This window comes from Mercenaria mercenaria, chromosome 17 (assembly GCF_021730395.1).
Source record: "Mercenaria mercenaria strain notata chromosome 17, MADL_Memer_1, whole genome shotgun sequence".
Classification (NCBI taxonomy): Eukaryota; Metazoa; Mollusca; class Bivalvia; order Venerida; family Veneridae; genus Mercenaria; species Mercenaria mercenaria.
In genome coordinates this window covers 22,146,898-22,252,497 of record NC_069377.1, presented here as the reverse complement: position 1 = coordinate 22,252,497, position 105,600 = coordinate 22,146,898, and the positions used below count along the sequence as shown (strand labels likewise).

The window sequence follows — 105,600 nt, the reverse complement described above, 5'->3', positions numbered from 1 at the left end:
AACTGTAATTTTGACATAAGTAAGCTGTTGTGTAAAACATAGCAAGATTTTAGTGAAACAGACCCAAAATTTCCTGACTTGGAAACCACAAACATTGATTAGAATGTTATTGCTTATTACACCATTGTTTTCGAAAGTGTGCGTGTGTGCCTTTCTCTGTTTCCAGTGTCTTATTCTAAATTAAACCTTGGATTAAAAAACAGTCTAGTTTTAGAGTGCATATAATATCAATTTTGTATGGATGATATCTAACGTCACTGTTATTAAAACAGTATTTAATAAGCCGTTTTAAAGACTCTTATAATTCAGTTGTGAATGGTAATGTACATTGATTATTGGTATATTCTAAGCATGTTTGAACATATTTTTGTCCTATGTATACTCCACACTGACGAGACTTTAAGAAGTGATAAAGTATAAGTAAATTAATAATGATATTTTCTAGTTATTTAATCCATTCTCCATTTGATTTTGACAGCAAATTGTTTCCAAACTGTTTGAAATATAAAAAACGTTTTGTTGATATTTGATCTATTTTTAGTTTTTTTTATGTTACATTTGATTTTGTTTCGATTTTACGGCGCACAAACACAGGTTATTTGGCGCAAAAATGACTGATATTTTTTGTTTTACATCTGATGTACAGTAAATAAAAATATGAGGTATGGACTCATTCAATACCTACTGCAATAATAGCTATGCAGCAAAATTAAATGTTCAGATCTTATAAGCCTCTGTCTATCATGAAATGGTTAGGTAGAGGTTCAAATTCCTTTCAGTCCCAGAACCACATGGGACTCTCTATGTTATAGAACAACGGTTGTATTATAGTCATACTGTCATAACAGATTTGAATTGTTGAGCTATCTATCTTGCAGGGATGTTCTCTTGAATTAGCCTATCATAACTCATTTAATACTTGTTTCCACTAGAGTAATGTGTTTAAAGTAACATGTTATTATAAGATTAGTATTTAAGTATGAAATGAACAGAGTGGTTCACACTCAGCAAATGGCAAATCTGGTTCCGTGTACTTGGAAAGACAGTTTAAACAGAAGTATAGCGGGTTATAGAAGTACTTTGACAACATTTACTGTAAACGTTATTGTAAAAAAGAGAACCTGTTCAGTAAAGATTTTCTTAAATAAAATGTTTTTGATGTATTGAAAATCTCAAACGTGTTGAATAACTCATCAGTTTTGACCTTTGCAAATACCAACGTCCAAAAGCGTATTTCTTTGTACAAATTATAGAAGAACGAAAACACCGATGGACTTGAGCTTGGGAGAAGGTGCTTGTTTCTTTTGTATGGCTTAAAGTCACATTGACACAGTTTAAAGGCATACTGCGATTTTTCAAGCGTTTCCTGTTAGACGAAGATGGGGTATTATTTCAAACGAGGACATGCATCTGATCAGAATACTCGACCGTCTGCAAACCAACAGGATGTCTTACTCATACGAAAGAATTATACATCCAAAGCAGTTTCGAACCCAAAGCAGTGAAGGACAAATGATCTCAATAACCATTTGAACACAAAGGCACCTCTCGTAGACGGATGTGTCCAAAAGAGACAGTCCAACAAGTGAATTAAGTGACACACCATACGTGAATGCACAATCTTATATCTGCAAACTTAAATATCATATTAATACCCTATGTGTGTAATAAACATTTTGATCAAATGTATGATTTTCGAGAGTAAAAATCTTAACTTTCTTAATATTTACAAAAGGATTTACTCAAGATATTACGTTTATTTCTTAAACACATAATTCAAAATATCTTAAAAACTTAAAAATACAATACGTTCCATATCACAGACTTGACATTCAGAATGTTATAGAACTCATAGCTGGCTCTCGGAAAATAAAGAAGTTCATGAAACAAAACCCTGTTACAACTTTCCTGAATCAAACTAGAGTCAAAACTAGGACATCCCTGCTTTCCTTCAATTACATATTTTAAAGAATTTGATAAAATGAATTTATAGTTTATATAGTATTCATTTATAACAAATATTGCACAAATTCAGCACTTCAAACTGGAACAAAATTATGTCAGATTTCAATTAAGTTTTGTACGGTGCCCCTAAAGTGACATGTTACACACTTTTTTCCACTTAGGTAATGAGAGACTTTTTATTATTTCGTTTAAACGCAATGATTTTGTTTAAACGAAATAACTATTTCGTTTCAACGAAATGATTTCGTTTTAACGAAATAACATCTCGTTTAAACGAAATCATTTCGTTTAAACGAAATGTAACTTATTTCGTTTAAACGAAATCATTTCGTTTTAACGAAATAGTTATTTCGTTTAAACGTAATCATTTCGTTTAAACGAAATAGTTATTTCGTTTAAACAAAATCATTGCGTTTAAACGAAATAATAAAAAGTCTCTCATTACCTAAGTGGAAAAAAGTGTGTAACATGTCACTTTAGGGGCACCGTAGTTTTGCTAGTTGATTTTCCTCTATGGATTCCAGTTTGTTAGATGTGTTAACTGTCAATTTCATTCTGAAAGGTTCCAGATATTAATTGCGCGAATATCCATGCGTATATTTATCTCAAGTCAAAACAAGTATGGTCACTAAATTAAATATACAACATGTAGGAGTATTTGCGCTGTATGTTAAAAGTGCCACTAAATATGTCACCACGGAATTTTTATTAGCCAGCGAAATTATTGCCGTATCAATAACGCGCCTGTAAATGTATATCTACACGCAGCTCAAGTCGTCTCGTGCGCATTTTCCTTCTTGCTCTGATACAGCATATTGTGGTGACAAGGATGATGACAAATACCGAGGCACCACCAAGAGAGGCTGCTATAATTACGTTCATCTTAGCTACAACAAATAAATCAAATTATATGAATATAGTACAAATACATCTTTAATTTTGACACTATTAAACACGAATAATTTTCTAGATCTATACTGAGTATTGTGAACATGAGGATATAACAATTTGTGAAAGTGGAGACCCAAAGTACACAAAATATGTCTGTTTTTATAGACTGAATACAAAGCAGTTATCAAAACAATGACAGAAATCTCAAATACGCCCTTTTACAACAAACGGTCTGGCAGACAAAAATATACTAACACATACATTTCTGAAAGTTGCATACTTTTCAAATGACGTAAACTTATACAGGTGTCTAATGAGTTACACGTGTGACATGTTTTTTTTTGATAGAATATTTTACACTTTTTGGACAATTTTGTTTTTAACTCCGTTTGCTACATTATTTGTATATATATATTGCATGATATCTTACGTGGCATAAAATCAACATTTCAATGGAAAATATGTGCCATTTTAAAGAAAGAAAAAGAAATTCACATGGGCAGGAATTTTACAAAGGGAAAAATATATTATCTGCCCTAAAATTGACATTATTGAGGATGTTATAAAAAGCCAAAACGTCCCACCTATCGTTTCTGGTAACCTTCAGAATAAATATAAATGATACGTCGATCTTGTAAAATATAGCCGCAATCAAAGAAATAGTCTGACTGAATCGGTTGAACACAGAGTAGCAAAGAAATTTAATAACAGTCACTTTGATTTATACTACAGATTGGTTAAAGGTTAATCAAATGCTAAATGTTTTTGAAATAAATAAATATCTATAGACTAATGGAAAAATCCAAAACTACAGAAAGATTCTCGTCACCAGAAATGTTTATCAACTAATCCGAGTCCACTATTACTTCGTTTGGTTGCATAATATATTGAAAAGTATTCTTTGGGTTTGTATATTTTGTCAATTTTATCAATCAACCTTAAACCTATTAGTGGAAAGTGATTCTTCCTTCGCTACTAGTGCAAAACGAGATCACACATCCTTGCAGGCTAATCTTGGTCTGCACTGTTCGCTATTCAGTCAGTAAATTTTTCTTGAACATCCCTTTGAATAATAAATGGTACTGCCGAAATTGAATGATGGAACAATCTATTTAAGAAATGTAGCAGAGTAAAGGTTAACAAAAAGGATACACATGCCTACTCACTTACAAGACGCTTTTGTCTCATGTTTTGGGTTTTGTCTACAATAAAAAAACAGATACATAAGAATTTCATAATAAAAGCATGTCAAGTCATATAAATTAAGAAAACCCATGCCAATCTTTCAAAAACCAAATCAGATATACAATTAAATGTTATCTACATTTAGTTACAGCCAGTTGTTAGAACATTTCAGATGTTTAGTTGCATTGCATATACTGTGTTAACTAGTGCTCTGAATTTATCATCCAGTATTGTTAACACACACACACACATACACACACATTCTATGTTTACATAGATACTATTACATTATTGTTTATTGTTAATATTTTCACATATCGAGGGGCGAATGCGAGAGAGGTCTAAGCGCATATAGGTAAAAAGCACTTAGACTTCTTTTGCATTCATCCCTCGATAATAGGAATAATGTATCCTATAATATGATTTAATGGGAATGCACTTTTAAAATATTTCGACTAACATGTGTTGGTACCATAATTACACGTAATACTGTCGTCCTTTTAGCGTTTTCAGAATTGATCAGGGTCCTAATAAATGACCAAGGATTAATCGAAAGCTCCTTAATCCTCGGAATCATAATTTTCGTTTAAATGCAATGATTTTAAGTATAATCATAAGCGTGTATTTGCAGTTTTGATTATGTCTGTTCAATTCTAAAATCAATTTAAGGCAATGTAAATCAAATTCCTGGCAAGTGTTTAACTGTTAATAAAACACTATCGCGTGATCAACGCCAGTTATGATAGTGCTGTTTATGAATTTAGCACAAACTGAAAGTGTTTTTTTTTTCAATACACTTATATTCTATACAACATGAATATTAAATAAAAACATTTTACTTGCAGGTTGGTATTCCGTTCTCTTCTTCGCAGTGTGAACCATTTTTGCAAGGTTTAGCATGTGTGAAATTTGTACATGATTGATTAGAAATATCCAGTTTTGCACCTAGAATAAAATATCATAAATTCAGTTTGTGACTGTTTGTTATTCAATCTTTGTATGTGCTCTCAATACTTCTGAAATATGAAATTTTACATATTATGGATTTACCATATTAAGGATGCTACATAAAACAAGAAAGAATCAATATTTAAACACGCGCCGTTAGTTTAATACCGTGTTGATTTCACAGCATGTAAGTAAAAATTAACAAAAAAAAATCATTTTAATTAAATTGCCAAATTGTCCTCAAAGTCATAAAACAGTATGTTTCAGTTTTCATTGAACTAATATGACCTTTAACTGATAAGATTTGACTAGACTATTTTAAGACAAACCGCATGCTTTGGTGTTCAGCTCTTTTATAACTTTCTGACGGTCATGCAGAAACTACAAATTTTCCAAAGTCCACTTAGGCTTATCAGCTATGTTACTTGTTTGCCTGTTTCGTCGGAAACATGATGGTATTTCTCATGTTGCCCTGCTTCTCCAAAGTTATTAAGTATATATCTTCGGTTCGTTTTTCCACTTTTACGCTAATTTACTTGTCTTTTTATTTATTTTTTTGCACTTTTCGGGCTTAATATTTATAAGTTTTACTAAGAATGTATGGTTTAAATAGGAAAGTTTACATAAGCACAAATTGTTGCATTAAGATCATAAAGATCTCACGCACCCTTATCTTAAAATTTTACCTTTGTCACAGTTAACGCCTGACCATCCTTCCAAGCAAGCGCAACTGTATTGGTTATAGCCATCAATGCATGTTGCTCCGTTCTGACATGGAATACTCGAGCATTCGTTTACATCTGAAATAATAGACAGTAGCAATCAATATTTTTGAATGTATAAAATACGGCAGAATCTATCCATCCAGCCTGTGATATTCACTATCATGGTATTTTGAAAGGTAAATGTAATGAATTAATTCGTCAGGTTCTAGTTCAAGTATTCGATCCTTGTTATATTTTAAAATTGTATATTCAGGTTAGAACAAGATGTTCTCTTAACTTAGAAATACCAACCACACTCTATAGCTGTCAATAAAGTATGGCAAAAGGTATATATAAATCACTGAGGTTGATGTTGATTTTTATATACTATGCACTTCTACTATCACAAAATAACAAACTTACGTCATAGAAACGTTATTGAAAAACAATATCTGTGAGTTCTCAAAAGGGTTCTACAATTTCAAAAGCAGTTTAGTTTCGATGTCACTGTGACCTACCCTGACCTTTGACCTACTAATTCTTAGTGCCCGCCCGCTTAGCTCAGTAAGGAGAGCGTTGGTCTACGGATCGCGGGGTCGCGAGTTCGATCCTCGGGCGGGGCGTATGTTCTCCGTGGCGATTTGATAAAAGACGTTGTGTCTGAAATCATTCGTCCTCCACCTCTGATAATTCATGTGAGGAAGTTGGCAGTTACTTCCGGAGGACAGGTTTGTACTGGTACAGAATCCAGGAACACTAGTAAGGTTAACTGCCCGCCGTTACATGACTGAAATACTGTTGAAAAACGGCGTTAAACCCAAAACAAACAAACAAACTAACTAACTCTCAGAAGCATTGGGATCATCTACTCACAACAGACAATTATTCTATCAAATGTGACGATGTAGGTCAAAGTGGTTTTTCAGTATCGGAGTCGTTTTGATATTTACATTTCCATTTACGAACTACAGACAGTCTGACCATGAAGTTTGACCATTGTGAAGCTTTTTCTAGTTATTGATCGGAAACCAATCTGGTCTACTGATCGAACGACTGACAATTAGGGAAACAATATATCCCTCTTCCTCGAAGAGTGGTAATATCTCTATAAAGGCGAAACAACCAAATAATAGAGCATAAAACCTGAAGATGTGCACATATATATCATTTTCACAAATTAAGTATAGCTGTTATTATAAAACATGTAAAGTTATTAAATAGAATATTACCTTGTTCACAATTATCACCTGTCCAGCCACCCCAACAGCTACAATTGTACCCATTTATCCCATCAATGCATGTTGCTCCATTCTGACACGGAAAACTCGAACATTCGTCAATATCTGAAGGCAAACAGAAAATAAATTACATTTGTTTATGACTCCTTATAATACATTTTCAGAAAATGCATGTTATAGTACTTACAGGTATAGCAATTATTAATAAATGCAGCGGTTCTAACAAGTTTGGGACGTTTGTTGCCTCACTATATGGTCAGATCATGAAAACTTAGCTTCAAACTTCATATACTTAATTAAAGACGATACATACCATATTCACAGTTTGTTCCTTTCCAACCGCCAGTGCATGTACATACATACGCATTTAGAAGATTGTTACATGACGCTCCATTTTGGCAAGGAGAACTCGCGCATTCGTCAATATCTAGAAACATGAAAAACTAATGTTCAGTTCTTCAGAGGGAAGAATGGTGTTAGATTGTTTTGTTCTTACATAATTGAATACATACTTTTTTACTAACGGACAATTCTGGACCTACTCTCGTCGGATGAGCTATTCTTTATTTTGAAACAGACAAATTATCAATATAAATAACTTTATAAAAGTGACCTGCCAAGTATTTGATAAAAAACATGTATATATGAATAATTCAATATTTACAAATTTTCGAAGTTTGTTTTTCTAGAAACAATTACGCTATGCTTAGTTCTTAGATAAAAATATTACCTTTTTCGCAGTTTACACCTCTCCATCCATCTAAACAACTACAATTGTACCCATTCAGCCCATCAATGCATGTTGCTCCATTTTGACATTGAGAACTCAAACATTCGTCAATGTCTAAAGACAACCAGACAAAATGTTTAATGTGTATTTTAGATTCTTTAGAATACATCTTTCAGCAATTACATCATAGAAAGAGAATCGGCACATGTGTAAAACTCTTATAACTTCAGTGGACTGTTTTCTATTCTGATCACATAAAGAAAACAAATGATAAGAACTATCACATTACGTTTAAAAGTTAAACAATATTTCAAAATTGATACTTTATAACATGCGGATATTTCGTCATGAAAGTGTAAAATGTTTGTTAAATCGTTATTTGTGGCGTTGGTATATAGTCAGATCATGAAAGCAGCGGGTTTGGTCATTAACCGCATCATACCAAAACGTGCAAAATGCTACTACAAAGAATCATCTCGGATATACTATAGAATATTTAAATATAGCATAACTTCAACCCTCATATACTTACAAACAATACATACCATATTCACAGTTTGTTCCATTCCAGCCGCTAGTGCATGTGCATACATACGCATTTACTTGGTTGTTACATAACGCTCCATTTTGGCAAGGAGAACTCGCGCATTCGTCTGTATCTAGAAACATGAAAACCTAATGTTCAGTTCTCAAAGGGAAGAATTTAATGGTGTTAAATATTTCAAAGCCCTTACATTATTGAATACATAATTTCTTACATACGGACCTTTCTTAACCTACTTCCGTCGAATGACAGAATCGTTATTTTATAACAGACACATTAGCAATATTAAAAAAAATTATAAAGCGAAACTCCCAAGTAATGGACTAAAGAACATGTAGATATGTACAATTAATATTTAAAGTCAAAAGTCTGCTTTTCTTCAAACAAATCCTGTATGATTAGTTCTTAGACAAAAATATTACCTTTTTCGCAGTTAACACCTCTCCATCCATCTAAACAGCTACAATTGTACCCATTTAGCCTATCAATGCAAGTTGCTCCATTTTGACACGGAGAACTCAAACATTCGTCAATGTCTGAAAAATAAACGGAAAAAATGTTGTGTGTTTAAGATTCTTTAGCTATTACCTTGTCCACAATATATCATGAAAAGAGGGGAGTTCATCGAATAGGATTTTTGTAAAGTTTTAGCTCTGCCTAAGTGCAATGATTTTCATTATATATATCAGCAGCCATTCGCTGGCAAAATATCGTTATCAATAAGATATAGATTATATTCATACAGCAAATAGTAGGATATGTAATTGATATTATATCTTTAGGTATCTTTAAGGCTTCTTTTTGAAAATAAAATCTTAACTGTGTTTTGAAGTGTTTAACATTTAGATAGGAAACCGGACGTTGACAAAACTCAGCTGGGATATAATATAGAACATACAGCTTAACTTCAACCCTCATATACTTCAGTTAAAGATGATGTATACCATTTTCACAGTTTGTTCCATTCCAACCGCCAGCGCATGTACATGTATACGCATTATGTTGGTTGTTACATGACGCCCCATTTTGGCAAGGAGAACTTGCGCATTCGTCAATATCTAGAAAATCAGTTATGTTCAGTTGTTTAGAGTCAAGAATATAGTTAGAGATTTAATGTAATTACAGTTTTGGATACTTACTTTCTCACATTTAAACCCCTCTTGACTTAGATTCTATGAAAATGATTATCCTCATTTAGTTACAGAACAAATATGTCAGATTTTAAAAGTCTGCTTTTTAAAGATATATCGCGTATATTTGGTTTTTAGATAAAGTAGTACCTTGTTCACAGTTAACACTTTTCCATCCATCCAAACAGCTACAATTGTACCCATTCAGCCCATCAATGCATGTTGCTCCATTCTGACACGGAGAACTCAAACAATCGTCAATGTCTGAAGAAAACCAGGAAAAAAGGTTTGACGTGGGTTTAAGATGCTTAATAAGTCTTTCAGAAAATACATAGCAGAAAACGAATTGGTACATGCTCGCGCTAAATTTGATTCAGTCGTGCGGTGCAACCAACAATATTTTTTAAAACTTTATGCTGTTTTTCGAGTTAGCCAATTATCAATATTTCCAAAGACAATAAAATTTCACAAAGAAAATTGTTTATTACAGGCGCACGTGAATTTCGTGCAAAACGGCTATTGTGAGACTACTGACTTCAATGTTGATTGATTTTGTAAAATCTTACACGTGAAGTTCTTCAAGTGTAATGTGATATGAAAAACACAAGTGATTTATAAATTAAAGTTTTTAGATAAAAAAGACCCCAGTTAAAAAACTGGATAGTTTCTTTTGCTGTTCAGTATATATAATGGAATTTGTGAAGGATGTTCCGAGTAGTCAATGGAATTTGAGTAATATTTATCATATCATTTATCAATATGACTTTACTGTACTATCAAGGCAATAAAATCTTTGAAATCACAGAACGCGACCAAGCAAAATATTAACAGACTCGTTTTGACTATGTGTATTCTTGACAGGTAATGAAATGTACAACACTTCCAACACCCTTTAACACCTAAGTGAACATTTATTATTATTACATGACTGTATTCTATTGTTTCTCTGATTGGCTGAAAACGGTTTGAAAAGTAATGAGTACATATCATATCAACTTATCTTGGGTTATAAATAGTACGAAAATAAAAATAGATCGAAGTAGGTGTTTGGAAAACCAGTATCAACCTGATTTGGTCTAAATTTATTCCTTATTTCTTTATTAAAGTTACAATTGTAATAACAAGACTGACTTTACATTTATTCATGTAATAAAACAATTATTGACTTTTTCATAAGTTGATATGAAGATTTATCAACCTTCGGTTCGGTGAATATAACTCTTTTCGGGTTGAAAAATCCTGATATCAACCTATGTTAAAGTCGATAATTGTATAATCATACAAACTTAATAAACTTCATGATCCCAAAAGACCAGAATATATAACAACACTAATTTCATGTTGGGTAAGACTTCATAACGCTATCGCATTGTACTTAAAGTCTGTGTCGTGACAGTTAATAAAACCTATGAAACTACAACCACTTTTTAACGGCCTGTATATCTGGAGTTAATGTATGATTTGTTTCAAAAACACATAGCATGCGTAATCAAGGCTTGTATTTTTCTTAAACGAATGAAATCCTCCATTTTCATGTAAGCTTTCCAGTTTCCACTTTGCGATGCATGGCTCTATGGCTGTGTTTGCGGTGCTCTGTGCTTCCTTGAAATCTACCCTTACCTTTTGTCTTTTTAGTGTACAAGACAGAATGAAAGCTTTCTTTCAAAATGAAACATTAAATCTAAGATACAAGAAAAATAGTCGTTCGATTTTCACATTAGATTTTCACTTTTTCTTAGCACAAAGAGATAACGAATGGATGATTCTGTCTCTAACTTTTGTTTAGGGCTAGACGTTTATGGTGTTTTCTAATAAAATGAATATATCAGACACGGATGGATTCCAGATAGAGATATTTTCTGCCAACATATATATAGCTAACGTAGTTAATAATGCAAGGAATTACTTAGTATAAAGAAAAGGCAGCTATTATCGTTTTCTTTGTTGCAATCTATGCTTACAAAGACTATTCTCACATATTATATTAACAATCACAATGGCAGTCCTAAAGTGGCGTGTGGTGGCTGATAAAGGTCTCGAAGTACTTCAGTGTTGTCATATTTTCTGATCCTTTTAAATGATGGAGTCCTTTAAATAATTATTTATAACAGAGTAGCTAGGGAGCTGAGAGGTGTTGCACGTTTTAATACCTCTTAAGAATACTTTCAGTTAAATCATGTCTGCTATTACTTTTCTTGATTTCAAAAGATTATTAAACCAATGGTTACTCGTGTAAATTTTAAACAAATCGATTCGTAAATACACATTTGAAATATGCATTACCTTGCATACAATAGCGCGCACACAGGTCTGCTGGGGAAGGTACTAAGAAGTATACAAAGTACTTTGTGCAGTTTTTAATTCTTACTTGCCTCTCCATACCACAACATTCTGAATCAGTCTTGACGCATATTTGTTTTTTAACTATGTCATCAGTTGTCGTCGGTAATGTATCTAAAATGATAGATACGCTGAATAAAAAATTATAACAAAGACTGCACTAAGTAACAAACTCATACGATACCGTTTGTTGCTTTTTTATTATCTGTGTAGCAAATTAGTTTTTGTTTTATGTATGACTTGTCAAATAAACGAAATGAAATTAAATATGAACAAGGAACATTATAAAGAAATGAATTTATAATTAATGTATTATAAAGTGAGTCTATAAAGATACCAATAATATCCTATCTGACAATCGATTAAAACAAGAATTATAAGACCAGTTACGTGTTGAGTTTTTGTAACTAATTTTCTCTGAAACACATGTCAAGTCATACCATTTATCCAGATTTGCATATCTGAACCACATTGCGAATCAGCTGGACATTCGGTTGTCATAGCACCTTTTAATGTAGCGCCAAATCGATACCATCCTGGTGCAAAATTGTCACATAGTGCCGACTCGTTAGAAACTTTAGTGATTGAAGTCAATCTCGTTGAGTCATTCACAATTGTATGATTCTTGCACGGGTTAAAACAACCTAGACCTTGATAGGAAATAAGGTTTTACATATCACTCATGATTACGTAAACGCAAGCCACGATCAATAATTGCTACACTACAAAATTGACATACAAAACATAACCAATGTGGGTATTCTGAAAATTATATCCGTACGTCTGGCCCTAGACTAAGGGAATATAATATATTTCATTAAACGTACCCTGTCTGTACTGGTGCACAGTGAACACTGTTATTCGTTGTCAAGCGTCTATATGTATCAAAGAGGTATAATTTGTAAATGTTTATGCATTTACCGCGGTTGTCGTACAACTTTTGATGACAAAATACATGTTTAAAAATCGTTATAAAAGCGTATTTGCTCTGACGATCAGTTTAAATAAAAACCTTTGACTTGTTTTTATATCGTTTTGATACACAATAATTGATTAACAATTATTACTGATAATATATTTGATCAAAGAGATAAAATGAAATCAAGATAAACACACTACACCTTAATGAAAGTAAGTTTGGGGAGAAATACTTATATACTGCGTTGTTACCTTGCTGATAAGGATATGTCTTGTCATAAAAAAGCTAAATAGTTTTATCTCCTTTCAACATATTGACGGTAAAATTTTAAGATTATTGAAAAATTACGTCATCTTATGCCCGGCGTATAGTCAAAGAAAAATAGCTAAAACATAGTTCCTGTCGATTTCTTTACACATATATCATAAGAGAACAGTATCATAATTCATCATCTACTTTGGTTTGTGTTTTTCCCCTGAAACAAAACAGATTTGCTTTGAAAAAAATGCATGCAGTGCTTCTTAAGATAATGGGTTAGGGTAGATTTCTTGGAAGCACAGAGCACCAAAAACACAGCCTCAGAGCCACGCATTTGCAAAGTAGGGCCACAACAAAAAGAAGCCGTAATAGAAAAATATTACAGACGAGTTGCTTCAAAAATCTAACAAGTACAAATAAATTTATATCAAATATAGATAGAGAGGTAGGAAGTGGTAAGGGGTAAAAAAAGGGGGTGGGTTGGAGGGGTAACTTGACTTTACAGTGTATGGCAATACAAATGTTGCAGTAATGCACTTTGTTTCTTTACAGAAGGTAGTTATACAATTGATTAATTTTTCTTCAGAAAAGTGATTGTTTAGACTGGTGACAAATAAGAAAATAACATGTAACAGAAGGGTCAAAATATTTGTTTGTCTGGTAGGTTTAAAGCCATTCTTTCAGAAGCATTTAAATTATGCAATGGCGGTCAGTTCATTAAACCAAACAATTGTACCTGGATTCTGCACCAGCACTGACTTGCTTCCTGCTAATCATTGACAATCTCTCAACATGAACAAGAAGCTAACGACAAATGACTTCAGACATACAGTCTCTATTAAATCGTCACTGAGAATATATGCCGCGCTGGTGGTCATTATTTGCTACTCTTCTTTGTGCATAAATTTGTGTTTTACTTACATATCCTTCTAGATTCATCTGTACAAGATATTTAAAATGATATTAAATGATGCGTTATATATGCGTTTGTCATTTTGAACAAAGAAAGCCACTAAGAACAATGTTTAGGCCAATTCAAAATCGCCCTCCGGCAAATCGTTTGGTAAATGTTGGAACTTTCGGTAAATCTTTAGGAATATTTGTTAAACTTTTCGGTAAATCTTTGGGATTATTTGTAAAAGTAGCGTAGCTACTATATAATTTTATTATTTGATATCTAAATAATCACTTTTCAGTTGGTAATACATACGTGTGCAATCTTCGCCTAAATATCATCTAAAATCGATAACACAGTTCAACGGTGTTAGTTTAGGTAAATGATTAATATATTCATACTGTATATTACAATTAACAAACCTCTAGTTCGATGTATAGTTTAATCAGTTTGAACATTATTTATTGATATTGCGTGCACATAAATCACATGCATACAATTAAGTTTACAATCAAAATAAAGGAAAGGATCTGAAAACAATCTTTCATTGAAAACTTTTACTAATTCATTTCCTTAGATAAGATTAAGATGAAAAATAATGAAAATGTTAGCTTTAAAGTAACAGATAGTTAACGATTAATGTAAATGACTCACCTATCAGGTTTTCAAAAATAAGAAAAACAACAAGCGGGTAATAGATAGTGTCCATTTTTGATATATGTTTTAATAAGTCACACCACATACGATATGGGCTAAATATATCCAATGTGCGTGTACATATATTTAGAACTTACAGTATATGGCGTGAGTTATCACAATAATATATTTTACACAATATGGTAAGATAAAACCTTAAAGACACTGATTCTGGTATGCAAGGTATGTGGCCTATGATCTGCGTATTGGCGATAAAGGCCAATATACAAGACTAGACCACTGATAGACTTGCTTCTGTTTATCATGATAAGGCTACTGTATAGCTACGGTGCAGTACATAAATTGCAGGTGATATTTCTCACCTTTATATCAAACCAGTTCTCAGCTTTATAACGAGCTTAGAAAGTCTGATTAGGGCTAAAAAACAAAGTGATATATACAACAGTATTTTTCTTTTTTAATAAATCAAGTTTTATTACAATAATATTCCATTATAGTTGGATTTCTATTTTAAAAAAAAATGCATTGAGGCACCTTTTATAAATAATAAATCATATGTATTTTGAACAATGGTATCTCTTTATTGCTGGATTTTATTATATATAAAAGAAAATGTACTTAGGCCACACACAGGGAGATATATATTCCTAAATGCATTTTAATATATAAATTTCTTCTGTCCATGCATATATTTCTTTTTTAATTTATTAAAGATGCAACTGAACGCTTTCTTGATATATAATAAAATCCAGCAATGATCAATTTTTCTGGTTTTATATTGTTACTTAGATAATAAGATCAAAATAATTGGATAAAAAACTTATTTCTCTCATTCAGTTTTAAATATTCATTTTATTTTTTATTACATAAAATTGAGAGTTCTCTGAAAGGGTGAGAATCGCTTTGCTGTAAGAGGTATAATTTAATTGGTCGGAATATTACTCAACGTGACTGACCAATTATAACTGATATATTATCAACCAAAAGAACCTTGTGTATAATCCGAAAAAAAGCTGCATTTTAATCAATAAAATGCAAAATAAAGGAAAGAACCAATTAACTATATATACATATCAATAAATTTTATGATCCTCTGACATGGACTACATGTCAAATCTACAGGAGTTTTATGGACCTTTATCAGACTGGACCAGACAGGATCCTGTTTATTGGGAATTAAGATGTCTTGCATTTAGTGGGGGGGGGGGGGGGGCACTTATATAGGAGATTTTCTTTGCCTTTAATTGTTTCTGAATTTTATCAATGTACCATTAATACATAATCAATATATATCATTAATACATTGATAATGATCAGACAAAATCAAGCCCTTATCTAACCTTAAATGAATACAATTTAAAGATTTATTTTTGTTTCATAATCTGAAAATTGAAACAAATCAGAAATGGTACTTGTTCTTGTTTGTTTCTTCACAAAATTAGAAAGCGTCTATCTTAGACAATGTTACTTCCATCGATACTTATAACTGGTCTGTGAATTCCATCATTCGAGGTAGATTAGTAAGTGTTTCAATCCCTGAACCTATTTGTAAGCAATTCAGAGTTGTCCGCTCGACTTTAAATGGAGAGCAGGCTGAGAGACAGTCAGATATCCTAACGACATCTCTTTCATAAGAAGGGAGGTTGATTAGTACTCATTAGCAAGTATACTCTTTACAGTTGTACTTTTGATTCAGTTGTTTCCGAAATGTTATTTACAATTTGAATTGGGTTCCCAGTATGAGCCGACTTTAATTGAATTTGTTTGTTGATGTTCATCTAAATTATCAGAGAAATGTTAACTTAGAAATATTAATGTCTATCTCCAAACAGATTAATTAATCAAAAACTGCTGTTGTTTTTTCTGTGTGTGTTCTTTTTTTTTTTTTTTTTTTTTTTTTTCTTTTCTTGTTGTTTTTTATTTTTGTGTGTGTGTGTGTGTGTGTTGTTTTTGCTTTTGTTTTAACACTAATACACATTATCTTCAAAAGGAAATTACTGAAATGACAACGTTGTCATGCACGTATGTCTGTATATTTACATCTGGCATTGAAAATTTACACATTGATCGAAGGGATTTACATTCATAATTGTTAGTTGACACATGTGTTCGAAAGGATATGGCAGATGTATATAAGGAACGTTTCTGAAAAATATTTGCGTTGAATATTTTACAAGAGATCACAGAGTAATCTTGGCGCCAACCATTGAGCCATGTTTGAATGTTTCAAATTTCAAGACTAGATCAAGGTCAAAATCAAGGTCAAAGTTCATTTCGGTACACAAAACTGTGCATGTGGTCCACGTATGTGGCCCAAATTTGAAAGCTGTTTCTTGAGAATGTGAACTTACGTAACTAGATCAGTTTCGATGTCAAAGTTCATTTTGGTACACAAAAACTATGCATGTGCTTCAAATTTGAAGGCTGTAGCTTGAGAAATGTGAAAGGAGGTACTAGGTAAAAATCAATGTCAAATTTCAATTCAGAACATAAAACTATGCATGTGGTCCAAATTTGAAGCCTGTAGCTTGAGACATGTGAAAGTAGGTCATTAGGTCAATCTCAAGGTCAAAGTTTATCTCGATACACAAAACTATGCATGTGGTCCAAATTTGAAGGCTGTAGCTTGAGAAATATGAAAGTAGGTCACTAGGTCAAAATCAAGGTCAAATTTCATTTTGGAACACAAAACTATGCATGTGGTCCAAATTTGAAGCCTATCCCTTCAAAAATATGGAAGTAGGTCACTAGGTCAATGTCAAGGTCAAAGTTTATTTCGGTACACAAACCTATGCATGTGGTCCAATTTTGAAGGCTTTAGCTACAGAAATGTAGGCTGTAGCTACAGAAATGTGAAAGTAGGTCAAGATCAAAGTCAACTCATGTCAAGGTTCATTTAGCCACTCAAAATTATACATATGGTTGTGGGTTATGGACAAGAAGACTTTTAAAGTTTTTCACTATATAAGTCTATATAAACCATGTGACCCCCGAGGCGGGACCATATTTGACCCTAGGGTGATAATTCGAACAAATTTAACAAAGAAACACTAGATGATGCCACATTACAAATAGCCCTAGGCTTTGTGGTTTTGGACAAGAAGATTTTCCCTATATATGGCTATGTAAAGCATGTGACCCCCAGGGCGGGCCATATTTGACCATAGGGAAATAATTTGATCAATCTTGGTAGAGGACCATTAGGTTATGTTACATACCAAATATCAAAGCCATAGGCCCTGTGGTTTCGGACAAGAAGATTTTCCCTATATAAATCTATGTAAATTATAAAAATAAACAAAGGGCTATAACTCACTCAAAAATTGTTGAACCAGTCTGATTTTTTTACACAACTAGGGTACCAAGACATCATTCTGACAAAGTTTGGTCAATATCCATCCAGTAGTTTCTGAGGTGATGCGATAACGAGAAATTGTTAACGGATGGACGGAAGGGCGGACGGAACACGGAGGCAGAGTGATTTGAATAATTAAAAGATACTAATAATAACAACAACAACAATTATATTTAAAGCATTCAATCATTTCAAAAATTTAAAAGATGTAATTATTTCTATCATACGTTCGATATTATAGACCAAGCATAAGTATAAATGCCTCCAAATGTCCATTGACACAGCGTCCTAAGCAGACAACTAAAAGTTAATACACCTGCGATGCAAAAATAAAACTATATATACAAATTTCTGTACTTTGCACTTTCTGTTTTGTCATCTGTTAAAACTGCAGCTTATTACGTATTTAACTAAAAGAGACACAAATTCATTATGATATTTGTTTTTGCTTCTGCTTCCGGGCCATCTCGTTTTAAATCATTACTTATAAAGTCCTTCCAGGAATTATAATATTATAGGTAACATTTCATTCTGTGAAGTCAACATGGTCCGAGGTCTTTGCTGATTTGTAACAGGATCTTGAGTATGTTCGCTGGACTCATCTTGACAAAGTTGTTTAATTTGTAATCTGTCTCTTCCTCGTTTCTGTTTAAGTGCTTATTATTTTAGTTATGTCTGACTTCTTCTACCTCCTCCAGTAATGCCAACGACGTTCTTCATTTAATCTATAGGCCTAAAACATTCTTTGTTTCCGGTAACATATGGAAAAAATAGGGTAGGTAGGTCAGATTTATTTTATTGCATCAGTAAGTTGATTTCTAACATCACTGACCATGTTTACAGCATAAAAAGTGCAGTTTTGCAACTTTTTGTTAAAAAGTTGAAAGATATATTCTCAGAGGCCATAAGAACATTTTGGGTCGGGCAAAAAATTTAGGGTAGATCGGGATACCGGAAACAAATAATTTTTACGTCTTTCCTTTCTACCTGATGTTTATAATTTAATTTGTTTTAAATTACACTGAAAAAGGCGGGTTGTCTCCTCTACCACCACGTCAACCCCACAATATACCAGACTTCTTACTGCAAGAAGAAGAAGAAGAAGAAAAATGCTACATTAATCACTAACACGTGTTTGTAACTAAAACAATACAATGAAAATGCTTTCTGCAGTTTATCCATAGGAATCTGTTTTGCAGACTTCATTACATTATTTTACTTCTTTTTTTTTTTCAACGTTCTCCGGTATGAAATTTAGTGTGTAATCCACATCACGTCAACTAATGCCGTCAGACGTTTTAACAATCAGTTTTTGGATAGATAAACTTGTTTTTCGGATGCTTATATTTAATACATGTAGTTCTACTTAAGTCAACAAGCCATCTCCCTCAGAATGGAGGAAATTTCTATCCACAAAAGTGAAAATGCAGTTATGACGTGTTTGTAAATATCTTATTTAGATTAATGTAACTTCATATGTTTGTTTAGAAAAGTAGTGTTATAAACAGATTTGTTTACAGAAATAGTGTATTTTGATTTTCAGTTCTTCTCAACATTTCCAAACAGTGTGCAGAAATTAGGAATACATGTTCATTATATATACACCAGTCGTGCACATTGTTTATAAACGCAAAGCTTTCACAAACTGTAAATAACTATATGTATGCCTATGTTCAAAGGGAGTGACAAATCCTGTTTTTAGTGTGTAATTATTGAAACCGTAACAATGAACCAAGCCTGGTGCAGTCCACTAAACGTATGAAATTTTCAATTTACTACATGTATTTAAAATGGAAGCATATGCGATACAGATCAATATAATTGCACCTTTACTTATCCTATCTGTCCTGTATTACAAAACATGTTCTACTGTGACATATTGATAGAAACAAAATTGTGTTATAATTTACTATAAAATACTAAGTGATATTTCATTTTATTATAAATTTGTTAAAAAAAGTTAATCAAACGGATCAGATAGTCTAAGAGCAGTAAGGAACAAATCATTTAAAGACATCATTAATCTGACAGATATTGAAATGTACCTAAGTTTATTTGGGAAATAGTTCCATCTTGGAGCAGTATACACACACTCCACGGTTCGATTTTTCGGAATGTGTTTTTACTAATGCCACTGTGTCATTTGATTTTAGGTTCTTTCCCGGTTTGTATACTTCTGTCGTGTCATTTACTGAGGTTTGGGAATTATTGTGTGCAGAACTGAGTATGCGTGGGTAAGACCTCTATCTAACTGGTAGCCAATGAAATGCTTTCAATACATGGGTTATATGACTATGGTAGGACGTTCTGAAGTTATGAGAGCAGCCATGTTCTAGATATTTTAGAATCATCGTTAGATCGTGTATAGTTGCTTGTTTTATCAATTTGATAAAAAAATGTTTGTTGGAAGTACAAACACTGAAAATGTATGCTATACGTCATTCTACAGGTATTCAGGGATGGGAGTAAGAACTGACTTTGGAAAATATCTTTAATCATTTCTAAAATTCTATTACACGACACTTTCGAAAACATTTTCATTAAATTTTTCATTTATTGTTGCACAAAGTTATGCATTGGATTTAACCCATAAATATGTAAAGATTTATAAGGATTTGACTACTGACTAAGTTTTCAAAATATTGCAACTATAAAAAGATAATAAAGGTCTGCGTAAATATTCAACCATTCGTAAAAACAGTGTTTCTAAATAACGCTAATTTTTTGACTTGCAAAAATACTTGATAGTACAGCAAAAGAAACCAAACCCACTAACTTTAATTATAAATGTTCAAAATACATTCACATCTTTCTGCTCTGTTATTATCTCGATGTAACTAATCATTTTGCTGATAAGAATTGCAACGTACAACTTCCTCATTTAAGATCAATGCAGCCTTAAATATATTTATTAAACTGCACTTATGCACTCACAAAAATCCAGTATCATTAAGGTTATCCTTTATCTGATAGCATGCCGTCGTTATTTAAGGAAGATTTATCTGTATGAATACTTACGTATATAATTTATCACCTGCAGTCCATATATGATCGACTCCTCCGTAAGACTTAATTCCATGTTAAACATTTTATAGATTGATATAATAAGTTTGAAATAAATCGATGGTTTGGGTTGAAACTTTTAGTCGTTCCTCGCCCAAGTCATATGGAAAGATCCATTTTGTCAGGCTTTCTGCACTGATGTTTTGTGCATTCCCCCTATCAATTTGAAATCAGCCAAACGAATTTCTTCCTAACTTAAAAGCTGTTCATGTTCATCATTTAAATATTGCGTGACAAAATGAAAATTGCTGTTACAGACGTACACCTCCCGATTTTTATTCGCCCGAAGAGACGTATCATGTAATGACGCCTGTGTCCGTCTGTCCGTCCGTACGATTGTCCGTCCGTTAGCAATTTTGTGTCCGCTCTGTAACTCTTGAATCCCATGAAGGATTTCTAAAAACTTGACACAAATCTTCCTCACAGCGAGACGACGTGCAAAGTGCATGTTCTGGATGGCTCACTTCAAGGTCAAGGTCACACGAGTCAAGGTACATATCAGTTTGTTTCGTATCCGCCCTGTAACTCTTGAACTGCTTGAAGGATTCCAAAGAAACTTAGCACAAAAGCTCATAATATCGTGACGACGTGCAAGATCACACTTTGGGGTCAAAGGTCATACATTTGGGCGTATATTGCTTCGCATTGCGGTGCTCTTGATATAATTGTTTTGACATTTAGGAAACCCGCAAGTTCTAAAGTCAGATTTGTAGTATTTCATATTCGCTTAATTTCTCTGCAGATCAAATAACTTTGTACAAATGTAAGCTTAAATTCATGAGAAGATGTGCAAAATGCACATGAACTCACACTTCCATTGAATTAAAGTTGTATAAATAAACTCTTTTCAAAAGTAAATTTTAGTTTCATGTATTCTGACCACAAAAATAGGTTCCCTTCAAGTCCTTTCCCGTTTGTGGTTATGTTATACTAACTCTCTTGCATGTCAAAGGTCACAATAGCTTTATAGTTGGTGCATTATTACGATATTTTTGGCTAACTTGCAAAGTTAAACTAAATATGTTTGTAAATGATACACATTAAATTTTACACATCAGTAAATACAATGCTATAGGGCTTAATGTTGGAAAGACAGCGTTCTAGAAATGAGTTTCAGAAATAGGTATTTGTAAGAGACAAGCCATGCAAAATCTTACGTTTATAAACGTATGGAAACATAAATCACAGTAAATTAACACCTCCACAAAAAAGGTCATCAAAAGAAAAAATATAAATTGTTAGAATTGAAATAGTGCACTTAACTGTTTGAAAACGGATAAAAAGGCCAATAATGTGAATTTGAGTAGATAACGATTGTCTTTTTGACAAATTACCTTGATAAAGTTCTTAAAAGATAAAACGTTACTTTAATGATATGACATTTTCTGCAAAATGTGTTAAGACCTATTAAGGTACTTCTAGACATTTGTATAAACATTTACTTTGAGAATTTGAATTCCATTTCCGCTTACTTGGCGATGTGTTTTGCTACCTGTCACGAACAGACTCTATGAATTGATACGATCTATGCATCAAGGGTCTTCTACTCAGAATTTCTAAAACTTCAGGATCAACTAAGACTTTTTATACGCCCGTTTGAAAAACGGGACGTATTACGGGAACGCCCCTGGCGGGCGGGCGGGCGGCGTCCACAGACCTTGTCCGGAGCATATCTTCTACATGCATGGAGGGATTTTGATGAAACTTGGCACAGTTGTTCACCATCATGAGACGGAGTGTCATGCGCAAGAACCAGGTCCCTAGATCTAAGGTCAAGGTCACACTTAGAGGACAAAGGTCAAATTCAAGTATGACTTTGTCCGGAGCATATCTTCTTCATGCATAGAGGGATTTTGATGAAAGTTGGCACAATTGTTTATCATCATGAGACGGAGTGTCATGCGCAAGAACCAGGTCGCTAGGTCTAAGGTCAAGTTCACACTTAGAGGTCAAAGGATACAAGAATGAAAACTTTGTCCGGAGCATATCTTCTTCATGCATAGAGGGATTTTGATGAAAGTTGGCACAATTGTTCATCATCATGAGACGGAGTGTCATGCGCAAGAACCAGGTGCCTAGGTCTAAGGTCAAGGTCACACTAAGAGGTCAAAGGATACAAGAATGAAAACTTTGTCCGGAGCATTTCTTCTTCATGCATGGAGGGATTTTGATATAACTTGGCACAAATGTTCACCACCACAAGACGGAGTGTCGTGCGCAAGAACCAGGTCCCTAGGTCTAAGGTCAAGGTCACACTTAGAGGCCAAAGGTCAGATACAAGAATGACTTCCGAAGCATTTCTTCTTCATGCATGTAGGGATTTTGATGTCACTTGGCACAATTATACACCATCATGAGACGAAGTGTCATGCGCAGTTCCCTTCTTTAGAATTACTTCCCTTTGTTGTTACTATAAACTGAAAAAAAAACTGAAACTTCTTTATTTGATTAAACGCCTAATTTTACACATAGTATATTCACTGGCGTTGTACATTAAATTTTACCAGATTTATATAGCGCCCAAGGCGCTTTACATAGTTCAAATGCAGCCACATAGGGCGCATAATTCATCCTCTACTAGTACAGACACAGAGCGATCTGACCAGAGGGACAGAGTGAGACAAAGCCCCCAAGACAGAGAGATCAGAAATCAGATACAGGCTTATCCGGCTAACTTAGCCTAGCTCGTTTCGAATAGACAGCCTGGTTCTTTAACGTGCCCAGTGTATAGCACTGATACACGCAAGGATTGCCTGGGTTCCTGACCAGTACACCTCTAGTTGGGTGGGAAACACTGAAAAGCGTTTCTGAAAATTCCCGAGTAGCTGCCAGGGATCGAACCCCGACCTCAGGATTGGAAGGCCAGTGTGCAAACCACTGAGCTATCCGTCCACCCAAACCACTGAGCTATCCGTCCACCCATGTTGTTACTATAAATAGCTTATATTGTAACTTTTTCATTACTAGACGTAGGGAAAAATCGGGACCACTTTTCTGTAGTACAACATGCATGTTACATCCAATTTTGAGGTGTATTTTGACCAATCTCTACCTGGTAAGGATTTCTGTGTGGACTTACAATTTTTATACGCCCGTTTGAAAAACGGGACGTATTATGGGAACGCCCCTGGCGGGCGGGCGGCGTCCACAGACCTTGTCCGGAGCATATCTTCTACATGCATGGAGGGATTTTGATGAAATTTGGCACAATTGTTCACCATCATGAGACGGAGTGTCATACGCAAGAACCAGGTCCCTAGGTCTAAGGTCAAGGTCACACTTAGCGGTCAAAGGTCAAATTCAAGTATGACTTTGTCCGGAGCATATCTTCTTCATGCATGGAGGGATTTTGATGAAAGTTGGCACAATTGTTTATCATCATGAGACGGAGTGTCATGCGCAAGAACCAGGTCCCTAGGTCTAAGGTCAAGGTCACACTTAGAGGTCAAAGGATACAAGAATGAAAACTTTGTCCGGAGCATTTCTTCTTCATGCATAGAGGGATTTTGATGAAAGTTGGCACAATTGTTTATCATCATGAGACGGAGTGTCATGCGCAAGAATCAGGTCCCTAGGTCTAAGGTCAAGGTCACACTTAGAGGTCAAAGGATACAAGAATGAAAACTTTGTCCGGAGCATATCTTCTTCATGCATGGAGGGATTTTGATATAACTTGGTACAAATGTTCACCACCACAAGACGGAGTGTCATGCGCAAGAACCAGGTCCCACTTAGAGGCCAAAGGTCAGATACAAGAATGACTGTCCGATGCATTTCTTCTTCATGCATAGAGGGATTTTGATGTATCTTGGCACAATTAAACACCATCATGAGACGAAGTGTCATGCGCAGTTCCCTTCTTTAGAATTACTTCCCTTTGTTGTTACTATAAATAGCTTATATTGTAACTTTTTCATTACTTGACGTAGGGAAAAATCGAGACCACTTTTCTGTAGTACAACATGCATGTTACATCCAATTTTGAGGTGTATTTTGACAAATCTCTACCTGGTAAGGATTTTTGTGTGGACTTTTTTTTTTTTTTTTTTTTTAAAGATTAACTTCCCTTAGTTGTTACTATAAATAACTTATATTGTAACTTTTTTATAATTGACCGTAGGGAAAAACCAAGACCACTTTCTGTGGTACAACAGAGTTGTTACTTTCTAATTTTAGGTGTATTTTAAGGTATCTCTACCTGGTAAGGAGTTTTTTTGTGGACTTAGAAAAAGAAAAGAATTACAATGATTACTAAACAACCACAAAATTAAAATTACATCTGCAAATACAGGTGCTAGAGTAAATAAATTTGCTGTGACGGGCATATATTGTGACATTCTGGCACTCTTGTTGCTGGATATCATGCAAGTTTTCAAAACGGACGTCGAAATCATTACTTTGTTTAATATTTGAGTATAGAAAAAAAGTAATGTAGATTTAAATGAAATGACGTACAGTTGTTTTGGACATATGTTACATGTATATGATATGGTCAAATAATAAGTCTATGTCTGTGTGCACATTTTTGGAATTAAATCTCGTTACTCCTTAATCTTTATTACTTTTAACCTTTAGAAAGATGGTACTGTTCAAGAACACGAGGTGTCATTTTTCGAGGCACTTCGCCAGATCTAAGTTTGACAACGGGTTACTTTGATAAAAAGATGTTATGCTATAACAAACCATGGTAAACAACATCCGATTGTTTATACATGATAAATATCTTCTGATTGATTAAACATGGTTAGCAAATTTTGGTTCATCAAACATGGTTAGCACTTTTGGTTCATCAGACATGGTTAAGTAATAGAAAGAGCATTGAAACTCGAGGGTAAACGATTTGTACGAGGGGGCGTAGCCCCCGAGTATAAATCGTTTACCCGAGAGTTTTAATGTTCTTTCTGTTTTGCATCATAGCCATCCATATATGGTAGTTGTAGGCGTTCCACATTGCCATATACAGCAGTTCAGTGAGTACTTAAAATCCTTGCTTTACAAATGTGTAAAGCCCAGGTAAAATAAACCAATGCGAGAGCAGAAAATCAATAAAATACACTTCGCTGTCTACTGTTCCAGACATGCTGGCATACTTTCCTATCCAACAGTGCGGTAACTAGCGTGCGGGTATTAAATACCTGCACACTTATAGTTACCGCACCCTGTACTCAGTGTATACGATTTACCTGCACCAAATTTGTTAAGAAAAAGCACCGAGCTATGATACAACAACTTTTGGTTCATCAAACATGATTAGCGACTTTGGTTCATCAAACATGGTAAGCACATTTGGTACATCAAAAATGGTGAGCAGGTTTTGGTTCATTAAACATGGTACATCGGACATGGTTAGCAACATTTGGGTCATCAAACAAGGTTAGCGACTTTGGTTCATCAAACATGGTTAGCACATTTGGTTCATCAAAAATGGTTAGCAACTTTTGGTTCATTAAACATGGTAGGCACCTTTGGTCCATCAAACATGGTAAGCAACTTTTGGCTCATCAAACATGGTTAAGAACATTTGGTTCATCAAACATGGTTAACAACTTTTGATTCATCAAACATGGTTAGTAACTTTTTGATCATCAAACATGGCTAGCAACTATTGGTTCATCAAACATGGCTAGCTTTTTTGGTTCATTAAACATGGTTAGCACTTTTGGTTCATCAAACACGGTTAACAACTTTTGGTTCATCAAACATGGTAAGCACATTTGGTTCATTAAACATGGTTAACAACTTTTGGTTCATCAAACATGGTTAGCAACTATTGGTTCATCAAACATGGTTAGCAACTATTGCTTCATCAAACATGGTTACCACTTTTGGTTCATTAAACGTGGTTAGCACTTTTGGTTCATCAAACAGGGTTAACAACTTTTGGTTCATCAAACATGGTTAGCACCTTTGGTTCATCAAACATGGTTAACAACGTTTGGTTCATCAAACATGGTTAGCAACTATTGGTTCATCAAACATGGTTAGCAACTTTTGGTTCATCAAACATGGTTAGCAACTTTTGGCTCATCAAACATGGTTAGCAACTATTGGTTCATTAAACATGATGAGCAACTTTTGGTTCATCAGACATGGTTAGCAACCTTTGGTTCATCAAACATGGTTAGCACTTTTGATTCACCGAACATGGTTAGCAACTTTTGGTTCATTAGACATGGTTAGCAACTATTGGTTCATTAAATATGATTAGCAACTTTTTGTTCATCAGACATGGTTAGCTCTTCTGGTTCATCAAACACGCTTAGCAACTTCTGATTCACCGAACATGGTTAGCAAATTTTGGTTCATCAAACATGGTTAGCAACTTTTTGTTCATCAAACATGGCTAAAACTTTTGGTTCATCAAACATTATTAGCACTTTTTGTTCATCAAACATGGTTAGCAAATATTGGTTCATCAAACATGGTTAGCACTTCAGGTTCATTGAACATGGTTAACAACTTTTGGTTCATCAGACATGGTTAGCAACGTTTGGTTCATCAAGCATGGTTAGCACTTTTGATTCACCGAACATGGTTAGCAACTTTTGGTTCATCAAACATGGAAAGCAACTTTTTGTTCATCAAACATGGTTAGCAACTATTGGTTCATCAAACATGGTTAGCAACTTTTTGTTCATCAGACATGGTAAGCAACTTTTGGTTCATCAGACATGGTTACCAACATTTGGTTCATCAAACATGGTCAGTGACTTTTGGTTCATCAAACATGGTGAGCACATTTGGTTCATCAAAAATGGTTAGCAACTTTTGGTTCATTAAACATGGTTAGCAACTATTTGTTCATCACACATGATTAGCAACTATTAGTTCATCAAACATGGTTAGCAACGTTTGGTTCATCAAACATGGTTAGGAACTTTTTGTTCATCAAACATGGTTAGCAACTATTGTTCCATCACACATGGTTAGCAACTATTGGTTCATCAAACAGGGTTAGCAACTATTGGTTCTTCAAACGTGGTAAGCAACTATTGGTTCATCACACATAGTTAGCAACTATTGGTTCAACAAACATTGTTAGCAACTTTTGGTTCATCAAACATGGTTAGTAACTTCTTGATCATCAAACATGGTAAGCAACTATTGGTTCATCAAACATGGTTAGCATTTTTGGTTCATTCAACATGGTTAGCACTTTTGGTTCATCAAACACGGTTAACAACTTTTTGTTCATCAAACGTGGCTAGCACTTTTGGTTCATCAACAATGGTTAACAACTTTTGGTTCATCAAACATTGTTAGCAACTTTTGGTTCATCAAACATGGTTAGCAACTATTGGTTCATCAAACATGGTTAGCAACTACTGGTTCGTCAAACATGGTTAGCAACTATCGGCTCATCAAACTATTGGTTCATTAAACATGGTTAGCAATTTTGGTTCATCAGACATGGTTAGCACTTCTGGTTCATCAAACATGCTTAGCAACTTTTGATTCACCGAACATGGTTAGCAACTTTTGGTTCATCAAACATGGTTAGCAACTTTTTGTTCATCAAACATGGCTAGCACTTTTGGTTTATCAAACATGGTTAGCTATTTTGGTTCATCAAACATGGTTAGCAACTTTTGGTTCATCAAACATGGTTAGCACTCTTCGTTCATTGAACATGCTTAGCAACTTTTGGTTCATCAGACATGGTTAGCAACATTTGGTTCATCAAACTTGGTTAACACTTTTGATTCACCGAACATGGTTAGCAACTTTTGGTTAATCAAACATGGTTAGCACATTTTTGTTCATGAAACATGGTTAGCAACTATTGATTCATCAAACATGGTTAGCAACTTTTGGTTCATCAGACATGGTTAGCAACATTTGATTCATCAAACATGGTTAGTGACTTCTGGTTCATCAAACATGTTAGCACATTTGGTTCAACAAAACAGGTTAGCAACTTTTGGTTCATTAAACATGGTCAGCAACTATTTGTTCATCACACATGATTAGCAACTATTAGTTCATCAAGCATGGTTAGCAACTATTGGTTCATCAAACATGGTTAGCAACGTTTTGTTAATCAAACATGGTTAGCAACTATTGGTCCATCACACATTGTTAGCAACTATTGGTTCATCAAACATGGTTAGCAACTATTGGTTCTTCAAACATGGTAAGCAACTATTGATTCATCAAACATTGTTAGCAACTTTTGGTTCATCAAACATGGTTAGTAACTTTTTGATCATCAAACATGGTTAGCAACTATTGGTTCATCAAACATGGTTAGCGTTTTTGGTTCATTAAACATGGTTAGCATTTTTGGTTCATCAAACATGGTTAATATCTTTTGGTTCATCAAACATGGTTAGCACCTTTGGTTCATCAAACATGGTTAACAACTTTTGGTTTATCAAACATGGTTAGCAACTATTGGTTCATCAAACATGGTTAGCAACTATTGGTTCATCAAACATGGTTAGCAACTATTGGTTTATCAATAATGGTTAGCAACTATTGGCTCATCAAACATGGTTAGCAATTTTGGTTCATCAGACATGGTTAGCACTTCTGGTTCATCAAATATGCTTAGCAACTTTTGATTCACCGAACATGGTTAGCAACTTTTGGTTCATCAAACATGGTTAGCAACTTTTTGTTCATCAAACATGGCTAGCACTTTTGGTTTATCAAACGTGGTTAGCACTTTTTGTTCATCAAACATGGTTAGCAAATATTGGTTCATCAAACATGGTTAGCACTTTTGGTTCATTGAACATGAGTAGCAACTTTTGGTTCATCAGACATGGTTAGCAACATTTGGTTCATGAAACATGGTCAGCACTTTTGATTCACCGAACATGGTTAGCAACTTTTGGTTCATAAACCATGGTAAGCAACTTTTTGTTCATCAAACATGGTTAGCAACTATTGGTTCATCAAACATGGTTAGCAACTTTTTGTTCATCAGACATGGTTAGCAACGTTTGGTTCATCAGACATGGTTAGCAACTTTTTGTTCATCAATCATGGTTAGCAACTTTTGGTTCATCAAACATGATTAGCAACTTTTTGTTCATCAAACATGGCTAGCACTTGTCGTTTATCAAACGTGGTAGGCACTTTTTGTTAATCAAACATGGTTAGCAACTATTGGTCCATCACACATTGTTAGCAACTATTGGTTCATCAAACATGGTTAGCAACTATTGGTTCTTCAAACATGGTAAGCAACTATTGATTCATCAAACATTGTTAGCAACTTTTGGTTCATCAAACATGGTTAGTAACTTTTTGATCATCAAACATGGTAAGCAACTATTGGTTCACCAAACATGGTTAGCATTTTTGGTTCATTAAACATGGTTAGCATTTTTGGTTCATCAAACACGGTTAATATCTTTTGGTTCATTAAACATGGTTAGCACCTTTGGTTCATCAAACATGGTTAACAACTTTTGGTTTATCAAACATGGTTAGCAACTATTGGTTCATCAAACATGGTTAGCAACTATTGGTTCATCAAACATGGTTAGCAACTATTGGTTTATCAATAATGGTTAGCAACTATTGGCTCATCAAACATGGTTAGCAATTTTTGTTCATCAGACATGGTTAGCACTTCTGGTTCATCAAACATGCTTAGCAACTTTTGATTCACCGAACATGGTTAGCAACTTTTGGTTCATCAAACATGGTTAGCAACTTTTTGTTCATCAAACATGGCTAGCACTTTTGGTTTATCAAACGTGGTTAGCACTTTTTGTTCATCAAACATGGTTAGCAAATATTGGTTCATCAAACATGGTTAGCACTTTTGGTTCATTGAACATGAGTAGCAACTTTTGGTTCATCAGACATGGTTAGCAACATTTGGTTCATGAAACATGGTTAGCACTTTTGATTCACCGAACATGGTTAGCAACTTTTGGTTCATAAACCATGGTTAGCAACTTTTTGTTCATCAAACATGGTTAGCAACTATTGGTTCATCAAACATGGTTAGCAACTTTTTGTTCATCAGACATGGTTAGCAACTTTTGGTTCATCAGACATGGTTAGCAACTTTTTGTTCATCAACCATGGTTAGCAACTTTTGGTTCATCAAACATGATTAGCAACTTTTTGTTCATCAAACATGGCTAGCACTTGTGGTTTATCAAACGTGGTTAGCACTTTTTGTTCATCAAACATGGTTAGCAGCTATTGGTTCATCAAACATGGTTAACACTTTTGGTTCATTGAAAATGAGTAGCAACTTTTGGTTCATCAGACATGGTTTGCAACATTTGGTTCATGAAACATGGTTAGCACTTTTGATTCACCGAACATGGTTAGCAACTTTTGGTTCATAAAACATGGTTAGCAACTTTTTGTTCATCAAACATGGTCAGCAACTATTGGTTCATCAAACATGGTTAGCAACTTTTTGTTCATCAGACATGGTTAGCAACTTTTGGTTCAACAGACATTGTTAGCAAGATTTGGTTCATCAAACATGGTTAGTGACTTTTGGTTCATCAAACATGGTTTACACCTTTGGTTCATCAAACATGGTTAACAACTTTTGGTTCATCAAACATGGTTAGCAACTATTGGTTCATCAAACATGGTTAGCAACTATTGGTTCATCAAACATGGTTAGCAACTATTGGTTTATCAAACATGGTTAGCAACTATTGGTTCATTAAACGTGGTATGCAATTTTGGTTCATCAGACATGGTTAGCACTTCTGGTTCATCAAACATGCTTAGCAACTTTTGATTCACCGAACATTGTTAGCAACTTTTGGTTCATCAAACATTGTTAGCAACTTTTGTTGATCAAACATGGCTAGCACTTTTGGTTTATCAAACATGGTTAGCACTTTTTGTTCATTAAACATGGTTAGCAACTATTGGTTCATCAAGCATGGTTAGCTCTTCTGATTCATTGAACATGATTAGCAACTTTTGGTTCATCAGACATGGTTAGCAACATTTGGTTCATCAAACATGGTTAGCACTTTTGGTTCACCGAACATGGTTAGCAACTTTTGGTTCATAAAACATGGTTAGCAACTTTTTGTTCATCAAACATGGTTAGCAACTATTGGTTCATCAGACATGGTTAGCAACTTTTTATTCATCAGACATAATTAGCTACTTTTGGTTCATCAGACATGGTTAGCAACATTTGATTCATCAAACATGGTTAGTGACTTTTGGTTCATCAAACATGGTTAGCACATTTGGTTCATCAAAAATGAAAAGCAACTTTTGGTTTATTAAACATGGTAGGCACTTTTGGTTCATCAAACATGGTTAGCACTTTTGGTTCATCAAACATGGTTAGCAACTTTTGGTTCATCAAACATGGTTTGCACATTTTGTACATCAAACATGGTAAGCAACTTTTGATTCATCGAGCATTGTTAGCTCTTTTGGTTCATCAAACATGGTTAGCGACTATTGGTTCATCAAACATGGTTAGCACGATTTGTTCCTCAAACATGGCAAGCAACTTTTCATTCATTAAACATGGTAAGCACTTTTGGTTCATCAAAAATGGTTTGCAACTTTTGGTTCATTAAGCATGGTAGGCACCTTTCGTTCATCAACATGGTTAGCAACTTTTTTTTCATCAAACATGGTTAGCACTTTTGGTTCATCAAACATGGTAAGCACCTTTGGTTCATCAAACATGATTAGCAACATTTGGTTCATCAGAAATGGTTAGCAACTTTTGGTCCATCAAACATGGTAAGCACCTTTGGTTCATCAATCATGGTTAGCAACTTTTGGTTCCTCAAACATGGTTAGCAAGTATTGGTTCATCAAACATGGTTAGCAACTATTGGTTCATCAATTACTGTTAGCACTTTTTGTTGATCAAACATAGTTAGCAACATTTGGTTCATCAAGAATGGTAAGCACTTTTAGTTGACCAAACATGGTTAGAAGCTTTTGGTTTATAAATCATGGTTAGCTACTTTCAGTTCAACAGACATCGTTAGCACTTTTGGTTCATCAAACATGGTTAGCAACGTTTGGTTCATCAAACATGGTTAGCAACTTTTGGTTCATCAAACATGGTTAACAACTTTTGGTTCATCAAACATGGTTAGCAACTATTGGTTCATCATACATGGTTAACACTTTTGGTTCATTAAGCATGGTTAGCAACATTTGGTTCATCAAGAATGGTGAGCACTTTGAGTTGATCGAACATGGTTAGAAATTTTTGGTTTATAAAACATGTTTAGCAACTTTTGGTTAATCAAACATGTTTAACAACCTTAAGTTATATATTAAGGCTTGTATTGATTATCAAATATGGCTGTTTTACGTGTTTGTATTTTAGGATATCCTTATCAGCGGCACTCCGATTATTACATCAATGCTAATGGTCAAAGAAAGCAAGGATATTTGGACAATTTGTGCTACAATGTGAGGTTTTACTTCATATTTATTTGTTTATTTATTTATTTATTGTTGTTATTAAAATGTTTGTTTTGTTTTATTGTTTTCTTTTTTGTTGTTGTTGTTTTGTCATTGTTGCTGTTTTACTTTTGTTTTTTTTTCGTTGTTTTGTGTTACTGTTGTGTTTTGTTTGGGTTTTTTTCGTGGGGGGGGGGGGGGTTCGTTTATTTTTACTTAGGTGGTTTCACAAATAGCTTGATTATAAACAGGAATTTTGCTTTACATTTTAATTTTAAAGAGAAATAATTCCTAAAACGTCGAATCCTACAATATGCCAAATAGTTTGTACAAATAATTTTACATACGCATGCCATTTTTTTAAAGAAGATGTTATTTAAATTCAATTAAATTCATTTCTATGTACAATAAGTTTCTCAAAACATTTCACAAATGGTGTAAGGCGAAAATGGTGTAAGGAATACAAAAAAGTTAGTTTTCTTTATAACACCCAACGTTTAGCATGTCTCCCAATACATCTTTTTACTTACTAACTATGTTTACGAAGTTTCTGTTAATTATTTTTTATTTGACGTTTTACGTTCGGACCATTCTATACTGCTGCATAACCCTGTGATACAATACATTTTACAATAATCTTATTGTAACTCCATACTGAATTTGAAAATGGCATCGAGGTTTGTCTTGATCACCTTAAGTAAAATAATTATATTGTGAAGTAATCATTCTTAGCAAATCATTTTTAAAATATCGAAATGTTACGCGTCTGCATGTAGTCGTAATAACTTAAATATTCGAATCAGTTACGATGGGCTCTATATCTATATATAGAATATAATAATGTATTCGTACAGACAAGAACACATACGGTTGTTTGGTTTAATTCGATTGCCCTTTGCTGTGCCAATAAATTCCTTCTATTTGGCTATGTCCTACGAAACATTTTCAGAAAGATAAATGGAAACAGAGGAATGCATGATTTTTTTAGGTTTAATCGTTATTCAGCAAATTTAAAGTATTTTTGATTGTGTTTGCAGAAATTGAAAAACAGACATTTTATTTTATCGTTATCATTGTTTAGGTCCTGCGTTCAAATAAGGCTTTGTAACAAATGAAAGCAATTTTGATTTTTGTGCACTAAATATCCTCAAACTTAAACTAACAGCACGACCAACGCAGACACACTCAAAACGCAAACACATTAGGACAAAACGAACAAATACAGGAACACAGAGGGGCACCGGCTTGGAACGGTAAGTGACAAATACTCCACCACTTGGAAGCTTTAACCGGTTTATTGGTTTTTTTAATTGTAGTTCTCTTTTTTATGTCGTTTCCACGAGATATTAACTCAAGGAACGACTTAGTATGTCATGGTTACGAGATACTAATCATGGGAAAACATAAAAAAGAGAGGTGCAATTTAAAATAAAAGTATTGCATTGAAAAAGAAGGGTAGCGCAATAAAATAAGATTAGTGTAATAAAAAAAGGAATAGTGCAATAAAAACAAGAATAGTGCATGTTAGCTATGTCAAGGGAACGACTTGTGGGAACGAGTTAGCTATGTCGTGGGAAAGAGTTGTTATCATAGCTAACTTGTTCCCATGAGTTTCCCATGAGTTTGTCAGAAAATCAAGTTGTGTTATATTTATTATACCTGTGATCATCATGGCCGACAGAAACAATCATACCGTTAAGGAAACGCTCTTCTCACCATGAAATCTTTCCAGTCCACTTCTATTATGGCCACTTTATTACAAAGGGAAGTAACTTATCATTTATAGCAAATAATATAAATCAAGCATGTTACGCAAAATTTGATTGGTTGACTAATTCGTGGAAACGAGATAGCTATGTCGTGGTAACGACTTACTGTGTCGAGGAAACGAGATAATAAGTCGCTGACGCGACATATCTAACTCGTTCCCACGAGTTACTAAGTCATCCCCTCGACATAGCTAGCATGCTCTACTCTTTTTTTATCGCATTATTCTTTTTTTATTACACTACTCTTTTTTTATTGCGCTACTCTTTTCATTTCAATGAAATACTTAAAATTGCACCTATCTTTTTATGTCGATCCCAGTAATTCATTACTACGACATACTATGTCGTTCCTTTGAGTTAGTATGTCGTGGGAACGACATAAAAAAGAGAAGTGCATTTTTTCTTTTTTTAAAGTAGTGCATGCCACCCCTGTGCCACTGTATTATTGTTATGTATTAAATTGTATTGTAAAGTGGAATACAAAGCATAATGTATGTTCTGACTGAAGAAACCTTGTAATTATTAATTTTACTCATCCAGGATTTCGCCAGAATTTTTTACCGACCAAATTAAGTGTTTATTTGTACACATTATCGTAATGTCTTGGGTGTGTTTTAGATTTTGGTATCTATCCTTAGTTAGATAAACATGCAAGTTATTTATTTAAAAAAGATTAAAAAGACTCAAGTATGTCATCCTTGTGCTCGTTTTAACAGGAACATTCGCGTCCTATTTACTTAGATAATAAAGTTCAAATTCCAAAAATCGCGGTGAGGATGCGTACACCGGATATTGCCATTTAGTGATAAGGTATTTTCCGAAAACGTGTTTATTTTTCGTCAACAAGGTAAGTAAAACACTTATTTACTATTGTATTAAACTATTATAAAAGAAAAGAGCATTATTTTTAATAACTAGATACTGTGTAGATGCTCTCACAAGCGTAAAATGAGTCAATCTTAAGTAGAAATGCAAAAATTTGTGATAAAATGGCAACTTTATCATCTGATAAATGCAGGTCGGGGACACATTTTTCCAGATATCGTCACTTATTGTCTTGTGATAAAATTTCTGAATCGTATGATTTATTGTTACATACAAAAAAAACATGTGCAAAATTTCAAAATTTCAGCTTTGTAAATATTCAAATGACGGAGAAATCGATGATAAATGAGCGTCGATGGTGTATTGTGTATTGCAAATATATGTACTGTGTATTGACCTGTATCACATTTTACTGTACTGTGTATTGTTTACATTATCATTGAGTTTTAAAGAATGAATCTTACAAAATGTACATTATCATTTCCTTTTCAATGTTCAAAACAGTAATTTCTTTAGCCCTGAAGATACGTGATGTTTTTACATTGATATTTATAGCGTTTACTCCGTTGTAATTCATGTAATAAGCTCTGAACGTAACTCACAGTGACCATAGTGCAACAGTTGGCAATATTGTTTGTTATGCTTACCAGTTGTAAATGTAGATATATATATTCTATTCTATCATTGAGCATTGTTGAAGTTGATATAACATAAATTATCTCAAAAACAGTTAAAGGTATCTTTTAAAATTTTGCATTTGGGATGCCACTAAGACTTACTCTCAATATCTTGCAGAAAGCCCGGCCTTACTAATAAATACTACATTGTGATATTTTTTGTTGCAGATTCAACTTGTTTATGTGTGTTTATGGCTGGCTCGACGAACGAATTTAAGGCCATTGTATGTCATTTTGTTGAACACCACCCAAATGACGAGAATATTATAGCACGCTGACGACCAAAACCGCAAAAAAGTAAATTACAAGATAGCACCAGACATATGCAGAGAAAAAAGCAGAAAATATACTGTTGATTCAGAAAATATTGACATACGTATTTCAAAAAGGAACCCGCTTACAAAATGGACCTATTTGCAACAGAAAGAAACCTTTGATTTGGGCAAATGGTGAGGAGCCTGTCCATTGACGGCAGTGGAAATGTGTGCTACCTACCACGCCATCTAGAAGAACCCAACATTTACACAATGCTACCAGTACAAAAATATAATCCAGAGACTGTACACGGCGGTGTACATGGAACTTTCAATGTTACACAGAGTGCAAATCCATGGACAGACAAGGTTTTCGGAGAGTTTGTTATACAGTCTATGAAAGAATGTGTTATAATAGATGGATGAATAAATAGCCTTTAATCAATTTGTTTGCCAAGAAACGTTTTCTTTAACTAATTTTATAGTTTCCTATATTTCTTGACGTCGCAAAATGTTTTCATCGACAGCTTGGTTAATATTAGTGAAGACTGCAAGCTGTTTTGAAGGGCAGGCTTATAACTCTTCCAACGGTTTTACAATTATACAACTGCTTGCATAACAGAGACCGCATTTCTGACGCTAAATTAAGAGGAAAGAGAAAAGCAAGACAGACGAATACTTATTGACATTAAAAGAAGCAGCTACTTACTGCATAAATGTGATGAGTGTACATTACTGTCACATAAGACTTGAAATACGTTCAGTTGTGACAGATTTATTTTACCAAACATTATTTGACAAACAATATTGTAAAAGCCATGTTTTACATTGATAATGAACAAATAGTCATGTACATTGAAATATTCATTAAACAAACTCGAAACGTAAACACAAATTCACAAACAGATTATAATAAGATAGTAGAAGAACTCTATAAGATTTGTCTTTCGTTTTAATCCTTTCCACCAACTGTACTTGTAATGTTAGTATATAAATATAGTTAGGTATATTGTTGGGAATAAATATGTTTTAACCAAAGATCATAAACATTTTACATTCAACAGTTTTAATACATGAAAAAATCGGAATGATCTTCAAGTCAGTTCCCGATCGCTTGTTATAGTTCGAAGTTGACTTTGACAATAAATATATTATTTTGGTCAACAGGGAAGTTGATCACATAATGGTGGTAACGAACTATTTGCATAGAAATGACATATATCTTGCAAATAAAGTGTGCAAAATATATTTCAAGAATAACACATGGCACTGTTTCCTCCTACTTTTAAAACGAATTGTTCAGTGCATATGGCACCCATTTTGATTCGTATGAAGCAAGTGGTGAGCTAATTACCTTTTAGAACAATGCATTTAAACCAATAAAAATAAGCGTTGACTATAGCGTTATTTTAAGAAAATTTCAAGCGAAGCTAGTTCGAAGGTTCTACGTCAAATGAGTATAAGGTTATTGAGGAGAAACCACTTTAAAAGATCAAAGCCCTTACGACTTTGACCTTTGAACTATTGACACCATAATCGATAAAAGTTGTCTATTGACCAAGGTTTATGCCTCTATGTAGTATGAAGGCAAAAGAATAATATATTTTCATGTTGGCTCTTCTTATAAGGGGAGACCTTTTCCACACTTATCGTCATCATATCATGTGTTACATTATTATAAAACTTGTGACTGGGTCTTTACTCGACAATGGCTAGTCTTTAGACAGTTTCTCTGAGTGACTATTGGCATGCCGCTGTAATTGGAAGTTGTAATATCAGTGTTCAAACTGGTGCTTGTGATTTTTGCTGTGAAGTCTAATGTCATCTGCAAACAGAAAAAGACATTCCATTATTTGGGCCAATGGAATTACATGCCTTGTCTACCTAATGACCGTAAATGCTGAAAATATGCACGTTTTTCAATATCAATACTCAGTATACCAAACTGCAATACACAGTACAATATATCTTTGAAAAATCAATACACAGTACACCATCGACGTTCATTTATCACCGATTTCTCCGTGATTTGAACATTTACAAAGCTGAAATTTTGCACATTTTTTCTTTGTATGAAAATAATTGAATCGTACGATTCAGATTTTCCCCACAGTGCAAATAAGTTATGGTATCAGGACAAATGTGTTTACGGCATGCATTTATCAAATGATAAACTAGTCATTTTATCACAAATTTTAGCATTTCTACTTAATATTGAGTCATTTTACACTTGTGAGAGCATATACACCGTATCTAGTTATGAAAAATAGTGCTCTTTTCTTCTGTAGTAGTATAATACAATAGTAAATCGGGGTTTTACTTAACTTGTTGGCGAAAAATAATCCCGTTTTCGGAAAATACCTTATCACTTAATGGCAATATCCGGTGTACGCATCCTCACCGTGGAAATTTACACTTCCGCAAATCACGAGTTTAGCTAACTTGGACGTTTTTTGTACAGTTTTTGTTTTATAGGGAGTTTTATCATTCTCAATAGTGTGACTATTTTAAGGTTCATGATAAGCGCATTACATGTGTTTCCCGATTTACCGTCCGTCAAGTAAAGTTTTAATTTGAATGTTCTGTAGGTTATGTTTTCTTTCCTTTTTTTTTCTTTTTGTAACCACTACTCTGGAATATCTCAAAAACATATGACCGGATATGCGAAAACATTTTACATGTCTGTTGTAGAATACGTATTCTTATTCTAAAAGAAAAGACCAAAGTTTTAATTCATTAGTTACAACTCGTACTGCTTTTATATAAATGCCTAGAATCGTCAAGTTCACGATGCAATGTAAAGAAAAATCACTGCCATTTAGAGTTCCTGTCAGCAATTCATTTAGAAAAACAGCAATTATAAATAGTGGATGCTTGTTCAATAGACTGTAAAATATGAGATACTAATGAACCGCAAATACATAGGAAAAAGCAAATTATTTTCAAACACCATTGCAATTCAAAGGCAGGTCCGTTGCAATGCATTAGCAGCGCACAATATTTTGACTGTTAAACTGATAATGTGATAAAAACAAGAGCTGTCCGTAAAACAGCGCGATCCACTGTTCGGGGATTTGACAGTAAAATGAATATATGTCTGAATAAGAGACCTCTACTTTAAAAGGAAGATACACCAAGGGGTATAATTCCATCAAAAATACACAAATTTGAGTTATTAGGATTGTTACAACACATGCAGATGATGATGATAAAGATATATTTTCAGTTTCAAGTCATTATCTTATATACTAGTAGTATCAAAGTTATGTTCAGAAAACGAAGTTTGTAAAAAAAAATAAGTATAAAAGGGACATAATTCGGTCAAAAATACAAATCCGAGTTATGGTGATTGTTACCACACATTCAGAGTATAATGTTAAAGATACATTTTAAGCTTCAAGTCTTTATCTTATATTGCATTAAAGTAGTATCCAGAAAGCGAAGATTGCAAAAAAGTTTAAGTATAAAAGGGGCATAATTCTGTCAAAAACACAATTAGTTCTGGGGTATGTAGCCACACATGCAGATGCTTATAAACAAATACTTTTAATTTCAAGTCATTATCTTTTAAAGTACCAAAGATATGTCTATAAACGAAGCTTTCGAAAAAAATTAACATGAAAATAATTCAAAGTATAACTCCTTGGTGACCTTGACCTTGGGTATAATGGGCCAAGCCCCTACACATACTTTGTTTGTATGCTGGACAATGTTTATGTAAAGTTACAGTAAGATTTAAGCAAAAGTAACAACACAGAAAAACAAAGGTTGCCGAAAAACTTTAACCTTAAAAATAACCTAAGTATAACAGCTTGGTAACCTTGACCTTGGGTCTCAGCCCATACACATACATTGTTTGTATACTGGACAATGTTTATGTGAAGTTACAGTAAGATATAAGCAATACAAAGATATGACAGAAAAACAAAGGTTGCCGAAAAACTTTAACCAAGAAGGGTCACGCCGACGCCGACGCCGAGTATAGTCCCCCCCCCTCCCCACACACCCATATTCTCCGAATAGTGGAGCTAATAAATGTCTGTTGAAATCACTGACATAACTATACATAAAAACATGTACAACGTATATAAAGTGTTCAACATGTATAAGACTTTGTACTTAACTTTCATCAAATACATGTATTAAGACTTTTTGTAGAATTTTATATGCATTTAAAATGTCTATGTAAGACTGTATAATGTAAGGTCTGTGGCGGCCGTAAAATGTCTCCCCGTACATTCAATCAGGGCTGTTATATTTCGATCTTCTCAGATCGTTCAGCACGACTTTTATGTCGTGTTAATGGTACTGTTTAGTTTCTCAGCATTAACATTTCGGCCTGGGTGGTTCCAATACTCCCGCTTTCATAGCTTTGGGTATTGTATAATCACCCCTTGGATATGGTGCCTGCTTTTTATTTTTGTTTTTTTTTCTCAGTTCCTGTGATATGCAGGATCCCCTTTCTAAATTCCACTTTGTTTAGTTCTGTTCATTGTTTTCCCCATTATTTAAACTAGGGGATCATACGCCGCTTTTCATAGAATTACACGCTAGTTTATCATTGAAGGTTCCACATGCACCGCCGTATGAACATATCTGCGGATGTCTCTTAATTCTTACTCTGCTGTATTTCTATAGTACCATTTACTGTTAAAAGGGGTGCTTACCTAAAAGATACTGACTGAATGGCGAACAGTGCAGATCTTGATCAGACTGCATGGATGTGCAGGCTGATCACGCAAAGGCAGAATCAATTGTGTTCAGCATCATAAGGGTTAACTTGTTTTTGTACTTGTAGCATGTGTATACCCGGGACTAGAGGGCGTGGACGGTAGCATGCATTTCCACTACCGTCCATGAACAGGATCAATCAAACCGAGCCTGCAACATTTTCGTTTTTGTCGTGTTGAGCGACCTGTGGAGTTTCCACTTTTTCTATTTTAGTACATGTTCATAAAATGTTATTCCATTATTTCACTTCTTTTGAAGTACATAGTTCATAAGGATATTTGCTATACATAATAGATTTCCAAGATTTTAAAGTATTTTCTTATAAGAGTGATTTACTATTATATTTCTCTTCTAACAGCCTGGTTGAAACAAGTGGTTGAGAGAACATGGTAGAGAATAAATACAAAATGATGTTTTGGATGCAATGGTCTTTCATTTTTCTGATCCAGTTTTGTAAGTAAATTTTATAGATTACAATTTTAAAGAAACATGAAATTTGTAATAAAAAAAGCAAAACTGTTTATAAGATGATGCTTCCAAACTAACCTGTGAAAATATTTCTTGTATTTATCATGTAAATCGAAATATCTGCTCACGCTTAACTTTCAGATTCAACTTCAATGAGGTTTCTTGCCAACATTTACAACGTAGATATCTATAGTAAGGTGACTGTGCATCCGATGTAGGGTGAAATGCATCGGCAACCATTCATAAAACTATTTACAGTTCACAGCATTGGTTTACAACTAGCTGTCCATATATCATGATGTTCACCCATACACTTTTAAAACAGTCCAACTGACTAACATGTATATACACTGTACATCCAATGTCCATTTTTTAGAATTGTGCAGATGGTACACTCTGGACAGCTGATTTGAAGGCGTCCAAACTTGCCGAAGTTACTCCGGTTTCTGGTTACAATTGTTAAGTTCATTTGCTACATCGTCAGTTGTCAGAAGTAACTGCGATTCACAAAATCTTTTTGCACGAAATCCGTGTTCGTTATTAGGGTCCAGATGGTCAATTATTTGAGATACCACCATGTGTTCTAACATTTTTGAAACAAAAGCTGTTAATGAAACTGGGCGGTAATTCTCTGGCTTTGTTCTATCACCCTTCTTAAAGATCTGAACTACATTAGCTTCTTTCCAGTCCAATGGGTTTCACCTGTGCCTAACAATTGTTGATAGATGGCAGTTAATATTGGTGTGATTTCATTGGCACATTGTTTCAGAATCTTGATAGGTATCTTATCTGGTCCGCTAGCCTTCTTTTCATTAAATCTATCTATGCATTTTAACACCCCGTTCACTGATTTTTATTTCTTTCATCGGTTTATGCGGAGATGCCCCTTTGCTCGGAAAGTTAGAAAACATTTCACGTGTGAACACTGGCGTGAACTGTTTATTCAAACAATTGGCTTTCCTTTCAGCTGTGTCTGCAACTACCCCGTTTGCTTTTAATGTACCCATACCCATAGTGTCTTGTTTTCTTGCGTTAATGTATCTCCCAAAACGTTTAGAAGTTGTATTTTGTTCTGGGTCTAGAAGATTGTTCAAGTATTTGTGGTAATCTCGAGATCAGGACACTCTTCACATTCAAACCCAGGTTTTACCATGACCATAACTTCCCGCCCCTCTTGTTCACAGTTTCTATACGGTCTTTTCTAGATCTGATATTTATGTTCACTGGAAATGTTATATGGTAAAAGTTCTGAATTCAATGTATTCGGGTCTAAGCGGGTTTCATTACCTAGGATGAGCTCTGGTTTGCGATTTGAGATAACATTATATAGTTCAGTCTTTTTGTTTATAGCACTTTGAAAGTTAATAACACAAAATGAGAAGTTGTCATTAGATATAACAGATGTTGTGTTACATGAGGCTGATGTTACGGAGTGATCACTCGGCACATGAGATGATGGTAGGCTAGATTCTGGATCAGTAGAGGTGCTATGTTCATGGGACGGAACACTCTCAAAATTAGACATACCGGTCAAATTCGGGTTCACTCGTTGTCGCGGATTAAATTTATTTCGATCTTCACGATTACCGCTCTCTTTATTTCCAGATTTACATGTAGATGGCACAACGGATCCATGTACAAGTCACACAACGATAAATGACACTACATTGACGGTTGCGTATAAAGCAAGTAGTGTCGATAATATCATCTGTCAGGCATCAACAACAGTCAGCTGGTACAGATATACCGGTACGACCAATGGAAGAATGACAAACAAATGTCCGCAAGATCTACAGTGCGGAAGTAAAAACCAAATATGGTTTAATGGTATATTATTTCTATTATTATTATTCCACTTTTATATAATACTCTTTCTATGTATATGCTCATATATACATTCAAATATCCAAAAAGGGAGCGTTGGAAAGATAAATGTTTACGGTAAACCAGTTTAAAGGAGAAAGGTGAATAAACATGACATAATGATTTTAGAATCTACATGAACAAATTGTATTAATATTTACAATATTCGACCTAAAGTAAAGTACATCATTTATATTAAAATAATCAAATCTAGTACAACAAATAGAACCGCTCGTTCTTCTCTGAATCTTACCGTTGCATATGAATATATTTATTTATGTCTGAGATATCTATTAACCATTAGGTATTAGAAAAGAACATCGGCTACAATGTTTATATTGTTTCTAGTACAATAATTGGTATAGTCCTCTTCTTTCTTTACGTACGGATGTATATAATTATGTATATTTATATTTTATTTTCTACATTTTTGTTACAGTGCTATTTTATCTGGTTAGAGCTACTGCATGTTTTTTTTTTTTTTTTTTTTTGAAAATTATGTTGTTGAATTAAATATGCATTACTCTCAATCTACAAGAAAGAGGTTTTAATACAAGCTTTTAACTTACTCCTCAATCCTATCACATTAATATATGTTTGTATGAAATACATATTTGGAAATGAATATTGTTTAAACCAAAATACGATCTATTTTCTGCCAGATTTTAGCAACATGGCTTGTGTCAGTTAAGTCTTATCCCGTTTTTCATGTCTACATATAATTTTAACAATTATATAAGTGGGATAGGTTAATACGATCTCGCTGCTTTGATGTGTCGCATTAATGACAAAATGTCTGAACGCAACCACACAGATATCCCAAAGTTCATCTCAAGTTCCAATATATGCTCGCCGTGATATTACTAGACCAAAGGTTTTCACGGTGGTAACTTTAGCCTATGAAGGATTAGCAAACAGAATCATCATCTTACAGATAATTTTGTTATGTACATTTAATTCTACATCAATATTGACGACTCAATGTTCACAGTGAATCCTGTCCTAGATTTGATTATCATGTATGTCAACAAGTTATTTATATTCTGTAGGTGTCCAGAAAGTCCCATCATAAATGCTGATAAACAGAGTTATTTAATTATTTTAAAGTCTGAGTTCTCCCGGTTTTCGAGAGAAAAAATAATTCTTGATTATACATGGAGGTGCTGTGAATTGTCCATGATGCTCTGGATGGGAAGCTGTTTGAGGATAAAAAAGAACCTAAGCAAGATCTTATTGAAATGAAAAACTTTCCTGTATTTCTTAAGAACAAAATTTTACCAGTTTGGACATTTAACATTTGGTGGATTTACATTAACATTGTGGATTTAAAAATCATCTTTAAAGAGCGGGTTTATAAATATTCTTTGGGTTCGGATTCTGTGTGAGATTTGGAATTAATATTGATAGGATTTAAATTTGACCAAGACAGGATTTGGACTATTCTTGAATACAAGAATTGACTTTATTGCTAGTTAATATTTTCAAGGTATTTGAATTATTACTTTTTAAAACAAAATACTTTGTTATTGTGTATAGTTGATGATTTGTTTTTCTGTTGACTTTAGTAATTTAGGTAACAGGCAGTTGTTACCTTTAGACGTAATACTTTAGATAAATTCGTATTTTCTTTTCAGATACTATACCAACACTGACTGACGGGGAAGTTCTGAGACAAATCTGTACCCATGAAGGTTCTGCGTGTTGTGCGCTAAGCATCGACATTAAAACGAAAAACTGCACAGATTTTATTGTTTATCACCTTGTTTCCGCAAAAAACTGTACTAATTACTGTTTCGGTAAGTATATTCAAACGAGGGTTATCAATTATATAATTATGCCATTTCTAGATAGGGCATGTCCTTTATTTCAAAGTGGACAGAAATTACTTTCAAATAATTATTATTCGTGGGTAACTACTTATTGTGGATTTCATTATTTCTTTAGTTTCATTAACTAATATCCCCAAGAAATAGGTGTTTTGACTCATGAAATTAATTTCACAGCTCTCTGCACTACTGAGGTTTGTTAAGGTTAAGTAAGTCGGAACGTTTATGACACAATGATGTATTTAGGCATTGTGGGAATCGTGAGTAACTGAATTTGCCATGTCGAATGTCAGTAAATTATCCAGGCATTATAAAATATTTTGTAAATGCATCAAGAATGAGACCCGAACTTCAAACGATAAAGAGCAAGTTATTTAAAGCATATTAATGCGTTCAGTGTCTTTCCTGAAACCAATGCAAAGTGTACGCACATAGTGTGTTGAGGGCAGAGAACTACTGCGAAGGACCGTGATATAATTACCTCTATACATGTATAATATTAATGTAAGACCTGATATTTCACTGGTAAAACCCCAGTCACACATACGGCGTGGATAGCCATGTCTAGCCACGGAGAGAAACGTAGTAATCCGGATCGATCCGTAGCTGAGCCGTACCTCAAAGTATCAATCCGTATCAATCCGTACCAACAAACGTCTGGTCAAAACGTATTCAAGAATTATCTCGAACTTGCAAGTTTCTCCAACTTTTGAACATGCACAAAAGTTTGAGCGGTCCGTAGCCATTTGAGCGTGACTTCAATCCAACTTGGTTGAAACTTATTCATCCGTAGTTAAACGTACTAAAATGTAGTTATCCGTACTGAAACGTATGTTGCCGTAGCTGAACGTAGTTATCCGAGGCTGTCCGTACTTAAGCGTAGTTCAACGTAGTTCACCGCAGACCCGTCCACGCGCTGGGCAAGTTGCCAGGCGCAGTAAAACTAGTTCAACGTAGTACGTCGTAAATATCCGTACATATTCGCAACCTTTTTTGTTCCCGTTTCTCACCATTTTCCCGTACTAAGACGTACTGCTCCGTACTTATCCGTGTCCGCACCCAACAGACCAATCCCATCCGCATCGTACCTCAACGCACGGACATACATGTATCCGTATGTGTGACTGTACCTTAAAAGAGACCGAAAGCTGGGGTCGGATCACGCAAGCGATGTGCTGAGAAAATATCAAAGACCAATGTAAGACAGAGGCTGTCCTAAGTAATATACCAAATCGGGAAAAAGTGGAGCGATTGTCTAGTGGATAAGGTGTCAGCCGTTTAATCCAGGGGTCGTGGGTTCGAGCCTCACTGGGGTCATGACCATGACTTCTCATATGACACCAGTACTGGTTTTTCCAGGAAGCGGACTCGAAAGTGGTTCCAATCAGCTTGAAGCTTTCATCACAATCGAGCTAATACAAATTAGTATAAACTAAACAAATAGGAAATGGAATGGGATCCAGTTAGGAGAGGGTCATATTTTTAACAGCAGACCTAAATCGTTACCTCTAGGACGATCCACAAATGTGTATGATACGAGGGCTGTCCAACAAATACGTGCACTGGTTCTATAAAGTTGATCCGGTCATGTATAATTTAGTATAACATTTAGTATAACATTAAAGCAATGTGTTCGTCGAGATGTGCGGCTTTGGCGTATTATATACATTTTATGTTAAAAGATATTGGTCTTGCTAAAACTGGATATTCTTATTCTCCAAAAGATATACTGTTTTTTTATACGAAAAGTTGTTCAATATATCTTTATAGATTTACAAAAAAATAATTAAATCGATTACTAATCGACGAAAAATATCGTTAACAAAGTTGACGTTATGAAGACGTCACTGGCATAGGCCTGGATTCATAACCGATTCTAAAACAAATGACCACAAAACAAATATAATGCCAGTTTCGGATTTGTAGAGGATAATATTATTTCTCAAAATACACAAACCTTTGCAATGTTTTATCGGATTACATACTGTCCATCACTACCACGATGCTTGACGACGATTCATCAACGGTCTGCTTGAATCACGATTGCCAGCCTGTACAAATATTTGTACAGCACTGGCATATGAAATTGTAAAACTAGACAGAAAGCAGCAAAAAGAATAACATAAAAACAAGTAAATAAAAGACATAGAGAAGCGTGGGTGAGAATGTTCTGAAAAATGTTTCCTCATCAAATATTGCACATTGCGGCATACTAAAAGTTTGCGACATATACTACATGGACTCAGATGAGATTATGTAGCAGACAACGGTAATCAATCGCTCAAAAATTAACGCGTTTATTTCAGAAAACGAACATAAATGATCTTAAAGATATGTGGTGCATACGTTCTCTGCTAGACGTTCCCAATTTTTACAAAATGTGCATTATTTAACACTGCATGCTTAATTAAACACCTAATACATCATAATCGTAGGAATACATGATGGTGGTTAATGTAGATCCAGTGGGGCTTGGTAGTACGTGTTAACTCATTCCGTAGGCCACTCATCTTGTATACAAGTGGGCCCTGGTTCGAGACCCGGATTGCTCGCCGTATGATACTTAGTCTCATTTTAAGAGATGTTTTACGAATGTATAAATTTTGGATCTGTCAACATACCTTGTTGCTTGTCTGTCTAAAGCGTATATAGTGATTGATTACTGCAGATGGGTAAATAACTTGACTGTGCTTTAAGGCGTTTATATTGTAAAAGTTAATTTTTTTTTTTGCCACATGTAAATTAAGGTCTTTAAGGTCTGTCTACTACAAGTATTGTATTATAACTTATTTCAGAAGCGCCTAAAAGCGGAGGAGGGAACAGTGGTTTGAAAAATGACAAAGGAGGAGGGAACAGTGGTTTGAAAAATGACAAAGGAGGAGGGAACATTGGTTCGAAAAATGACGCTGCATCGATTTTAGTGTGGATAATGATAGCCGTTGTTGTGCTGCTATGATGATTCAATGTTACGTAACGGTATTTAAAGTGAACGAGTGTGGTACTTTATGACAATGTCCGTATTTTTATTGCCAAAAGATTAATTGACCAGTAATTTTATATTTTGAAATATGTTAATTTTTGTTTCTTTAAGATATTTTCTTGACTGCAATAACTAGTCCATTTCTTTCCCGACAATCCTTAAATAAAACCAGTTTACTTTCAAAGTTCTGATAGATGAATGTTACTTGGGAGTCCCAGTATAAAAGGCTTTACGCTGCGATGCAAAATAAATTTCTTCTACAATTTATTGCTGTCTCTTTTTTCGGCGAACGCCGTCTAAGAACGAATTCGTTACCTATGCCACGTGACTTCAGTTTGCAAATCAAACTACTTGATAACGCATTATAGATAATTTATCAAACTGGAAGATTTATGCAACACTCTGCCTGATTGGACGAGAGTGTCAATTTCTTCCACTCTGTTGATTGTGCTACGCTGTCAGTGAAATGTAGACAAAGCGTTTATCCTAAACGACGCTGTTCACAGTTTTAAAACTAACTTTGGCTCAGTATATTTAGCAAGAATATTGATATATCTCAAAATGATAAGTAAGTTTAATAAATATGATAAAAACCTGTTCAAATACCAACATATATCAAATTAAAGAAAGAGCTGAATACGGTCTGCGTATCACATGAATAAGGGTGTGATAAGAGTCTTTTATGTAGAGAAGTGCTTTTTAAAAGATTTTCCTTGTTACAATTGTCGTCTGTATATGAAAATGTTTCTTGCTTTTTTGACTTATTCAGATTGCATATTAAAATGAGTACTTATTTGCTTTGATATATTTGTTATAAATTATTTAACTGATTTATTATATATGAATATTTTTCTTTAGTATGGTATGCAAATATATTCTCAGTTGAAATCTGTTTTATAATGTATATGCTATATAATGACTGAATCTCATTACACTGAAATGAAGGTACGCTGCATACAGTTTATCTATGTGATATGACTAAGGTCAAACTTTGCTTATGAAACAAAAATATTGAAATAATTACAATTGTATATTTTGCTTGACCTTCACTTTTTTATAGGTGTGACGTCATTGTCCAAAGATTCATGAATAGCGAATATGCATTTGTTAAAGCGGGATCAGTTGGCCTATTTTAGAAATAAATAAAAATAATAAATAAAAGAATCCTTTAATTGATTTTTTCTCATGTATTCTAATCAAACTTGATTTATAGCATCTTTATTAGAACCGCAGCCAACTTTGTTCAGCTGGGACATTTGACCCCTTTTAGGGGCTGCTAGAGCTAAAACTAGAATATAAGAGTCTTTCACTGGTTATAGGTGCAGATGGGAATTTCCGGTCTCGAGGGTAACTGTTTAGGCGGTAACGAGGTTCCTACCGAGTTATCGCCTAAACAGTTACCCGAGAGCCGGATATTCCCATCTGCACCTATAACCAGTGACAGAATCTTTTTCTTGCATACCGATATCAAGAAATAATAATAAAAATAAAATCAGTCGAACGGTATTCTTTTTAGAACTATTTCTTATAGCAGCGTATTTAAACAAAGCGCGGGAAATCAACGTCCGTAAACAGGAAAGACGTCATGACGTTTCAAAGACAAATAACAATGTTTAAAGTCTGTCCCATCCCATCGGTTAACATCAACTTGGATGCACGGTGACAAAACTGGAGCAGCTATCGGTAAAGTAAATAGCGTTAGTTAAACTACAAAAAAGTCACCCTCGAGAATTTCAAGGATTTTTCTCTAAGTACTCGAATTGCTAAATGAATGCCACATATATTTTTTCAACGGCAGCTCACTGTTGTAAAAAATCGGCCGCCATTGGCCTTTACTCTCTAAAAAGGAGGAGAACATGAAAGTTCACGTGAATTACTTGGGAAGCAACTCAAAATGGATTTAAAAATGAATAATCGTCGTTTTGTACTGAAATACCTTGAAAGATCAACAGATTGAACAGTTCGTATATTCAAAACAAATTTCAAATGCAAGGAAGACAAATTTACTCACATGCAACTTGCAAATTCCAAGTTAACTGTATGCTGTATCCCAAGGCCCGATTTACAAATTATCAATTCCCCATTTATTTTTCCACCGTTCAATCGGAATAGGCCTACAACTTCATTTTTGTTCTATGTCGAACAACTACACTCAGTCAGTGGCACTCTAGATGATATTCAGGCACCAGTTGCACCATACATATGAAACAATGCGTTGATTACACCATTTTTCATACGCATGGCTCAAAAAATAACCTGTATTCTACGATTTAAAAATCCTTCCTTCCCATTGAATGTATTTCAAAGAATTATCCATAATCCTCGATATATCCTTGTGTTTCCCCAATTCGTGCCCTCTCCTCAATTCGTGACGTCACTATTTTTCCGATTTTAAACACGTGCTGAACTGTATGACATATGAATTTTATACCATGTTTTTGCTCATGCATTGCTGACTTTAAATACCAAGAAAAATGTGGGAAAAGCATTTAAAAATGTTTAAAAGAATGATTAACTTTAAAAACTTTTCCTAAATTTCTCCGAAATTTCCATTATAAACCTTAAATTTGCATAAATCCAGCTATTTTTCACCATCTAGCAGACGCCATCAGTATCATGGAGGCGCTCTTGAAAATTTTGTACACAGAACTGAATTTACAGTTACGTTCACTACTACTATTCCATCACTGGGCAACATGTCTATTTTTTAAATTCCAGGCTCAATTAACGTCCAATTAACATCATTTTATGACTGCATTGTGATTGGTTGGTTTGAAAAAAAAATATTGATAGTTACTTTCCCAAATTGCAATAAAATGTGAAACAGATAACTTAAAAAATATGAACTCTAAATTTTAACACTGTAAATGTTTATAAACAGTTAGAATTTGAACATACTTTTACCATTAACAGTTGGGGTTACGTTTCCTGATTTTTTTGTTATTTTTATGCTCTAAATTTTTACACTAGTCTTCATGAAGTCACCAAAACTGTTGAGTAACTGGCAATAATAGGATATGAAATCACATAACTTGATAGAAAAGGGATTACATTAATGGAATTGAACTGTAAATTAGTATTCACCATAACAACCTTGACCCAAATGAGCAGCCAATCAAAGGTCACGAATTGAGGAGACAGCTTCTAGGAGAAACAGATCACTGCATGTATACAAATCAGGTATGTGAATTTTTTGTAAATGCTGCAGTTTACAGGGTTTTTAGGGTTTGTTGACTTCAGTTAATAGTTTATCTGTTGTTTGGTGTAATTAAAGTAACAAGTACTTGTCAGCTGTACTGCGCATGCGCAAAAATGGAAGCTAAAGGTCACGAAATGGGGACACAACAGGATATCTCCCTTTTCAAAATTAATTTCCATAAAACTACTGCTTTGAAAACACACTACACTTTTCTATCGCGTCCGATTTGAAAGTGACATCACAAATGACATAAAACTGAATGACGTCACAGTAGACTTGCCTTACTGTTCAACCAGTGGCGTAGCTTCTATAAGGCACTACAGGCCTGGGCCTGCAGATATCCGAGAAAACGAAAAATGAAAATGCTAAATATGCAATAAAAATGGAATGGTAAGGGGGGTAAGGCTATAGGAGCTTATGATAATCTAAAAATCCGTATTGAACATGTAATTAGAGCTTATTAATTTTATTTCCATAAAAACAGATACCAGTAGTTTAACTATTATCTCGCTCGTATACCACGGCCCCGCAAAATATCGCCCTGTAACTTTGTTAATGTCGGAAAATAGACATTGCTTGCAGCTTGTAGTTAACATTTTATAAGCGCTTTTTAACCCAGCACTAAATATTTTGGCACCAAATTTGAAAATGGCATCATCGGGTCCGCCTTATCCTGACCAATGAGATAAGAGAGATGATTAGGGCCTAATTACGACGCATATGAACGAAAACAAAGTTTTATTTGCCCACAAAGCACGCAAAACTAAAATCTATTTCCATTGAAGGGATTTCAATCTGGAATCCTTTTTAGGCGTAAATGGACGCATTACCAAAAGTAGGTCATTTTGTGAAACATGTTTTAATCGGCAAAACACTACACGGTAAAATCCTTCTTTGTTTATAAAAAGAAAATGTTAAAAATATTAGAATGATACTTAAATCACTAAACTAGAATTTGTATAATTTGATTTGATACAAAGAGGGGCCACACTTGTAAGTCTGCATTATTGTGCAACTTTTAAAAAATATGAATACAATCTCATAATTCTAACATTAAAGTTAAACTGAGAGGGCGCCGGTGCTGATAGAAAAGTGTGTCAGAGAGGGTTCCCGTGCCGGTTGAAGGGAGTTAAGAGAGATCCTGTGAGGCAAAGAGGCAAAATTTCGCCGACTGAGAGGGATCCCGTGCATTAGCGAAATCGAAAGTGTTTTTAAGGAAACGTGATGAAAAAAACAAAACACATAAAGTGTATTTACAAATGAGATGGGATCAACGGCTTCACATCTGAGATACTAGATCGTGACTTAAAGCTATATTCAAGCAAAGTTCTCCGTCTGCATTCCATCTTCGTTTGAACTTGTGACAACTGATAAAACAAATTTAACGATAAAAAGCAAAGGTATATGGCTACGTCTTCCCGTGGTTCAGATTTTTTTATGCACACACTTTTGTTCAGGACGAAAAGCCAGCTACGCGCCTGCCAACGTTCAAAGCGTGAATCGCGGGTCAAATGCTATAGAGCCAGATCGATTTAGAATGTAGATCTACATCATTTAAACATAAGGTAAGCATAACCATGCGCGGGTCCAGAGGGGGAGGGTCCGGTAGTCCGGACCCCTTGGAAAATCCTAAAAAAGGAAAGAAGAGAAGAAGGAAAGAAAATGATTTTTCGAAAAGGCAACATTAGGGACCGCTTTCAAAGTGTATGAGGCTGCTTCAGGTAGAGCGCTAATTCATATTTATGTTAATTATCTCAAAGATACGAATAATTCTACCTTTTAATTTAACAGGTGAGCTCATACAAATGTGAAAATAAGGGGTATATTGTATATACAATGGCAATGGAAAAGATGTTATTAAATGCTTCTAAAACGTCCCAGAATGCAGGAAATGAAGCGCTGAATTTAAAAAAATTCAGGGGGAGTATGCCCCGCTATTTCCTCTTTTAGCCTGTTCAGCAACTCTTTATTTTTAAACGGCTAACATCCACATAAATAACCTCAAATTATTAAATATAAACAGACACATGCTTGCCATGGTAAGGGTTCGGTCGGAACACCACTTGAGAAAAACGGCTGGATCCGCGCATGATGTCTACGCACGGTGTTCCGGTAGTGCCATCGCCTCGTAACGTATGTGAGCTCGAAGCAACGTAAGAACGAGACTACGATGTTTAAAAGTCGAAACCACGAAACTATGATGCTGAAAGTCGAAATCATTTCGTATTTTCACCATCGTGGTTTCGCGGTTTCGACTTTTTAGCATCTTAGTTTCGACTTTCCACTATCGTAGTTTCGAGTTTTCATCATCGTAGTTTCCAGTTTTCACCATCATACTTTCGACTTTTCATCATTGTAGGTTCGGCTTTTCATCATCAAAGTCTCAACTTTCAACATCGTGTATCGCCTTCCTGATACCCATGCAAACAGGTTTACGAGGTTGAACGTAATCGGGTTCGTTTGAATACGAAGGATAATTTTTGTACATGCATTAATATGAATTTTTTTGGGTAGATATTTCGACCTTCATGAATTATAGACTGAATAGAACTATAAAACATATGTATCTAAAGTCACATTTAAGAACCAACATTACACATACAGTGGTACAAATGTAATCCGTGTTTTATCTCTCTATATCTACATATCATACATGAACATAAGTCAATAGTCTTAGCTTGGTTGGTTCTTATTGTTTGTTTGAACAAAATGATGAACACTTTATTCTAAGGCAATTGTATTGTGAAAGATAATTACATATCAAAAGACCTAATTCTAAATGATCGCCGATAATTGACATCTTCTAACAAAAATGATTTTCAACATGTAACAAACTACAAAACTTTATTAAAGACTTTATTTAAGGAAGCTATAAACATGCCGATGACGATAAAGATACTCTGATCATTTGTTGACAACTAAACAAAATATCGGCCGATATGATATGAACGAGTAAATACGGCGAAATAAATAGGTAAATCACGAAAAGACCCTAAATAATTAATCACAAGAAATGTAATTTATTTAACTAAAATAATGATCCTTTATAATACAGTTTATCAAAGCCGGCTACCTTGACTTACATATTCATATATTACATCCCGAAAATAAACCAATTTATCGTAGTTACTAAAAAATTAGCTAATGAAAGTTCTGCAAAAATGACGTAATGACAACTTTTAAATCTTAATTCAAAACAGACGTTAAGATATCAGTTTTTTTTCACGTACATTTCAATTTATTACGATTATGTCGTGCTAAAATCTCGTATATGTGCGATAATTTAAGTACAGGCCTAACCGATAGTGCTATTTTACTTAAAGCACGTGTTGTCATTTCTAAAATATATCCTAAAAGTTAAGAAACGAGATTTTTGACGCCGGCCGACGATTTGTGTATTCAGTATTTATTTTAGAATTTTATAAAAAAAAGATTAAATGACAAAGTTATCAAGACAAACTTCATAATAAAATATCAAGTAACTGATATCCGCTATTTAATTCGGGACTATAACACGGGTACTAAACAGTGCCTGCGGTACTGACTGTGCCGACGAGGATTGAAGGCACTTCGCTTCCTGTACCGCAGGTACTTCGTCAATGTTTACAAAACGAGCGAGATCGGTGAGTGATTTTTGTCATTTTTGTCATTTTGTTACTGCATGGAGTATTTTTTCAAAAATCGGGGAATGTAGCGGGGTGTAGATGTATCTTATCTACATATCCATGCTAAAATTTGTGGCAAATGATCAATTTCCTAGAAACGTAAGGACAAATAAGTTGAGATTGAAACGTGATTTTTTCACATCAGTGACTGTTTAGACTCGATTTCTTTTCGCTGACCCAAACGATGTCGTCTCTGCCGTCGTAAATTATATTTATAAATGACATGTGATCTGCTAAAACATAAAATATGTCCAGAAAATTCCGAATTTGAACGTTATGCCACTTTTGGAAAAGTGCCGCAGGCATTTTGACGATGCCGCAGCCCCTTCGAGGTGCCGCAGGCACTTTCAGAAAGTATCGGGACATAAATTTGGCCGAAACTAGACAGATGGAAGAACAGAGAAACAACATTTCCTTCAAGAAAACGAAAAGAAAAATGGGTGTTGTATAGTATGTAGTGGAATGCAAGTCAACTGAAGTCAGGTACCCTCATATTGCCGCATTTCAGAAAGCGGTCCGCAGAATAAAAACCCTGTGCTGCTCGATTTGTTGTTGTTGTTGTTTTTTTTTTAAAGTTTTGTTTGCTGGGAATAAAATAGGTTTTTACGTACATGTAAAAACTATTAAAATTGGAAATTTCTCCCGTTTGATCGTTTATGAGCTATACTTATTAAGTTCTCCTTTTTTCTGAAAACATTTTTAAAATATTTTTTTTTTGTAGATATATACTAAATATTTCCAGGAAACGTTAGGCTATTAAAATAACTACAGAAAATTTCACAAACATAGATATAGTTTCTGATTTTATACCGTAATAACTGTCTAGCTTGTAAATGTCAGCTGTCCACAATGGGCTCTTACACAAATGGTATCGAGATTATAATGTGAATCATCGCAATAATATTTACAGGAAACTTCTGACTATTGAGACTCTTATTAGAAAACTTCGCTTTATCACGATAATTTCTTGAAGTATCCTGACAGCTACCTACCTATCTCGTGGCAGAGGTTATAATGCAGTAATCTGGTCAAAAATGTGCTTCCGTGGTGTAGGTGTAGTCGAAAGAAGTCCCTAATAAATAGATCTTAAGTTTTCTATTCTTCGCGCATTTTCGCATAAATCGGGAGCCAAATGGGCATCATTCCACTCGTGGAATTAATTTTACATAAAATAGGACACTTTTCATGCTAATATTCGCTTGTTTTCGAGTTGTTTTACGTGAAAACGAAAGTAGGGTTTTTGTTCTGCGGATCACTTTCTGAAATGCGACAATATGAGGGTACCTGACTCCAGTTGACTTGCATTCCACTGCATACTATTCCACACCCGTTTTTCTTTTCGTTTTCTTGAAGGAAATGTTGTTTCTCTGTTCTTCCATTTGTCTGTTTGTCTAGTTTCGGCCAAATTTATGTCCCGATACTTTCTGAAAGTGCCTGCGGCACCTCGAAGGGGCTGCGGCATCGTCAAAATGCCTGCGGCACTTTTCCAAAAGTGGCATAACGTTCAAATTCGGAATTTTCTGGACATATTTTATGTTTTAGCAGATCACATGTCATTTATAAATATAATTTACGACGGCAGAGACGACATCGTTTGGGTCAGCGAAAAGAAATCGAGTCTAAACAGTCACTGATGTGAAAAAATCACGTTTCAATCTCAACTTATTTGTCCTTACGTTTCTAGGAAATTGATCATTTGCCACAAATTTTAGCATGGATATGTAGATAAGATACATCTACACCCCGCTACATTCCCCGATTTTTGAAAAAATACTCCATGCAGTAACAAAATGACAAAAATGACAAAAATCACTCACCGATCTCGCTCGTTTTGTAAACATTGACGAAGTACCTGCGGTACAGGAAGCGAAGTGCCTTCAATCCTCGTCGGCACAGTCAGTACCGCAGGCACTGTTTAGTACCCGTGTATAAATACCAGTGTTTCTTCCGCTATGTCAATTGGTTTATCCCGGGAATCGGGAATCTTGTCCGTATTCTATTCATGAGAATGTTCAAAGCGACATCATCTAAGATATGTCCTTTTGTTTTTTTGTTGTTTTTTTTTTTTTTTTTTGTTTTTTTTTTGTTTTGTTTTTTAATATGCAGGTAGGCAAGTTATATTTAAGTATTTAAAAAAAAATAAAAACAATTCATAACGCAAATGCTGGCGACCCAGATACGCACGAGGGAAAATTAAGCTGGGCATGAGAAAGGGTAAAATATTCTACCTTTTTCTGCTTTACGGGCAACACTAATATTAAAATCGACCCAAATTTAGGGAAGCTCTTATAAACATTTTGATCTACTAACGATTAATACTCAAACATCAAAAATATGTTTAAATTACTCTGTAACACTGGAAGTTAAACATGCCAATTGTTCCCCGTATCATCTTTTATTTATAACATTTATTGGAATTTATAAAACAACAGTGAGACTTTTTTTAGCAATACAGTGTGAACTCGGCCCGAGTTTTATTTTCTAATACATTTATACGTCGATAATTTTGAGTTGTCCCCTAAAAAAAGTATTATAGGGCGCCGCCATATTGTTTATATACAAGAAGCGACGCGACGTCATTTAGCATTACGGTCTATGGAGAAAAATACAAAATTGAACATATCAACTTCAAAAAAATTTTTTTTGGAAAAATGAAAAAAGTGCCTAGAGATATGGATCTGCGCTATATATAAACATATTTTAGGGCATCATAACGCATATCATAATTTTAAAAATGATGTTAACCAGATAGGTTGGACAGACTTTAGTTCCGGTTTTGTTTTATCAGTTCCAGCGTAACGTTATGAATTTTTGATACAATAATGTGTTTTGAATCGAGAAATATTCTATCAGGAACAAAGAGGAACTGTCAAGGTATTGGATTTTTATTCCGTTTTTCCGGGGTGTAAGATGGATTTTTCCAGCACCGGTAAAAATACCGGAAATCCCCGTCTGGTATGCAAGAAATGCCTTTATACAGCGTCTCATGAACAGCTTGGTGGATCTTTGTCATACTTGGTCTGGAGCATCATTATAAGGTCCTCTTCCAAATTTATTTATATAGGAACTTGGGCCCTATTAGGGACCACTATAGCTAAAAGTAGATATGCCTTTCTTCGCATTAACCACTAAAATGTAATGGATTTTTATCAAACTCGATGTGTAACAATATCGTAAGGTCTCTTGCTATTTTGTTACAAATGGGGATAGGGACCAATTTAGCTAAAAATATAAACACGTTTAATGACCTCTTCTCATGAACCGCTTCATGAATCTTCATCAAACTACTGCTGTAATTATTCGTCTAAGGATAAACGAAACAAAATTGCAACCCTACGAAACCTTTGCGAAAAATTAAAAGAGAACCATTTAAATTGTTAAAGTGCGGTGTTAAGTTTTGCAATTTGAAAAATGTTAGATGAAAGATGAATGTTAAATGAAAAATTCATAAACTTCTTTCCTTATTACAATTCGCCGACCATCATTTTTAAAGATATTTCTTGTTTGTTATTTCTTTAAAAAACTGAAAGATAATTTGACATTCCTGTCTTTTCCCTTTTGCACAGAGTAAAACCTGTGAGAATATCCTTTCTGGGGCAGAGAACGGAACAAAGCAAAACAATAGGAGACTCGGTTTCATTGAATCTGCTCATGTCAGGAAATGAAACGCGCAACGCCCCTGATGCCATCTAGCACCACCTTAAGCGGAATGCTGTTATAATTAAAAGTTATGTGTATTCTGACAGTGAAAATCACCCCGATTCTTTGTATAGAAATTACTTTATTTGTCCAAAAAGTCAACTGTCCGTTCAATATTTTGTATTTTGTCTACAAATACGTTGTGCTTTCAGAAATTATAACATACCTTAGCATACATTAATTATGTCTCATGGCTACATGCTTGGAGTAAAATTCAGGTTCCTACCATCCCAATTTGGACTCGGAAGCTAACAGATTCCATTCTTTGTCACTTCTTGGATCAAAGTGTAAATGTATAGTGTAAGAAGTGTAGAATACAGTTGTACATGTAACTCCTGCAGACACTAAATTTATGATTAAGGGTCCCAATGCAAAATTGTTTTTAAATGATCATCAGCCCTCTTTTCATTGTATGTTATCAGATTTTATGTTATCAGTAGCACTGTCAATATACTATAAGTATAAGCTTATCAATTCCTTGTCTTAATACATTTTTAAATTTCAGTATTATAAAACTATCCCTTGGTTGTATCATTTTCACATACAGATTTTTGGATCCAAAACCACCAAGCGAAATGGTTTATAAGGTCACTATCAGAATAACTCGTATGTATATATAGTATCTTCTTAAGAATAGCACTTAAAGCTAGTCCAGCCTTAGCTATTTCTCAGCAGTGCGACCAAAGCAATTATTCGATGTGAATCTATTGGGTTTTCTTTCTGCAGGTTTCAAAACAAGCAACATCGGGGTTGAAAACCAACATGACGTTTGAATACCGTACAAACGGAGAAAACGTCTCGATTCAGGTAACATTTTGCCTATATTTTCCTTATTACTTGGTGGATTTTCATAAAATAAAGTGCGCCGAAGACAATAAAATGAGCGTTTTCTTCCACACATTGAATTACCATCACTGAATTCTCAGTACTTTTTCTCAAACACTTCGCCAATTGCTTTCGTGGACTAATATAACCGTTTAGATAACGTACAAAAGTTCGCAGTTGGGCGAAGTGTTTGGTAAAAGTACCGAGAAATGATTACAGACCTCTTTATCTTACGAAAATCCGTCAAGTTATATGGAAAATGTAGACAAAGTGTTACCTGAATGGGACATTTTCTACGTATGAACGGTATCCAAAAGTTACGTTGGTTCACCACCCTGACCGTGGAAAGCCTTAATAAAAACTGTAAAAGCTGCTGGCTACCTTAAAACATTACCTATTTTAATATTTCGTTAAATTGAGAAAATATGAACAGAAATTGACAGTAGAGTTACAGTAGAAATTGAATTACTGCAAAAGCGGCATAATAATATTGATATTAATGTTAAATAATTTAAAGATTATTCTCCCTTTACCAGGGAACAATTTCAAAAACTAACCGACAACAAATTGATACATATAGTTACTAGTATTACAGTAGCATATACAATTGGTTTATTGATATGTAGTCCTAGGCTAAACTTCGCTAACAGAATTATATTATTCAACTATATCATATGGACCTGACTAGGCCAAAACAAAACTCAACTGAGCCAATATGACAAAATCAAGGTCAGTATAAGCAAGAAGGTGATGATTGCGCTATATCACTCACCGGAGTTCCACAGCTCGAACAGAGTAGACGGTTTCCAATGTTTTCCATACAGCTATACAGTCCCCTTCCCCACCCCCACCAATAAATTATCTCTTCCTCCAACCCCATCCAGCAGCCACGTTCTTTTTATCTATTTGACGAACATGACAATTTTTAACCATTTTAGTAGAGGTTACCAAAGGACAATTACCCTTTAATTGGTAGTTCAATACCAATACGCAGTTCAAGTATTTTGATTGGTTAAAATAAACTAATTTCTTTGTAGTAAGTCTATAATAAGCTGTTTTGCATATCGTCAGAGTTACGCAACATTGTTTATGGTGCTTTACTGAGTATTAAAGTTTGTATTCATAGGTATTTATATTCTCGCATACCACAGGTCTACCATGGTTTCCTAGTTCGTCTTGGGATGAGAATGAGCTTTTTATAGATATTGTATTTTCTAAATTATCATAACAATAAATACACGAGTCTGCCGGCAAGGCCTCTAGACTGCAAACTTCAGGCTGCTAGGCCGCCTACTTCAGCAAGATGCTCAGCTGATCTTTGTTCACCCCTAACAAACCTTATTGATTAGGGATGAAAATAATTTACAGAATTTATTTATGTTTATATGTTCTTCTATAAACCATGTTCTTTCGTAAAAGGTTTCATGCTGAATAAAGTTATTGTATTGTAATATTATTGTATACTGATTTTCAGAAAGTAGGCCATTGCTTACAAAGAGATATTCTTTGTCGGAAACCGAATTGTATTTTTATATTGGTGGTAAAAAATATAATGCCGTAACATCCTTTTAAGTTTGCACTTCTTCATGTATTAAGGTAAATGGTTTTCAGACAGATCGGTTTGAAATTTCGACTGTTGTAGGATAGGACAAGGTTGAGGGTACATCGCCTGTCTTAAGTTGGGTTTTTTTCTTTTGTAGTTTTTTTTTCTTTGTAAATGATCTCGCTGTTAAGCTCAAAACTCTAGATCTTGGCATTAATATTAGCTGTAATGAAAAAGTACGTATAATTTATGATGATATAGTTTTAAGGTAGTTCTGCACCGTTTGTTAAGCCGGAAGTAATGACTAACGTCATTTATCCGGATAACGTAGAAGAAAGCCTGGACTCGGTATAGGGAAATTAAAATCGTTTTATGAATTATGACAAACCGTGAGCAAATTCATTAAGAAAGCAAAATACCGTACGTTTATTTACGACTGTCAGAAGTTTTATTAAAATCTACATTGTAAAAACTTTCTATTAAAAAAGAATAATATTGTGATGTGCACATAAACACCAAGAAAAAATGAAAACTTGTGCGAGATCTAAATTTTGCAAACAGTCTGGCAAAACTTTAAACACACAACCCTATTTTTTTATTTATCGAATTTTCTAGGTATATTCTTAAATTAAAAAAAAAACAGGGTTAGCTAAAAATATACATAGTAGAAAACAAAATTATTCGAACGTGCTGAACTACTCTAATTGATGAAAATAAACAGGATCTATAGTCAGTTTTAAATACACTTTTTAAATCAGATTGGTGCTAATCCTAAAACAAGTGTTATTGTGTATTTTAGACCACGTAATATTGCGGTTACAGAATTTATTTTTTTAATGTGATACTCTATGTTTACAACTGTTTGATAAATGAATATGTGTGTCTAGTCTTGTGGTGCACCTATTTTCGAATTAGGTAACTAGATGTGGAACTCATTTAATAAGGCAGTAAGTACAGCTCTAGGACTTTTAACTGCCAAATTTGAAATTTTAGAAATAATGCCATATGACACTCGTTTATACTACGCAATAGTTACTGATTTATATTGTGTAAGATGTTTATAGAAAAAACAAACCATCAAATATTTCTGTTTTGTTATGGTCAAATCTAGAACTGGTATTTTAGAGTTAGAGAATATTTTTAACAACAGAATGTGAAGATATGTTTTATCATCATATTGTTAATGTCGAAAACTGTATTTGTAGGTCAAATTTACAACGACTAGTATAATATTAGGTTATTTAACATTATTCAGTACAATACGGAGATTTATTACATACTCGTTTTTATTCCCCGTTAAGTTACACTGGTACCGGAAACGTCAATATTTTTCCATACACTGACACCTGAATTTCATATCGGGTGCGTGACGTAATTCAGTGTGTGTTGTTGCACAATTTTTTCTATTTAGTTCAGTATTGTCATTCCTATTCAGGCTATTGAACAAATTTATGATATTTTCATTATATTTATACGTGTAGATGCGTATGTAATAAAAAGGTTATTATCTTTGCACCGGGAAATATGCACTCGTTCTTCAGCGGAAGAATATTGCGCTCCTAAAGTCGCGCAATATTTCCGCTGAAGAACGAGTGCATATTTCCCGATACAAAGCTAATAACCTATAAATATTTGGACTCGTACCCAGCTGAGAAAACCATGAGCCGCTAGGCTCGTCCAATATGGTTTTCTCAGCTGGGTACGAGTCCAAATATATCTCGTATTATACAGTACAATGTTAAATAACCTTTTTATTCTATATCTATTTTATCTTACTATAATAATAGTTTAAATTAAAAAATGTTTCACTGAATATTGTATTCCTGCCTTTTCTAGTTTTTCCCAGCTTGGTATGAGTGCAAATATATATTATACAGAACAATGTTAGACTTTAAATAACCTTTTTATTCTATATTTATTTCACTTCATACGTAATATACGTAATTCATTGAATGTTGTTTTTTCTGCGTATCATCGTTAAAAAGAATATTGGTGCAACCTCCCTACAACAGCCATTTGGCGATTTGGATGGTAATAATACTTGGCTGAGATATTATATGCCAACAAACATTGTCAGCAAGTTTGGTGAAGAACGGATGAAAACTATTCGACTTAAAAAAGCGGACAAGGCTAAATTCCCCGTTTTTCGAGTAATTCAAGGACTATAAGAGTGCCTGGTACAATTTGGCTGGTTATCGAAATTGGCCGAGATGTAATGCCTACAAACATTGTCAGCAAGTTTGGTGAAGATCCGACCTAAACTGAATTATAGAGCAGACATGTTTTGGATGCTGACCGCCCGTCCGTTGCCATTCATAATCTTCTCCATTTTGTTTCCGGAACGGCTTCTTTAAGCGACTTTTCAAATATTCCAACATCTGATGATCCTTTTTACTGTATTTTTAAGTTTTTGATTATTCACGAACGTTTTAATATCTAAATCAGATAGCATTGTTATCCCTTGAATGGTTCTTGTGTATTGTAAACAAACAAAAAACTCAAATTAAATCCAGATTTCAAGACGCATAATCAAACCCTGTACATAGAGCGCCTACTTCATCCGATTTACATTCGGAACATTTTCACGCGTTTCGGGCTTTATCGTATGTTTAACATGGGACTGTTGAACCGTCCAAATACAGAAAATACAGGATTTTTTGTACGCGCGTGCGTCCAAATACAGAAAATACAGTAATTTTGTACGCACGTGCATCCAAATACCGTAATATATTGTACGTTCACATGTTGCAAATGAATGTTCGCGATTGGATAGATAAAATAGGTATAGAATAAATGATTATTATAAACGGTGGAAAAATACAGCGGATTCCCCTATATTTGACTTAGTAACCGAGGAGGAAATCAGTTAGTTACCTACATGTTACTTTAAGTAGAAATTGAACAAGAAAGCTATATTAGGTGTGTTGTGATACCATTTCGTACTGGGACCGGCGAATATGAAAGACTGCTTGTTCCTGAAAGATTATGTCCGTTCTGTAAAGAAAATCGGAAAACTATGTGCTAATACAATGATACAATGTGAATTATAAAATGAGATAAGAAATTAAGGTATGTCAACTCATGTTTTTGCTTAGTATAACACAATTACAAATGTTCTCGGAAAGAAAGCAAACGTTTTCCGACAAAAATATGAAAAACCGTCATATGTGTGAAATATCTTGTTTGTTATTTATGATTCGACCCTATTATCACAAAAAGTACGAAATCAACAAAAACACCAATATTTTTGACCTCATGTGTAATACACTCAGCAAAAGTTCTAACTCCACACCTACAATTTTGTATATATATATCGCTAACCTTTGAACATATTTCAACAAAATTTGGACACTATATAAATCAAATGTTTAATAAAAGTAATTTATGAAACAGTTGCGTGAAATTAATGGCAAATTCATTGAAGCGTGAACAATTTGAACAGAACAACCCCAAAAATGAAAAGTTTTTAACAACAGCATTTTGTAGTTCATGGAGATTGAAAGAAACAGGTCTCAGACTCCTGACTCTTCGCCTAAGTTCACCCCGCAAGTGTTCAATGGGGTTCAACTCAGGAGACTCTGAACACCACGGTAGCACATAAATGTTATTTTCGTTTCAACTAGTTTTCGAATATAATTTCATATAAGCGTGTACCTCTCGGTTTGATATGCCACTCTGGACCATTCTGACGGCGCACCCTTTCTCATCTAACGCCATCCGGGGCATACTTGTGGAAACAGGAAACTTTTATATTGATCACACATATTTCATATACACATATTTTGGATCGTGTAGAGCGACCGGTAGACATTTAAACATGAAAAGCACGTAATGCACGTGCACGGTTGAAATCAATGAAGGAGAGGGTATTTGTTTAAAATAACGATACGTAGGTACATAGCAGACGACATAAAGATATTATATGTTAATGGCTATAGCAAGAAAAATAACCATATTTCAAAAGTGTGGAGTTAGAACTTTTGCTGAGTTTATCTGAGGACTTCTGACTCTTACTGTAATGCGATAAGCGAATATCACATTTATTCGCTTCAAATCCTGCTTATCAGAATAGAACTGACAAAAAAAATCATCGGGAATGTGGTTGCGTCACGGAAATGGAGCTGTTGGTATACATGTGAATGTCAACAACGTATGTGACTGTGAAACCAGTGTCTGAATAGCTTCTTACGACTGTATTTTCGTCTACATAGCTTATTTTAACTGTGTTATTTCAATATATATGATTGCCTCAATCATTTCAAGAAGACTTGGACCATGATTTGAACACAGTCTGAGATAATGAAATACTAGTCTATACCCTTATTGTATCATCATTGTCTGTATAAAATGGTACAATATTATAGTAGATTTAAAGCAAAAATGATTATGAGAAAAACATGCTTATTTACTACATTTCAACCGGACTGTTATCATTTTGCATAGCATTTGTAGAATTATAGGCCAAGTAGCTGAGAAACAAAATGGGCAAGGTTTGCAATTCTAGACAAACATTTACCAAACGCTGTTGACTGCATTTACACAAGTCTGATATTTCATGGCTACGGAGTGCTGCTAGTTAAGTTTTAAGTTTCTCTGTATTTTGGATCAAGATGTCTTCTTGCTGAACTGTTTCCACAAAGGTCAAACCTTATATTTAACAGTAATAATAGGGACAGCGCAGATGTGGCTATGGGGTCATGTTTGTACGGGCTCAGAATCTCTAGTTAGGTTAACTTCCTACCCAAACGTCACTGAAATACGGTTAGAAAAAAAGGTATTGTATCCAAAAAGCCAAATCATGTTTCCTGCTCTTGTGTCGGCTTGTTTACAATGCATTAAGATCTGCATCACGTGCGCACACATGCTCGTCTAACTCAATATATTGTGCATATCATATGATTTTCATTAAGGAGGTCCTTGGTTCGAAGTGAGAAAGCGGCGTCTGTTCTACATGAAGATTATCTGACTTATCTTATGCATGTCGGAAGTCTCAGTTACTTCGGGGAACAGAGCAAAACTCGTATACATTCCATGAACACTGCTTATGATAAATCAGTCCGAGTGTCGCTATATATATGGTAACAGCGTTTCACTAACCGAGACGAAAAAATTGTTTGTTAGCGCATGTCTGAAATATAATTTTGCCCTTCGAGAATCTATATGTTCGTATAAAATTAAAAGAATGTGAATTATAAGGTAAGCTGATTAAGTGACTTTGCAAATAATCCACGGTACTGAAATGCTATAAATCGTTCTTGTGTACAACGATTAATTCTTCAAAATTTATCATTTAATAAACTTTCAAATCACTTTCTTTGCACCGTTTAAGATTTGAACACTTTAAGCCTAAACTACAAGTGGCTATAAATTCTTTTTCCAATTTCGGGGTTACGTAAAGACATGTTGTTTGTTTACATTTCCAACTGCAGTGAGCAAAATGAAACATTTCTTTACGGCATACCGTATGCATGTCCTAACGTGACAGTCGATATTCAGATTAAGGCTTTTCGTGAAGTTATTTCATACTGTACAGGAAAGCGGTTCTGTCAAAACAAAAACGAGTTGTCAGTTATATCAAATAAAGTTATTTTTATAAGCAAATTGTTATTTTTGAAGGCAGAAATATATGGCATGTCGTCCCAAAAGTGGTCATTTAAGCAATATTTTATAACATAATATCTTAAAAGGTATGGTTTATAATGTGTACATTTATATACATATATTTCACCATACTGTACCAAAAGGCACAACCACGATAGAGAGACGAAAGATAATAAAATCATGTTATTTTTTTGGTGACAAATGTGCACTTATTCTCATGTTGTAGGAGATGACTTGTCCGGTGATATAAAACATAGTTGCATTCCGTTTTACGATTCTGTTAGTAAATTCATGAATCTACACGCTTGGTGGCAAAAGTTACGAGAAGTCCGTGCATATATTTACCACGCCCTTGAACCAGTTTGATAGCTGAAATCGTCCGGACAAACTCAATAGAAAAATACCTCTCATCCTTCCTTTTATGACTTATACATGTACATGTTAACATTTTGACGTATTTCTGCAGATTCAGACTGATACATTTGCGGAGTCCCAGACACACCAACGCGAAATTCGCAAATGGCTGGTTGTGTCCAGAAACCTTTTTCCTGCATTTACATAAACCTTTTATTAAAAACTAAAAGTGAATATTTATTTTAAAAAATGAAAATAGTGAAACGAACGTTTTAATATTTCGGCGTAACTTCTGAAAAGTGGTGAAAAGTTTAAGGTTTCTATATATAAAATGTGGAATCATCGTCACATTTTATATGATTTGTTATGTTTTCTTTATTCTGTTTCTTTTATTACTTGGATCCATGCTGGTCGCAAACTCACTATGTTGGTTTTCTAATGGCGCGGCTCATATATATTCGGAGAACTCTGTTCGAAGCCAACACGTTTTCATAATTATGACTCTTTGGGGCATTTAAAATTATAATGATATCTTTTTTTACTTTTGGTTACCTGGTATGTTTTGAAGTTGTAAGATGTCTAATTTTTGCAAGCTACGTCTGGCGTACAAATGCAAATCCTATTTAAAGTTGTCATTTTCTGTCTTATATTTTAGATAATTCTGTTGACGCACAGACTGCTTTTGGCATACTGACATAACTGCTTTCATGTACTAGAATGACTTTGGTGAAATAAAATTATTTTTAAACAAATGCAAACATAGACTTTTTTGTAATTGTTCGTATACAGAATACGGTAGCCACCGATACATCGATGCGACGTGCTGTGTTTGACCGTCGGTCCTCGAATAGTGTCGTAAATGATCATACCTGATCGCATCTAGACTAACAAAGTCTGTTGAGATCAAATAATCTGTAACAATATTAATTTATTATTTACTTAATTTTTCAATCATTAACCTTTAAGTCTTATTATTGAGTTATATTGTCTTAGCAGCGGTCTCATTGTTATATCATTTATTGTTATCTTTTATTTAGTCTGTTTCAATCATTATAAGAAGTGAAATTCATGCAGATATATTTACAATAGTTTTGCCTTTTCAAAAAGTAATCAAGCGCTTTCTGGTACTTTCACAAATAAAGTTTGTTTGTGTGTGTGTGTGTGGGGGGGGGGGGGAGCAGTATGCAGATAATAAAAATCTTTTATTTTATCCACATTCATACTTTTGGCTTCTGATGTTGCCTAGAAATAAATAAAAGTCATCGCATACTACCACGTACTGTTTATGAAGCTAAGGATTACTTTTTTTATTTCTTATTCATGTGTCTTAATCATTGTGTAAAAACTTGATATAGTTTTAATATTATTTGTTTATTATTAGCTTTATTATCATTATCATTATTATTGTTTTTTTTATTATTATCATCATCATCATCGCCGTTGTCGTTGTCGTCATTTGTATTATAGTTACCATTTGTATCATTATTGTATTTTAAATTTTATCATTGTTATTATTATTATTATTATTATTATCATTATTATTATTGTTGTTATTATTATTATTATTATTATTATTCATTACTTTTAAATATTTTTACGTTGTCTGTCTAGGCTTTACGTCACAACGACACAGTCCATGTCACATAGTGATTATCTAAACAGTGCACGGTGGAAAACCTCATTACCGGTGGCGACTATAATAGACCCCGGGCTACCATAAACACCCCTTCATTCCCCCACCCCACTTCCCCACCCCCACGGGGATTTTTTGTTCATCATTATATTTTGAAAACTATATGTCTAGAGTATGTTTTGCAAGATGTTTGCTAATTTTAAAATTGAGACTGGAGTCGTGACAGCGATGACTTCGCGTTACCTAATAATTTCCTTAAGAGTGAAGCTCATCTGAAGCTCTTGATTTAGTATGTGTTATTACAGTTCATACTCGAGAAGTAATAGCAAAATGTGAATGTAAATAGTCCCTTTAAATATTTAAGCAAAATGAAGAAAACAAAATAAACTTAACCGTTACAAATACATATTTTGTTATCCAATTTTCGTAAAATCTCAATAAAATTCTTTTTCTGCTCATTCTGCGCGTTTTCACGTGCCTGACGCCATAATGACGTCATTTTGGCGTCGTCGAGTAACTGTGAATGTCAATGACGTAACCAATTTGTAACTAAATGTACATACTATCAATTGATGTATTTAAACAAAAATTTAATTCATTATGAAAAACGCAGTGTCTGAAAGTACCCTCATTTCTTTTCAATTTAAGTGAATTTTTATGGGGTAGTTGTCTAAAATTGAGCAAAACTTCTTTAATCTCAATTTAAAAAATGGCAAACAAGCAAATTATGTAATAGTCTACCAAAATCCCTAGGGGGTGAATGATTTCACCTAGTAGCCGGGGGACTGAAATAAGCTTACATACAAACATATCTCAGGTGCCGTCCACACCGGTGGATCAGACGCATAGGTAGAACCACATATCTTACCTAAACCAGCTAGTCAGCTCCTTCACATGATTTCAGAAGCATGACTGGAACCCGCTGAGACGAGGGACAAGTAATTGTCTTAAATCAAGTGTTACCAGTTTATAAATATAATATAATACGCATTCTAATACAATTATATTACTTTCTGAATTGTTTCAAGTGACACGTGTTCAGCTTGTACTTCCGATTATGCCATTTGTAATGAACTTTAAGCAACTTGTTGAAAGGTAATCAAAGTTTTCGGCAATTTTATTGTTGTTATTAAAATGCCTCTTATCTATAGTATTGCCATAACGTTTGGAAAGTAGATCATTCGTTTGACACACAGAGAAAGATTATAGGGTACTTCAGGGGCCTCTTATACAGATTTAGAGTGTTTATAAGGGTCAGTGCAGAATGCAGGTGCGAGAGAATGCGTGCCAGAGAGCTGAAATTCAGTTTTAATGTACATGTATAGACTACTAGCTACCAGACGAGTACTAGTATATGCCTAAACGCTTTTATGTTGTGTTAGGTATTTCTATATTAAATGTATTGCTGCAACCTTTTCTGTTCCTATCGCTCCAGCTTTTTTTCATGATAGTTCTTAACTTTGACAGAAGATCTCTTGTTATGTTGATTTTATATTTATAGTAAATCAGTAGCGTATAAGGTTGAATGGTCCAAACCTGCAGGTAATTTTACAAGTATGATTTTGCTATATAAATGATTTCAAAATGGGTTTGATAATTTTTCTCCAAATATACGTCAAATGCATCAAAGCTGTTCTACACTTTTCCGAGGGTTGGGGGCGCGTCCCTCTTCCTTCTTATATGTGCCTGCATTGACACTGTACCTTGGCTACGTCCCTTATTAAATTAACAAAATTAATTTTTAAAAATCTGAAGAAATCCTTAGCTTATACGCTTTTATGGTGCATGAAATCCCTACTGGATAGAAAACATTAATAACTATGTTTGAAACATTGGCACGTGTTCGCAAAAATAGAGCTGTTGTGACTGAAACACTGTTGAAAAACGGCGTTAAACCCAAAACAAACAAACAAAAGAACTGCTGTTACGGGTTCAACATATTGCTTCTAATAAAAAGCAAAAGATAATGTGATTATTTATATAGTGCTTTAGAAATTATTATGTTGCGCAAAGCAGCCAGTTACAAAACGCTGTAAACAAGATTTCCAAAAAAGTTAATCCCTTCCTATCGTGCTTGTGCTGAAATATATAAGGGTCACTAGGGTGTATTTTTCCATAACTTAACGTCCAACCTAAACATATCTTTAGGAAATCATCTAGATATATCTAAATTCAGAATATCTAAATTCAGAATGGGTCCATAAAGTCATTTATAAAATACGACATGAATATATTAACATCAATAGCTTCTGTTTAAGTGACACAATAAATGGTATAGCCTTGTTCATGGCTCTCTTATCGCCTGGTATTAGAGAGTTTAAATATCAATATTTCATTTTGTATATCAAATTTTGATAGGCATAAACTAATTTAAAGTATTTACATATGAAAATTCCTATCTACGATGTATCAAATGGCTCGAGTCTGCCACTTATTTTCTTTCCGTTGGGTTCATTTAGAGTCATTTAGGCTCTTCATCCGGGCAATCTGTCAGAATTATATGCCCCTAATATATAACCATATCAGTTAATTCTTAAGATTTTATACATTATACCGTATTTTTATCTTTAATAAGACAATATAAGCAGATTTAATATACAAAACAAATAATTCAACCACAGATAAGGCACTTCAAATCCCGTATGAAATCCAAAGTAAACGTTAAAGTTCGTTTTCAAACGGCAATACACATTTGAATGGTCTTGCGAAATTTGGCTACTTCATCAGAATTCGTGTCTAATTTTCTATATTAAGCTTTATTACTTATTTGTTTAAAATCTAGAAAGCAATAAATTATTTTTAATTTCCATTAAGGTGTGTTTACCGAACTTATGATATTAAGTGGCACAATTACAGGATTTTCTTAAATAATTCAGATTGTGATTTTGTGCAATTTAACGAGACACAATACATTAATTTTGTAAGCTCATGTCTTCATGCTGATCGTTCAATTTCGCAATATGTATTGGCAAAATATGATACCACAACTGATCTATTCAAATTAAGCCAATAAAGGACAATGAGGCTGATGTGTCTACGAACATTGACATATAAAACCAAATGCTCGACATGTAAAGCCGAACACTCGCGATATTTTTTCTGTTTGAACAAAATTAGTAGAAAAAAATCTCGCAGCTATTCCACTACAGACAATGACTCATTTTTGGACTTCTTTACCAGAATCTTCATCTTTGTAAACGACTCAGGAGCTTGCGGTAAAAAAAAAACACGCTTAACCGCAACCTCCGGATCCGGAGTCCGCTTCTCTATACCTGCACCAGTTTGTCTCCCGTAGCTGTATTATATTCGTATTCATTTCGTTTTACCTTAATGTTTTCTTTTCATTTTGATTTGCATTTTGTACCCATTCAGAATATCTACATTCGGACTAGCTGAAAATTTACCAACCATCTATAAACGAGCCACTTTAATAAATGCAGAACAATACAAGATGATAAAGAACACTCAAGAATTGAAATATTTGATTTTCCTTTTCAAATTAAAGTAGCGGTCGTTTATAAAATCAAGTGCCACATTAAAACAATTGCTTTCCCTACAGGTGTTCACGTCGTATCGAGCTTGATCATGTTTCCCTGTAGCGTTTAAACCACCTGTGCTCCCTACTTCACAAATTAAGGGCTATAAACACATAATCGAAAGTTATATTGAGCATTTAATGTTCCCCTTTTTCTATGTTTATACCGATTATTGCTTCCATGTACGATGACTTTTTTTCCCCCTGATTATGTTTTTTTTTACATACAGGAGAAAAACAATACATTTATTCCAACAGTTGAGGTATTCCGATCAAAATACTCGTTTTCTTCATATACATTTATCAATTTCATTTTCATCGGTTTTTTTTTTTTTTTTTTTTTTTTTTTTTTTTTTTTTTTTTTTTTTTTGGGGGGGTTTTTTGTCGTTGATTTTGAATTAAATTGTCGGGAAAGTTTTTAATTGTATAAATATGGTTTAACACATTAATGAGATCATATTGCACAATATGATGTGGCAAAGGATGAAAAAGCTTTAATTTTTTATTTATTTTTTTTTGAGGGATTCGCCTTTAAATTAAGTACATTGTAACCTTAATTTTCAAAGCAGACGAAAATGTCAGTAAAATAGTTAATCACAATTTATAATTTCAGTGCACTCTAAAATGTAATATACAACTTTATTTCTACCATTACCCACTACGGTATGGTACGGGTATTCCTTTAATTACAAATCAGATCTTGCTTATCAGGTTATTTAACATTGTTCTGCCATATATTTTGATGAGAATCCTTTCGAAAAAAAATTTATATCCCGTATTGTACAGGACAGTATTCCTTTACTTTTTCTCAGTAAAATATGAGGAAAATCAAACATATATAGCAACTTTGCGTCAAATTTATATTGAATTATTTTGTCAACGGTTTTCATGTTTAGTTAATTAGCATGGTTGTTGCGTCGTCCAATACGGAATATATTGTATCCTTCGGCGGTCAGGTGATACAAATGCGAATTATTAGTTGGAAGAAAAATATGTATAAATCAATTAAATTATATAAATTTATGAATGTATAAATGAAAATTCCCGGATTACACTTAAAATAATTGACACATAAATATTTTCTCCATGTTGGAAAACAAAAGTCTTATGTCGAGATCTTTTAAAGGTATTTTGATCTTGACAGAGCAGAAAATGAATGTTTTTGTTGAATATAAGTCGCTATCAAATCCGGAGTAAAAGTTATATAAATCTGCATGATTTATGTGTTTTTAAATTAAATGCAAACCGGTCCTCTTCTTTTAGGATGTATCTGGCTTATTATGAAAACGGACATTATAAAAAATTTGTATTTGACAGATTCTAACATTACGTCGCGCTGGAAAATGGAACTAGTTAAAAGCTGTGTCTTTTTTATAGGTGATAATCAAGTACATTATTTTACATGACGGCGAAATTATTCCAATGCATGAAAGTTGCACCAGTCACATTAAAAACTACAAAATAGATTACAAATCTTTAATCGAATTTAATATCTCCACTTTATTAGCTTCCGGTTTAAAGCTCTGGTCACTGTTGTAAAAGAAACAGCACAACACACTTGAACCGAAAGTTGCTTACTTTGCGACAATATCAAAGATTCTTCTTTCCCTTTCTATTTTTCTATTTTGTTAATAGTATTTTTAGACTTATACATTCTGAAATGTAGTGAATATATTCATTATCTCCAAAAAGTAATATATATATATATATTACAAAACGAAATAACAAAATGTGTAAAAATTGCAACAACTTGATTTTGTTCATAATAGAAAAACGATGCTTCTGTAATTTGGTTCTGTTAGATATGACGGTGTCCTGTATGGGTCATCGCGTGATACGACGCGCAACAACAAGATGCGACCTAGACTGGCATCAGTCCTTAGGGTCCTTCAAAACAAATATCTCTACTATAATATCCTCTTTAATAGCACTTTCTTGTAAATTTCTCTGACTCTAAGATAGTTTTCTGAGAAAACGTAAGTGTCAGTATGAAGAAAGAAATTAATATTATTGCAGATTATTTGATCTCAACAGACTTTGTAAGTCTAGATGCGACCAGGTATGATCATTTACGACACGTGAAAACGTGTGGCTTCGAACAGAGTTCTCCAAATATATTTAAACTGAAGCAACTTTAAAACACTGAAAAAAAAAAAAAAATTCTTCATACTGTGCAAGTTTGTCTAAATTCAGATAAATATATTTACATCTTCGTAATTTACAATAGAGTAAAAGTCTGTTATCATTCTCCGATGCTCAAATCAAAAATGGGGGCATCGTTTATGTATTATATGGCATATCGTAACTTGAAAAGGAAATTCAGGCGTGAAATTCTTATCTAATTTTGTTAGAATCATATATAATTGTTAATTCACTTATAAGCTTTAAACGTATTTTCCAACAATCACATATTCATGAAATGAGTGAAATAACGGGTTTTCAATTTTTATTTTTACTTGACTCATCAAAAATCTTGTTGTTGCAGATTTCTTAAATCTTTTGTAAATAAAGCTGGTTTTGTTCGCTTTGTCTCAGCATCACTCGTCATTGCTTCGATTCAAAAAATGTTCTACGCCATAAAAAAAAGTAGTTCCGCGCTTTAAATGCAAATCAAAGTATGCAATACACATTTAAATTACTGCTACAGCATTAACGTTCAATTGCTGCTCTTACTGTAAATTAATTTTCGCTCCGGGAGGTACACTTGTATACTTCTATGTGATTATAATAATCTGCAAAAACAAAGATTTACACATCTGCACCAAAAGAAAATAAAGATATATACACTTATTATGGCCGAATGAAATTAACTTAAACTAATATAATTCCGAATGTGATGTTAACACCCCCGAAACATCTTCAGACGGCCCTTCAGACAAGAACTGGCCAATATCGTGCGTCAAATTTATCAGTTATCTCTTACTGACATAATGTATGAGCCCTCAAACACCCAAAATCAAACAGAAACGCGTTAGATATGGCCCATTAAGTAGATATACCGTTCAATTGTTAACTCGTCAGCGCAGTCAATTTCTTTTTGAAACTTTAACTTAAACGCTTTCAAAGTAAATCGCAACAATTTGTGAATCCACGACTTTCAATATCGTAGACGATTTTGATTAATTATTGATCTACGAAATTTAGTTCTTTCTTTTCTTTGAAATCGAAATGATAGAGTTTGAAAATTAAACTGAAAAAGAAAATCAGCTCATAGAACAGCGTAGGTTTTTTTGTTTGAAAATGGAGTCAAGAGTAATAAATTCAGATTCTTTACAACGGGCTAAGATTCCAACTAAAAGTGGCAATAGATACTCGATAGATATGATTTTAGGTAGATTGATGCAGGAAACAAATACCAAAGAGTTGGATGAGGGTTGTGATTCACAAAGAACGGCAGCTTCAAGTGTTACAGGTGCAAGCATAGCAGACACTGGTATTACAATTATTGATGAAGTTGCTGAAGATACTGACGAAACATTAGAACAAGATAGCGACGATCAGCACATTCTAGAACACAGGCTAGAAACTAAAGATGGTATGTCTGCTTGTTTTTATATCTCAGAAATTATTATGATCATATGATTTTATTTGCTTTATCCATTATATGAAAATGTCGCAAATGTAAGCATTGTTCACGTCTTAATTTCCAATATTTCAAACCGTCTCTTCGCAGAACTGATATCTCAAAATCAATTATTTATGGAGTCTAAGTTGTGTAAAAGGCATCATGGCTTTGGTTGCGTATAGATCTTGTTCATAACAATTTTGAACAAATTTATGTGCACGTTAGCCTGAATAAGAAATGATGATTTGTCTGCGCCAGCCGGTGATGGAATGTGACATCTGGTTCATTATACAAGCATGTGTTATCTTTGTTTATTTTTCCCTTTTTTGCCATATTGTCTCGTTCAAAAAAGAACTTGAGTGTACGACACATCTTTCCGATAGCAACCTCATGACAAAAGCTATTAGTGTTATATATATATATAACTGCTTTGATGATATGAAGATTTTTTATTCATGATAAGAAATTTGGGGCCCGTTTCATCAAAGTTCGCAAGTTTCGTTCCAAGTTCCCTAATAAGTATGAGCTGTTAAAACTCATTTATTTCCTAGGTTATAACATGTATCCTATTAAAAAGGTTTCATTACTTCAATTCTAAGACAAATCTATCTTATTTTTGCTCGGTTCAGATTCTAAGAAAAGCAAAGAAACGCTTAAAATTATGTACATGAAACACCTTACTCCTAGGTTCTAACTTTGTCCTAAGTAGGATCTTGAGCAGTTAGAAACTAATGGACAGAATGCTTGTTTATTCTTTATTAACTTTTGTCTTTCATGTTCCTGTAAAAACAGGATAGACTAAACGAGATTAGCATTATGTGTCTATCAAAGTTTTAATAAGATTACTCTGAAAGATGTGGAGCTTAAACCATTTTTACAAAGGGAGCATAAGCATCAATACAAAGAAAAATTCTTTAGTGTTTTTCAGACTTCTTTCAAGATCTGTTTAATTTGCTCTTTTGAACTATGTTAGAATGATGTATAAATTAATTTTATCAAACTCTTTGAAATTTATTTCTGATGTCATGAAATAAAACATTTGTTGAATGGCTTAGCGACCAATAGCCAGAACTCGTAGTCTTCGCCTTTAAGGCCTTGGGCAACCAGTTATGACAAATGACCGGAAAGTTATCAGTTCTTTAAGTGTTTAATATAATGTTTTTGTAAGCTTCTTGAGATATTTACCAGTGTTTTAGTAGATTTCTTCCAATTCTAAGATGATAAAAAACTTAGTGTGATCTTTTAATCAGTTCTATCAATAACAAGACAGTTTACTTTCTATCCATAGCAAAAGGTTATATACTCAACAATAAACATGAATAACAGCCCAAAATCCTGCTATTTATTTCTTAATACAATACAATACAATACAATACAATACAATGCAATGCAATGCAATGCAATGCAATGCAACGCAACACAACACAATTCAACGCAACGCAACACCATGCAACACAGACTTGGTTTCTGTTCAAAATAGTGATGAAATGTGCAACGCCCCTCATGATATCGATATTTTCTATTTATTCATTTATTTATATATCTATTTCTTTTTCTTTCTTTCTTTTTTTTATTTATTCATGTCTCATCTATGCACATACATGATAATGACATATATCACAGTACTGCAAAAACACTGAAAAACGGACCTTTTTTGGACCAAGTATAAGGTCCGGTTGTATGAAGTGTTAGTGTATCAATACAGATTAATTTGATTTACAAGTGAGTATTACTTCTAAGGTTTTTTCTAGTCTGTGCATTTTAATATGAGCCACGCCATGAGAACACCAACATAGTGCGTTTGCGACCAGCATGGATCCAGACCAGCCTGCGCACCAGTGCAGTCTGGTCAGGCTAACGGTTTCTCTAATTGCAATAGGTTTTGAAAGAGAGCAGTATGGATGGTCTGGATCCATGCTGGTCGCAAATGCACTATGTTGGTTTTCTCATGGTGCGGCTCATATATGCATTGCTTCTTATTGTAATAATATAACTTAAAAATTAAAACAAAAATAAATATCTAAAACAATAATCTTTCTTTTATTTTCAAACATCACATATAATCAAATGTTAACATAAAATTCCTCTTAAAATATCATGGAATTATGAATAGAACAGTTCTATATAAATCATGGCGCATGCATCATGTGGAGGTCGGTCTTTTAATTTTTAATAATCACTTAAGAACATCTAACTCTTTTAAAAAATTGAAAGTACTAAATGCAACAACAGATCCATAAATGATCTCATTAACCACATTTCTGCAACAACAGGCCAAAATGTTAATTAATTGCATGTTAAGATAATGCTATTAAAGTAAAAGTGACAATACACAGAAGTATGGCTAATCATCCGGCATTTAGAGAATATTCTTAATATAAAAATTATTCCACAGCGGCCATGAAAAAAAAGGGCCCGGTTTACAAATTTCTGATACTAGCTCAGAGAGCTTGTAAAATTGAATTATCAAAAGAAAAGTCGGGGCCATGAAAATTGTCCGAATTTTACTGTATTACACACAGTCATATTATCTATACAAGTAAAACATTTTCTTCGCAAATCACGTAAATACATATTATTTACATGGCGAGGCTAGAAAAAGGATGCTAATCGATATTTATAAAAACTACTTAAAATAATTTAGAATTAAAAACTTAAATGCAAAGTATAAGGAAAAGCATGCATGGGAAAGGGTTTTTAAAGAAATATTAAAAGTAACGTTTGTTCAGATCAAAATAACTTTAATTTACAGCAGTAAAACATAGTTTATCCAAAGATCTAACTTACATATATAAATGTTTCTTCTAACAGGTTTTGACATACAATCTAATCAGTTTCATGTTTGTTTACCAAAACTGAAACATTAGTTATTTGCAGCTACTTGGTTTCTGTTTCAATGACATTAATTACCTTGTAATGAATTATTGTTTCAATTTGAAACCGAATGTAAAACTGATGTACATTGCTACAGTCATACAGACGTTGTGTTCCTGTTTCATAGTTACACACGACCAATAGTTTTAGTATTTTGATAAATATAAGGATGTACGAAAAGTTCTTTCCTATTTTAACATATGTTTTGGTTTTTTAACTAATAGATATCCAGTGCTAAAATAGAGTTAAATGTATTCAAACCAGTTTCGGCCAACAAATTAGATAGTGACTAGGGGTCTTCTGTCCTTAAACAATGCATTTGGTGAGGGTGGTTACGGGGTGGGGGTGGGGGGGCTATTTTTAAATACTAGTATATTTCAGCGTTTGTTTTGCAACACGAGATGACTTAACAAGACAGGTAACGTAACTCTGAACTCTACAACATAAACATTTAAGTCTCAGAAGATTTTCGCAATGAAGTAATGAATATATTTATGAAATATGCGTAATAAATAAAGGTATTAAATTGGTATGGTTCCGTTAGTACTACTTATGAAGCGCATATTCGAATTATTTTCATTCAGATATAAAGAGATTTGGTTATAGTTGTCGGAAAGAATGCCGAATGTCTATTTTTGACAACCTTTTCCGATGATAAAATGTTAACAAAACGCCAATGAAGGTGCCGTTTGCGTAATATGTGGAGGTATCAAAGGTGGAACCCTGAAGCCGCGGCTTGTCCAGTATTATTTCAGTGGCTTTCCTATACCGAAAAATAAATTTTCGTTTTTAAGGGATTCAATAAACGATTTTGAGAAAAGCCCAAAAGTCAATACTGATTTTAATGAATAGACCTTTGATTTAATGAAAATCGGAAAGTTTTTAAAAACTTTGATTTAATGAAAATATTATCAATACTTTTCGGTGTTTAAAAATTATAAAAGGAAGAAAATAATGTCATAAAACATGGGAGTTCAAAACTCTTGCAAACTGGAAAAGTTATGGCAGCGTTTTTGTGCCAGCATAGAGATTTAAATTTGTGTTATCTACGACATAGTATCTCCTACGTAGGACTTAGTCTCTGCTACGTACGTAGGACTTAGTATCTCCTACTAAATACTAAGTCCTATGTAGGAGATAGTATTCCTACGTAGGAGATACTAAGTCCTACGTAGGATATACAATGTCCTACGTAGGTGATACTAGGTTGTAGGTTTTCGGTGGATAATGAACAAAATAGATTAGATATAAAAATCAAGTTATCGAATAAAACAATACGATCGAATAAAACTTTTAGAAAGAAAACACAAATTTATGGGGTATCTTAATAAGATATATTCACTTTATGCGTGACACGATCCCAATTTCAGTTCTAGCGACGAAACGTACATATTACGATTACGGCTGGAGAGACTACAGGTAATTTACTTATTGAGGCTGTGCTACTAACTTGAAAACATGATATATGAGCCGCACCATGAGAAAATCAACAATGTGCATTTGCATTCGCGCAGTCTTGTCAGGATCCACGCTGTTCGCTGACGGTTTCTCTAACTGCAATAGGCTTTGAAAGCGAACAGCATGGATCCTGACTAGACTACGCGGATGCGCATGCTGGCCTGGATCTATGCTGGTCGCAAATGCACTACGTTGGTTTTGTCATGGTGCGGCTCATTATGTATTTCCATTCGTCGGAGATATTATCATAGCAACAAATCCAGCGAACGGAAATATTATAACAGAACATTAATTGAAGTATATTACAGACATTCTTATAAAACATATAAAATAAAGTAAGTAGTTTCCAAACAATTGGAAACTGAACATTTTCTGAAATAAGTTAAAATGATAAGTTCAATTCGGACTTTTGAAGCCATTTTCAGGAAAATATTATGATAACAAAAACTAATTCATTTTAAAGTTAAGTAGAGAGTTGAATGCTTTTTAACCGTCATTTCAAATTTTACCATTGTTTCGATGACTTACAAAGTAAGCCGCAAAAAATATATAATATACCAAGAGTGATATTATTTCTTAGTGTTGTTATATGTTTGTAATAATTATATACATGAAGATATACTTCATGCTTCGGTCTAAACAAAACACTGGACTTGTCTGAAAGTAAAACTCGATGTACTTCCGCGTGAAATGTATTTCTAAAAATTTCAATGTTGATCAACAATGTAGCGATTCTAAAAACGTCAATGTTGAACAAGGTAGCGATTCTAAAAACTTCAATATAGATCAACAATGTAGTGATTGTAAAAACTTCAATGTTGTTTAATGTAGCGATTCTAGAAACTTCGACGTTGTTCAACAATGTAGAGATTCTAAAAAACTTCAAATCTGACCAACAATGTAGCGATTCTAGAAAATTCAGTATTGACCAACAATGTAGCGATTCTAAAAACTTCGACGTAGCGATTGTAAAAACTTCAGTGTTGATCAATAACATATATAACAAAGATTACAGGCCATATCACCTTTACGCTCTTAAAATTATAAATAAGAAATTGTTTTTGAAATCTTTGTTTTTCATGTCTACGTGAAAACTTTCGCTTAACTCAAGAATTATTACATTTTACTTTCTTTGGCAAATAAATGACGTAATGAAGAATAATGTCATGTCGTCATAACATATGAAACAAATTACTTATTCAAAAATAAAGTCGTCAGTAAAAGAAACAGAAGGCCCTTATATGGCTTATTTATTAAGTGCGGTCCAAATGGCTCAGATTGGTGATTAGCATACATTTTTACAGCAAACTCATATTCTGGCAAGTATACATTAAAGTTTTAGGGTTCTACGATTCCCTTTTAATTTAATCGCTCGTTGGTTAGGGACGCGTCCTATAAAGAGTACTTTACTTAGTGCAGTTCTAATGTAGGGTCCTTATTGAAAGTGATCTTTCTTTCAAAATGTTTTAAGAGCAAACAATCGCAGCGAAAATGAAAAATACAACGCTTGAAGCACGACCATTTCCTGAGCAAGTTAATCCGTGCAATAATTCAAAAGATTTGAGGCAGTAATTTAAACGATTAAGAAATATTAGAAAACACTTGTTACTGGTGATTCGTACAAAATTTCAAATTTACAGCTCACTCACAGTGGGGAGGGTTATAAATTTTTGTTTAATGTGCTAAAGGGATTTATACCGGTTTATTACTAGTGAGAGTTATAGGTTTACTAATTCTTTTGAAGAGGGACCGAAAACTGTAAAATAGTACACATTCAAACAAATCAGTACACTGTATATATTTCAGGTTTCTGTCGAAAATAAAAAATAAGTTATAGTAAGGCCCATTCCATTTTGCAAAAACAAGGAGAAAAAAAAATCATATACATTAAATAATAATTAATTAATTATCTTTTATACTGATCTATAGCTCTAGTTATCTATTTATTCTTTTTCATTTTTTTCTTTGTGTATGCAATAATTTATTTTCTTTAAAAACAACTTTATTAATTAATTATTTACATTTATTTTATATATTTATTATTCTATTTATTTATATTTAATTTTACGGTCTTTTTTATTATTTATTTATAAATTTGCCAATTTATTTCTATAACTATCTATCTATCTATCTATCTAGGTCTATCTAGTTATTCTTTTTATTTCTATTAATTCGTCTATTAATTCGTTTTCTTTTCTTTCTTTCTTTTATTTATTTATTTATTCATTTATTTATCTAATTCAATTTAATTTTTTTTTCTTTTTCGTTTAAGCGACTTACTAACACTCACATAGCTAAAAGTAATTCTTTCAAAATACATTTTTCAGTATAATCATGTTCAGGAAAACTATTTCCGTTTGAATTCCATTAATATAAAAGATATTGAAATAATAGGTGTTTTAATATCAAAATAATAAGAATCCTCTGCGCATGACATTCTACAAGTATACATGAACTGTTTATCTAGTAATTTCTTTTCTTTCAATATGAGCAAATGAAGATCTCCTGTTGATGATGTTGCTATTGGTGTTGTTGCTTATGTTATTGCTGCTGCTGCTGTTGTTGTTATTGCTGCTGCTGCTGCTGCTGCTGCTGCTGCTGCTATTGTTATTTTTTGCTGTTGTTGTTGTTGTTTTTGTTTTTGCTGTTCTTGCTGTTGTTGTTGTTAACTTTGAAGGAAAGCTACCAGAATTCAAAGTACATCTATAAAGTTTTCCTAGCAATAATTTATTACAGCCGCTTCACGCACGTTCTGCATATTTTCAATTTTATATCGGCAGTATATATTTCTCTCCTTTCTAATTCTTTGTAACAGGGATCAATTAGTGTCGCGGACGTGCCTAGAGAACGATCTTAAATATAGCCAGCATTTTAAATTGTTCAAGGGTGTCTTACAAAGACATGCTCTTGTTGAAAACATTAGATTTATATCAACTGATTACAATCATAACTAATAAAATCAAAGATCGAAATAAATTCATTCTGGTTATATCAAAGGCTTACGTAGCGTGTGAGGTAATTGAAATACCAATTTCTGACAAGATAAATCTTAAGAACCACTCCAACATTTTCTTTAAAAGTTTCCATCTTGACAAAGATGTATACCAATAAATTTGCTACTTCACTCATCTGAATGAATTTTTCAATTAAATTCGCACTAGAACGGTAACCGAGATACGCGTAATAAGGTTGTTCAATTGTTAAGGGGTTACAATCAAACTTGGTATTAATTTCTAAATTATAATCAAAGGGTGATAGGGTATTAATGGCGGTTGCGTGTGCTTGCGGGTTGATATAACGGACTTTATCTGCAGAACGAAAGATACTTGGATTATGAAATGTGTTAATTGAAAGTACATCAATCAAATATTGATAAAACTTGCAGATGAGTAAGAGGAATGAACTGCTAGTTATACAAAAGCTTTTGTGAACCAGAGAAAGTGATGATTTCTCAAGGGGTCCTTTGTCTACCCATCCCTCATATATATAGCAGTCAATGTCTAATCAAAAGAGACGTCATCGATCATATCAGTTTTGCTGCCGATAAGACACAAAAAAGTAATAACTAAAATCTTAAACAGTATGTCGGCAGGCACGACAGTATGAATTGAAAACTATAAAACAGTTTTGAACTCGTAAGACAACTTGGTTTTAATGAGTCTACAAACAGTTACCATTTATCTACTTCATATTTGACTTATATACATTTGACTTCATGACTATTTATAGATTATTTTATAAATGTTTTCAGAACCTGGTGACGATGGCAGCCCACCACCAGTTGAAACAGACCATGTGACGTCAACATCAAACGAAAATACCACAATGCATATAGACACCGGAAGCGGAAATAGTCCTACTCCGTCTGCTAGTTCCACACATTCTGCTGGTAAGTAACCAAAGCGGAAACAAATATCTATCAATGAGCTAACAAACACGTATCTTTTGTGAAAAATTTAGAATTAAAAAAAAATCTTCTTACTTTTTGTCAAAGAACCCGGACCAAAAAACAACACAATAATAATAGGGGTGCGTCATCAATACATAAATTTCACATCAATAAAAAGTCCCCAATTTACGTTAGCGGCATTGTAAGAAAAAAGTTCAAAATGAGTTTTTTACAGTTCTTGAATAGACAAAATGTATTAAAACTTAAAATATATTGTTGCGAGTGAAAACAAGGATAAGTTCGAATATAAAGATTTGAGCGGATGTGCCGGTGTTTAAATGATTCCTTAGTGTCGGTGTACTGAGTGTGGTGTCTAACTCTCGGTATTTCATCACTATTCTACTTGCTGCATTAAGACATAATGATATTTTAAACAAACAGTTTTATTTTGTACACTTTTTAAGAAACAAATGCTATTTGCTACAAAACGGACCACTTATGAATGTGCATGTAAAGTCGTTTTTAAGAAAATCAGTGAAACTTGAAAAAACTAGACAAATGAGGTCCGTCTATAGTATTTTAATTTAAGAAAGCCAGCATCACTTGACGCATAATACCTCAGCTGACCCTTACAACCCTACACATGATGGCTTAGTCATATCACGTTTTATTTTAATCCCTTTAAAGCTGTGCAAAATACTAAAATCTATGTGATATTGCTCATTGCATTTTCAGGATCAGATGAAAATTATCTTAAGAAACGCAGGTTTAGGACCACATTCACTGCTGAGCAACTAAAATGCCTTGAAGAGGTGTTCCGAATCACACATTACCCGGATGTAAATGCACGTGAAGATCTATCTCAGAAAACCAACCTTCCTGAGGCTCGTGTTCAGGTATAGTAGAAGTCATGCCACAGACATGTTCGTACATTTGACATGTATTTCCGTGCACGAACGTTCATTGATAGCAGTAATTCCTTATTTAAATCACCGGTCCATAGTTTGTGCTATATGAGGGTCTGTATTCAGCAAATGTTTACTGAAAGTTTTTAAATAAACATGTGAAAATTTATTTTTTAAGGCATGTTAATAGCCTAAACTAATGACGTTACTAGTTACCACCTACTTTTAGTTGGTTAATCCTATAAGTAATAAATTACACATTATTTGAAAAGAAATGAATTTGGTGAAATGTAGATAAACAGTAATCTTTAACTTCATAGGGAGAGCGCAGATCTGTGGATTGTGGGGTCGTGAGTTCGATCCCCGGGACGGGCGCATGTTCTCCGTGACGATTTGATAAAGACATTGTGTCTGAAATATTTCGTCCCCCACCTCTGATTCATGTGGGGAAATTGACAGTTACTTGAGGAGAACAGGTTTGTAGGGGCTACTGGTACAGCCTCCAGGAACACTGGTTATGTTAACTGCCCGCCGTTACATAACTGTTATACCGTTGAAAAACGGCGTAAACTCCAACACAAATTATCAAATTGTCATTGAATAAAATCGTTGACACTGGAATTTAGATACGAAGGAATTTCGATTCTAACAAAATGTTAGAATCGAAATAATATTTACCAAGGATTACAACTATTTGCCTGTTTAGTGTTTACTGCTGGTTGATGCTATATGACGTAATGGTTGTGATGTCAGAAAAAGAATACATGCAGTTTTCAGCTTTCTTTGTTAAATAGGAAAACAAATCAGGTTGTGTTAGAATACCTTTTTAAATAGCAAGGGACATTTACGAATTTTGGCCGGAAAAAAATGGTATTTTATTCTTAAGGCATGTGTATTTTACTGGTTATATTGGTAAGGTTTCATGTGGTGTACATAACTTATTAAATGCCCAGCTTGTTACAGATGGCAGAGTCGTTCTATGGAGGTAATCAAATAAAGCTGATGCCCGTATATATGTTCATGAAAGTAAAGCTGATGATTTTGAATCACTCGTGCTTTAAATGATGAAGTTATAACGAAATTCCATTTCAGATATGGTTCCAAAATCGTCGTGCTAAGTGGAGAAAGTATGAGAAACTGGGCAATTTTGGCGGACTGCAGGACTTGAAAGATGTTTCATTCGTGCCGGCGCCTAAAACTGTAATGAGAACAGACACATTTCCAGTAATCTTAGGCATTTTGTTCTAAATGCTTTATTGACCCTTTTTCTTTCTGTTTTCTCATTTTATTCCATTTTTTAAGCTTTTCGTCTGCATATAATTGCAATAGTTGATTTTATGTAGTTTCTAACTGAATTTTAGATAAAAGAAGACTGTTAAAATTAATTAATTAGTTTGTATTTTAAAGGAGCTTATTAAAATATATACGGCAGTTATTTGTTTCATTGTAAAATTTCATATCGGTGTTGTTAGCTTATCCGCATGGTTCTTAATTATTTCAGCACTTCACGAGAGCACGTGCAAACTCAGACGACACATCAGATAATGAATCACCAGAACTTTCTCCGCCTTTGAGAATGCCAGTTCCGCCATTCCCACAATTCTTGCCATTCCCGATGTATGGTATCCCAGGATTCCCTCTCGGATGTTTCGGTTACAGACCACCGGAAGCTCACAGAAGTGGCAGCATTGCCTCACTTAGAATGAAAGCTCGTGATTACGAAGCGGCGCTTGGAATGCAAAACATTTTTAAAACATGAGAATGCTGCATTTATTAGAGGAGATATATATTTTTAATTGGTGCTTATGGAAGATCACTCTTACGCTTTCGTAACTGTAGGAAAAGTTTGTGAAAATGTGAAATAGACACCTCATGTGTGCCCGATCTTATGAGGTAATATAAAAAAATAAGTTGAGGAAATGAACTCTACAGTCATTATTTTTTAAAAACAAAAAAGATAACAATCTTGTTAAATATCTTGTTAATGCATACGAACTCGTTGAGTAAAAACATAAATCTTATTGAAAACCTAAAGAAACCTAAATTTTGAGTAATAAAGTTGTTCTTGTAAATTACATTTACCATGACTTATTTCATACTCATATCAACAATGGAAACTAAAACGTGAATAATTTGCCATACTAACGTTGAAATTTCATACTAGAACGTAAAGTCATTTGTGACGTCAGTTTCATGTGTGTCGTCGGGGTAAAAAGTTCGTCTATGATGATTATTTAAATTTTATTGAAACTAAAGAACAAATTATTTAATTAATATAATAGTTTAGTGTACACGCACGTGTAATAAAATGAATATGCACTGGTTCTATTGTGCTCCTTAGGCTTAAGTCGAACAAGATTTCCGCTGATACAATGGTGCATATTTTCGGCATAAATGTAATAACCTAGAATTGTATATTGTTACAGAGTAGTTTTCATGGAACTTTTATACACTCTTGGAGAAAAAAACAAAACATTATGATGTGACGCGAATCTTTTCGTTTATAAGACACATTTTTTAACAAAAGTGATATGTCAAAAGAGTATTTTAAGAAAACATTACTTTTTTACCATTTTTAAGAGTGTCAGTGTTTTGTAACACATGATAAGTCTACCGTGACGGTACTGGACTGATATTTCCGTTATATGTTTCATTTTTTGGAATTCATTGAATTTTATTTCCAAGAGTTATTGACCAAATTCAGCCGAGTTAATTGGTTGTATGTGGGACCAGATATATATCTATATTTTTAGTATGAAGTGTAAATAAACTGTTCCGAATTTACACCAGAAACAGGTTCAGTGTTGGTTCGTTGAATACATACATTTTTGTGTATGCTGTTTAAAAGCAAAAGGATGATAGTATGTAGTATTTCACTAGAGGTGCGAATAGTCAAAATGTATTTTTTGCCGAAAAAGTTGTTTTACTTTGTTACTGTTTTGAGTATTAAATTTATTTAAAAAATGTTGATTTTTGTGTATTCTATAAACGCCGTCTACTGACTACAACAATAGCAATGTGTTCGGTTCTTTCCAATCTAACAGCCACCAAGCAACAAACACAACAACAACACATTAGTTTTAGAAGATATTTTAATGCCTTTTAGATTATGTTACATAATATAATCTTTAATTTTTAAAAGTTCAGATTATGGAAACTTAGGATTATATTCATAAAGGCCGTAAGCTCCGTCATTACGTAGACTCTTCCACGTCCATACATATAGGCCGGATAAGGCCGGATAAGGCCAAAAAATCTGCGTTCCCGACCTCGAGCGTCTGTGACAAAATAGTAACACCTTTACACAAGAAAAGTAGTAGTAGTAGTAGTAGTAGTAGTAGCAGTAGTAACAGTAGCAGTAGCAGTAGTAATGATGATAATAATGATAATAATAATAATAATACCTTTACACTAGTAGCAGTAGCAGTAGCAGTAGCAGTAGTAATGATGATAATAATGATAATAATAATAATACCTTTACACTAGTAGCAGTAACAGTAACAGTAGCAGTAACAGTAACAGTAGCAGTTGCAGTTGCAGTAACAGTAGCAGTAGCAGTAGCAGTAGCAGTAGTAATGATGATAATAATGATAATAATAATAATACCTTTACACTAGTAGCAGTAACAGTAACAGTAACAGTAACAGTAACAGTAGCAGTAGCAGTAGCAGTAGCAGTAGCAGTAGCAGTAGCAGTAGCAGTAGCAGTAGCAGTAGCAGTAGCAGTAGTAATGATGATAATAATGATAATAATAATAATACCTTTACACAAGTAGCAGTAACAGTAACAGTAACAGTAGCAGTAACAGTAACAGTAACAGTAACAGTAACAGTAGCAGTTGCAGTAGCAGTAGCAGTAGCAGTAGCAGTAGCAGTAGCAGTAGTAATGATGATAATAATGATAATAATAATAATACCTTTACACTAGTACCAGTAGCTGTAACAGTAACAGTAACAGTAGCAGTAGCAGTAGTAATGATGACAATAATGATAATAATTATAATACCTTTACACTAGTGGCAGTAACAGTAACAGGAGCAGTAGCAATAGCAGTAGCAGTAGCAGTAGCAGTAGCAGTAGCAGTAGCAGTAGCAGTAGCAGTAGCAGTAGTAATGATGATAATAATGATAATAATAATAATACCTTTACACTAGTAGCAGTAGCTGTAACAGTAACAGTAAGAGTAGCAGTAGCAGTAGTAATGATGACAATAATGATAATAATTATAATACCTTTACACTAGTGGTAGTAACAGTAACAGGAGCAGTAGCAGTAGCAGTAGTAATGATGATAATAATGATAATAATAATAATACCTTTACACTAGTAGCAGTAGCAGTAACAGTAGCAGTAGCAATAGCAGTAGCAGTAGCAGTAGCAGTAGCAGTAGCAGTAGCAGTAGCAGTAGCAGTAACAGTAACAGTAGCAGTAGCAGTTGCAGTAACAGTAGCAGTAGCAGTAGCAGTAGCAGTAGCAGTAGTAATGATGATAATAATGATAATAATAATAATACCTTTACACTAGTAGCAGTAGCAGTAACAGTAGCAGTAGCAATAGCAGCAGCAGTAGCAGTAGCAGTAGCAGTAGCAGTAGCAGTAGCAGTAACAGTAGCAGTAGCAGTAGCAGTAGCAGTAGCAGTAGCAGTAGCAGTAGCAGTAGCAGTAGTAATGATGATAATAATAATAATACCTTTACACTAGTAGCAGTAACAGTAACAGTAACAGTAACAGTAACAGTAGCAGTAGCAGTAGCAGTAGCAGTAGCAGTAGCAGTAGCAGTAGCAGTAGCAGTAGCAGTAGTTATGATGATAATAATGATAATAATAATAATACCTTTACACTAGTAGCAGTAACAGTAACAGTAACAGTAGCAGTAACAGTAACAGTAACAGTAACAGTAACAGTTGCAGTAACAGTAGCAGTAGCAGTAGCAGTAGCAGTAGCAGTAGCAGTAGCAGTAGCAGTAGTAATGATGATAATAATGATAATAATAATAATACCTTTACACTAGTAGCAGTAGCTGTAACAGTAACAGTAACAGTAGCAGTAGCAGTAGTAATGATGACAATAATGATAATAATTATAATACCTTTACACTAGTGGCAGTAACAGTAACAGGAGCAGTAGCAATAGCAGTAGCAGAAGCAGTAGCAGTAGCAGTAGCAGTAGCAGTAGCAGTAGCAGTAGCAGTAGCAGTAGCAGTAGCAGTAGCAGTAGCAGTAGTAATGATGATAATAATGATAATAATAATAATACCTTTACACTAGTAGCAGTAGCTGTAACAGTAACAGTAACAGTAGCAGTAGCAGTAGTAATGATGACAATAATGATAATAATTATAATACCTTTACACTAGTGGCAGTAACAGTAACAGGAGCAGTGGCAGTAGCAGTAGTAATGATGATAATAATGATAATAATAATAATACCTTTACACTAGTAGCAGTAGGAGTAACAGTAGCAGTAGCAATAGCAGTAGCAGTAGCAGTAGCAGTAGCAGTAGCAGTAACAGTAACAGTAGCAGTAGCAGTTGCAGTAACAGTAGCCGTAAGAGTAGCAGTAGCAGTAGCAGTAGTAATGATGATAATAATGATAATAATAATAATACCTTTACACTAGTAGCAGTAGCAGTAACAGTAACAGTAACAGTAACAGTAGCAGTAGCAGTAACAGTAGCAGTAGCAGTAGCAGTAGCAGTAACAGTAACAGTAACAGTAACAGTAGCAGTAGCAGTAGCAGTAGCAGTAGCAGTAGCAGTAGCAGTAGCAGTAGCAGTAGTAATGATAAAGTAGTACCGGCCTCGGCGATATGTGCAGAGAAAAATACCCTCGATGTACCCCTAGCTCTGATATATCCTGGTAACACACTCTCACACATACTATAACTATTACATATGTTTATATAGCAATTGCTGCGTATCGTGTTAGAATGTCAGTTAAAACAGTGTATTAAAATAGATCAATTCAAAAGTGATATCCAAAAAATATAAAGGTGTTCCGCATGGCACGATATTAGGTCCTGTGTTTTTAAACATTTTCCTTTAATGACATATTTCATTTTGTCATGAAGGGAAGCTCTATTCAACTATGCTGGTGAGAATACCTTGTCCTTAGCAAACCATGATCTACACACAGTTACTAGTAAGTATGCCTTACTTACGAACGTGACAGTGTATTTTTGATAAAGTGGTTTTCTGATAATAAAATGCAAGCCAATCCTGACACCCAGTCACTATAAGACATAAGACTAAAGACTGATTTGTCTGGTAATAAATAACCTGTGGTGATGAAGTAAATTTGCTAGGTGTTTCTATTGAGACTCCTATTCCAAATATTTGTAAGAAAAATTCCAGACAACTAAATGTTTTAAAACGTATTGTTAGTCATATTTGGAAACTGGGAAAACTTTATATATATATATATTATTCTTTAATTCTCTCAAACTTCAATTTCTTACCATTAACATGTCATTTCTGTCGAGAATTAAATACTAAACAGATAGAAAACATACAGAAAAGAGCATCTACAATGATTTCACTTAGTTTCAAGTCAGCTTATGGAAGTCTGTTAAGTAAATCACAATTTTAAAAATTAGAAGATTACGATATATAGCTATAGAAACTTTTAAGATGATTAATATGCAGTCACTATATCTTATCTCCATGACTTAGATAAATAAAAAAATAATTCTTATTCTTTTAGATAAACCAATATGGCTGAAGTCCCACAGCAAAAAAGCACAAAAAACAAACTAAAATCTTTCCATTCTGCAACGCTAACTCCATACTTACTCCAGCATTTCAGAGATGTAACAGGGTTTAATTAGTTCCAGTGTCTGATTAGCTCGTGAGACAGAAAGAATTGTAGATGATCTTGTTGCTGAAATTTAATCATTCTTGCTATATCCAGTTCTAGCTTTTTTCCACACTGTCAATATTTGTGTTTTTCAGTGTGCTTAGTATCATACATGAGCTGGTTGCTTGTATAAGTCACAAACAGGTAAATAGTTTTCCCTATATATTCTGTATAAAACTGACAAAATTAAAGAGCTACCAAACATAGCTAGACCCATTTCAGAGAACAAATCCTTACCTCATTTTAAAGAGTTATGATAAAACTGATATAAAATGAAGAGAAAAGTTGGGGTCATGTATCTTCTAAGAGAGATTTCTCTGGTCACATTTGCTTACTGTAAAATCACATTAAAACCTGGAAACACTACTCACACTAAAATTGAGCTTCACTTCACCAAATACAACCTGCTCTCCCATTTTTCCTACCAAAATGTCAAAAATACATCCACAATAAAATTTAAACAGAAACTACCTTTAATTTAGACCACTAGCTGTTGCCATGTCAAGTGAAAAATTAGTGTTCAAATACCTGGCAGCCATTACGCGACTAGACCAGATGGCTCCCACGCTGGTTCCTTTACTTAAGTTAGTCTTAGTTGCTCATTGAATTGCTTTATCTTGATTTTAGTTCGCAATAAGTACCTTTTATTGCGATTTGTCTGCTTTTCATTACTTCTTTTTCCTTTAATGACCTCTGAAATGCGGTTGTTAACCAGTCCATAACAATCTGATTTTATAGGTTACATTCAACCAATTCAATTCCTTATTTATTTCATATTAATAACAAAACATTCAGACCTCATTTTCAGCACTTTAGAGCATTTCAATGATATGAAAACCATATATGGTCATTTAGTATAACATGTCTTCTTATCAAAAATAGAAAAATATTGACATGTTATGTTGAATATAAGAAAAATAATCTGTTCTGAGAAACATCACCCTCTAAAAATGCCCCCATGAAAACACCCGTTTAGCAGTTACGCTTAGGTACGTAGACATTTTTCGCAAAGAATAAAACTTATTCCAAGAAATTTACAATGAAAATGGTCTAGATCTATTCTCAATACTATTTCATCCATAGCATGGAACTACATTTTGGACTACTTCACATGTAACACTGAGTAGTCACTTCCGGTTTGGTGTAATCCGTCCTTTATGACTAAGAATCTTTCTAAATTGCGCATGCGCGGAAAAATGGCGGTGTTTTTTATTTTTCTAGACATTGTAGCGTACTAAATATTAAATAAAACATATAACAAAAGGATTTTATCAATAGTGAACTGTGTCAAGAATATGGATTATTGGGTGTGTTATTGCGAGAGTTATTTGCTGGAATAATCTTAGTTATTAATGGGTAGAAAACGGAAAGATATTACGCCCAACGAAAAGGACACTGAGGCTAAGAGACAGACAAGGAAGTGTCTAGAGGTACGGATCCGTACCTCTAGAATCTGATTCTAGCGGTACGGATCCGTACCTCTAGACAAGCCTGTTAGGGGTTTTCTTGGGGTACGGACCTCCGTTTTTCTAAAGATTAAGGTTCATTTACATTTCAAATTTTGTTGAAAATGAAAAAACAAATAACACTTCATCAAAATTCACCTTAAACTTGGATCTAAATGGTTTACAGATTAACAACAATCATCCGATTTGTGACATTTTCTTTCGGAACGTAAATAACCGAGGAACACCAAATAAATCACGAGGATTCGAACTGGCAGAAAAAAAGATATAAAGATTAAACAAAATAATGTTACATATGTTGGGATAAAACTTTTTTAAATTTCTAATTAACCCTTAGTGTATTTATGTTTTGCACACATTTGGTAGCCGTTACGAGATACAAGGGACGTTTTCACAAACAGTTTCTTTTACTTAATGTCGCTTAGGCGTAAAAAAATGTTGTTTTTTTTTCGGTATCCCGACCTACCCTAAATATCTGGCCCGACCCTAAATGTTTTTATGGCCTTGAATATTTTTTCAACTTTTTAACATAAAGTTGCAAAACCGCACTTTTTATGCTTTAAACATGGCCAGTGATGTTAGAAAACAACTTACTGATGCTCTAAAGGCATTACCCCTTTATTTGCATTCATTTTTGACACAAAAATAATTTCCGAAAAGACTCCCTTAATAAAAGAAATAATCAAAAAAACAACAACATTTCCGACCTACCTACCCTAACTTTTTGAGCATGTTAACGAAAACAAAGAACTTGTTTTAGGCCTTAATCGATTATTAAACAATCAGTTCCGTGCCGATTATCATTGTACCTTGTTAAATAACAAAATAAATAGGTGCATATCATTATGCCTAATTTATTTATTTATTTTTTTGCTAAATTTCAAATAGAATTCATTTAAGAGATAGATTCATTCATTAATCTAGCTGTTATCAACAGTTTATTTTACGATAAACTAATTGGCACGGATCAGTGAGTGTGTTGATTTGGAATTCCACGGTTATTTAGGTTTTGAAAGAGAAGGTAAACAATCGGGTGAACGCTGGTATCTGTAAAGTTTTAAGTGAAGACTGTTTAAGTCTAACTTGTTATTTCATTTTTAACAAAATTTAAGATATAAATAACCCTAAATCTCTAGAAAAATGAGGTCCGTACCCCTAGAAAACCCCTAACAGGCTTGTCTAGAGGTACGGATCCGTACCTCTAGACACTTCCGACAGACAAAGGTCCAAATGGCGACTAATACAACTAAACAAAATAGTGGTTCGTCTCTGAATATGTCAAAGCCCTTATCTGCACCTTGTAACCAGGGTAATCAGTCTTTCATATCACCCCCAGTGTACCCATATCCACCAACATACATGAATATGAACTCTGGTCCGTCAGTACAGGGAGACAATCAAAATCCCCTTGATCAAAATCCCCTTCGCTGAAAAATGACAGGGTGGTACAAAATCCCCTTCATACTTTTGCAGGGGGTATCATAATCCCCTCTGTGATTTTTACTTATTTCATTAAGTTCAAATACATCTATATACGATTTAAAAGTCTATTGCATAAAACACGTAAATACAATGCCTTTAGCAAACATAATATAATTTGGAGCACTGATATCTATATATCTATAATGAAAATCACAGAGGGGATTATGATACCCCCTGCAAAAGTATGAAGGGGATTTTGTAACACCCTGTCATTTTTCAGTGGAGGGGATTTTGATCAAGGAGATTTTGATATACACTCTTCCAGTCCAGTCAACCGAACCAACAGAATGACATTTTGCAGTGTATTTTACAAAGGCTAGACAATGTTGACCAGAAATTAAGTCAATTGAATTCGATACAAAAATCTGTTGTTGACATAACATCACGTTTGAATAGTATGGAGCTGAAAATAAGCGATATAGAAAAAAGCCAAAAATTCATTAGTGTACAGTATGACACACATTCGAAGTGCACAGATGTCAATAAGAAAAATATAGGTCAAGTACAAAATGATGTTGAAATATTAAAGCAAGGAAACAGTGACCTGAGATCAGAAAATCAAAACATAAAAGAGTTAATTATCGATCGCAAGTGTCGCTCCATGCGTGATAATTTGATGTTTTTTTGGAATACCCGAAGGCAATTCACAGGTAAAACCGTTGTCTCCAGGTGAGGGTCAAAATATAGCGCATTCGAGGGGCAATGACGGGGATCAGAACCTAGGACGTCCAGACATAAACAAACCCAACGGCTCTGCGTGGTCAGTACGTGAAGATAGTATCCTTGATGGTACTGCCGAAATGGTGTCAGGTCAGCCGATCGAGCCGTCGGAAATGCCAGACATTACACCAGGGTTCAATACTGAAAACTGTAAAGCCAAAGTAATAGATTTCTGTGTTACGGTCTTGAAAATTCCGGAGGCAAGTATTAAAGTACATATTGACAGGGCTCACAGAATCGGAAGTTTTATTCCGGGCAAAATTCGACCGGTCGTTGTAAAATTCAAAGACACGGAATCAAAGTTATTGGTAAAAAATGCACTAAAACTGATAATAGCAATTATAATGTTTCTGAACAATTTCCCACTGAGGTGAAGGAGAGAAGAAAGGCCCTTATCCCAGAACTTATCAAGGCACGGAATTCAGGAAAAAAGGCTGTATTAGTGCGAGATAAACTCTTCATTGACAATAAACTGTTTAATCCAGGTTCTCGTGCAGATAATGATTACTAGGACAGTAGAGAAAAGTATGACTTATCCATTATATCATGGAATGTTGAAGGCTTAGATAGTTGTATTCGTGATGAAGGCTTTATCAATTTTGTAGTAAATTTTGATATTCTCTGTTTCTGTGAATCTTGGCAAAAAAGCAAAGATTTGTACGAATTAGACGGATATGAGTGTATTACAGTTCCTAGACCAGAAAGTTTAACATCAAACACGAAAAGGGGTCACGGTGATTTTTGTATTTTCTATAAAAGCCGCTTAAAAGAGGGTATTACAGTATCTGAAATAGATTATAGCAGTGTTATATGGATCAAACTTTGTAAATCATTTTTCAAATTGGAAAGTGATGTTTACTTATGTTGTTTATACATACCTCCCAGTAATTCTGTATATTTCACTATGCATGAAGAAGGTTTTTTTGAACTTTTAGAAAGAGGTGTACGTAAGTACTCCCAGCTAGGAAAAATAGCCGTGTTAGGCGATGTAAATGCTAGATGTGGCAATAAGTCTGACTTTGTTCAAAGAAGTTCACATTATGATAAATTTATTCCAGTAATTGATAAAAACTGTGACAGTGATGGTATTAGTTTTGATAATATCCCTCATAGATTCTCTATGGACCCGATAGTTAATACATCAGGTAATAGAATGTTGGAACTATGTAAAAGTAGTAATCTGTATATAATAAACGGCAGAATAGGTGACGATGCTGGAATAGGTAGTTTCACTTATTTTTCGGCGAACGGTAATAGCGTAATTGATTACGCATTATGCTCGGAGGATTTATTCCCCTTGGTTAGTAATTTTTACGTTCTGTTTCACCACATAATGGCACATTGTCCTATTCAAGTTAATCTAAATGTTACTCACACTAAAGCTGTGAGTAAATCAATTATTCTCTAGTCTCAATTATCAGAACAAAAAACAGATTCAGTATAGGTTTAGACTATGTATTTTGACAGCAAATATCTTTACATTTTTCGCGGAGTAAATACAACATTTCTATAGTGTGGATTTCCTCTTGTTGTACCCATCAGGCTTTGGCATGGATTGTAAGCTTGATTCTTTAAGATATTCTGAAACGAAACTAACACATACTTTTAGTAATCGTACAAACGTGTTATTCAAAACTAAAATACTCAGCTTTCCGAAACTATTATTTAAAATAATGATTCTAAATGTATATTATTCATGTTTTTGAATCCAAATGAATAGTGTAATTAATTATTCTAAAGTCGGATCACAATAATTCTTATTTTATAAAGCGATAAAGCTAGAAGTCTCTGATATATCCATGGTCCATTAAATAGTTTAGTTCAGCTTCAAATAAGGGAGGGTGGGTGGGTCCTGATGTGTACTGCTGTCAAAATTCTAGCCTCAAGTGACGACTACACCTGTGTAACGCTTAAATACCCCCGAATTACCACGAAAACCCCGTTCTAAATTCCCGCCAAACAAGATCAATAAATTAACGTACAGCCTGATAATTTCGAAACGAGAATAATTTCACTTAACTGTTGTACATCGAATAAAACTAGTATTAGTAGAAATGTATGTGACAAAATTATATGGGATAGTGAAAAGGTTGATTGCTATAGAAATGTTATTTCTTCTGAACTTTTGAACATTGATAGAATTGTAAGTAATATTGTATCGATGGAAATAAATATTGATGCTGGAATAAGTGAGATAACAAGTATTTTGTATGATAAAAGTGCAAGCATTTTTGGTAAATCTTCCCCTGATAAAATACAAAGAAGTAATCGATTATATAAGAGCCCATGGTTCAATAAAGAATGTGAATTAGCTAAGCGAGAATTCAGAGCAGCTAATAAATCTTTTAGAAAAGAGAAATCTTCGGAAAATATTGAGTTATTAAAATCTAAACGCCGTAGGTACAAAATGATTAAAAGGAAAGCACGTACTAAATATAATGGGAAACAGAGAAAAACTTCAGATTCAAATGTTGATGAATGCTGACCCATTTCTTCTAAAACTCTTTTGGTCTGTACATTCTATCAATTGTAACCTTATTTCTGTCCACTTTAATTAAATTTTACCATAGTTTTCAAATACTTCTGTTGCAAGTTTAGGCGATAAACTATTAATTTTTCATTACTACTAAATATTATCTTGTAGGAGATGGACAGTTGGGTTTTAGGGTATGCATAACATCCATTTTACCATTTTTTTGTCCAATTTAATCCCATTTGACCAATAATTTTCAAATATTTCTATTGCAAATTACGAATTACGTTTTACAATTACATAACAGATTGTAGGAGGTGGACTATCTGGTGTAGGAGTATGGATGATGACAGATCCGAAAATCGAGACGTATTTCGACATCTTGAATGTGGATCAGTCAAGTTCAAGCTTCAAAATGATCTGCTACGCCCTGTTAGCTGTGGGAGTTTTTGCTCTTCTCGTAGCTTTCTTAGGTTGCTGTGGTGCAGTACAGAAAAGCAAATGTTTGTTAACTTTGGTAAGTGTTTAGCAATGTACAGCAAATTAACAAAATGAGATTCGTTATGGGAAAAGAGCGTATGCGCATAAATAATCAAAACTGTAGGGCAACTAAAGGCGTTGTAAATTCGTCTGTATAAAAGAAATCAAATTTTCTATACTGTTCTAACCGGCCAGTTACCAGTTTGACCGATTGTTTGTTATCATTAATGATGAAATTTTTACCCTTTATCAGTTCTAAAATATGTATTTTGTTGATGTAATCACAAATGCACTTTCTACGTACAGTTCAAATTTCCTAAAAGATCAGGTAGCTTTTGGGAAAACACGCAAAATAATGCGTCTTAGTTTTGGCAAAAATGATACAAACAGTTGCTTTGATCAGTATAATTGCAGTTATTATGCATACACTACATTTTCAATTGAAGATATAGCTATCAAGTAAGTTCCGCAAAATACATGTTTTGCTGCATGATGCACGAAGGCATGAACCAGATAACTACTGTGCATTTTATTGGTCAGGTATCTGACGCATTTTGTTTGAGCAGAGACATGTCGAGGGCTGAGCGCGAAACTGTTGTAACTAGTTCTTTATTCATATACAGTTACAATAGATTCGCGCTCAGCCTACGATGTGCATAGACGGGTATGATGGATTGAAAAGGTTATACCACATATTTTAACATTTGCTTAGTCTTCCTTTTAATTTTGTTGCTTTTTTTCTAGTTCCTTATACTGGTTGGTGTAATCACTGTGATGGAAGCTGGACTCGGTGTAATGGTAGTTGTCAGCAAGGACAGTGCTTCAGCGATACCCGTGCTCTCGGCTCTCATGTCAGACGTAAGTAATATAGTCAATTGCACATTTATGGAACGCCATATGCGTCCTACATTGTGAATCCTGCATATGACAAAATAAACATCTCAAAAATGAAACTAATTCTGGAATTAACTACCTAAATACAGTTCTTTATTTATGTTTACTTACCCTTCGTGAAGTGATTATCTGTTAATATTTGAACAAAAACCTTCTAGTATTATATACTAAACAAAACAGCTAGCCCGCCATTGTTATTTTGCCAATATCTTAAAAACTGTTAAACGAATTTTCTTGAAATTTTGCGTAAGTTTGGACCAAAATCTTGCCGCGTGATAACATTGCGAAAATATGTTAACCAAACCAAAAAATAACAGCTTATAAATTCACTCATTTAAAGACTTCCACCCATTTTTAAAAAGTCACAAAATGCACTAAAATATCAAGAATCTACTAGCGATAATATTCGAGCGACCGAGCAAGGGCAAAGGTACATCATGCCCCCACCCCAACCTTCACTTCGACAGGAGCATGAGAAAAAACAAAACAACCTACTGGTCGCTTGTGCAGACGAATGCATTTCGCTTGTGCATGGGGAGTGCATGATTTGGCTACAAACGAAATATGATATAAAAGTTAACAAAGTAGAAATCGATTTTTTTTTCAGATGCAGGACAAGCTAAGAACACAGTTGAAACAATCAGTAACGGAACATTATCTCCCAGATACGTTGCTAGGGACAACCTGGGACAACGTTCAAATTGAGGTAGATAATGTATTGTACATATGATTTTTGATTTTTTCCTTTTTTTGCGTATTGCAGTTAAGGGCAAAATAAATATTTTAACATGTATGGCAGATAGTTTGTACACCCACCAAGTTGTTAGCTCTTCACGAAGAAATTGCCTGGCTGGTTGGAACTGGACACCAGAGAAATACAAAAATATATTTTAAAGACAAAAAATAAGCAGCGTGTTGAACAAAAGTTTAAAGCGCTATCCATATTGAAAATCTGTTTAAACATAATTTAATTTAGTTCTTAATATTGTTGTGTAGCACGCAATCTGTATTTTTTGGTTTAAGCACCGTTGAATGCGGACCAGACACCGTTTAAGTTATGCGCTCTGTGCAAAACTGATTATTTTCACTCTATGAATTAACTTTGCAGTTAAAATATATTTATTTCACTATCTGGTATTGTAACCACACCACAGACATTTGTGGTCAGGAACACCCCACCCATCCCACCCTCCAACGCCCCTGGCTAGGTCTAGCGAATATTTTTTTTATCATTTTAACATGTTTTGAGTGTATGTGAAGATCATAAAACGCATTTTGTAACATTTCAGCGTGTTTTAAAAATGTATTTTACCATCAATAATTTCTGAACTTAGGCAGGGGTGGATGAAAGTGGGGTGTACAGGGATGGTTCAGGCCCCCAAGTGTCTGTGACTGCAACTTGAAAGCAGGTAATGATAATTTTAAGACTATTTTAGGACTAGACTTATTTTGAGTTGTCATTTACCAGAATAGTTGAAAGTGATATTAATAGTAATAATATTTATCTATTTATTTATTCGGGTTTAACGGCGCACCAACACATTATAGGTTATATGGCCCCTAAAGTGACATGTTACACAATTTTTTTCCACTTAGGTAATGAGAGACTTTTTTTTTTCGTTTAAATGAAATCATTTCGTTTAAATAACTATTTCGTTTAAACGAAATCATTTCGTTAAAACGAAAGAACTATTTCGTTAAAACGAACTGATTTCGTTTAAACGAAATAAGTTACATTTCGTTTAAACGAAATAGTTATTTCGTTTTTACGAAATGTTATTTCGTTAAAACGAAATGATTTCGTTTAAACGAAATGATTTCGTTTGAACGAAATAACTATTTCGTTTAAACGGAATGTTATTTCGTTTAAACGAAATAGTTATTTCGTTAAAACGAATTTCGTTTAAAGGAAATAAAAAAAAGTCTCACATTACCTAAGTGGAAAAAAAGTGTGTAACATGTCACTTTAGGGGCACCGTACCGATATGGCGCCAACAGGACTACAAATTTTGGTTCCACATCTCATTTACATCAAAATAAAAACATGAGGTATGGAATCAAAATTTGTATACCTGCTGGAATCACAGAGTTACAGCAAAACGAAGTGTTAAGACCCTGTTAGTCTTACGATCATGCAAGGGTAGGGCAGTGGTTCCAGTTCTTTTCATACAAAGATCGTCCCAGAACCACATGGGGCAGTAATAATAATTATATATAATATGTATAGTGATAAAGCAATTACATTCATTTTGTAAATTTCAGTTAGAATGCTGTGGTGCTACTGGACCTGAGGACTACAGGTACAGTCGCTGGAAGAATGAAACAAGACCAGAGGTTAGCAAAACAATTAATTGTTTTAATTTTTAAAATCAATTGTTTAGGGCAAAATGGAATTATATATACTTTATGGTAATATCTCTGTTCAGTAAATATGCCAATGACTTTACATTGTATTTTGAAAAGAACTCACATTGTCACATTTATACCGACGTCAGAATCCATAATATGACAGCATAAAGACATTGGTATTTTTATACAAAATACAAAAAAATGTATTTATATTCATTTGGCCGACGGTAAAATGGAGCTAAAGGATGATGTGGTACAAGAACATGAGTGGGTATGTTGATATTTAGCGTAAATCTAGACATATGTTTCAAATAAACCTGACCATATCAGCATGATCATTTGAAACTATTAAATGGCATACCAAAACTGTTTACCTCAATAGCTAAAAGTTTCTGGAAATGAAAAAGAATATCTAGAAAAAAACGATTTATTGCGATAACGTTTTCAGAAACATGTACAATTTTGCTGTAAAGTTTGAAATATTATCGTGATAGCTTCCCAGCATCTCGTAGCAGTTCAAATCATTAACGCGAAATTTTACGCTAAAACTTTTTCAGGAAATAAATAAGAATATCTAGAAAATATTACATATGTACTTGTTGCTGAAATGTTTTCAGAAAAATGAACACATTTCCTGCAAAGTTTACAATATTGTCGTGATAGCTACCTAGCTATCTCGTGGCAGAAAAATGTCACCATACACCTCCTCTTTTCAAAAATAATTCTAGATCTATTTACCAGACGTATTAACGGTTAGCCACATATTTTGTGGAATAAAATTCAAACAACACCAAATCATAGAAAGAAAATGTTGTTTCATATGACAATTGTACAGCGTATCACGGTACAAAACAAGATTCAGAAAAATCCCGCATAAAGGGACAACATTTCCGGACAGTTTAACACCTTGTATCTTCGTTTTGATGCATTTACGATGATGTCGCAGTGCTGAAATTTAACATACCTGGGTGGAACATAGTTGTTATAGTCTGATAGTTTTTAGTATTTCTTTACAAATGGTATATTCATTTTAAAGGGGGACAACTTTTTGAGAATATTTTAAGTATCCAGTTGTACGGGACAGTGCCGTAGAATATGATATGGACAGGTAGGTTGTTCGTAAAGATGTTGATTATATTCCAAATATTCCTGTGTTTTTGTTTTGATAGACTGATTATCCCGACACGTGTTGTGTGTTAATGTCAAAGGAAGCCGCGGTACCAGAACCTTCTAATAAGCTCCTATGTCATTTTGGTACGGCCGGATTCTACTTTGAAACGGTAAGTTCAGCTGTTGCAGTTTAGACTAAAGAGGAAAGATTCGAGAAAATATGTTGAGCAAGCAAAGTTTCAATATCAGACGACTATATCTTTGACTGTTTTCAGGGTATACGGTTTCATGGTCTCTTTGAGAAAAAAACGCGGGTCAGCTACATGTACATGTAAGATATTTTATGAAAAGGCCGAATATATTCTTCAGATGTAATTTGCCTTTACATGGGTATTTTGACTTTTAATTGGATTAGGAAAATTAGATTGATTGTAAATGAGTTTCATTTGAAAATGCAATCCCATTTTTGGATACTATTCACATCCCCTTATTAAGATTTTACCCCTTGTTGTGCTGGACACGATTGATTCTGCCTTTGCGACCAGTGCAGATCATGATCAGCCGTCACATCTGTGCAGTCTGATCATGACCTGCACTGTTCGCCATTCAGTCAGTATCTTTTTGGTGTGCACCAGATAATGGACCTGTCCAAATTTAAAGATGGACAAGTTCATAATAGAAATTTAGGATTGTAAGGGTTAAGAATTATTGAGTAAATTGAACTTGTAGTTGGATATTCATTATGTCACCACCCGGGTTTTCTATAGTGAAGGAAAACTGATTATTTTCTTTCTTTCCAGGGTTGCTATGATAAAATGATTGGTTGGTTTCAAGACAACAGCATGTATATAATCGCCTCAGCCGGTGCTGTGTTTGTTATTGAGGTAAATATAACATTACCAAGTTTTAAGTTTATTCATATATATTCCACTGGACTTTAAGTCCATGGTGGCAACATTTACAATATATATGACGAACAGTGAATACATATAAGTGGAGAAGGTATGAAATATTACATTTACACATAATTATACAATTACCCATTCATTATTGGAAATGCGAATTTCTATATAGAAGAGTCCACCTAACTAAAAGAGAGTTTGACATTGTTTTTTTAAACAAGAGCGGTCAGTTGACAGCGCGCACGACTATTCTCTGTGCTTGATAGTATAATATAAGCTATGAGTAAAACTTTAACATTACAATAAGCATATTCTAAGTCGAAAAGGGGCCATAATTTAGTCAAAATGCTTGATAGAGTTGCCTCCTCCTATTTACAGACTGGGGTCATGATGGTAAACAAGTATGCAAAATATCAAAGCAATATCTCAATGGACTTTGAAAATATTTGGGGAGGTACGCAAACTTTAACATTACAATAAGCATATTCTAAGTCGAAAAGGGGCAATAATTCAGTCAAAATGCTTGATAGAGTTGCTTCCTCCTTTTTACAGACTGGGGTAATGATGGTAAACAAGTATGCAAAATATGAAAGCAATATCTCAATGGACTTTGAAAATATTTGGGGTGGTACGCAAACTTTAACATTTGTGTGACGCTCACGCTAACGCTAACGCTCACGCCGACGCCGGGCGAGTAGGATAGCTCCCCTATTCTTCGAATAGTCGAGCTAAAAGTTATTTTCAGCGGTTCAGTTGTCTAGTCTTACGCTCGTAATCTGTGCCTTTCGACAGATTTTTTCGTCATTTCCTCTATCTAGTGATTCACAATTTATAGAATATTTCTAAATTTAGACCGAGCATGTTTTAAAATGTTTTATGAAGGTGATCTGTGGAAAAGTTGTTTCATTTGTCTAAATAATTCAAATGCCCCTTACATTTTAGATAACGGGGAAGTAATAATAGATTCAGTAAAACTTTTTACTATATTAGTCAGTATTCAGATCTTTGACAAATATTATAGAAAACAATTATCGAAAATGGGATTATACAAGAAACTTTTCATAACAGAAAATGTGGCAACCGTTTTATAAACATAGGCATTATGAATCTTTAAGCTTTATCTTACCGTTGTAGGTTGTTGGCTTTGTATCGGCATTTATCATTTGTAAAAATGGAATAAAGAAGAAATCAGAAGAATCCAAGCAGCAGTCAGCCAAGCCGGCAGAACGGTGAAATTTACAGATACTTACTGTACAGTGAAAATAAAAAAAATCTTTAGAATCAAATGTGCAGAAAATGGAACTGCATCTGATGAACTGTAGCGAAATTTTGCTGATACAATTTCGGGAGATTTTACATTCGTAAGGACACTGAGTTGCTACGATACAACTCGGGTACGACTAGGACCTTGCATAGGTTTTGGAGAAAATTTGTTTAGAAGTACAATGTGATAGTTACGACCAATAGATCCAAGTGAGAAATGTGAAAATCCACAGTCTTGTTTGTGGTTATGCATGAACAGGATACTGGGCT

The 105,600-nt window shown here is 34.0% G+C and overlaps 4 protein-coding genes across 11 annotated transcripts; 3 read left to right on the top strand and 1 right to left on the bottom strand.

Annotated features, from left to right (window-relative positions):
* Positions 1-2,388: 2,388 nt before the first annotated feature.
* On the bottom strand, positions 2,389-14,569 carry LOC123536957 (fibropellin-1-like). 6 transcript variants are annotated; one of them, XM_053528608.1, is made up of 14 exons: positions 14,402-14,560; positions 12,116-12,325; positions 11,619-11,789; positions 9,486-9,599; positions 9,150-9,263; positions 8,628-8,741; positions 8,207-8,320; positions 7,662-7,775; positions 7,245-7,358; positions 6,923-7,036; positions 5,676-5,789; positions 4,881-4,986; positions 4,027-4,058; positions 2,389-2,852 (listed from the first exon to the last, which is right to left on the bottom strand). In XM_053528608.1, exons 1-14 carry the CDS (start codon positions 14,487-14,489, stop codon positions 2,698-2,700), a joined length of 1,674 nt encoding a protein of 557 aa, XP_053384583.1. In that variant the 5' UTR covers positions 14,490-14,560; the 3' UTR covers positions 2,389-2,697. The 6 variants fall into 6 exon arrangements, with proteins under 6 accessions (XP_053384583.1, XP_053384585.1, XP_053384584.1 ...); XM_053528611.1 differs by having other exon boundaries at positions 2,729-2,852; positions 4,023-4,058; XM_053528610.1 differs by lacking the exon at positions 8,207-8,320 and having other exon boundaries at positions 14,402-14,568.
* Positions 14,570-33,153: 18,584 nt separating this feature from the next.
* LOC123536751 (oncoprotein-induced transcript 3 protein-like) lies at positions 33,154-48,863 on the top strand. 2 transcript variants are annotated; one of them, XM_045320146.2, is made up of 5 exons: positions 33,154-33,212; positions 41,818-41,912; positions 43,533-43,754; positions 45,425-45,586; positions 48,412-48,863. In XM_045320146.2, exons 2-5 carry the CDS (start codon positions 41,846-41,848, stop codon positions 48,570-48,572), a joined length of 612 nt encoding a protein of 203 aa, XP_045176081.1. In that variant the 5' UTR covers positions 33,154-33,212; positions 41,818-41,845; the 3' UTR covers positions 48,573-48,863. The 2 variants fall into 2 exon arrangements, with proteins under 2 accessions (XP_045176081.1, XP_045176080.1); XM_045320145.2 differs by lacking the exon at positions 33,154-33,212 and adding an exon at positions 34,320-34,456.
* A 26,752-nt stretch (positions 48,864-75,615) lies between these two features.
* Positions 75,616-87,897, top strand: LOC123537462 (paired mesoderm homeobox protein 1-like). Of its 2 annotated transcripts, none has more exons than XM_045321182.2 (5): positions 75,616-76,185; positions 84,299-84,436; positions 85,172-85,332; positions 86,434-86,541; positions 86,843-87,897. In XM_045321182.2, exons 1-5 carry the CDS (start codon positions 75,891-75,893, stop codon positions 87,098-87,100), a joined length of 960 nt encoding a protein of 319 aa, XP_045177117.1. In that variant the 5' UTR covers positions 75,616-75,890; the 3' UTR covers positions 87,101-87,897. The 2 variants fall into 2 exon arrangements, with proteins under 2 accessions (XP_045177117.1, XP_045177116.1); XM_045321181.2 differs by having other exon boundaries at positions 75,618-76,185; positions 86,434-86,565.
* An 8,042-nt stretch (positions 87,898-95,939) lies between these two features.
* LOC128549917 (tetraspanin-18-like) lies at positions 95,940-105,300 on the top strand. Its single transcript, XM_053527697.1, has 9 exons — positions 95,940-96,063; positions 96,795-97,004; positions 98,647-98,849; positions 99,557-99,670; positions 100,314-100,412; positions 101,969-102,040; positions 103,225-103,335; positions 103,966-104,049; positions 105,202-105,300. The coding sequence occupies exons 1-9, from the start codon at positions 95,940-95,942 to the stop codon at positions 105,298-105,300; spliced, it is 1,116 nt and encodes a 371-aa protein (XP_053383672.1).
* Positions 105,301-105,600: the final 300 nt, after the last annotated feature.

Coding starts and splice junctions, on each gene's coding strand:
- LOC123536957 (XM_053528608.1), bottom strand. CDS start 14,489: ATGTGGTGTGACTTATTAAAACATATATCAAAAATGGACACTATCTAT. Junction 8,742..9,149: donor TGGAACAAACTGTGAAAATG/GTATACATCATC, acceptor TTTATTTTTCAG/ACATTGACGAATGTTTGAGT. Junction 7,359..7,661: donor AGGTGTAAACTGCGAAAAAG/GTAATATTTTTA, acceptor TCATGTTTCTAG/ATATTGACGAATGCGCGAGT.
- LOC123536751 (XM_045320146.2), top strand. CDS start 41,846: ATGGTAGAGAATAAATACAAAATGATGTTTTGGATGCAATGGTCTTTC. Junction 43,755..45,424: donor AAACCAAATATGGTTTAATG/GTATATTATTTC, acceptor TTTTCTTTTCAG/ATACTATACCAACACTGACT. Junction 45,587..48,411: donor CTGTACTAATTACTGTTTCG/GTAAGTATATTC, acceptor AACTTATTTCAG/AAGCGCCTAAAAGCGGAGGA.
- LOC123537462 (XM_045321181.2), top strand. CDS start 75,891: ATGGAGTCAAGAGTAATAAATTCAGATTCTTTACAACGGGCTAAGATT. Junction 76,186..84,298: donor CAGGCTAGAAACTAAAGATG/GTATGTCTGCTT, acceptor AAATGTTTTCAG/AACCTGGTGACGATGGCAGC. Junction 86,566..86,842: donor TGAGAACAGACACATTTCCA/GTAATCTTAGGC, acceptor TAATTATTTCAG/CACTTCACGAGAGCACGTGC.
- LOC128549917 (XM_053527697.1), top strand. CDS start 95,940: ATGGTGTCAGGTCAGCCGATCGAGCCGTCGGAAATGCCAGACATTACA. Junction 99,671..100,313: donor TCTCGGCTCTCATGTCAGAC/GTAAGTAATATA, acceptor TTTTTTTTTCAG/ATGCAGGACAAGCTAAGAAC. Junction 104,050..105,201: donor GTGCTGTGTTTGTTATTGAG/GTAAATATAACA, acceptor TTACCGTTGTAG/GTTGTTGGCTTTGTATCGGC.